The sequence below is a fragment of the Plectrocnemia conspersa genome, unplaced genomic scaffold (assembly GCF_051122295.1).
Source record: "Plectrocnemia conspersa isolate PC_06_02 unplaced genomic scaffold, ASM5112229v1 ptg000001l, whole genome shotgun sequence".
Lineage (NCBI taxonomy): Eukaryota > Metazoa > Arthropoda > Insecta > Trichoptera > Polycentropodidae > Plectrocnemia > Plectrocnemia conspersa.
This window is the reverse complement of record NW_028277165.1, coordinates 30,951,329-31,073,224: the sequence shown is the minus strand read 5'-3', so window position 1 is coordinate 31,073,224 and position 121,896 is coordinate 30,951,329. Positions and strand designations below refer to the sequence as shown.

The 121,896-nt window shown below is 28.6% G+C and overlaps 8 protein-coding genes and 1 long non-coding RNA gene across 12 annotated transcripts; 4 read left to right on the top strand and 5 right to left on the bottom strand.

The window, feature by feature from the left end:
- Nucleotides 1-4,741: 4,741 nt before the first annotated feature.
- LOC148239599 (uncharacterized) lies at nt 4,742-5,609 on the bottom strand. The gene is made up of 3 exons (XR_015811979.1): nt 5,082-5,609; nt 4,941-5,022; nt 4,742-4,784 (listed from the first exon to the last, which is right to left on the bottom strand). It is a non-coding gene; the product is annotated as an uncharacterized LOC148239599 (long non-coding RNA).
- A 1,090-nt stretch (nt 5,610-6,699) lies between these two features.
- Nucleotides 6,700-9,866, bottom strand: LOC148239598 (BTB/POZ domain-containing adapter for CUL3-mediated RhoA degradation protein 3-like). 2 transcript variants are annotated; one of them, XM_088202220.1, is made up of 4 exons: nt 9,639-9,866; nt 9,379-9,564; nt 7,374-7,633; nt 6,700-7,315 (listed from the first exon to the last, which is right to left on the bottom strand). In XM_088202220.1, exons 2-4 carry the CDS (start codon nt 9,539-9,541, stop codon nt 6,959-6,961), a joined length of 780 nt encoding a protein of 259 aa, XP_088058346.1. In that variant the 5' UTR covers nt 9,542-9,564; nt 9,639-9,866; the 3' UTR covers nt 6,700-6,958. The 2 variants fall into 2 exon arrangements, with proteins under 2 accessions (XP_088058346.1, XP_088058356.1); XM_088202230.1 differs by having other exon boundaries at nt 9,645-9,866.
- Nucleotides 9,867-10,855: 989 nt separating this feature from the next.
- Nucleotides 10,856-12,115, top strand: LOC148239597 (BTB/POZ domain-containing adapter for CUL3-mediated RhoA degradation protein 3-like). The gene is made up of 2 exons (XM_088182076.1): nt 10,856-11,365; nt 11,434-12,115. Exons 1-2 carry the CDS (start codon nt 10,910-10,912, stop codon nt 11,809-11,811), a joined length of 834 nt encoding a protein of 277 aa, XP_088038202.1. The 5' UTR covers nt 10,856-10,909; the 3' UTR covers nt 11,812-12,115.
- Nucleotides 12,116-15,513: 3,398 nt separating this feature from the next.
- On the bottom strand, nt 15,514-18,835 carry LOC148239596 (BTB/POZ domain-containing adapter for CUL3-mediated RhoA degradation protein 3). Its single transcript, XM_088182199.1, has 4 exons — nt 18,649-18,835; nt 18,336-18,501; nt 18,012-18,271; nt 15,514-16,861 (listed from the first exon to the last, which is right to left on the bottom strand). The coding sequence occupies exons 2-4, from the start codon at nt 18,499-18,501 to the stop codon at nt 16,418-16,420; spliced, it is 870 nt and encodes a 289-aa protein (XP_088038325.1). The 5' UTR covers nt 18,649-18,835; the 3' UTR covers nt 15,514-16,417.
- A 4,279-nt stretch (nt 18,836-23,114) lies between these two features.
- Nucleotides 23,115-29,078, top strand: LOC148239595 (protein phosphatase 1G). Its single transcript, XM_088198396.1, has 6 exons — nt 23,115-23,381; nt 24,863-25,405; nt 25,469-25,952; nt 26,018-26,143; nt 27,249-27,658; nt 27,779-29,078. Exons 1-6 carry the CDS (start codon nt 23,271-23,273, stop codon nt 27,980-27,982), a joined length of 1,878 nt encoding a protein of 625 aa, XP_088054522.1. The 5' UTR covers nt 23,115-23,270; the 3' UTR covers nt 27,983-29,078.
- IFT20 (intraflagellar transport 20) lies at nt 28,736-30,670 on the bottom strand. The gene is made up of 3 exons (XM_088198435.1): nt 29,395-30,670; nt 29,080-29,234; nt 28,736-28,942 (listed from the first exon to the last, which is right to left on the bottom strand). Exons 1-3 carry the CDS (start codon nt 29,516-29,518, stop codon nt 28,826-28,828), a joined length of 396 nt encoding a protein of 131 aa, XP_088054561.1. The 5' UTR covers nt 29,519-30,670; the 3' UTR covers nt 28,736-28,825.
- LOC148239593 (INO80 complex subunit B) lies at nt 30,612-34,055 on the top strand. Of its 2 annotated transcripts, none has more exons than XM_088198419.1 (3): nt 30,612-30,907; nt 33,062-33,423; nt 33,486-34,055. In XM_088198419.1, the coding sequence occupies exon 3, from the start codon at nt 33,528-33,530 to the stop codon at nt 34,023-34,025; it is 498 nt and encodes a 165-aa protein (XP_088054545.1). In that variant the 5' UTR covers nt 30,612-30,907; nt 33,062-33,423; nt 33,486-33,527; the 3' UTR covers nt 34,026-34,055. The 2 variants fall into 2 exon arrangements, with proteins under 2 accessions (XP_088054545.1, XP_088054536.1); XM_088198410.1 differs by lacking the exon at nt 30,612-30,907 and adding an exon at nt 32,812-32,934.
- A 917-nt stretch (nt 34,056-34,972) lies between these two features.
- LOC148239592 (multicopper oxidase 3-like) lies at nt 34,973-44,917 on the top strand. The gene is made up of 9 exons (XM_088198379.1): nt 34,973-35,328; nt 35,534-35,884; nt 37,537-37,738; nt 41,224-41,387; nt 43,089-43,243; nt 43,308-43,515; nt 43,580-43,783; nt 43,848-43,983; nt 44,362-44,917. The coding sequence occupies exons 1-9, from the start codon at nt 35,202-35,204 to the stop codon at nt 44,594-44,596; spliced, it is 1,782 nt and encodes a 593-aa protein (XP_088054505.1). The 5' UTR covers nt 34,973-35,201; the 3' UTR covers nt 44,597-44,917.
- A 4,926-nt stretch (nt 44,918-49,843) lies between these two features.
- stw (laccase) lies at nt 49,844-103,788 on the bottom strand. Of its 2 annotated transcripts, XM_088198363.1 has the most exons (9): nt 103,519-103,741; nt 60,856-61,240; nt 60,494-60,778; nt 58,762-59,237; nt 55,089-55,273; nt 51,214-51,409; nt 50,940-51,152; nt 50,635-50,865; nt 49,844-50,556 (listed from the first exon to the last, which is right to left on the bottom strand). In XM_088198363.1, exons 1-9 carry the CDS (start codon nt 103,604-103,606, stop codon nt 50,408-50,410), a joined length of 2,208 nt encoding a protein of 735 aa, XP_088054489.1. In that variant the 5' UTR covers nt 103,607-103,741; the 3' UTR covers nt 49,844-50,407. The 2 variants fall into 2 exon arrangements, with proteins under 2 accessions (XP_088054489.1, XP_088054483.1); XM_088198357.1 differs by lacking the exons at nt 49,844-50,556; nt 50,635-50,865; nt 50,940-51,152; nt 51,214-51,409 and adding exons at nt 51,661-52,959; nt 54,251-54,463; nt 54,539-54,734 and having other exon boundaries at nt 103,519-103,788.
- Nucleotides 103,789-121,896: the final 18,108 nt, after the last annotated feature.

The window sequence follows — 121,896 nt, the reverse complement described above, 5'->3', positions numbered from 1 at the left end:
ATAACGAACCTGTGTCTCAAAATGAATAAATACCAAAATCCGTCATGTACTTATACAATATTTAAAAAAATATAATGCACGTATTCCAAGATTCATAATAATAAAGAATAAATCATTCCTATCGTATGTTTTACCAAAAGTGCACTTTCGCTAATGGCTAATTCTACGAAGTCATATTGAATTGCATGTTAGTTAAATCAACAGAATTAAGATCAGCTGCGATTGAATTAACTCAGCAAAATTTATGTAACATTTTAAATGCATGATTTAATCGAATTTATTGTATATATAATAGCTAAAAATGTTTGGAATGAATTTGATATATATAAATATGTGCGAATTTGCATATATGTAAATTAAATAACTAGAAATAAATTCAGTGCGATCGTCTTGCAACAAATATAAATAACTTAAATAACAAAAATTTGCGACGCACATTAAAAGATAATAAAAGGTGGGCCATTTCAACATTTTGCTTCTTTCTACGAATTCGTTCATAGTAAGCACCGCCACAAACATTATATTCACAAATGTTTTTCTAAAGCATATAAAAGCTTTTTTTCAAGAAGGACCGTCTCATTGTCTCACATTTCGAAACAAAATAAAGGCGTATAAGAGTTCATAAATCTTAGAGCGGCACTAGTCACTCGGGTATATTAAGAAAAATTGACTACCTATGTTGCTCAAATATACAAATTGTTTCATTTAGAAAAACAAATCAAATATAATTTAAGATCGTATAAATATTATATAAATTATTAAACATAATACACCAATGTACAATTTACTGGTTTATAAACATTTTAATGTAACAATAAATTAAAAAAATAGGAATATAAAAAAAACGTTAGTTGTTATTATTAAGGGAAAAAATACTAAAAAACCTTTTACATATTAAGTGAAAGAGAAAAAAAATAATGGTCTAAACCCTAATTTAAGTACATTTGTCGGAACTTTTGTCGCTTTGCATATTGAATATTTATCGATTATTGTATTACTTCTTGTGTTTCTTGCATCACTATTTTAATATTATTACAATTTTAGAATCTCTTTCATTATTTTTTCTCATGATAAAAAACGAGTTACGTAAATTTTTAGTTATACAATTTGGTTTATACATATATATTATAATTTTATGGCATAAAAAGGCAATGTACCAAATAACCCCTATTTTTTTTATTGAAAATATTTTTTTTTCGGCTAAAATTGAACTATTTTAAGCAGTAGCTCTATCAAAAAGGACATGGTTTTAAACGGTTAAGCAAATAACAAACAGTTTACGCAAAAATGCTCTGGGTACATGCGAAATACCTTGCTCCAATAAGACGTAAAAAAAAATTTACACACAGTTATGAAAAATGAGCTAAAGTCAACATAAAGGTATTTAGGATATTTGGAAAATGCTATGTTTCATAACTAATTACATAGTTAGATTAAACGTATAATTTATTTAGTACGATTAATAGCAACAGCAGCAAATTTTTTAATACAAATTACATTAAAGATAAAAAATATATTTACGAGCTGTGTGATCTACTTGTTGATGTAAAAATATAATAAATTCTTTAAAAATCTATAAATAAAGTTTTTTTTAAATATGTGTATAATATTACTACTATATTGTTGTATAAGCTAGATTAGTTAGTCATTCATATATTTTTTATTGTATATAAGCACATGGCTTAGCGGCTAAGAACAGCATATCAATGGTTCCTGACCTTCAACTAAATGTACTTAAATTAGCACCTAATCCATTATTTTTTTTCTCTTCCATTTAAATTGTAAAAGGTATTTAATTTTTTTTTTCTTAATTATAACAAACAACATTTTATTTTATATTATTATTTTTAATTTATTGTAACATTAAAATATTTATACACTAGTAGCGTTTTAAAAAATAATTATAATATTGAAATAAATACACAAGTTAACTTTTATATATAATACAAAGGTTTACTTTACGTTAAACTTTACGATGTTAATACGAGAAGTCCTCAAGGCAAAATACAAATGTTTAAGTATCTCGAAACTATGTGTATGTTAGTTAATTAGTATATTGTTAATGATAGGATAATAATTAAAATATTATCTTTAACATCTTTAACATATGATTAAAAAGATATTTTACAGTAATTTTTAAATATTCTAAAACTGCGTAATTATGTTTAATGGTAGTTTAATACATTGAAACAATTTTATAAAATTATTTAAAATACCCTATTTCATATCATGATAACGTTAGTAGTATATTTTTAATAAAATAATAGTACCTTTAAATAAATTGCTTTCTTCGATCAGACCATTTTGAAAACCCTTTTTTCGTTATAAGTGGAATCGACGCACAAAACACTAAACTGACCGTTAGAGATAACAATAGACAAATGAATCGATAAACTCAATCGAAATATTTGAAATGAGAAAGGGCTATTGTATATAGAATCAACTACACTATGGAGATGTCTTTATAAATACAAGTGGCTTTGTGGTTTTTTTGTATGTATTACTTTATTTTTAACTGTCGGTTAGATAGTAAATTACTAAATATATTAAAACTGCGCCATTTTGTAACATATTCAGTTTAATGCTAATTAAATACATAGAAACAATTTCTTGACTCACCCTTATATATCACGATATATTTTTATTGAAATGTTATTGGGTTCATCAATCAGATCATTTTGAAAACCCACGGTGTTTATCGGATATTTAGTTTTAAGTGAAATTGCAGTGTGAGAAACGAAACCTTATATATTAAATCATACTGGCCGATAGAGCTTCAAACTCAGTGCAGACCGTATGTGACAATAAACTGATTCATCACTAAAGTAATTCGAAATATTTTAAATTAGAGAGCGCTATTTGACACAATCTTTAGAAATAAAAATTTCACTATGTTTTTTATTTGTATATAAATTTATCGAAATACACTAGAATACAAGAATGACAAAGCTGTTTGAAAAAATATTGCAATAGTCAGACACCTGGGTTCATATGGAATTCGAACCTAGGTCTTTAAGGTATCAGTCACTCGACTAAAAATAAGCTGCGCCCAGGGCCTAAGTATTGCGCACTCAATAACCAGATATTGACAGATAGTTAAGTTGATATATTCTAAAACACTTCTAGAAACGCATTTATTAAATTCGCCATTAATATTCTTAATGTATTACAAAAAATAATGTAGTCATTGTATGTATGGTATTTTCCAAAAATAGCAATCCTTTAATGGCTCGCTGAAAAAACTCATGCTTGAGTTATTCAAGCGACTTTATTACTTGCCGAACGAATCAATATATTAAAAATTACGTAATAATTTTCGTCGCGTCTCCATCGATATTACCGTTTGCTAATCTTGAAAAATTGGCTTTGGGTCCCATAATGAAAATTTGCGAGCACCGCTGATTAGATTTGTGTTAAACACTTGACATCGGAGGGTATTGCTCCCGCGTGGGCGGCCGCCCACGGGCGCAAGAAAACGTGGGCGGCGAAAAGGAAACCACCCACGCCCACCCACCAGCTATCTCCGCGTCCTACCTCTCTCTCTTTCTCTGAAATAATAGGCCAATTTATAAAATCGTGCAAAGTTTCGGTCTCGTCCGCATAAATCGCGCACACAAGCACGAAAGGGAAAAAGTTTGCGACCCGACTTGACAAAGTTGGCATGTTACAATGTCGTCGAATTTACTAGTTAACTTTGTCGAAACGCAACTTTTACTTACCTGCTTTACTGGTCAATTTTCTTGCCAAAATAACTGCGTTTCGCGTTAACGTTGTTCTTGAAAAACGCACTATAATTTCAAATATACATTGCCTACAAAGTTACTGGGACTTACAACTAAATCATTCATTGTCATGTTTATAATAATTCCACCTACTTGAAATCAATATTGTTGAAAAAAATTTAACACATCGCTAAAGTAAGGCATCAAAGATGCTCATCTTTGTTACGCGAAGCGCGTGTCACTTATTGGCAATATGTGTTGTGGTGCTCATTTATTTTAGGTTTTCAACATAACTGTTTTTTTTTCATAAGATTTCATTATATAATTATTATTTGTGTAATAGTCATCATGTCGCACTGGAGAAACCTGTAAGTCATGATAGTCAAATTTGTAATAAAAAATAAATTAAAATAATATATGTAATGGGCTAATAATATAAATATATGGGGGGGACCAACTTGCTTTTTTCCTATGGGGCCAAAAAATCTAGGGCAGGCGCTAATCAAAGAGTTGTGCGATACGACCGTATGTGGTGCTCCTATTGCTTCGTATTCCTCTGTGACGTAATGCATTTATAAATCAACAGCTTCTTCAGTGCCCCGTGTAACGCTTTTTGCGATATTTTGTTTTCATTTTATTTCCCGTGGATATTCACAATCTCACTGGCAAATCCACAAAATTAGAGACTAGTGGATTTGAGAATTTTGTATGTTTAAAGTTTCGTATGATATTTTAGAAGCTTTTTCATAATTTCGCCAGTTACTAAGACAAATCCGGGTGCATTATTTGAATTAATATTAGTTATTATTTCTATAGCTACTTCTGCTGCTGTTACATATTTTATTTCTTAATATTCTTGGTTTTTTATTTGCCTTCCTGTGTCGTCCTGTATTTCAATTTCATTGGGTTTGAAAACTTCCTTAGGATGATTAGTAAAAGCGTTTGCTTTTAGCTTGTTATCTCTTACCCAATCTCAATTTATCGTTTTGATTGGCGGCTCATGAGTTTAGTTTTTTGCCCTTTTCATTGCTTTCCATAAAGAATATTGTGAATCTTTATCTACTGTAAAATTATTAAGTTAATTATTATTTAAATTTATTTCAATCGATCAGTTTCGGTGAAAGCAATTTCTAGAAGTGCTGAGCACATTGTGAGTAACATCAATAGCCAATTTAATAGCAAAACTAAATAATTTCGAATATTTATTTTTGACCTCACCCAGTGGTTCCTAATCTTTTTGACTTGGCGCCCTTGCTAAATTCATGTTTTTTGAGTGAAGTGAGTTCTGGTTTGCTCCACACTAAATTAAAAATGAAAATAATAAACTTATTAAAATTTTGTAATAGCGGCGCACCTTACCGATGCTGCTTAGTTGCTGCTAATTGAAGAGCAGGAATGTCATTTTAGCTTTTTCCAGAGGGAGGAGCAAAAATTGGCAAAGCAATGGTTGTTTTTTTAGTATTTCATTTAATGACGTGCCTTTTTCTAGCCTGTTTAGAATTCACGTCAAAATCAATAACATCAGCAGTAGAAACTAGCGTTCATATTAAGACTTTTTATAGCAATATTACGACTTACAAAAACTGAGAATCAAATGAAGCATATCTAAACCGAATTTTGACCAATAAAAGTGCACAAAAAACAATTTTCCCTTCTCAGAAGTTAAAAATCCAATAAAAGCATGCCGTTGACGTTTCAGTGGGAACGCTCGTTACAGAGCGTTCCCACTGCCAAAATTGATTTGAATATATTTTGACCAATAATTTCTTATCAGTAGTCCGCAGTAATATTGGTAAGGGTAGCTATCATATTTCAAAAACGTAGTGTAAGTGCACAAACTATGGAGCATTATGCGAGATACGACGTCTGTCTGTACGTCCTTCGCTTATTTCCCCCTGAGAGATGAGTTAGCTTGGTTTGTATTTTGGATTTGATTTAATGAAGTTCCAAAACTATAATTAATTTTGAAACTTGTATTGGATTAGGTTTGGGTTTGAACAGCAAATGGACGTTTCGCAACTGTCAAATTGAGTTTCATAGACATTATATACTGGTGAAAAATGTTGTACTTCACTAGTGAAAATATAACTTGAAATGTATTCCGATATGATTTAACTGAAATAACATTTTAAAAATATTTTCGATATGGATTTGCGATTTTTTTTAGATTTTCTGGTTTAGGATCAGGTCGTTTAAATTCAGCTATTTCCAGGGCGAGAACTGCTAAAAGTTGACCAGTAGGTTATAATTTTTTTAATACTTCGATTTCATTAAGATTCATAGTATTTCATTGAATAACATAGATTTTTCTACCCTAATTCAAGGGATTGCCCCATTCCCCCCCTCCCAAAAGCTTTTACTTAATCTTCACCTGTAAGTAATAACATGCTAAAAGACAAATTTTAAGAAAAGAAACTAACATAATTTTATAAATGTGTCTTCCAGGCGGCGAATATAATGAATTAAGATCATACCCTCAGTGATTTATATTTAGTCAGCGGCACATACGTGAAAAGACTTTTTCAAAGATGAAATACACAAAATCACAATTTCAGGATGGCGTTAACAGATGACCCTTTGCAATAAATGTCGATAGGAAGTAACGAGTTTAGAAACCGTTTGTTGAAATGTTATCTAAAAAACAAATCACATTCTATTTAAAAGTAAAATGTATTACTACAAACAAGTATTTTAAGCAATTTGCAATATATGTTAAAAAATCATAATAATTATGAGTTAAATACATTAAATAATCATATTTAATCTGACATATAATAGTACAACAGAGCAGACATTTCGTTGGTTACAAATTACAGATGATTAATATCAGACTTACAGAACTTCAGCGCCTATGAAGCAAGTGGGATGAAAGCCTGTCATTAAACCTTGCCAATCCATCAAGCTAATACTTGCAAAATTGTAGGGGTAAAATCAAGAGGTGCTACATTGTGCTAAGTTAAACGAATAAAATAACACGTTCAATCAAAATAATATATTTAATCTTCCGGTGCAAATAAAAACAACAACTCTCTTCTAACAAATATAATACAATACTTTTGAATCACATTACAATATTGATGTTCTACACTTTGGGGACGGTATGAATACACAATACAACGTAAAAAAAATCTTAATAAAACAACTTATATACACATCCTTATTTAAAAATATTACATTTATTAAAATACTATGTATATTTTATATGACTCGAGAATTTTGTGTATATAAAAAAACTCCTAATGCATGTTGGTGGTGAATTTCATAATTTCGATACTAGGCCTACAGCCCTTTAATATAACGTCCGCCTCCTCGTTGATGCGCGCCTCGGGGAATTCAACTTTGGTGTACATTTTGTCAGTCTCATACACGTTTGACGTGCAGCACACAGTCTTATAATATTTACCACATTTATAAAATGACCAACAGCATATCTCCTGCGAAACCTCGTCCACGTCTTTGATGAACAGCACGTGGTCGAAGTATCTAATCGTCAGCTTATCGAACAGCTCGAGATTCTTCAGCAAGTTGTCATCGGACGAGTGTGTATATGAATATTTGTTGTTATGTCGGTTGAAGAGCAGCTTTATGACTGGCTGTAAAAATTAAATCGTAAAAAAAAACGCCAAAATTAAATCGAGAGTGCGATCATACCTTTTTTGTTGAACTTATCAGCGAGTGGGCCTCCTTACTCGAAGTGACCAATGGTACCCTACATATAAGCTCGTTGTTTAACACTTCTCTCGCTAAAATCGTTTCTAATGTTTTCGCTAATTCGACTACTTTAAAATATTGTGCCTCGCTTAATAATTCGGCAGTTTCCTTAAGATTATCCGGCAACAGTGTCGAACCGTCCCTTATATAGTTTAATATTGTCCCGAAATGCTTGCCGCTACGGTCTATAATAATACAACCTGGAAAAAACAACAAAAATAAGTAAGTACAAAATTAGCATTTTTTTGACAATATGACGTAAGCACGTGCAATTTTTTTGTTAGTAGTCATTATATTTTTGTATTCACATATGTATGTATATGCATTAATTTGCTGATATTAACACTTTACAGGTCTATGACTTATATGCGTCATATAAAAAAACAATCGTCAAACGGTGAAGCAAATATGCGTCATTTATAATACTATTGTTAAGAAACACTGATGCGCTTATACGGCATTCAATTGGCTTGTAATGTTATGCTAAGCTATCGTTTTCAACAAAGATTCAATAAAAAAAAAATATTGCAAATAATTTATGCTAGTTTGTAATATTGTACGTTAATTACGGTAACCGTTCGATATCTCATTATTCATATAGAAAATGCTTTTCAAAACAGCATATTATCTAAAAATCATATTTTTTATCAATAGTTTCGCGCAGCTATTTACTTGTGCCACTAAATAATATATATCAAACTAATTGATAATTCCTACTTATTTGAATGTACATATATAAAAACATTTAAAATAGACAAAAAACACAATTGTAAGAATAACGAAGAACGATAAACAATTCGAACTATAAAAACAGTGACTAGAGAAAATATTAAATAATCAATAGAAAATAGGTTAAATAATTAATACTGAAATACAGGTAATTCTTAAAGGCAATTTAATACCAGTATTTAGTTAACTGTTATTGGAAGCACAAATAATAGTGAATTCTAGAAAAAAATATCAGCAATATATTATTTAAATATCGAATAGTTCCAAAAGTCTTTGCATTTTATAAGGTGCGGGTTTAACGATTTAAAAATTAAAACGTGTAATACTTTTACTAAATTAAATATTCTACATCTTTTTCTACAATTCTTTCTTACATGTATTTATTAATAATGTATTTTTGGAAGCAATAAATTCTTAAATGTTGTTTTTAAAAAATATATTTTTCCACCTCAAAACTGTTGCAGTGATCTAAATAGATGATAGTCGTTTCGAGCAATGTTTGTTGAATACGATGAATGAGAAAGGCGTTCCCAAGAAAATCCATTGATTTTTTCCATCGTCATCTTGGATACATGAAAGTGAGTGCTGTCTTGGTATAAAATTACCTTTTTTTAATTTAAAAGTTCTCGGGGTTGAAATTGGGGATTGATTGGCATCCAATAACTGTTAAAGTAAAGGACCCATTTCTCATCTTCAGTAACAATTTGACATTCGATTTTCTTCAAAAACCCATATTCTGAAAATTAACACCTTTCCTAACTTTTTAAACGTCTATGAACTGATGTGGGCAACACGTTGAGCTTTTGTGCTAGCTTCTGTATCGTTAATCTCAGATCTACTTTTATGGCAGCCCTAATAACCTCACTAGCAACTCCTAATATCCTCACTAGCCCGCCCTTACGTAGATATTCAATGTCAAAAAATTATAGTTTTGCAAAAATGTTTGCGGCAAAAAACTCGTACGGTACTGGTCGATTTTATGCCGGCCACTGCCACATTTGTACATGTATACGAGCACACATATAATGAATCAAGTTAGCATGCGCAAAAATTGTCTTAAAACTCAACTGACTTTCAAATTCCATTTAATTTAAAGGTTATCATATTTGCACCTATTTGTTTCAATGTATATCACAACTATTTGTAAAAACATGATTTTGATAAATTATTTTATGAGTAAAATATTCTTTAGCATATAATTGTTTATTTAGTTTACCTTCTGAATCAATGAGCACATGGTTTGGACAGTTCAACATCATCGTTTTCAATGACGTCTCACGTTTGGTCAGGGTTTCTAAAGTAGTATAAAAAAGAGTTCCTCCCACGTTCAGCTTGACATACTTAGACGGCTGAATTTTTAGCTTCTGATCTTCTGCCATATTTACTTCACGTACAAGTCCAACTGAAATCAATATAATAATTCAATTCGTATAAGGGAATTAAAAAGAGAATATAGAGAACTAACGAAACACAAACCGTCACCTAAGAAGAACAAGTACACTCGTAAACTAGAGTCGTATTTCTAATCTCCATCAATGGCACTTGCTGAATGGCACATGACGGACGTTTGACGTCACATTTTCACCATGTTCGTGCGTTTCGCGTTGAAACCTTGAAACGTTTTACGTATTTAAATAACGAAGCGCCGACGAACGTTAGAAACGCTCGAGTCCGTACACCTTCGTCGCCAATATCGATTCTGTCACTTTCCTTCGGTGTTGCCGTACGACAAAAAACACCTACTACCTTTGTAAACAAACTTTTTCCAACCAAATCAAATATTTTCTCTCTCTTTCATATTCAAATAATACCCTCTCTGCTTTTTTAATAATAAACGCCGTCTGATCCGTGCGTCAAGACACGAGGCACATACATACAAGCGAATCCGTACGAGAATATACTCACCTATCTCTCCGACTGCTTTAAATATTAATGTTTAAAGATTATATTTAATTGAAACTTGTTTACTTTTATTTTTATTTTGTCAAATATTGTATAAACTGAAATGGGTACCAGATTCGTCCGGCAAGTCTGAAATGATATACTAGGCCAGTGATCGGCAAACTTATTAGCCAAAGAGCCAAATATGTACATTACAACGAATAAAAAAAATTGAGAGCCAAATCTATTTATTAATTTAGCAAACCTTTATTATAATTTTCCAAATCAACACAAAGACGTTCGAATTTAGAGCTCCATAATTCCTTGTTTTGCGAATGCCCCTGGATATTTGTGCCAGAGCCGCACTTTGCCGACCTCTGTACTAGGCCATACAACACCACAACATAGGACAAGCACTAGAAGAAAAGAAAGCATTCGACAAGGTCCGGCACGACAATTTAATTATGCACCTATATTGAAATCATACCTTGAAGCTCGCTACTTTCGAATTAAACAAAAAGACAGCTATTCAGAAATAAAAAAGCTCAAATGTACTGGACCCACTCCTCTACTTTTTTATACCAATGAGAGAACTGGGAGAAACAATAAAGAATCAATCAAAAACTAAACACCTCTAAAGTAAAAAAGAAAGAGCATGTCAAGAAGTTCTTAAGCTGGTGTGTATTTATGGTAAGCCACCTGAACTTGTTTGGTGATAAGTTTTTGCGACCTAAAGAAAAGTTTGTCTTAGTTATAAAAGTACAAAAATGATATATTCGGCCATAGACGAGGGCAACGATGGCAACGATGGCAATACCGGCCGCACGTCAAACGATGCGGGGCGGCGCATAGTTCGTCGGGGGCGAATGGGGCAGGAGGAGGCGGGAGAAGACAGGATGTCGGGGGAGCGGAAGACGCTGATCAAGGGCGGGCCGTCGCAGTACGTGAAGCTGAACGTGGGCGGCAGCCTTTACTATACGACGATCGGCACGCTGACGGCCCGGCGCTCGGTGCTCGAGGAGATGTTCACGGGGCATCGCGAGGTGCTGACGGACTCGGAGGGTTGGATCCTGGTGGACAGGTGCGGCAAGCACTTCGGCGCCGTACTCAACTTTCTGCGCAACGGCGCCGTGCCGTTCCCGGACGGCTGTTCGGAGGTCGCCGAGCTGATGGCCGAGGCCGACTACTACGCCATCGACGACCTCGCCCGCGACTGCCGCAGGGTCATCGCCGAGAAGGAGCGCGACGCCGAGCCCATCTGCAGGGTGCCGCTCATCACGTCGGGCAAGGAGGCGCGGCTGCTCATATCCTCCACCAACAAGGTGCTATTCTATTCTAATCTAATCTCATCTCATCTCCTAGCCATACTCACTGTACGCTCTTCCAACAGCCCGTCGTCAAGCTTCTCATCAACCGACACAACAACAAGTACTCCTACACCAGCACGTCGGACGACAACTTCCTCAAAAACATCGAACTGTTCGACAAGCTGTCGCTGCGATTCAGCGGCAGGATCCTCTTCATCAAAGACATGACGGGCTCCGACGGCTCCGAGGAGATTTGCTGCTGGTCGTTCTACAGTCACGGAAAAACCAACTCGGAAGTGTGCTGCACCTCCATCGTGTACGGCACCGACAAGAAACACACCAAAGTCGAGTTCCCCGAAGCTAGGATATATGAAGAGACGCTCAGTATACTGTTGTACGAAAACAGAAACGGACCCGATCAGGAAGCCGTGTCTTCCAGAGCTAGTGAATACACGTGCTAACGTATACTATGTTGCCTTACTTACTACCACCTACCACTTACCACTTACCCTTTTCTACAAACAGGCTTTCAAAAACATCAGCTTTCAATACTCAAAACATATTTTCATTTTTTAAAATAAACAACAAAAAATTAATTACATTTCGTAAAGTTATTTCCCCATTTATTGATCTGTCAGTAATGATTTTAATTCAAAAATATACACATGTACAATAGTATACCGATATATTAAATACTGGTTCATAACTATTTCCATTGTTTAAAATTGTTAAACTTATATAATAAACTATTACACTATAGTCGAATTTAACCTTTTACAGAGGTGTATATGTATATATATTTAACAACGTTTCACATATTTTGCAAATAATTTAAGTAGACGATGATTTTTAACAAAAAAATAATTATATTCAGTTACGGATGGAACAAAGAAGACTATTCTGTGTGTACCAATTTCTAGTTCTGTCTTCTAATCTCTAAACTATCACCCATTTCATAATTGTTCGTAATTGCTAATTTGTGGATTAATTCGACTGTATTTAATATTTTTTTTTTTAAAAATGCTCAAACAAAAAATATTTCTACTTTACTCGGTAAAGAAACTCATACTTATCGAGAAAAAGCCCAAAGATTCAAAGTGTCTTATCAGTTAGTGATGAGAATAGAAAGAATGTTAGCACTTACATCACAACATAAATATGGACGGACAGAAAAATTGTTTATTGCATTGCGAAACAGGTGTGTTACAAATAAAGGTTTAGCAGCTATTTTAAATGAGGAAGGAATTGAAATATCTAAGAGAACTTAGCAACGTGGATTGTTAAAATCAGCCCCACAGTAAAAATGCCTCGACTAACAATCACAATGAAAAAAACGTTTCAAATAAGCCAAGCATCACCGAGATTAGACTGCTAATGATTAGAAAAAAATGTCTTTAAATTATGTTTTAAAATATTTTTTTTCGTAAGCTTGTTCCAGTATTACCCTTTAATTTGGACAGAAAAATACATTCCTTTTATTAAATAATCAAATAGAAATAATTATAATAATTAAGAAATAATATGAATCTTAGTGAAATAGAAATAATTGAAAAAGTTGAAATCATGTCCCTGATTCTAAACCGAAAATTCTCATCTAAAAAGTCAGTCAAATCTATCCCTGAATTATTTTTAAATATGTCATTTCAGTGAAATCATATCAGAATACGTTTTCACCAGTATATATATATATAATTTATGTAGTTTTCGGGTTTGTACCCTTTGGGGTGTGACCACAGCCAGTAAGACACAGGTGGAAACTAGTGAGAACTATTATTAGATTATATTACATATTGCGACAGACTATGATAGGCGAAATGTTTTCTCCAAACAGTGGCAGAGAAGCTGGCGCAGGGATGTTATCGGTGGAAGATCCTCAGAGGTCTTGTAGGTGGCGTGGCAGCGACAGTATAGAGGAGATTGTCCCTCTGCTATGGTGCTCGTATAGTGGAGTACCTCTCAGGATGTGAGAGTCCATGACAGCATGTTGTCCGCGGGCGGGCGGGCATCTGCTAGTCTCTTCAAGTGTCTGCCCTGTGATTGCCTTCTCCTCACTGGAGTCCAGGCTTTAGTATTCAGGGCTGCACAGCTTACCGAGCGTTCACACTGCGACGGAGACAGCACGATTTTATTACTTTTGATGTGGATTTTTGACTTCTGAGAAATGATAATTGGTCAAAACTCGGTTTAGATATGCTACATTCGATACTTAGTCGTAATATGAATGTTTCCACTGCGACAGCACGATTTTATTGCATTTGACGTGAATTCTAAACAGGCAAAAATGCATGGCATTTAATGAAATATTATAAAAACAATCACTGATTGGCCAACTTCTATCCCCCCCTGGGAAAAGCTGAATTGTCGTCCCTGGTCTGCAAGCGTAACAGTTTGGAAAACGCTGATATATGTGTTTATGTTGGAATGAATTTGGCGACGGGTGTCAATTAGACACAGATTGAGCCACTACAATAGTAGGTATGTTCATTGACTATTAAAGAATTACATGGTGTATATAAAAATAACAGATCGGGGGCTGCCAGTGTTACCAGAGTGCCGCCAAGTTTTTGCCATTATAAACCTGAATAAATACATATAAATCGACCCCCTACATGAATATGCATTATTCAGGGAAATTATATTTTCAGTAGTAGAAATGGTATATCACTAACTAAGCTAGTAAAACGTATTTCGACTCCGTCGGCGGTCAACGGTTTGGGGATGAGAGGTGACGGATGGCTAATAGACACAAATTGAGCTGCTGCAGTAGTATTTTTATTGAATAAGTTACATGTTTGTTTACAATTGAACTGGGCGCAGGCTCAGAGTTGCCGCGAGATGTCTTCCCCGTTACGCCAGTGTTACTAGAGTGCCACCATCATAAAATCTAAATGAATACATGTATATAGGAATACAATATCCATCAATTGATTTATAGTTTTATCGTTCAATAAGAAAAAACATTTTTATCAAATATAAGCAAAGTTTTAATAATTAGTTAACTTCAATAACTTAGATTTATACTTTTTGGTGACGAATAGGGATGGGTGGAAATTAGACGTAGATTGAGCCGCTGTAGTAGTATTGTATTAAAATATGGTTACAAGTTTAGAACATAAAAATATGTGAATGGTGCACGAGGCAGAACCGGCCGTTGCTTATCTGTCAAGAGAAGTCCACGTCAAGTTTTGGCCATAATTAACCCTAAATAAATTTATATATAAATGAGCCCCCACAATTTAAACTAACACGTTTTGTTTTTAAAAGCACACAAATGGACCTTTCACCCCTGTTAAATGACAGCATATAATTTCATTAGCATCTGTCAGTGAAGCTATATTTTCACTAGTAAAAATGTATATTTGTGGAACATGTGGCACCACAATTTACTTTTCTTCATATTTTGTAACACTGAAATATACATTTACGATGTCATCTGCCACATATCTACTAGTGAAAATGTATTCCGATAAGATTTTACTGAAATACAAGTAAAAAATTATTTTCACTGGTAATACACATTCACTGTTGCATACATACATAATTTTCGAGGTTTTTATGCAGAGTGGAACGACTTATTGCTGTGTGTTACTGTTTTATATAGTTTATTGCATAAAAATATAGATATCGGTATACAATAAAAATGTAGGTGTCAGTATCGAGTGGTGGTGTAGAATGGGGACGAGTCCAGGTTGATCCAAAAAAATTAGTGTTGCATTTGCAAAAATGATGAGTAGACTTTGTGGGTCTTTTGTACTTTGCTTTGAACGAATTAGAGAAGATCAATTAAGGAACAATAGCATTACTGTTTAACTCCACCTCTTGTACAATTGCTGGAGGTGTATATATATATTATAAATACCAATTTTTGGGCGATCATTCAATGACAGAGGATACATACAACAGTGCACAAGACCATGAGTATTGTTACTAGGCATGTCTCACAACTCATAAATAAAAATTGAGTTTTTGTATAGTGGTATTCGAGGATAATGATTTCAATGTCTGCATAGCTATCATGATCTTCCATCGAGTGACTTTTTTAGCAATTTGGGTGTTTTTTAATGATGATTTTACTTGTTTTATTTGTTCATGCTTAGTTGAAATCACTACATATTATCTGCATATGTGATTTTTAAAATAGTCTATAAATAATACACTACAGAAACAATAGTCCATATTTATTTGAGCACTACTTTACACATTTTCTTATATATTATAATATATACAACAATATTCAGTACATACCTAAAGATACTTCTACGTATTTTTTCCACTTCAGTTTAGTGAAAGATAGAATTCTTGTTCTTTCATCTTCGTCGAATAAAATGCGACAAAACAACAAACAATATGAGAAAATTACACTAACAATATGCGTATATATGTTTTAAATATTGCTCGACTCGATAACCGTATCGTTTCATATATTGCAATATTTAACACTCGCAAAATAATTACCTCCGACTAACATTTATTACATAGATTATGTACAATTATTAAGAAAATATATAACAACCTCTGTAAAGAAACGAGCGGTAATCGATAGTTTATTGCTTATAAATAAATGTATATATCGATGCATCGGAGAGGCCGAACAGACGGCGAGAACCCTTAACTCCTAGCGACTCTACTGTCGATTCTCGTCAGGTGCCTCTCGTGTTTATTAAAATACGTTAAGTTTAAAGTGCAAAAATAATACATATTAGGGTCACACAACACTGTTCTCGTGCGCGCGTTCTACGTTCGTTCTATGAAAATCTAAACTGTAAATACGAACCTCGAACACGCGCACGTAATAAATCTACATAGTTAATTTGGCAAACGATTGAGCTTTAAGAAGTATGCGAGCGTCGAGAAACGCCAGCGATGCGTACTTAAGTATTGCACTTTGACGTGAACTGTTTTAAACTTTCAGAGTGAACGTTTACATGAGTATAATGTATATAGTCTTAAAACCGCCAGTTAATGTCATAGTTATTACGCAGACGAGTATTATAGCGGGACATCGGCTCAGCAGACAGAGTTACTTTGTTTGATATTTCTGAGTCGCGCCAAGCCGGATTCTAAACGCTACGACTGGTTACTCTGCTTGTTTGCGCGGAGGTGTCCTAACGGATGGTCGTCTTCCTCGTCGCTCGTGTTGGACGTTCCGACGGCGCCGCGAGAAGTCGCCTGCATCACGTCCTGATCGGGACCGCTTCCGTTTTCATACAAGAGAACGCTCAGAGTTTCCTCGTAGATCCGAGCCTCGGGAAATTCCACTTTAGTGTGCTTCTTATCCGTGCCGTACACTATAGAAGTACAGCACACTTCGGCGCAGCTCTTTCCGTGTCCGTAAAAAGACCAACAGCATATCTCCTCGGAGCTTGTGACGTCTTTTATGAAAAGCACCCTTCCGCTCGCCCTCAACGACAGCTTATCGAACAATTCTATGTTCTTCAGAAGATTATCGTCCGACGTACTAGTATAAGAATATTTATTGTTATGTCTATTGATGAGCAACTTCACGACGGGCTGAAAATCATATAATTCAAATAATCCATTACATTACGAATATAAAAGGGATGGCCAATCTTTCAGCGACTGTTGTCTATTCGATATTTACAAAACCCTGAGTCTTAGTAGCGAAAGTTTTTAACCCTCAAATTCACCAATGATGTAATTATCACGAAGCGGAATAAATAAAAGCAATAGATTTGCAAACAACGCTTTTTGGTTAAAAAGTCATTATATATAATAAAATAAGGAGAAAAATTGGGTACTAGTCGGTTTTATGCCAGCCACCGCCTAAACACTTGACCAACGAGTGTTTTTTTTGCACGCAATGTGTGAAAACGAATTGTTTCGCGAGAATTCTGTGCAACGCATAAATTTTGAATTGAAAAACAAAAATTGAGCAAATGTTTTGACTTGAATTGGTACATATGTTAAAATTAGTAGTTCTTAATCAGTGGGTTGTCAAGGAACAAAATTAAAAGCATAGACTTAAACTAAATATTTTGAAATTCATAAATAAAATATTTAGAAACATGTTAGTTTTAGAAGATGGAACACATTGATTTCAATTGGTACTTGCTTATTAAAACAATACCAAGTTCAAATTTGGGTTACGAAGTATTCATTTGCTGTTCAAACCTAAACGAATATAATGGTTAATTTATTTAGGTTAGGTTTGGGTTTGAACAGCAAAATGGATATGTACTTAAATTTAAAATATTTAAACTTATTTTTTTTTAATATATTTTGCATAATTTACTAAAATAAAATGCTATATAATAATGCAATTATAAGGAATAATTAGGTTATATGTATATATTGTTTATTTCGAAGTTTTCGTTTGAGACGACTCAAATCAAAAACAATTCATACATTGATTTTAAATAGTTTTTCTAGTGCAATATTGCTGAATGATAAAGCAATACACAATACCGAGTGGACGTTAATTATAAATAAAGTCCTTTACTGTGACTATATTAGTGGAAGAAGTCAGAAATATCAGTAGAAAATAGCAAAAATAATTGTTACTGTACGTATAACTGGAAATAGACTAATTAAAAATATGGATAATTTCTTTCACTAAGAATATAATATAATAAATATGAATATACAGCCAAGTAAATTTGAAGAAATGAAGCCACCCCTGGTATATATAATAATTTGTTACCTTAGTAGTAGAGTTGATCAACATTCTAGCTTCCTTATTGGACGTGATCAAGGGGACTCTACAAATGGATTCTGCGTAATGCTCCTTGGAAGCTAAATCTTTCAAGCACACCTCCACTAAGCCGTCTATCAAGTAATATTTAGCTTCGACTAATAACTCTGCTACTTCCTTACTGCTATCGGGTAATACTACTGAACCGTTTCTCAGAAAGTTTAGTATCTTTCCAAAGTGTTTGCCGCATCGATCGATCAGTATCCAACCTGCAATTTGATCCGAGTCAATGTTCGCAATAGCGTTTTTCTAGCGCAAAAATTAACGCATTACCTTCGGAATCCATCAACACTTCCATTCTCCCGCTAAACATGGCCCGCAGCATCGTGTCATTCTTGGTCAGCGTCCCCACAGTGGTGTAATAAAGACTACCGCCCACGTTCAGTTTTACGTATTGGGATAGATTGCCTTTAATGACAGTTTTTTGATCTCCAGACATCTAAACGAAAAGAGCGTTTGGGACGAAAACATCAATTAAAACATTATGCAACATTTACTGATGAATATTTCAAAGGAAAATTAGCAACAATCGACAGTTGACATTCGGCGAGCGAAATTATCTGACAAAAATGGTGATGAAGATTACTTTGAACAGAGGCGTGGCTCCAGCGACTTCTCTAAAGATGACCGAATCTCAGCTCGCAGTTCGATCGATTTAGATCAATCGGCGAAAGTCATGAGCTTTTCGGTTCCGGTAGACGTAGAGTCAAAACGCCTCATTAAGCTGAGACCGGAGAAACGACAATCGATCGTCTGCCAAAGGTGTTGCCACTGCGATAAACGAAACGTCAAATACTTGTTCAAAAATATACTTATCGTATATAATGCTATGCCTATTTGCCATTGTTAATGCACGCTCACAAACGCATTTCCTACTTTTCAAACGTTCGCAATAAAACAAATTTATGTTTTTACATTTTTTCGAAATCAAAAATGATAAGTTGAAAAAAATTCATATGCATTTTACACAGTTCCATAATTGTATTACCAAAACAAAAGTTACATGTATGTCTTCGCTCAATATTACGAATATTACTGAGCAAAGACGACGTAGTAAAGATCTTTAGGATTTGCCCCTGAAGATCTTTACTACGAATTATTAGAATTATTCATCAAGTTTTTTTTCGCGGTTTATGCAAATAAATGTTTTCTTGTCCCTTGATCTGTAGGAAGATCTCAACTCTTTATGGAAGTGCGCTTGCAATATCCGATTGCCTTTCAGTGTAAATAAATGTCACACAATTTAATTTTCAAGGTCGTAGATGCCGGCAGAATATTTCTACCATCTCGGCGGTAATATTCTAGACAGGTCTTCCTTTATTGAAGATTTAGGTGTGACTTTCGAAAAACACTGGAAATTCAGCCTGCACGTTGCCGACACTCATAGCAGATCACTAAAAATGCTCGGTTTTATCTTAAGAAATGCGCGTTACTTTAGGAATATTTTAGTAATACCCACTTTTTATGATGCTCTAGTCCGCAGCATAATAAAAACTGTCTCTATTTTATGGAATCCAGGATTTCCATACGTAATAAGTCAACGAAGTGAATTAATGCTAGAAAAAATACAACGTAAATTCCTTTGATATTTATATAGAAATACGGGTTTGATCCGTTTCTGTTTCCTAGTGCTTTCATTCTGGGAGCACTGTGATACGTTTCGTTGTCAACTCGCAGAAGTGTTTATATAATTAAACACTTTTGAAAATTGCTCAAAGGCATCGTATCGCGTGCAAAGGCAAAGCTGCTCGAGCAGCTCCAAAAGGTGGTTATAGTTCTCGGTCTCGTCTACTGTTCTTGCATGTGAAGTCTAGGACTGGAGCACTAGCCAGCTCTTCTCTGGCAAAGACCGTGCATCGACATATTGGCATTTTCTTATGCACACCAATTGAAGTGATATGTGTTTGTCTTTTAATCTTGTTTTTATTTATATGTGTATATGTATGTATACGTATATATGTGTACATTTGTATGTATTTTTAAATTTTATTATATTTAATACTTTTAGCCACCGTGATGCATTAAGTTAACCCGTCAGGTCACAATGGTCTTAATTTTAATAAATAAATAAAATTATAGAAAGTTTCCTGCAAAAAATCATATTTATATTTTTTATATTTTTATCATAACAAAATGTTGATATCATATTTACATTAAACGGATGTTCTTTATTTTTATTACACTTCGATGTATCTGACATATTTAATATGAACTGTAAATAATGAAAAATTATTATTACTGCTTTTATAATAAATAATAATTTGGCGACGGGAGGTAACGGATGGCAATAAGACACAGATTGCGCCGCTGCAGTAGCGTTTTATTGTGATGTGAAGTTACATGTACAATATACAGGAATGCAAATGTGCGACGGCGTGCGTACGAACGCACCGAAAATTGCTAGTAGAGAGAGTAATCCGTTACACCAGTGCTACCAGTGTCGCCAATTTTTGGCCATCATGAAATATAAATGAAAATATATAAATATAAATAGGCTTTCTACGAAAATTTTAAATGTAAATGTGAAAAGTAGTCAGTTCGTAATTGCAGTAATCTTCGTCTGATTCCGATTCGAACGTTTCAATCACGTCTTTTTTGTCCAAGAGAAATTCTACACCTGCAAATTGTAAATTAACCCTTAGACCGCCGACCGGTAAATTGTTAATTACTCGCTGTACGCCATGCGTTTTTAGCGATATAATTTTTTGGCTACTTACTCTGTTTAACACATCATTACAGCCAAAATACTCAATTTTTATATTTTAAAATTATATATGTATGATTAACATGGTTTAAACATTCTAATTATATCAATAAACAAACATTTTTAGTCGTATTGTTGGAAATATGGAGTCAACAAAATTAAATCTATTCGTCGGTCCGCGAGTTGGCTCGCGTACACACACCTACACACACATGAACGCGCGCGGCACTATACAAGCGAACGACAAGCAGGGTCATGCTCACACTGAGATAATTTTAATATATAAATCTGCAACGCATTTTTTCTTCGTCTGACCTACATCCTGTTATAAAAATTTACAAATCGACAAGATTTCTTTGATGCATACAAAATCACATATATCGTACACAAAAATAACCCTAATAACCAAACCGTTTGTTTTTGATCAATGGTGTTTGCAATTGGTTGTTGTTGAAGGTTGTCATATTTCTTTATATATAAAAATAATAAATAATAAAACTTGATAGCAAGATACGATGTTACATTTAACTATATATAATTATATGTATAATTTATAATATATACATATTCTTCTTCTTCTTCTTCTACGGCACTACAACCGGTGATCGGTTTTGGCATTTCCACCTAATTTCTTGTAGGGCTTCTAGATATATCTTGAGTTTTAGTATTTCTTCCGATATTGTTTGCATTTTTCCTGGTTGTAATATTGCACATTCCAGCTTCCAAAATTGAAGTCCAATCGTTTATCTAGATTTCGATCGTCTAGGTCATTATGAATCGGGGCGGATTTATTATTTATTTGTGATTTTTTCATAACTATTTGGATTTATCCACGTTGGTTGGTTTGCTCCATGATAGAAACCCTCCTCCTTTATCCGGGCTTGGGACCGGCAAGAGTGCAACATATCTACACTCCAGGCGGAATATGTAATATATATTACACACACACACACATATATATACAATAAATAATAAACTTTTCGACCATCGTGACGCATTGGGGTAACCTGTTAGGTCACGATGGTATTAATTTAATGTAAATAAATAGAACAAGTAAAATAAAATGATTCTACGACAAGGAATCGTTTTTGTTATTATTATTATTATTATTTAATATTTACTAAGAGTTAATATTGATATTTTAATAATTATATCTTATTTATATTTATTAATAAGTATTTAATAGTAATTATTATAATTATTATTTAATTATTACAAACAATAAAAACCAATCACAAAAACAGTTGACAATATTAAAACAGTCGAAATAACGTATAAATATATTCACAAGTATTTACAAATCACAATTATCATTGAAATATTGATGACATAATTTAATTTCGATTCATAAATTAAAGTATAAAAAACGAATTTCCGCGATGCGTTTGTGCTAACCCTAAAAGTGGTCTAAATAAGCACGATCGAAACCACGCGCGAAATACAAACTCTTAAAATTAAGGCGTGACTTTATAATTATATATACCACTGTTTCATCGCAAATTCTGTAAATAAAATCACTGAAATCGTTTACTAGGAACTCAAACTGATTTTTAAAACATATATTGCCAACTTTTACCTTTCCGTTTCTTTAAAAAACGAAGGTTTTAACGAGCGCATCATATCATGCGCTTGGCGTTAGACAGTAGATTTAGTTGCGCATCATATCATGCGCTTGGCGTTGAAAGGATTAAATTCATCATTATATCTTTCGGCCATTGCCATAAATATCATTAAAACTGAATTTAGTTTATATTAAAATTATTTAACAACGTAAAAATATTAAAAATACTTGTGTAGAGGGCCTATTTATATATGTATTTATCTAAGTTTTATTATGGTCAAAATTTGGTAGCACTTTGGTGTCGGACTCTCTTTTCTTGTCGACTCTGGCGTGCTCGCACTGCAATGCGTGCCTCCCGCACCGTCCACTCATTGTAATAACACGTAAGCCATTATATTCATCTTCATAAAATAGTATTACAGCGGCTCAAGTTGTTAAGTCTAAAAATAATTGAGAAACGCAGGAATATTCTGCGCTTCGACAAAACTCTCACTGTGACAGACAAACAAATACTGACGTCAGAGCGCGAGGCACCTTGCCCTAGCTCTCTCACAAACATAGAAGCGAATTCGTGGCCATCTCTCTCTTGCGATATTCTCTGACAAAAGTGAAATGACAATAATGATGAAGAAAATAGTTTATTTAGTGACAGGGATTAGACAGTATTTCATGTCGATATTATATTGTTATTGTAGTATATTTATATGTATTTTTGAGGGTAATTTGAAATATTTTTATGAAAAAATATATTTCGGGCACGTGTTCGCTCGCTGACCGTTTTATTGTCGCTTAAGGCCAAATCGTTCGGCCTCTCGGCGCGCTTGCGGCGGCCGGCGCGCGTCTGCCGGTTCATTTGTCTCGTAGCGCTTCGCTTCGCTCTCGCCTTTTCTCTCTCGTCTCTCGTCTCGCGTCTCGCGTCTCGCCGAAGAGCGGCCGCCTCGCCATGGGCGCGTACCTCTCGGAGCCCCTCACCGCCAAGTTCTCCGACGACGGAAAGGACGAGCGACTGGACTTCGGCGCCAGTTCCATGCAAGGATGGAGAATCATGCAGGAGGTGCGTTGTTCGTTGTTCGTTGTTCCCCCTCCCCCGTCTATGACGTCATACTCATAATAGTCTTTTTGAAACTGAAATCGAAACGGAATAACTGTCAGGTTCGTTTAGTACCTACAACAAAGGTTTTATTTTATTTATTTCAAACGAATAAATTCCATTAGCTTAAGTTGAAGTGATTCAGTGCGAACTTTCAACGAGTAATATTTATTTATTTTTTAAGTAAGCCCAATGCGTTACAATGGTGGTAAATCAATCAGTTATAATGAATACCTACAAGGAATGTGTAATACAATTTCACCTCAATTTCATTAAATCAGTGCTCTTCAACCTTTTTACATCTGCGGCCTGGCGATAATGGCAAAATATTTCGCGGACAAAATAAAAACCAATGTTAGATAGAATATTATTTATTTAATCTAATGCTGTAAAATTAAAAAATGTTGTTAGTGCAACATTTGCTGCTGCTTTTTTGCAAGCAAATTCGATATACATACGTGAACTAACGTCTAATCGATTCTTCTGTTTGCTTTTTATTACTGACATAGATGAAAAAGTATTTTCACACAGATATCAACTTGAAAAAACTACCAGGGCTGTGTCGCATCCACCAGGTTGAAGACCACTGCATTAAATGACATTGATTTTCATACACATTTTAGAGCATGATGATATTTTCTCTAGTATAAATATATATATACATCTACTGCTGAAAATATAACTTCACTGAAAAATACAACCATTTATACGTCGCATGCAAATAATGAAAGGAAAAATCGACATTACAATATTTTATATATTATTTTATTTATATATTGCGTGCTAAAATTGTGTTTGCGATATTTTTAACACAGTTTCAATGATATTTGACAAAATTTAAGTGTAAATATTTAGATGGCATGTTTTTAAATATTGTTCTCAAGTTTCCCATTTCGACCAAGGTTTTTTATTTTGTCAAGTCAAGGTCGAAATGCCATTTTCAAAAAATATCCATTTTTATTTTGTTTTTCATGTTAACTGTAATTAGAAACATTTTTTTTTCTATTTTCGGCAATAAATGCTAGTTCTCCTACCCCATGATGTGAAAAACATCCCCAGATCGTCTGACCTGCAGGATAATTAACTTTCCCGAACAAGTTAAATTTGCTTTCGTCACAATTTTTTGACCCAATTTAATCTTCTGATAAATTGGTTTTTCTTCCTCATTTTTTTAATGCAATTTAGAACAGTTCTTTTACTGCATCCTACTTTCGATGATACACTAACTTTAAAATATATACATTTACTGTACATCATGAAAAAATTTAGTGTTTCATATATTATATAAACCATAACAACTCTTCAGGCATCATTTGTTGAATTGAAATTTTCTTTTCAAAGCGAATGTTCCATAGACCAGAATAAAAGATAATCCAACGGTTATAGTAAAACTTATATATTTAGTTCCTTTGACCAGGTTTTCATCGATATTTTTATTCTTGCAGGATGCACACAACAGTATTCTGGACTACGACTCGGACGCATCGCTCTTTGCCGTTTACGACGGTCACGGAGGAGCCGAAGTAGCAAAATATTGCTCTCAAAAACTTCCTCAATTTATCAAAGACACAGAGGCGTACAAAAATGGTAATTTTACGCAAGCCCTAGAAGACGCTTTCTTAGATTTCGACGCCACCATCGCCACGGCCAAGATCGTTCAGATGTTGAAGGCTATGGCCAACGCAGATAATGCAGAAGGCGCTACGGACGAGGGTTCCGACGAAGACGAGAACATACACCATCTGTGCGAAGAGGCGAGAATGCCTCTGGAGCAAGTCATAGCCAAGTATCAAAACACGATAGTGTCTCAGTTGAAATTAGGCAGCGCCAATAAGCCGTCGTCGCCCAATCTGAGATGTAGAAAGGTCGGAAACTCCAACGACGGTGACTGCAGTAGTTCGAGTAACTCTAAAAACGAAGAAGACGAAGCAGTTTCGTCCAGTAGTGCCGGTAGCTCAAAAAACAAACCGGATTCTTCAGATGCGCAGGTATGGACTTGATAAAAGTGTGCGTGTCGCGTCGGATACTTATTTGTGCATTATTTTTTATAGGTTTCTACGAGCAACGGAGTTCACGCGTTACCGGAAAGTCCGTCGACTAAAATTTCTAGTTCCAACGATAACGAAGAGCCGAAAACGTCTACGGACACCGAACCCCAACCTTCTAAAAGCTCGGACGTCGTTACGACAAATTGCTCGGAATCGAGCCAGCCGGAAACCAGTAAACCGGAGGTCGACTCCGGGGCTTCGAGTTCGAAAAATCATTGCGACGCTCTAGATAGCAAGGCGGACAGTGCTTCCAAAGAAGCTAGCAGTTCCAGTTCTGTGGACAAACCTGAAACGTCAGACGGAGAAGAGAAGCTGCCGAAAAAGCGTAGGAGTGGTATTCAGTTTAATAATTTAATCGGAAGCTTAAATGACGAAGACGAAGAAGACGAGACAGATTCCGACGAAACGTTCGAAGGCAAAGAAGGCGCCAGCTCGTCGGACGAAGATAACGCCGTTAACGGAGTAAACAGCGAATCTTCCGAAGAAGGTAACTTAATTAGCAAATTGTGTGTTTTAACTTTAATAAAAATGTTAACTTGATTTATTTTTTAGGAGATGAAGATTCCAGCGAGGTCGAGTTGGATGAAGAAGATGAAGACATGGATAGTTTCTCATTGGGCATTAAAAACGAACCAGGCTCAAATAGTGGTTGCACGGCTGTTGTGGCATTATTACACAGTAAGTGAATTTATCTGTCTTACAATCTAATTTTATTGTGATCCAACTTTAGTTTTCCCACATTTAAAAAAAAAACATTAATTATTAAAAATAATATCAATTAAATGGCCACCTCTGGACCTTCTGCAGCAGCTGATCCTTTCGATAACTTGTACATTTCGGGTGGTATCTCGGCTATAACTTGGCCGATGTCGATAACATTTGTAGTAAAAATACAAGTGTACTTAGTCATTTGATTAGTCGTTTTAACCAAGTATATCGCCCTTAGTGGTCTTATTACGTCTCTTTCTAACTTAAGGTATATTACAAAATACGACTGGAGTTTAATTTGGTGTTTTTAAAGCAAAAGAGAGATTACATGTATATGTTACAGTAAATGAAGTTATATTTTCCTAAAATTATATCCGAATACACTTATTGTCACTGGTAAATATATATTTCTACTAGCGAAAATATAATTTAACTGATGCGCTAGTAAAATTATTTGTTTAGAGCTCCAGTCGGGGGTGCGTTCCTTCACGTTCTTATGCAGTATTTTTCGTTGTTGTAGTCTTATTGCAACCTCGTACTCAAGGTAACTTTTCGACGTTTACACCAAACTTTTTGTTGCCGACGAGATGAAAGCAAAATGGGAAAGTAACTTGTGATAAGTTTAATTACTATTAATATTTCTCCTTGAGTATTAAATTAGCGCAGTGGCTGCAGAAAACCATAGAGAGTGGTCTGTGTGTGACGGAAGTACATATAATTACAGTAAACTCCCCAATAACACGGTAAATTGGGCACGTGCAATTTGTGTGCATGTAGTTGGGGGGACTAGAAAATACCCATACGATTTTTTGCAATATGTACGTACGAATCAGGCGCTTGTGGTGAGATATCCTGCCTTTGGCTCGCTCATACATAAAGTAACGGGCATCCAAATAGCACGTCTCCAATTTATCGTGTTATTTGGGGGTCTACTGTATATACATTTACAATTATTTTAGTCACATTTTAAATTTTGTGAAATCACTGGACTCTAATATATGTTAATGTTACTGTGACTCATATGTGAAAGATAAATATTTGTATGAAACATCACTTAGGAAAATTATTGTTACAGATGATCAGCTATTTGTAGCCAACGCCGGCGACTCTCGCTGTGTGGTATGCAGAGACGGCAAAGCAGTCGACATGTCGATCGATCACAAACCCGAAGATGCGCCCGAATTGGAACGCATTCGCAAAGCAGGCGGAAGAGTATCGATGGACGGTCGCGTAAACGGCGGCTTGAATCTGTCCAGGGCCATCGGCGATCTCGGCTACAAGCAAAACAAGGAGCTGGGTCCGAAGGAGCAAATGATAACCGCTTTCCCCGATGTCAAAACTTTGACAATCGACCCCGAAACTGACAGCTTTATGGTACTGGCCTGCGACGGAATTTGGAACTTCATGTCGAGCCAAAACGTTGTTGACTTCATTTCTAAGAGGCTCGAGGAAGGCAGAGAAAAGTTGTCACAAATATGCGAAGAGGTATGTTAAAACAGTTATAATGTTGAAAATATGCTATCAAAGAGAGTTTTAATGCTGAGTGGTAAAAACCAGAAAATCTGATGATTTCATGAATGTGTTTAATATGATCGTAATTTACAGATGTTCGACCACTGCTTAGCGCCGAACACGACCGGAGACGGCACCGGATGTGATAATATGACAGCTGTTATTATAAGATTCAAATCACCGCTGAAAAATGACAAACCCGAATCAAACAAGAGGCCGAGCGACGAAGAGCTGGAGGTGGAATCTAAACGCCAGAAGACTGAAAACGAATCTGTTGACGTAACATCGAGTGTTTAAATTACATAGCAAGACAACGTGCTGTGCACTACGGCCAATAAACATGTTTTTATTATCTGTGTGAAATGTATTAACCGCTATTGTAATAATTTATTATTTTGATTTTTATGTCTATTTTATATATTTACATATATATTTTTTTTGAACGTCTATTCTGACTAATTTTTTACCAAATTAATTTGCCAGTAACAGCTTAATTTTGTGTAATTGAAGTTGCTCCGAAACTTATATTGGAGTAGCGTTGTAACCATTTTATATTTTGAATTATGTTCATATCAGCAATAAGTTATTTGTTCTTACGTGAATTGATTGTCAAGGTCGGGCGATTGATTATTACTAATTTTCGTAGCACTTTTGCTAGTCTCGTACTATATACAATTTCTTAAAGTTGTACGACGTTGAGAAATTCAAGAGGAGATATATACAATAGAATAAGGAATATGGGGTTTTATCCTATGTGTATAGATTTTACAGAGGCCTTCTGTAAATTAGTCTGTAAGTTTTCTTATATATTAATTTAATTAGGAAAGTGAATGGATTTTGGTGGTATTATTTATGCTATTTAGGAGTTTATCGACGATCGCGAGCGATTAGTCGGCGAAACGGTTTCGCCGAATAGCCGTCGGCGTTCGAATCGAACTACATCATTCCTTGTCGGTTGATTTGTCACACGTACCGCGTAATGTATTAATCAATCTGTAACGTAGTTGTTTTTTAATCAAGGCTGAATTCCATAAAGTAGTAATCTCGATGTTGTACGTAGATAATTTTTATTTATGATAAATTCTGTGTCAGGATACAAACGATTTTGTTTTAACGTTCCGCTTATTGATTTTTTTTGATCTATCGCATTTCACTTAAGTATTCTATTAGCTCCTGCTGTTCGACCTCGACTAGCTGCAAAGAATGGTATTCCAGCTGGAGTCTCTCCAGCTCCATGGTCTTCTCCATGATCAGCGCCTGTAACCGAAAATCATTATTGTTTAAAACGAAAACGTTTCAGTGGCCATATTATTTTTTTGAAGAATTTTACATCATATGACTATTGTACTGAGTGAATAAATATTTTTTTCAATATATTTATTTTTCAATATCACCTGTAGTTTTTGTTGTTGCCTTTCCCTGTCTTTGGCGATCGACTTGTACGAGTTTCTGAGGCCGATCGCAATCATCTTTTCCTTCTCCACTGTGTTGCCCAAGTCTGATAAGATTTTTATGAACGAATCTACCGACTGCTGTAATCCTTTAACATCTGTAAAGGTAGGTGACAACATTTTCAAAATATCAAAGGACGCTAAAAATAAAAAGGTCATCAACGAAATTTTTGTCCAAAGAAGACAAAAAAGCTTTGAGGATCTCAAAAGTATGGATAGACAAAATCGTTGTATACCAAATTATTTTTGGGTACGTACTATCGTCGAAAATTTTACATCCATCTTTTAAATCATTTGCGTGTTGAAAAACTGACGGATCTACGATTCTGATCTTATTTAGATCGTCCAAGTACAATCCTGCCTTGGCGAGCTCTTCCGCCATTTTTTGTAAACAAACCGTGTTGTTTTTTTAATTTGGCCATAAGTCAATGAAAATCGTTTATGTATGTGTACTTTGTTAAAAAGCTTTGAGGAAGCAACATATTAACGACGAACTTGGTAAAATAATTGGTATTTGGTAATTAACACGGTGCATTGCTCAGTTTTATTCCCCACTGCGTTACCCATTAAAAGAAAGTATATTTTGTGCATACTAAAGAAATGTTTAGCTTTTTTCGATTTATGACAACAGAGTACGCTTTATGACATTGTCTAGTTGTACGAAAATTTCCATTTATTGCCGGCATCGAGTCTGTATATCTACTTTTTCCGAAAATAGTATAAAGCGTGCGAAAATAACAAAGCATTAAGTTAAGACGCTTAAATTTTCAGTGTGTATATATTTTTAATCACATTATGTAATTTTCTAGAGACGGGGATAATTGCTCCATGCTTACCCTGATAAGAAGATGGGTAATGGAATTGAATATATGCTGTAAAATATTATAATGAATTTACGTACGAATTATTTTTAAATCGTGGGATTGATTGTAACTGGTTGACCCTTTTAGCGACGGCTTCGTTTAGGTGGACAGCAAAATTGCAGCCAAACATCATGGAGATGCATTGTCCTAAGTTGGACGAATCGGAAGTTGCAGGGATTCCAAAGATGCTGAAGCTCAAAAGTATTACTATGAAGTTTTTCTCTAAAGCGCGGTATATCAGCTGTCCCTGTGAGCAAAGTTGTGCTACATTTGGTTTAGACCGAATCAGTTGACTCTCGAATCGGTATACGAGAAGATTAATCGCTCGTCGACCGACTAGTTGTAGATCTTCATATTAGTCTTAAGTAAGTCAGAAGTCGAATGTAGCTCACACATCGTGAATAGATAAATAAGTTAACCTCACAGTTTGTAAGCCCTGGAATGAGTGATTTTCTCGACTTTCAATAATAATATTGCGCAATCTGAATTATTAAGACTGATTCAGTTCGTCAGTAATGTAAATAATATAATTTAATTAATTTATTAAAGTTTTTGCTCCGGTAAGCTATTAAATGCGTGACTAAGCAATAGCTGTCACGTTGATGACGTTTCAATTCCGTCACTGTTCTTTTCTTTCGCTGCACATTCTTTCTCTTGCTCACACCGCAATTTGATGACGTTTCAATAGAGCCACCGCTTCGTTTTTTCGCTGCTCACTCTCTCGCTCCCATTGCAGCCGTCACGCAGATGACGTCACGAGTCCGCTGGCGCTCGAGCGTCCACTAGCTCACCGTGCGTCTGAGACGCTAACACTACTATAGTGGAGCCAAAAACGTCGTTTTGAATCCGCCTAGAGTCTCAGCAGGAAAAACCGACTTCAGCGTCAAAATTAGCAACAAGAATTCCAGGTAAGCATATCGGCAAGTTTTCTGCTTCTTTCATATAAATTTCGCAATATAGTAAATTGTTAACACGGTAACAGACAACTGCGCATTTGTTCTCATCGTGGTTGTCGTATGCACATTAGTCATTTGACTAATTGGGACAGCTGGATCAGTGGCTGGAAATACCGCGGCGGCAATAAATATCTGAAGCGTCTATAAAACTGATTATTATTCGTCATCTACATACATTGATCAATGTATTTTGGTGGACGGGTGGTGACGGGTGCAATTACACACAGATTAATTTGCTGCAGTATTATTTATTAAATGCTTACTAGTTTGTTACATGTATTTTTATATACACTACTGGTTAAAAGTTTAAGATCAAACTATTATGTGTTGGTATTCTTAATATAAATTAAAAGAATTATACGATTTGATCAAATACATATTCATAATTAAATTTAAAAATACAATTTTAAATAGCATTTTTGCAACAAAGAATATACGAGTGGTATGTCTCTAGCTACCTATTGACCATAAAGACTTGGGTTCGCAAGTCATACGAACCTTAGTATTTTTAAATTTCTATTGTGTCTCGGAGGTCGAAATTAGTAATTGTTAAATAATTATAATTATTTTTTTTAATTTTAAATGTTTGGATTTATCCAAACATTTAAAATTTTGATTCGCCAGACCATAAAACTTTCCTTCAAGTTTTATTATTCTTAATCAACGTTGAACTGTTGACACTGATATTTTTACAATATTACTCTTTTTTATTTGAGAGAAAATTTCTATTACCGTAAGCTTTTTATTTATCTTATTTAATGTTACTTTATGCTGATCCTGTTGTTTTGTTGTAATTTTAGGACTTTCAAATCAAGGTTTATCACAATTTAGCCTTGTATCTTGAAATATTTGAATAGTTTCATTGCATTGTTGTCTTAGAAATATTGTTTTTTTATGCAATATATCGCAGAGTTCTGTTGCTCTAGTGAAAAGTAACAATTGCAACTCTTTTTTCTGCCATCAAATTATTTTCTCGCCCCATTGTAGCAATAGTTTTTTATGCTGAGCGCCTGCAAAACCTATGCGTGCAAATACTCCGATAATAATAACTTCAATAATACGAAACAAAATGAAAAAATAAATAAAAATTCTTCAGATTGTGATTTGTATAGTTTTAAATGCATGTAAATGAATTGTCAAACGAAAAGAGTTGTTAATTGCTCGCCATTGAATATTTTAACATTGGATTAATCGAGCTTGTCTTTTTTACGACCCTCTGCGTAGAAAAAGAATGGTCGAGTTTAAAAAAAACATATGCCATAATATTATTATGGTTAATACAGAAAATAGACTATTATTTAATTAAATACCAATATTTTAATTAATTAAAATAAATAGGGGTGAATTCGTGACCATGAACATCGTTGTAGGTTTTGGTCCTAAACTTTTGAACGGTAGTGTATATTTATAACGATAAATGTGATCGACGGACGAGGCGCCTCCAATCGCCTGATTCTCGTCCTATTTCGCCAAAAACTGTGTTGCCCTCCACTGCATTCACGTCAGTTTTATCAGAGTACCGGTTAGTTTTTGTTATAGTAAAATAAATAAATATGTACAAAATCTCGTTGCGCAATTTAGATTAGCAGAAATATTATTTTTTATTCAAGTTTACTATTGTAACATGCCGCTAGCTTAATGCATTACAACATAATAGCAATTTATGTGTATAAATAGGTATTGAAAGAACATCAGAATAACTGTCTCAGAATTGGTGATATTTATAATATATTTCATAAATTTAAAAATTATTATATTGCTGACAAAAACAGATATATTAATCAAAATAATGCAGTTTTTTATTATAAATAATAATTTAGAGAGTGCTATTATAAATTAAATATAAGATTGTACAAAATAATAACATATTGATTTTTCACACTGGCAACATCAAGTTTTGAACGTCAGATTTCGTCAGTACTATCATTGTATTATTTTGATAAAAATGGGTAGAAAACGAGAAGTAGTTACTCACGAAGGTGAGTATAACTAAAATGAATTAAGCTAATAAATAAAATATTGATATGAAATTAGCATTGGATATATTTTTACCAAAGATTCTCATTTTTGTATTATTAAATTAAAATAAAGTATTTACTTATTTAGAAAAACCAGAACCTGTTCAGACAAGGAGAAGGCGGCACATTCACAAAAAGCACAAGAAGAAAAAAGCTTCGGTCGAAGAGATAGACAGCGATACGTCGATAGATGTATCTTTAGAAGAAGACACAAATTCAAAACCAGCCACAAAGCTCAAAACCAAAAGTAATAAAGGTTCGCCTGTACCCGAATGCAGCAAGTCTCAAACTGTTAAGGCTGCAGAAAAAAAAACAACACCGACCGTGTTAGCTACTTCTCCGAAGACTGCCGCTGGAAGAAAAAAGAAAGGAACCAAAGGCAAAGAGAGCGGAACGTCCAGCGAGGAGGAAAGATGGTTGGATGCCATCGAGTCTGGCAAATTGGAAGAGGTAGTTTGGCATTTACTCATAGTATCTGATATTGAATAATTTTTAATTAATTACATGTTTAGGTTGACGACGAACTGAAAAAAATAAAACCGAAAGATCCAAAGATGATGACGGCACGTCAGAGAGCCATGTACGAAAGAGGCACGGATAAAGAGCCGAGTCCGGGAGGCGAAGTCTTATTAGCTTTACCCTCTGGATATAAAGAGAAAGTTATGACAGCCGAAGCGATTCAAAAAGCAGCGATCAAGTCACAGAAGCGAAAACAGTTGGCGGATGAAAAGAGAGAGAAGGATAAGAAGAAAACGATGGAGAGACTTTTAAAAAAGCAAGATTCTAAAGTGGGTAAGGGCAATTTGAAATCCAAGACTGCTAAAAAACTGGTGCCTTTAATTTCATACAGAAACACCGTCGATAACATAACTTTGTCAATGCCACCCGAAGTTGAATTTCCATTGGCCGCTAAGACATCCATCGATCCGCCTAAACCAGTGATTTGTGTGATAGAAGATTGTATGAATTTAAAGAGATATTCTTGCTCTCAAACTGGAATGCCACTATGTAGTCTGGAATGCTATAAGAAAAATTTAATGAATGTAATTTAATGAATTTTGATTAATAAAATATTTAAAATTTACTTGTGAAATTTTAATTAAATCTGGGAGACCATACGTTTGAAGCTGAATTGGTGCTATTTCCAACTGTTTCCGCAAGAAGGGAAATTTCTCTATAATGGACAGTGTCTGAATTTTTATTAGCCTCATGGAATGCGTAAATACGCGCTTTTGACGAATGCGATAAAAAGTCGCCTCTTACATTAAGCGCCTTAAAGTTGTCAGATTTTTAATATTTCGATTTTATTAAAATTCATAGTATTTCATTCGATGCTATGCATTTTTCTTGTCAAATTCAATGAAACGAAAATATTACATCACAACGACTTCCAAGAGCCGCATATGTAATGTACCACTATTTTGATTGTACCTATTAAATTAATTGTTATATATTTGGTTGCAAAATCACTTTTCTTCTGCATCAAATCCCGGAAAGACATTAACAAATAATTTGTTTCTACCCTGAACTATTGCATTGGCAAGAAAATTGAGAACTGGATAAGCGAATAACTCCTCTAATTCCCAAAGGCAATATATAAGCTTAAACATCCATCAGGAATACACTTTAAGCAGAACTTTCCTCTTCCAAACTTGGAACAAACGAAAGTACAGTCGAGCTCGAACTAAGCGAAGCTACGCCGAGTATCGATCGAGACAACAGACAAGGTCCAGCTAGACAGTCACTAAAATTCCAAGTGTTTAACCAGGTATTTGAATATTAATTGATTAATTGCATAAAGTGTTTAGCGAATTTCGAAACTGTTAATAAATTAAAACTCTATGATGTATAATTTAATAATAATATCAAACTCATAAAATAACTGTATTAATCAGTGTCAACAAAATAATTTTAAAAGCTTTAGAAATAAGGTATTATATACACATGGATATTTGTTGCCAAAGTAATGTGATTCAACACTCCATATACAATCTCACTTGTGCGCATGGGAGTTGAAATGTGTTCGGTCGCCTTAAGAAAACTTGTTTGGGAAAATGTTTATTGTTCGTTCGAAGCTCGACGCGCGATCACCTGTTCTGTTATTTTGCGGAGCAAAAACGGATTTTGCCTTTCAGTAATAAGAACATATAAGTCCTCGAATGACTCATTAGATACTATCGATTTTTGATACTATATAAAACTAATGAATATTTAACGCAATTTAAACAATGGAATACTTTACAAAAGTGTTATTTTGTGTTGCTATGGTTTTGGGAAACGTAAGGATTTGGGGCGATGCATCTATCGACTCAGTTGCTGTTCATACACACGGATATTCCAATAAGAAGATAGCAGGTAAATTATTTTTTATTCAACAAATTTAAATGAAACTCACACGACCTTGCATAAAATAAAAAATTGACGCTTTAAACCTTGAATTCTGTGTACATATATTTTAGAGTGAGGTTAAACGCCGCAGCAATGATGCGTCAAAACCCGTTCTTTTGTGTCATAAGCGTAATTTAGAAATATTGCATTTAGATTATTGTTTATTTTATAGATTCAAGAAACTGTGAAAAACACTGCAAATTGGGGCAGAGTCCAAGAAGGTGTCTTTTCGATTTTACCGTTCGAGAGAGCTTCATAAAAAATCGAACGGTTTTGAGCATCAACGACGAAGTACCTGGTCCTCAAATTCAAGTTTGCTTGAACGATATTGTTTTGGTGAAAGTGCATAACAAGCTTCAGGGAGGAGAGTTTGCTATCCACTGGCATGGGATAACCCAAAAAGGAAGTCCACACATGGATGGCGTTCCAATGATCACTCAGTGTCCTATTACAAGTCAAACAGTCTTCACTTACGCTTTCAAGACTGACGAGGTCGGAACCTACTTTTATCACGCGCATTTAGGTGAGAATTTGATTTTATTTGTTTAGAAGTATACTTTGTGATTAATATATTTTTCATTATAATACTAAATAGCATTACTAGTAATGAGTAATAAAAAGTTTAAGATTCGAGATTGACATGTTACATTATACATTTTCACGGAAATTTTAAATACTTGAAAATATAGAACTGGTTATTAAACTTTTTTATCGCCGGATCCTCCTGCGCATTTTATAAAAGTCGCAAACTTTATATTTGTTTTGGCATTAATTAGAAAAAAATATTGTTTTTTTCTGTAACTTTTAATACTTAACTATAGATTTATATAATTCGTACATTTGGTAAAAAAAATTAGATAAAAAAATAAGTAAGCCAAAAATAATTTATATTCAAAAATAAAATTTAATGTTTTTTATATGGGATATAGCAGTTTTTAAGACATGACAACTGCGGTAGTTTTTATATCGCTATTTCATAGTAATAAATTTAAGCTATTTTATAGTAAAAAAAATTTTTTTTCTCATACCGAAATAATTAAAAATTTTCTATTATAAGTAATAATAACAAAACTCTTAATAATAAACTATGTAAACCTAATATATTTTTGTTTAAATATATATGATTTACAAAAGAAAATACTAAATTAATATATGTAGTATATTAAAAAACTAATGTTTTTTTATTTGTCATAAAAATATATTTAATTAATATATAACTAAAAATTATAATAATCTGACAAATATTTTTTGTGTATTCAAGAAAGCGATTGATTGCTCAGCGTGGGTGGCCGATCGTGTACGAATAATCTCACGTACATACATATACATACAAAGTTTAGTGTATAAATTTATTGAATCGTTACCAACGGTGAACAATTTTTATGAAACTACAAATCAAAGCGCTTAAAATCCATTATCAATTAATATATTGAGTGGCAAAAAAGCGAAGCGAATTCATAAATGCTGATTCTCCATGAACTAAATATATGGTTTAAAAACATCATAAAAAGTTGTGAATCAACATTTAAATCGTATCTATTTTTTTCTCATCTTGTAGTTTCATGGCTAATTAAGTGTTAAATATGATCTAAATATCAATTAACGTTGTCGTCGTAGTTAAACAACAAAAACAGTATTATTAGTTAATCATATAAATATTGATGTATAATTACTATAAACCATTATGATTTATTTCTTTATAATGCAATTTCAAAGTCTTACAAGAAGTATTACCTTCAAACAAAGAAAATGCAAATGTCTTATTTTCACTTGTATAAACTCTTACTATTTATGTAAATATATTAATTTATTATAAAGATAATAAACTTTCATTATATAGTGTTATTAACATTTAATTGGAATTAAAATAGAAATTTAATACATGATGTATTACTATGAGTTGTATTAAACTTTCGCCGTTTTACGATCAAATAAAAGGTACAAGACAATTTATCGCGAAACTATCTAATAGAACTAGGTACTATGGTTAATTTTTGCAACTCAAGGTAACTTTCTTGGTGTAACTGGTTCTTGAAAAGCATCAAACCGATTGCATTTTCTGCGATCCGTGACGCTGACGAAATAGTTCCACACTAACTGCAATAACGATTCATTTTATACGGAAACTAATCGATTTTTAAATGTATTTTTTCTTATGTAAATTATTGTCTTTAGTCTCGCAACAGTTGGATGGATTATACGGATCTTTGGTGGTGAAGCAACCGTTTCCTTTGGAACCAGCTTCGATTCTCTACGATCATGACAGGAGCGGAGAAGATGTCTTCATGGTCACTGTTGAAACTGCTCGATTCAGAAGCACAGATCCCGTCAGATTGCTCATCGACGGAAGTAGTGACAAAGAGGATGAATTTAGAAGGTTTGACATTTTTTTTTATTTGTTGCTAATGGTTAATTTAATTTGTGGCTTTGTGTGGATTCTCGTAACAGTGTTGTGAAATTGCATAAAATTTGGTTTATTTATATAATGATTTTGAGCGACTCATAAAAAAAATCATGTTTATTTAACAAATTATGGTTTGTTCCGCATCTTTATCATCATTATAATCACACAACAATATTATTGTTACTATATAATACAGCTTCGTTTCTACGGCATACTCTAAAAAGGTCCATAAAAATATCAATAATATAGATCGTGTAAATGTTTTTAAAACTGTATTTGTAACAATACTACTATTTTTGTTTCTGTAGCAATACATGCAGAATATCACTATAATCCGTTTTTTTGTATGGTTTGGCACGTATTTAATTTTTACATTAAACATTTTTTGTTAATATTATATTTATTTATTTTTGCCAATTTATAAGTTAAATCATTTATAAATAAATATTATTTTTGCTAATCGTGAATGATTTCATCAAAAAAATGTAAATTCAATGTTTTATTTATAAAACAATTACACCCAAGTAGAGTAAAATCTTTTATTATTATTTAAAATTGCAATTAAATCGACAGATTTGAATGAGTCACAGCTTAGCTTAGGTAATTTGTTTTACCGAATTAATTTTACTCAGGAACTCCCCCTCTAGCAACTTAACGAAGGGTCGATCTGATTCGCTCGTATAAAGATCATTACTCATGTTTAATTTTAGTTCTAAAACGGGATTAATGGTTCTCACTTGACTTCATCAGAAGCTTAGTAATGAATGATAGCTTTATATATTACATCAATAATAAGATAGCTTGTTATTTATATAGCCAAAGTTTTGTATATAATAAAATATAGTACAAGTAAGTGTCTAAGGATTGCATTAAACAGGCATAGCAAAGAAATAAATAAAAATTATTAGTTTTGTCATAAGCATATATCAAAAACATATATATTTATTTTAAAACATTTTTTAACTTTTCAATTTTTTCTCTTTTGATATTTTAATTTTAATTTATATTATTAAGTTTTTTTTTAAATTTTAATTTATAGTTTGTTTGTTAATTTTTTTTAAATTTAAAATCAATTTTGCTGAATTTATGATTTTTTTATTGAATAGCCGCCATTTTTTAATAAGATAGCAGATTTGATTTTTCAACAAACTTAGATAGATAATTGAGTATTCATTTTTGTAATTTAAAAAAAGATGGTGGATCAGACTGGTTCACGAACTTTGCCAAAATATTTAAAATATCTATTTTTAAAAATCAGTTTCATTACGATATCATAAAAATTACAGAAATTATTGTGTACTTAAAAACCCTCACACACGCACAGATATGTCCGCAGGACACCAGGACAGATATTTCTGAGCTTCGCCTCGCTTTGAGCACGGACAGCGGACAGACAAATCTGTGTCTTTTCTCACCACACACGATCAGATTTGTCCGCTGGGCATCCGCAACGTTTTTTTTGAACGTTTTTAACTTCTTTACTTTTTTATAAGATTTTGTTAGCCGAGCTAGGATTTATTCTTTACAATAGCCAATAATTTTAAAATAAGACAGTGGTATAGGTTTATTAACAATCCGCCTAATCCGCTATTTTTTTAAATAAGTCCTCAAATTTTGATAATGCAAAACATAAAATAAACAAATGTATAAAAATGTGTAAAAAAAGTTTGATATTTTAATTTTGATATTTTTGATCTTTAACTTTTTTCTATTTTAAAACAAAATGGCGGATTGGGCTAGCCAGCGAACTAAGCTGAGATTTTTTTTCGAGATATATTGTTTTCATAAGGTTAAAACAATGTCAAAATGAGGTTTTTGACAATTTTTGGAAAACTAGATAGTATACAATAAAACATAATTATAATAATATTAAATCATCTGTAAATAAAATTTATTGGTTTTTAAGTATATATAAATCGAGTCGATCTTTATGATATAAATGTGCAAATTTAATAAATTAATTTAACTTTAATGAAATTTATACATACATATGAGTTAATTCGATCTAAAAATGATATAATATAAGTTATATTTTTTATACAGTAAGATAGGCGCAGAATTTGTTCAGAAGCTGTAATTATTTATAGCCATTATCGCAATAGTTGCGCTATTAAAAAATGAATTATAAATAAATATTTTTCTCTAGTATTATCTCGCAATTGATCGCTCAATAAACTCTCTTCGAATTCATTATATTATATAATCTCGTATCAAGTAAGTTATTAACTGAATAAAACCAAACATTAGCTAAAAAAAAGTTAAAAACATTCACAAAAATCTATTGAAATGATACTAAATCATGCTTTTAATAGTGAATTTTATAGATAGAATAAAAGGAGTGAAAGAGAATAAAATTTTGAGAGCACTGAGAGAATCATTCATTTTGCTCAAAAATTTCTCTTTCGTCTTTTTCAAAGTCACGGCCAAGTCAAGTGGTAAACGGTACATGTCGCAGCGTCCCACATTTTTGCTCTTGTAATACTTTCACCGGAGATCAGTTAAACACTCTCAATTACGAAGCAAGATCGACACGATAAATTAGTCTTGTATATTCACTATAATGATGTGTACAATTTGCACGATAATAATTCAAAACAGAGAAAATAGGGAAATGCACTTTCTGAGTGAAAGGGAACTGAAAGATTATTTTATTGGAATGTCTTGACGAATTTAATTGAAATCTTAATGGAAATTTCTTTAATTGACTTTATACTAATTAAGCATGATCGTTATTTGATTAGTTAGTAATAAAGAGCGATAACTGATTACATTTGCCACATCTCTGCCAATATAAAAATTAAATATTTATATTTAATTTCTAGGAATAAACAGGTGACCCCAATGCGTCACTATGGTAAAAATAACAATGCATAGTATTATTATTAGACACATAAAAAAATAATGTAAAAAAATATAGACAGGAAAAGTTAATAAAATATTAATTTGTATTGATATTTTAACAAAAACTACAGTCATTGTTGATGTATTATATTTATTAGATCTCTAATATATATTTTTTTATATATATATATATATATATATATATATATATATATATATATATATATATATATATATTTTATATATATATGAAGTAATTTTTTTATTATTTAAATTAATTAAATACATTTTCTAATATACCAGTTACATTTTTTTACTTATATATATTATATACAAATGCTTTTTAAAGCACATACAATATTAATAGTTAATTTCTAATCAACTGTTCTACATTGCTTATTGTCATTCAATTGGTGATTTCTAATCTGAAATTTCACGATCAAAATAAAATGCAACTATATTACAGTACAAAATGCAGTTTCTAAAATTTAACTTTCTATTAAATGATTTTCCTCTTTTGAATTTAAGTATTTGCTTTTCTATAGAACAAGAACAGACTTTGTCATACTTTTGCTTTTGATGATTTGTATTATAATATTTTATATATGTATTTTCAGAACATATGTATCAGGAGGAGCTCGTTACAGAATGCGAGTCATAAACGCCATACCTTTGGACTGTCCTGTCACCTTCAAGATACAAAATCACCTGCTGTTAGTAATCTCATCTGATGGAAGGCCAGTGAAACCAGTTCCAGCAGAATCTATCATGCTACATCCTGGTAAATTATTATTATCTATTTGAGATATTAATTTATAAGATCATGACCTTTTAAGAGCAACTGAGCTACGAAAGAAAAACTTTCTTCGTACGAGGTTACCTGTTTTTGACTGAAGGATGATTGTTCATGAGTACCTTTCCACTTTCCCTCGCTCGATTATTATTATCCGTGACATTTAACATATATAATAGAAGTTTTTTTAAGCAATCGAAATAGTAATAGCTGACTTTTATCCACAAGGGTGTTTAATTGGAACTTTCTCCATTGTTGTGAGGTGTAATATAACAACGACACGAGCGTGACGTTTTAAATCACGAATTTCAAAAGGCTTTGCCTATAAAATGTTATTTTAACTTTCTAGTTATATATTACCGATAATTTTTTCATCGAATTTATAGAATAGTTCTAAATTGTATTAAAATTTCTTATTAAATCATCAAAATATTGAAAAGAAGGTATGCGATAATATGTTGGAATTTTCTGTTATGGCATCAAATTAATGAATAAATTATATAATCGAACATGTTGCACGTTTCTGTTTTAACATATGCGAAATGATATAATATTTAATGAATTTTATAAACTAGTCTCTTCTATAACACATTTTAGATGCAATACTTGTTATGTGACTTTATTTTTTTGATATACTTTTTGGTCCAGAAGATGAACGAAGTGTGTTGAATATGAATGTATGAATAAATTTATTACGCATATATATTATTATATCAGAGCTATGATATAAATATGTTTATGTATATATATATATTTAAATATTACCATTGAGATAAGAGCAATTAAAAATATTTTTAGGCCACTCTATATTTATTTATGATTTTTTAATATTTAATTTGAGATTTTCCTATAATTGATCATCTTAAAATAAAATCGTTAGTTGAAGCAAAATATATATACTTTTAAGATTAATTTTATATTTTTATTAAAATTATCAGATCACTGTACTAAAATATTATAATGAAGTTTAATCCTAGCAAAATAAAAACATTTATGTAAAAATAAAAATAAAATTGTAAAAAATACTTTACATTATTTAAAATAATCATAAATATTAACTTACTTTTCAATGTGTTTTTATTTTTAATAAAAATATTTTAAAGTTTTTTTAAAGAAAAATTAAATAGTTAAATAATAAAATTAATATCGAATCAATATTAAAAACGAGATATTAGAGAAAAAATAATGATATGTCATTGTAAATAGGAATTTAATTTAACTTTTAATTAAATGATCTTATCTTTGTTATTGCATAATAAAATTAATACACTATCATTTTTGTACTATTAAAATTATTGTTTTTCTTTAAAAATTTAATGATAATATTAGACTAATCGTTCCACAAATATTTATTGGTATGATTTTTTAATACAGTTAATATTTACCAAATTAAACTCGAGACCGACAAACAGAATTTGAGTCATAAAAATAATAATGGTACCCGTTGTTTTAGTGATCAATATATTTTTGTACTATGCTTATAGCTATTAAAAAAAAACAACTAAATATATGCTACCTAAAGTATTTTTGAGATGCAAATAATATTATAAAAATGAATTTATTATGTAGTCTAAGATTTAGTGAATATATACTATTTTTGGGAAACGAAAATATTTTTTCTATGCATGCAGGTAGTTAAGTATAAACCATAACATAATGCTAAAAGATAAATTTATAATGATTTTCTAGGAGAACGTATGGATTTTATCTTAAACGCCGATCAACGGCCGTCTATATATAACATGCAAGTGAAAGGATATGGTCTTTGCGAAAAATTCCACCAAGATGCTATTCTTATATATGAAAACACAAACATTACAATCTCAGAGCAAGATTACATTGAAGTAAGACACTCTTACAAAAATAATGTCAAATAATAAAATAATAATATAAAATTATATTTTCTAGGACATCACAGATTTTGGAATTCCAGTGATTGGACAGCTTTTGAGAAGTTCGATTCCTGCATCGGATGAAATCACTCTATCAACAGTTGCAGAGAAAGTTGTACATCTAAAGATCGACGATAATAAATTTGAAGCTGAAGATGATGATAACGAATATAGATATTTAAGTGATGCGATGCCCGTGCCTAGATTTTATCCTGTTGAACTCAGTGAGTATTAAATAGAACATTATTATGTATAAAATAGATTTAATAATAATTTTATATATTTTAGCTTCAAATAATATGATAAGAATTACTCAGATTAATGGCAAGAGTTTCATATATCCAAATGCGCCAATATTGACTCAGCCAGAAGATATCTTAAAACGATTGACGTGTAGCGTCGGATATGAATATAAAAATAAGCAAGTTGAATGTCTTCAAGTGCTTCATGTTGAACATAGATCTACTTTAGAATTGATACTTGTGGATGAAGGTATGTGTTTATGATAAAAAAAATTATTAAGTAATGCACTATAATTAAACTATATTTTATTTAGGTTTCGGTAGCAATTCATGTAAAACGTTCCATTTGCATGGAAACGTAATGCACGTTTTGGCAACTTCTGAATCATTTCAAGAACCGATAACGATTGAGCAAGTTAGAGACTTGGATTATATTGGGAAGATTAAACGGTAAGGCAGATACTATAATATTATATTTTCTTCCAAAACTTGAATATATATTTTATCAGTATTTTATTAAATATTTTTTTATCTTTAAAACGATAGATGTTATTATGTACCTACAGCAAGCTTAATTTTATTGTATTAATTCATCAAAATATCCATTCTAAGTTTAGGATCATATAGATCGGAATTATACTAAAATCACCAGTTCTGATCCCCGAGGCACGATAGAATTAAGCAACATTAAGGTTAATATGAGATTCGAACCTAGGTTTTTTAGGTATTAGTCATATTTTGTCTATCGTGTTGCTTATAACCCTATTAATAAAATTACCATAGTTTTTAAATGTACTTCCTAATCCTTAAATCAATATTTTATTTCAGAAACTTATTAAATCCGCCCAAGAAGGACACAATTGTAGTTCCGAACAAAGGCTTTGTGATAGTTCGTATAATTGCTGATAATTCAGGAGCTTGGCTTTTGGAGTGTCGTTCGTGTGGCGTTTCATCTTTACCAGTTGGAATTGTGATTACAGTGAATCCACAGTTACCAGAAAAGGTTAAAAATAATTTACCGAAATGTGGTAATTTTAAAAGACCTGATACTTTATTGGAATAAAAAGTATTTCAACTCATGTGATAAAGACTGTTGTGTAGCCATTTGTGTTAAAATTATTAACATGCCAAAGAGACACTGAAACATTGTGAGCTGTACTGTGAATGTTAAATTACTAAACGATTTTGTGTTACTATATTTTCGAAAAAGATGGCTACATATTTTTTTATGTAATAATAGAGTTTAGGTTATTTATTATGTGCTTAAAACATTTATTTAGAAAATTGTATATTGGATGTATGTAAATAGAGTTTAAAATTTTATATTTTTATTTGTATTTTTTGTACAATAAATATTTATAAAAAAGGTTTACTAATATAATACTATATAATGTATCATTTTATAAAATGAAAAAATAATTTATTTCAACTACTTCAATTTAAACAGTATTAATCTAATTGCAAATAATTAACCTATAATAATTTATAAATAAAGTATGCTTTTTACACAGATTTACTATAGATCTATAATAACAAGCCATGCCGATAAACCAAGGGTTATTTTAATTAGATTTTTGTACGAATCTGAATCAAATTGCATCTGAGGCTAGTACATTATTTTATTGGCTATATTTTCTTTGAAAAGCGGTTATTCTTAGGAGTGATCTGCCATAATGACTTAGTAGTCATAAATATTCATACTGTCCGTTGCAATAAATTTACCCTTTTTACATATCTTTAAATTGTATTATTATTTACAAAATCAGAGAAAATGTTATTATATTATTAGATCAGGTTTTTTATTTCATTAACATCCTCAGACCTAAATTTTTTATTAAGTACATAAAAGGGACATTCAATTTTTTTTGTATTTTTAAATAATCTGGTGTATCGAAAATAGCTTCAAAAACAAGCAATTTAGTTAATGTATACTGTACTGGGTCTGAGAGGTAAAAGACAAAGATTAATTATTTGTAACGCAAAAGGTTTTATCCGTAGGTGCGTCCATGGGCTCGCTCTAGATTCCTGATATCGTGCGGGTGTCATGAACTCCGATGTGGATATTCAAGTATGTGTCAGAGGAACTATATGAGAGAAAGTCTTCAGACAAAATGCCTGAGTGGAAAGGGTTCTTGTTTGCCAGGGTCCCAGTAATTATATTCATGGCCCCCTTTTTCAGTGGGACAACAGATTATAAAAGTATGGCGAATTTCTTTGAAATAAATTGCAGATGGCCGATAATTCTCAAGGCGTTAAATATTTATCCATTAATGATTTATGGCACATACCTTAATTCATTAAGTGGTCTCTCACGGTGTCATTTTAAATAAAGAGACCCATTTTTTCTTTAACGGTTGGAACGTTTATCGTTTTTATGATTATAACGATGAGCCCGACATCTTCCATAAATATTTATATTTATAAAATATTATAATATTTTTATATTTAAGCAGACATCTATACAAAACAAATAAAAATAATTTATAAGCATTACATTTAGCCAAGTTTGAAATTATTACTATAATTTTTAATATTTCACACACGAGCTAATTTAAATTTTTTAATTTTTATATAAAAATATGTTTGTAACATGATGTAATTTATTTTATTAGTGCTTATTATTATTATCATCATAGTTTCGAACCGTTCCTTCTTTATTTTAGATCTCATCATACGTGTAAATAGTATTTAGTATTTATAGATGTATGATTTTATTTTTAGAATATACATTAAAAAGGTATTTTAAATTTATTCCTTCTAAATATAATTTTTGAAATAAAATATTTATCTTACGAAAATTAATTTTATCATTTTATTATAGTTAATTTAAACTTTTTTGTATTTTTATATTCATAATCATTAAAAGATAGGCTTTGGTAGTCTAATGTTTTGGGCAGTTTTATGATTTTTGTTCTTGCTATTTTAAAAAATAATTTGCAAGTATACAATAGTATTTTTTCTATTAGATTGTTTATAGGAAATTTAAAAAAAAATGGCAACTATATGATTTTTTATTTATTCTCATAAGAATTGTCATAAAATGTTTTTATGTTGAAAATGCATGTGTACAAATATTTTAAAATTGTTTAAAATCTCAAAAAACAAAAATAGTGATTTAAATCAACCTAATTCTTAGCGTATTTTATCAATTAAAACAAGTGGAGAAGCTGGCGGAGGGATATGTAAGTCCATGATCGTATACTGGTCTCTTCATGTGACTGCTGGTGACTTCAAGTATCTGCCTGAATCTTTGAATGGCTGCTGGTGACTGACTTTTCCTCCTCAGAGTCCAGGCTGCATCAAAGACTGCAAAGATTGTTGACCACTCGCAATTATGCAGCGATCATCAAGCCAACCGCTGCAGTCGCTTCTTAGAATGGTGAAATAGGTATACGCCTTTAGAAAGCGACGTTCGCTCGATGGGAATTGTCCAAGGTCATGTTACAACGGGAATCTTGCGAATCTAGTGATTTATTATATCAGTGACCGTTTCGCAACTAGGAAATATTCTCTCAATGACAGAGAATTTTTACAGTAAGAATAAAACTAGGTGTTATTCATGGGATTTTTTCTGGTCGCTACGAGGGCTGTGTGTGGTATAAATCATTTATGCTATTGACTTGTATTCTTGTTGCTAGATGATCATTTTGGTCACAGTAAATTAACGCAAGTTTTGAGACAATGACCCTTTTAAACTGTTTGTGTTCGCTAGAAATATTTAAAATTAATTATAGATAACCAAAAAATATAATAAAATCTTTCGATTTCAAATTATTAAAAAATGTCAATGAAGACTTTATTAATTTTATAAATAAAATAAAAATAATCATCACAAGTAAAAGAGGATATAATAACAACAAATTCAGATAATACAAATATAGGCAACGTTCTATGGTTTTATGAGTATCTAAATAACTTAATCAAAAATATAAATATTTGTCATAGAATGGTTTGCTAATTAGATACCGGTTATATTTGTAATTTCAAATTATACACAGGAAATGCAGTAAGCTTAGCAAACACTGTGATGAATGTACTAAACCCATATCTGGCAAGTGGCACCGTGTTTATGCTGACAATTTTTATAGCAGTAAAATATTTATTTTTATGGAAAACAGAACTTTGTGGAATAATCTGGAAAATTAGGGTTCTACCAAAATCTCAAAAATATAAAATTAAGGCCCCTGCAGATAAAACATAACTGAAAAGGTAAAACGCTTATCCAAATTTGGTAAACAAATAAGAAAAGAAATTTCAGAATGATATATTGTTACAGAGTTTTTAATTGTATATGTATATGGAGTAGTAATAGTCGTCTCGTCTTTTGTCAGGTTGGCTTGATCTCCTGTCACACGTCTGTCTGGAATGGTGGGCGCCGTTGGATCCGCTAACCCATGATCGCAATGCACGCCCGCCAAGTGTTGCCACTCTCTGCATTGCGGATTAAGGGGTTTAACACAATAGCCAGATGATCGACACCAAAAAAAAGAACGACCGGCCATAAACTATAATTAAACCATAATGTATAATAGACAATATTAAATATTTGAAAATTGTTTTTTTTGAAAAACAATGGAATAAATCATTTTTTTTTCATTTATTTCAGTGCGCATTGTTTAATTCGGTCCGTGTCTAGTAAAATTTGAATCGTAACAGAAAAATTAAATTCGGAGATTTTCTTATGTGTAAGGCTAAATGATAGATACAGAACTCATTGAATCTATCGATTCTGAAGACATTTCACCAGTTTATAACACATCTTGCCGTGTTATCGATCCACTAGAAAGGCTTTCGGATAAGGTGAAAAATCATCAGCCAATAAAAATAAAAAGTGGGGAGTGATATGTGAGAAAAAAGTGTCGTGTTTGTTCTGCACATGGAATGAGGAAAGATATAGCATACATGTGCAGAATTTGTGAAATTCCTCTTCATATTGACGAGTGTTTTTATACGTATAAAAAATAGTGAAATAAATGAAAAAGTGCAAATAATAAAAATAAATATAAATGGTGATATAGTGTGCTTAAAAGTGTAATGGTGAAAATAAATGTGTCCGTTGCAGTTGTAAGCAGGAAATGGATGGCGAAAAATTGGGTAAGTGCAAATTATACTATATTATAAACGGATAAACGGTTAAATATTAATGGAGATTTAATTACCGATAAAAAAATTTGGTAATTTTATCTGAATTGGAATACTGCTATTAGAGCAAATACAAATTAACATTGATGATATAAATATTATCATAAATATGGCTTAAGTTAATAGATCTTTATATTTTTACTAAATTAAATTAGGAAAAGCCATAATATATACAAATAAATAACTAACGCTTGGTACTGATGACATCACAGTTAAAGCAAATAAAATAACAGTTTTCTTGCTCATATTTTAGTAAAATTATTTAATGAATGTTTGAAAAAGGAAATATTCCCCGATTACCTAAAAATCCCAAAATTAATCCTTTATACAAAGTTGATGGTAAAATGATCACTAAATATTATCGCTCTATATCTGTTAACAGTTCAATAAAATATTAAAACTATGAAAACTAACTAGCATAGCACGCTTTTAAATTTTTATTAAAATTGTTTTATTTTGAGTGGACTTGTCCCACTTTCAAAATCAAAAAACAATTAATATCATTGATTAAAATAAATTACGAGTAAAAAATTTACACTGTTATTTATATATATGATTGTGAATTGATTAAAAACAATTTTTTTTAAATAATATTTAATGAGAAATAGCTATAACTTTTATAAAAAAAATGGACTTGCCCCACTTTTAAAATCAACAGTTCATCTGCATAATTTTAATGTAGTAAATTGTAACCGCAAAATGACTTATTTCCTACTTATGCGAAATTAGATAAATAATAAAAAAAATGTTTTTCAGTTGACACATATGCTTGTAGATTCTTAGTTGTATTTAGCAGCACTTATCTGAAAGATTTTTAGATTACATATAATTACGATTTCAGGTCAGCATTAACATATGACCACTTGTAATACATTTTGACCATAGAAAATGAGGAAAATTCGAACCCTAGTATACTATCTTTATAAGTAAAACTTATTATTAGAGACATGTATTTAATACCAAATATTATAGAATTAAAATATATAAATTATGCAAATATATGGCAAAAAATGAATTTTATAGAAAATTTCACTTTTTCTTTTTAACCTTACTTAAACTTTCTGAACCTTAGAACCTAAAATATTTCCGATCGAAACCAATTCAAAAATTATTACATCTGGGCTAGATTTTCTTCATATATGATTCGTTATATAATAAAAAAACTGTATAGGTATTAAAATTCTTTTTATTCAATGGCATTTATACATTTCATTTTGGACCATTCATTCATAATACAGTTAAAGCAGGTGTATCGATATATTGCTCTTCTCTTAAATTAAGGACTTGACATGATTCGTTATGGCTCAATCGTAACATCATATATACACATAATGATTTTGCCATTACACTGAATAATTTTTTCGCATTGAACATCACAAAACGATTTAGCTTTGACTGAGATTACATCATTAATATTAAGATTATTAACAGATCAACAATAACAAATTTATATAAGGAACACCGTCAAGGTACATCGTAACTTAAACACGATTAATCTAAATATTTGTAAAACGAATAATTTAATTAGCTTTTTTTTTTCATTTTATAATATTTATATATGTACATGAAAACTATATACTTTATATTAAATAATCAACACATCGTGACGCTTAGTCAAAGTTTTTAATATTGCACAGCAACATCCCCGTTGATATTATTTGGTATTTTTATAGAAGTAACGTAATTTGGCTACTGTTGCAAGTAATTATATTAAAATACACGTTTAAAAGACTTAGTGATATTCGATAGGTGGTATGAAGTTACCACATTTGGGGAAGTTTTCAGGAACAGGCGGTAGATCTGCTTGTGTACCAACGTGTAGAATTGTACTCATTCCGATTACGATGTGGAACAAAAAGTGACAATGCATGAACCAAAAACCTGTGGAAAAGACGAATAAAACTATCAAGATCAATTTATTTGATTATGTTATGATTAAAATATGGAATTTCACATCACCTGGGTTATCGGCTCTAAATCTGAATACGACATAGCCGTTATTTGGTACGGCTATAGTATCTTTCTTAGGTGGGAAGTTATATTGACGATGCAACAATCCTCTTCTATCTAAATCTAAAGCATGTTTAAGATTGATCTTCTTGATATTCCGATCTGGTGATCTTCCCATTCCGATCACATGGAAGGCTTGTCCGTGCAAATGGAAAGGATGTGATAAATTTGGTTGTTGTACTGTAATTTTTAATTGATATCATTAGATCATATCTAGTTATATTATATTTAAATTAGTCTAGAGCAATACTAACCTTCATCTACTAAAACGACTTCTACTATAGCATTGAGTGGAATGTCGATAGTGTGAGTACACATACAATTAGCACCACAGTTTTCCGGTCTGTTGTCTCCATTGCAAAACTGATCTGGTGGTATGTCTTCTAATTGAGATAGTGGAGGTGATGGCGGAGATGAAAATGAAATTTCATCGATTAAACTTAAAACGTGATCGCCACCAATTGCAACTGAAAAATATAATTTATAAATACACTGGAACTTTTAGAGTCACTGTAAATTTTATTTTACCTAAGTATCTATTGTAAGTGTTTGGTACGAATAATTCTTCTGGTTTATAGAACAAAAATCTGAACGGAAGAAAGATTTTGACGTCCGGTCTGCTTTGAAGAATTTCTTCATCTACCTTTAAAGCGTACTTTAAATTACTCACACAAACTCCATCGTCTCGTTTAGTGTCGCAAATAGCATCTAATGGATTTAACACCTGAAATCATTTATTTAAATAAATCATTCTATATAAATTATAATTATACTGCAATTATAAAATTATATTAGTTTTATTTACATAAAGTGTGACTTACAGCTTTTTTGTCTACGTTGTATGTTTTATGTATAATATGTTATATTGTGCATCAATACTTCATTATGTACATACATATTTAACATGTTGTGTCAAATTGGTGCAAATTAATACTAAATACTTTACCACAGATAAATAAATATAAAATACTGTTATTAATTACATTTTTTTATTTTCTAAAACAGTAATTTTTATAATTACATTTAGATTTACAACAGCGTACATTACACAATATGGTCATGATTCTTTCGATGTATCAGATGACTAGGTACATCTTGAGAATGGATAAAATGGTACGATGGTGTTTTTATGATACAAAATTGAAATGAGGGGGAAATTTCATTATCAACGCATATTTACATCGACACGTTGAAGACGTGTCTTGCTTTAATTAATTAATCGTAGATGTGAAACGCTTTTTTAACGAGTGTAGATTTTGAAGACACTCAATAGAATTAGGTTAAAAAATATATACATCTACTCGCCTACATTTGGATCGTCACCAAAACCTTACGGAGACAAAATATTTACAATTGACTTAAAGTACGAACGTACAATAGTATGATGTTAATGGGACATTGTGGTTATGACTAATGGATGACAATTAAATAATTTCAGTTTTTGGCAACACATTGCCTATGAAATAAATAAAAAGTGAGTATTCTTTTCTGACGTCCTTCAGTGTAAAGACGCCATAAAAAATGATCAAAAATAATGTTGTCAGGCAAGACTTTTAGATATTCTCATATTGCTATTTAATGGCAGATGGAAGAGTTATTAATTAATCTAACGACAATAATTTAAATAGATAATAATGAGACTATTTACATTTATCTATTGTAAATTTGCAATTGGAGAATTTAATGCATAGAGGAAGGTGTTTTACCTTAAAAGAGGGGCAGATTTGTAAGGCATTACATTTTAATTCAATATTAAATTAATGTTTCTGATAATTGGATCAAGGCGAAACACTATCCCCCATATTACAATAGTTGGTAATAATTTGATAATGACATGGTGAGAATATCGAAATTAAATTTATAATCTTTGAATCTATCTGTAAAATTAGTTAATGGGTATAGGCGGTAAGTGGTCTCCGCACGTTGGGAAACCGGGTGGAACTGGAGGTAAGTCTCCGTGAGTTCCCACTTGGAGAACGAGACCCATTCCGATGACAATATGGAACAGGAAGTGACAGTGGAGCAGCCAGAATCCGGGATTGTCTGCTCTGAAACGAAGGATAACGTATCCGTTGTTGGGAACTGCGATAGTGTCCTTTGCTGGTGGGTGATCTCCTTGTTTCAAGTGACGGTGGAGCAGTCCTCTCCTGTCCAAATCTAGAGCGTGTTTCAAGTTAATTTTCTTAACGTTCGTATCGGGGGATCGACCGATACCGACTACGTTGAAGGCATATCCGTGCAGATGGAATGGATGTGACAAGTTTGCAATTTGAACTGAAAAGCAACATAAATGATAACATGCAACATAGTATTTCATATATACATATACAATATTAAGGTGTTTTAACACAAATTGACATTTTGTCAGAGCTGTGTCATATGATGCGGATCATTTTTGTCGAATATGACGTTAACTTTTAGCGAATTCTTATTGTATATTGCCCATACAGAGCGTACATTTATCTATAAATATATATTTTAATTATGTGTATAATTTTTATGAGCTAATTTGGGTCGATGAATATTATTTTTAGTCAAAATTCTGTTATTATTTATTTTGCTTAATATAGCTAATTTTTACATAACATTGTTTTGTTTATGGATGATAGTTTTATTGTAGAATATGATGTTCACTTTTAGCGATTTTCTTTTGCTGATGCTGATCTAAAATGTATATGAAAGTAAACTTGCTGTTCAAAAAAAATATAACTTAAAGATTTTTTTTATGTTACATTGCTAATTTAACGTGCATTAGGTTAAATTGGGTTTGGTTAATTCGTTTAAGTTTGAGTTTAATTAACCTATCAGTTAAAATATATTTTCGCTAGTAAACATATTTATCTAGCAGTGAATTCAGATACGATTTCACTGAAATGCCATTGAAAATATCATACATTCGTATTATTATCAAATGTTTCTTATTTTTCAAGAAATAAGGAATTTATTTAAATTTCTTTCTGTTGTCATATTTTTAATTATTCTGAGAGTTTCTTACTCAATTTAGATTGACATATGCTCGAATATTTAAATAGTTAATTTAAAGCTGGATTTGATTTGATCTTAAATTGCTAATACTTTCATTATTTCTGTATAATTACTTTGCAAATTGCTTAAAGATTTAGAAGGAATAAATATAATTTGATGCTCTTTTACTGTTAGCAGGTGAGAAATTTTATATGAATGCTGTATTTAGTACGTGTTCATTACACATTAGATTGCTTATAAATAGCAATGTTTTTTTTTTGTATATACGGTGTGTTTCTCTCATTTTATTTATTTGGTTTTTGTGTCGAAAGATGAAACAAGTGCTACAGTAATATTTTACTATTATTTTTCAGCAATGTCATTCTTGACTTTCATATCTGTTCAAAACCTTTAAAGCAGGCATATGAATAACTATAATAATATATCGTTAAGTTTTACATTTTTTTTCATATAATGTTTAGCTAGTATTAATTTTACGCTTTCTTGTATTCATATATACATAGCAGCTGAACAAAGATAAATGCCATTTTACGTGAAAACACCATAATATTATATAACAATGTTTAAGTAATATAAGTACCTTCATCTACTAGTACAATTTCAACGATAGCGTTCAAAGGTATGTCGACTTTGTGCGTGCACATGCAATTCGGTCCGCAGTCTGCCGGTCGGTTATCTCCGTTGCAGAATTGCTCAGGATTGATATCGTCATATTGTGATAAAAGTGGAGCAGGTGCAGATAGATATGAAATTTCGTCAATTAAACTGATAACGTGATCTCCTTGTGGAGCGACTAAAAAATTGTGCATATAAATTTACATGAACTTACGATAGATATGATCAGTTTGTATGAGTCATGATATAGTACCTAAGAATCTGTTATACGTGTTAGGCTGGAAGAGCATTTCGGGTCTATATACAAAGAACCTGAAAGGCAAGAAGATCTTGACGTCTGGTCTTTCTTGGAGGATAGCTGGGTCGATCGGCTGTGAGTTCTTGAGCTGACTGACGCAGATAGCGTCATCTCTTTGCACGTTACATCTCGCGTCCAAAGGATTCATCACCTATTTTTTTTTAATATAATACATTCAAACTACCATTCTACTTCTACTGATTCTCCATTATACACTTACCACTTGGTATACATATATAAAGTAATTAATATTTACAACTATTTTATAAATTTTATACAATCAATATACAATTTATTCCCTATACTATAATGTATTTATATTGCAATGGCGGCTCAAGGCGCTGCATTTCCACAGCTCCTACCGTGAGCCACCACTTTCATTTCGTGTATGAAACCATTGTTAATGTCATGCATACATCACATAAGTGAATTATTGTTTTTGTTTCAAAGTTGTACAGTGTATTTCAGGATGTAATTTTGCTAATAAGTTACAGATTTATCTTACCACTCCTTGAGGCAGACCATTATCATAAGTGGGTGTTTGCGAGGTAGGCTGATAAGGTCCTCTGGCGTATCTGAGCACTCCCAACTGTTGCGTCCTCTTATTTCCGCACTCTCCCAAACCTCTGAGTTGGATCCAATAAGCTCCAGGATTTTGATTGGCTTCAATGACAAAGTCGTATCTTTCACCTGTTGATTTTCAATATAAAAAATACAATTACAGGAAGTGCATTCAAAGAAAAAATGGGTCGCGGTTCATTAAGCGGAAAGTGGCGAATTTTTGACATCAAGCCAAGCATGTAGAAAGTCAATGGTTTCCATCGATTATATCACTTTTGCAAGCGAATGTTTAATGAATTATGTGCAAAGCGCGGTTACGTAGAATTGTTACAGTTTCATGGGTTCACCTTCAAAGGTTTTTATATGGTTTTAAGTCACGACATGACCAGGAAACTTGCTCAAAGCCCACGCGTTCGCTACACTTGGTCGGATTAAGTAGTTAAATCATAAATATGTGAAAAATTAAGTAAACGTGTTTCCAATGTATAGGGAAATTAAAAAAATATGAATAAGTATGATAGATAGATTTTTTTAGAGGAAAATGGTATCTAATATATTGTATTTACCATATGTATATTATTTTAAAGATAATGCATTCGTGTATTTCAAATTTATCTCAAAAATGCCAAAAGGTATTTAAGATTTTGTAGAATACGAGCAAATTAAATTAAAATTGGCGTAGCATTTATTTATGTAGGGATTTTTATTTCATGCCTTAAATTAACTAATCGTTATAAAATTGCTATAAAATAATTTGTATGTGTATTTTTCACTGCAAAAAATGCTAGATATATTTTGGAGTTAATTTATATAGAAAACTTTTTAGTTAAATCTCTAGTAATATAAATTATAAAAATCACATATACTGATTTTTTGTAATATTTTTACTTAGGCTTTAAGAAATAAGTTGAACTTTCTGAAAATCATCTCAAAAATTGACGTAAAAAATATTTTTTTTCATTATAGTTAAATATATTTTTGTTTTTGTAGTTTAATATATTTATTTCTGTAGTTATATTTTTGCTTGAAAATGTAATATTTCTGACAAATTAATTTGCTAAAACTTAACTTGATTACAATTTTATTTTATATTAAAAAATAGTATTTGTAAATGTATCATGCATTTAGATATATTTGTTTTTTTTGTGACATAGCAATTAATTTTCTGGCATTAAAACTTGATAAAAAAAATTCATAACAAATCTATAATCACTCAATTTATATAATATATAACATGGTATGATTTTGAGCTTAAATAAAGCTTAATTATAGGAACTGAAATATTATGATTTATCAAAAAATAGTTTCTTGACCACAATAAAAAATACTGCATTAAGAGTGTACTACTAAATACTTAACATTAAAATTATTATGAATTCTTTGGAATGATTAATATATAATATACTTTTTTAAGGGAAAAAGCAGATATTTTTTTAATAAAGTTGATATTTACTCAACTTAAACAATAAATTTATAAATTATATTTTTTTTGTGGCATATGGTTTTTCATTGTAGGCGTTAATATTCTTATATAGGTTTTATTTTTTGACATAGCATTAAATTTTCTGGCATTAAAATTTGATAAAATTCAAAACAAATATATAATCATGCAGTTTATACAATATATAAAATAATATGACTATAATTTTAAGCCCTTAATAATTATGATTTATAAAAAATAGTATAATAGTCACTAAAAATGCTGTATAAGTATAATAATAAATAATTATACATTATGTTAAATGTTTAGTATCATATATGCTATTTCTTACTATTTTCAAAGTTAAAAGAAGAAGTTTTTTTAATATAATTAAAATTCACCTAAATTTTCATTGTAGTCATTAATATTCTTTTGAAGCTTTTATTTTGTAGTATATCAATTTTATTTCGGGATTATATTTGAGTACAGTTTTTTACCAAAAATTAATAATTACTCAATTTTAATAATACAATATATAAATTGATATGATTTTAAGCTGAATTAAAGCTGAGTTTTTAGAATTTTATAATTATGTTTGAAATTAAAATAGTTTGATAATCACTATAAAAATGCTGCTTTACTATATGTGTAATATTAAATAGTTTACTCCATATCTAATCTTTTGTGCTCAAATATTTTTAAAATAAAATATTATATAAAGCTTTATTTAGTTTATTTTATGGCATATGATTTATTACTGCAGTCGCTAATATTTTTTGTAGCTAAATTTAGCATTTGAATAAATTCGCTAGAACCTTGAAACAATTTTTTGCCTCAAATATGTAATAAATAAAAATTATATGATTTTTAAATACAATAATGGCTAATAAAGTTTTATACTCAACATTGCAATTATTAACTTTAAAAAAAATAGTTTACAAATAGCATTAATATTAGTACAGAAATAATTTTTACTTATGTAGTTGAACTGTTAATTTTATAAAATAAGTGGATATTGGATTCGACCCAGGTCTTTTAGCCACCGACTTATTTAATTATATATTATAGATTAAGCTTGATAACAATTTTTTGCTACTTAAAAAAACACATTTATAATATAGAGATAAATAGGCACAATGTACTATTAACATTAAATTATATAAATTAATTTTTTAGTAATTTTTGAAAGCAAAAGGAATTAAAAAAATATAAAATAAGTAAAAATATGTTATACAAATTAAGTCAGTGTGTAATTTTAAATATTAGCCAATTGTGGCAAAAAATGTTATACAGTTTAATTAAAAAGCTTTTAATGCAGTATATAAATATTATTATTTATGTTAATGTATTTGTGAAATTTTCATCGGTGTATATATTGAATAATGAGAGAAATTATGTTAGTCGTCGTGTCAGTGTTCAGTATATATTGCTTATCAAATATAAGCACATGATTCATGTCTTGATCGAACTGTTTCGTAACAACAAAAGACACGTTTGGTAATCTGGGCAAGGAAATGGCCAGTTTCCCAACACCAATGATTCACGCGTTCTGATACATTTGAATGAAAAATCGATTACAAGTGCCACAAGCCTACCGGCATGCCATAAAATCTGTCTTGGTAAAAGTTAATAATGCCCTTGCGAAGCGATCGTGCTGTGTACAAAAGACTCTAGTTCGTGCTAGCGCACCTAGCCGAATCTGCATTCGGGTCCTGCACTTGCATTTGCAATTCAAAGACGGATATGTACTGGCGAAATGCTCGATGCATGCATACAATGCTGCTTAGTACGTGCCCAAAGGAGTTCCCGTTGCCTAAAAATGAGCGTGTGAAGCAGATGAAGTCATACATTTACATTTTGTGCACTGCGAATGGACATACCATTGTGTTTTTTTCCAAAATTTGATTCTATACTTGGAAGTAATAATAAATGAGCGAGAAAGTTTGCAGCTTAAAACATTTTCATGATTGCTATATTCTGTAGATATATTAATGAGCTATTCTAAAATGAAAACTATTCATTGGCAATTCGTTGAAACTTAACTGACTTGATAGTATGTATGTAAATGCCATTTCACTATAGGTGGGTGTCACCCGGTCCATTATTTTCGATCATTGCAAGTTTCACTACTTAAAAGTGATTTAAGAAGCATCGATACTTAATGGACGAGAAAGTTAAAAGCTTTGAGCGTACTGACCCGAGAAAGATATGATTGTGTTGACTTGTGCTGGTCTGACAGGCTCTCCGTCTGTGGCTATGACAGTCAACCCGTGACCCTCGAATGTCACTTGCGCTGGACACACGGAAGAGAAGGCGTTGATCATTCTGAACCTATACCTCCTTCCGGGCGTAATGGTGAATATCTCCAAGGGAGTGTTGGTCATGAATCCGGTGTTCGGGTCCCTGAATTGACCCTTGCCGTTGATGAGTACGTTCTCTGGCTCTTGTCCGGTGTTGACAGCCAAACGTCCTGGGTATCTTTCAGCAGCGTCTTCGTGGAGCCAATCGCTGATAATCATCACGTGGGTGGTGAGATCGAAGTCGTATAGTTTAGAGTTGGGGTCTTTGGACGGAGGCTGTCTTACGACGATACTTCCGCATAAACCGTCCAATTTCTGGAGACCAGTGTGAGCGTGCCAGAAGTGGGTACCAGCATTTCCGGTCCATTGATATCTATAAATATACAATATATCATAAAATTGCTTAAGGTTTTATATCACAGTTTCATAACAGGTAAATAAAAACGATAAATTTATAATAATTATTAAATAAACAATTTATTTGGCTTACATACAACTATAGACTCAATAACTGACGTAGCTTTATCGACTAAAAATAGATCTTGTAAATATCTCGGCTAAATTTGCTAGTTAATCTTGTTTCAATATAGCGGCTATTAAAAAATAAAAAAATCTCAAAAAACAAGAAATACGTCGAAAAGTAGAAATAAAAATTTATAGAGTATATAACACATTTATTAAAAAAAACTGCACTTGAAAAAATTTAAGAGGGTAAAAAAAATTTATAATATATACATGTATTAAAATTATATTAAAAAATAGAGCAATGTAAGTAGTTTTAAATAAAATAGATTTACTAGTTAAAAAAGTATGATTGAATGTTCAGTGTTGAAGTGGTTGAATGTTCAAGAAATATCGAAGATGAATGTATTAATATTTATATATAAGTTAGAAAATAATATGTTACCAAAGTATTTTAATAAGAAATGTGCATAGATTTAATACTAAAAATTAAAGCAATTTAAGGATAGTTATATATAAGAAAACGGGTACGGCCAGGGGAATATTTTACGATGGTGTGAATTTGTATAATAATATTTTTAGAACATTCCGCAAAAATGAAAATGTATCGGGTTTTCTTAACGGAATAAAGAAATACCTTTGTACATTAAGAAATAATTTATAATATCAAAGTATTTTTATATTTTGTATAATATATAAACAGTTAGCTTTAATAGCTAAGTATATCAAAAAAAAAAAAAATTTAAAGCACATTTATAAGTTCGAAAATCTATACAATTCTCTCGGATTTTTTCGAACGGAGGTTTTATTTCTTTATATAAAATATTTTGTGTAAAGATTTGTTTTATGACTGTTCTTTTTATTTAAAAAAAATATTGGAATCATTGTTTCTATTGTATCTTGTCTTGCAATCCAAAATCAGCCAGTACTCATTTTATTATTGCACTTATTGTTGCAATGAACAATTTTTAACAAAAGTTAATAGTAATTTAAAATTAGAGTCCAATCCGTTATTTACCTCTTTATACAATTGTCTTCGTTATATTCTAACTTTTAACTGATTTTATTCAAAGTATGTTTTTTTAAAGTATCTCGAAAAATTTTATGTTATGTTTAAAAATAAATGTCGAGCAGATATAGTAATAATACTAAATAAAAAATACATACCTGAAAGTATTTCCTTGTTGGATTGGACACTGCGTGACGTATGGAACACCATCGTAATATTGCGAACCACGTTGGAATATTCCGTGCCAATGGATGGTGACTTCCATACCTTCCATATGATTTTCAACATCGATGACCACTTTATCGTTCTCGCAAACTTGTATACTAGGTCCTGGGTACATACGATTGGAAGTCAACATTCCTCTTTCTACGCCGTCAGCTAAAACGCATTGGCAATGACTCCATACTACATTAGTGGCGTTTGGTGTGCATACTTGACAAGCTCTACATAAAAAATATATTTAAATATATATATATAAAAAAACACTTGATTGATATGCATAATATAAAAAAATACGTACGCTCCCAATACTGTGTAATATTCTAAGGTGAAGTGATAATAGCAGATTCTCGGAGGTTCATCTTCCCTGCAAGCTCTAGCGCACTCATCTGGCGCCGATAGGAGTGGATTTCTTCTCAATTCAGCCGTAGCACTGCTTGAGAAGTCTAAATGCCTAAAGGGTGACTTTTCGTTCTTGGGTGGTATCTGCGGCAGAGGATTGTCTCTGACTCCGGCGCTCAGTCTTCCACCAGAACTACTGCTGTAACCGTTGGTCGGGCCTTGTCCTGGATGCGTTTGCAGCAGCCCATGCGTGGATTGGAAGAAGTTGGAGTTGTCTGGACCTGCAGTGCTCACTCCGGGCCTCCACCATGACGCTGAAGCGGACTGGTCTGTTGGGAGTACCTCTGTAAAATTGAAAAAAAAAAACTTAAGTACGTGCTACACATTTAGAACGTGACTGTAATGTTGTCGACCTTTGCTACTTTGTTTATGCTATCAAGCTTTATCATAGGAAATTTATGAGGCAGCGGTGAAGGGGAGGTCAGAATGAGATTTGAGAATTTTGCCAATATATTTTGTATCGAAATACACATTCCTAAAGACATTATCGTGACTGGATATGAATAATTTTCGATATCTAAAACCTATATAGCAACAAATGATTAATAGCTAAGTTTTAAAAGTTGTAGCTGAAATATTTTCAGAGATAAGGCATTCTTTAAAATCATATAAATCCAAGTAATATATTATTTGAGTCTTATTTAAAATTTTAAGACCGATCAATTGATCATATAATTTTATTTAGGCGATAAATTTCACATTTATTCGTTTTTGAATATAGATTTAATTTTATACTTATACTTAAAAAAAAGAATTAGAAATAGTTTTATGATAAAATTGACCATACAGTACATTTTAAAATTATTACATGTTTAGTTATACGCTTTAAATTTAGAATATAAATTCTAAAATTAGCATTAAAAACTTTTTTATCACTTATATTATAAGTTGAACACATTTTTTATTGTATTTTAAAAATTCATGTTTAAAATCAGGAGCACAAAACTGTACTATTAATAAATTAAATGTTTACATAATATCATAATAAATTTAAAAAAACAATAAACAAATACTTTTATGATTTAAAAAAATTAAAAACACAAAATCAAATGTATCATTAATTTTATTTCAATCAAGTCTCACTTTTAGATTAAGATTTAATTAAAATTTTACCCATAAAAAAATATTTAAATATAAAATTTTATATGACATTTTTATGATTATTTATGATGTATTATATATTAGTATTTATTGAAATTCATAAAAGTCGTATATTATTATAGTCTTATTTAAAATTTTAAGACTGATCGATTGCTTATATAATTTTATTTAAACAATAAATTTCACGTTTAATTCAGTGTATCATTACTTTTGTTTTTGAAAGTAGATTCAATTTAATACTTATGCTTCAAAAAATAATTAAAAATAGTTTTAAATTAAAATTTACCATAAAGTACATATTTAAATTGTTACATATATAGTTATAGACTTCAAATTTAATATACGAGTTTTTAACATAGTATTAAAATCTTTCTTATTATTTATATTATAGGTTAAAAACATTTTTTATTCTATTTTAAAAAATTATATATAAAATAAGGAACACAAAACTTAACTGTTATTAAATAAAATATTAACTTAATATCATAATAAATTATAAAAATAAAATAAATAAATATTTTTTTGAATTTACAAAAAAAAGAAAAAAATCATAAGCAATTAATAATTTGAATATGTATTTTATATCAAAATATATTATAATTAATTATAAATAGGAATACAAATATTTTGCTGATATTTTTTGCTTAATAGTTATTTTTATTATTTTAAATATTAGTATTTTTTTGTGATTATTTATATTATATAGTGCTTTCTCGTTTAAAAGCTATATGCTATTTTTTGCTTAATAGTTATTTTTATTATTTTAAATAGTAATTTATACCGCAAATTATTTTCTCCTCTGAAATTATACTATTTATCACAAATATAAAATGTTTCTGTTTGATTATTTTATAAACGATTTTTATTGTCAGTGGCAAAAATAATATTAAATTGCTCTATAAACGACATCTCTCAGAGTACAAAAACGAAAGCATTTTTCAGTAGGTAGTAATTGATGAGCATTGCGCAAACTTTGTTAAGCAATCATATTGTTTTATTTTTTTCGGGTAAATGTGGAGAACGCGACGAGTCACTCTGTTCGTCACGCCTTTTTTCCACATTTGTTACAGGTGGGCTTTTCGTTGCCACACAACAAAACAGTCGTGACAATCTTTGTGACACATTGCCAATTCACGCGGTAGTTATGTGCGAATTCAAGGACGCAATACACATAATGAGAACTGGGATAATTAAGGTTAATAAGGATCATTATGTCACAACTTGCTGTGGTACGGAATGTGAACCAGTTAAATTTAAGTTACTCATTTTTCAAACATATGCGATAACCAACTGTTAAATCTTAAATGGTCCTAATTATTTTCAAACTTGTTTTGATACAGTAACGTTCCATTCCAAATACTTTTGTTGGTAATTAAACATACAAAAACAAATTTAATGTTTTTATTAAAATTACAACTATTTATTTAGAGCAATTAAAGAATATTATCTTATTATAAACGGTAAAAAATATTTTAATAAATTTATTTCACAGATAGTTAATTATGTTTAGGAGCTTAATTTTATAAAATGAGATCAGCTGTTTTAAAACGTGTTTTGTATATTATATAAATTTATTTTTAATATATATTTTATTAATTTATTTTAAAATAAATGATATATTATAAATAAATTATATTTTTTATGGGTAATACATAAAATAAACTTTAAGTTAAACTGGTATTCTATATCTTATTTGCATGTAATCTTATTTTAAAATAATATTTTATTATGTTACATAAATATAACAGTAAAGCACTTTTAATATAATACAATTTAAAAATATAAAACATTAATGCAAAAAAATCTTGCAAAATAGGTCTAGGTTTATGGACTCATATATCATTTTTAACATCATATTTTTCCTCAATCGAAAATAAAATCTCAAATAGGATCGCACACCCAATTAACATGTAATATTCTGAGCGCTTTCCATTTCGTTTACGTATACTACATGTGGTCAGACTGTAATCTTTTAAATTAACTACCGCATCTATCTCGCTGGCATTACACTGACGGAGATTCATCTCAACGACAAAAAAATGTTAATAACAACGCCATTAGTGCTCTCTAATCGTTACGTTAACCGTTGTGTGCTATATAGGCGCTAAAACAGTGTCATGATAATATATAGTACCCAGTAAAAAAATATACAGCAAGCGGTAACGATTATCGCAATCGCGTTGAACGCGTGTGTAACCATCGAAAGTGATTAATCCTTTTTTATGGTGATTTTTTAAAAACAGAGTAAATTAAGATGAGCTAATACATATTTATGCAACAATTAATTGGTTTATTATATACAATATCAAAATAAATAACTTATTTACTATTATATAATATAAATATTATATATTCTAAATAAATATTTTCATTATTAAATTAATCTAAGGTCATTTATACTACTTTTATGTATTTTTTATATGCGATACTAGTAATGAAAGACATCTATTAATCCATATATAATGTCTATTTATTGTTTAAGGTTATAGATTTTAGCCATTTCTTGTCACTTTAACAAATTGGTAATTTAATTAAGAAATAAAAACAAGTAGCTTTGCAACAATTTATTTACATATTACTAAAAACAGAAATGTAATGCTTAATGATAAAATATTTATTTCAAAAAAAATCAGGGGTTTATAATTATTATTTATATTTTACATGGGTCATTAAAGAGAATTATTAATTATTTTGAACAGTTTTTATTTTAATGACACATTATTGATTTTTAAAGTGTTTGATAATAGTAATAAAATACAGCATTTCTTAAAATCTTATATAAAAAACTATATTTATGATAACATATAAAATTGAGTGATACATTTTGCCTCACAGAATTATTTTTTTTGCCAGTAAAAAAATAAATATTATATAAGTTAAAAAGCTTTTATTGTCGACGAGAAATATTTATTTAAAAAATATTAATTTCAGGACTAAAATGTTTTATAAATAGACAGTTAAATATACAGCGCTTTGTTTCATGATTAACAGTAAAATATTAACTTTTTATTTTTGGACAATATTTTTTTGAAAATACCATAGATTTGTTTAAATGTTTATAAATATATTTTTAAATTATCATCAAAACTATTTTTTAATTAAATTATCAAAGAATCTGCTCAATTAGTTATGTAAAAAAAATAGCGTTCCATATATTGATTACTATATTTTTACATACTCTATAAATTGCATAAGCTATTACGCGTCAAACGGTAATGTATACAATTATCCTTTGATACCGTTTAACTTTAACCTAATTAGCTAGCGATCAAATACTTATCTTAACGGGTTATTACGGATAGTTAACTGCGTGATGTTGTGACGCGCTAGATATGTTAATGATATATATAGTTCGATGCTATAAAGCATTGTTATAAACGTTGTCCAATTGCACAATTTTCATTCCATCATATGGTCGTACAATTATAAATAGATACGTAATAACGTTGCATGAACATATTTTATGAACACCCTATGCATAAACGAGGAACACACTATTAAGTTATTGCCTCAAGTGGAGCGGATATGTCTTTTGCAGCATTGCGTTGACACATTGCCTGCCCACTTATGCAATTTATTAAGAGCAAAATTGTCATTAACCACTTTTGCGATGAAAATGCAATAAACATTCTTGCGAGATTCTGCGATTTTTGCTTTTTCTAGCGTAAAATAAAAAATCTGTAACGCCATAAAAAGGTCTGATCACTTTCGATGGTTACATGCTTAGCTCGATTACGATAATTGTTCCACTTTTTTGCACTTTAACTATCTTGACACTGTTTTTTAATGTGTTAAAAGTTAAACCAATAGATTTGTTTATTCTCCTGATTATTAGTAATCTAAGTTACATTAAAAAAAATTGAATATGGAATTATGTTACATACAAAAGCGATTGTTATTTTATCTATCATTAAAATCACGCCAAATTATTATGACACTCATTATATAATGTCTAATGATACATAACGATTATTTTCCATTAAAATGAGATAACCTTGGTAAAACAAAGACAGTAAAATAGAGCCATTGTATACATTTTAATTATCACCCATGAGTCGCAAATTTTTACAGTTATTATATTTTAATTGTTGTAAAAACTATGCCTAATTTGAGCATTAGCACAATAGAAATAGCTTAACATATTTAAGATCAAATAAAATTTATAAATTACAGGGTTGAATTTAATTGTCATACATTCAGGTCCATGTTAACTAAACTGTATTCATCCTATCCAATTATAGTGAAATCGACAGATTGAGATGTGTAACCGGCAATTTAAAACTGTCAGTTAATTTAAATATGTGTTGAAGTAAGCCACAAAAAATGTGAATATCGAAAGTCATTGTAATTATTAAACAGCATAAATAAATAGCACAGATTTTATAGAAAACAATAATGTTTAAACTGCTATTATCACAAGTTTATTTCATGTTAATACATATATTTGAAAGTGACCTGATTTATTTTGGAAAGCACGGATAATCGTCACTTAAAATGATTTGATGTTTTGGGAATAACACTTTAGTTCTGAATTAATTATTAACACTGATTGTAAATCAATAGTAAATTGCACCTGTTAGCGAAGCACTCTATTTGCTTACATATATCATAAATTAGTAGTTAACTTCCTGTTACGTTAAATAATTTGTTAAGCATCAGGATCATAAATTTGACATTATTTATGTTAAATAATGATCGTTTACAATGTAAAAGTGTTATTTAGTTATATAAGAAAATACTAGATTGAATATTATTTATTCTTGTTTTACTATCACTTTCATGCTAAATGATAATTTATTAGTAACAGTTATTATATCAGGCTATAAATGAAATTATTTTAATGATTTTTAGTTATCTTCCTGAGATAAACATATTTTGATTAAAAATGTATGTCGATAAATTTTGATATCGTTTTCATAGTATTTTCATAAGTTATCTAAAACATTGGTGAAATTAAGAAATAAATAATAATATTTACATTGAGATGTGCCGATATATAAAAAATGAGATTTAATTGTAAAAATACTAATGATACAGAATCAGCGTTTGGCTTTACATATAAATCTTTGTGTTAAGATCTCATTCAACAATGCAATCAACTAGCGTGCTCATTTTATTTAGCAATAGTTTAACACCTCTCTTCAAAATGAAATTTTAATTATATCTCGACGATCCATTCAGAGTTTAATTACGACTTATCGCCATTTATCGAAATAGCTATATAATTGCATTCTACCGGCGTCTCTTTGCTGTTGGAAAACGTTAGAAATTTCAGCTTTCGTTCAGCGCTAAAATTTCTCCGTCTGCACTATATAAATCTTCGATACATTATTTATACACAGCGATGCAAATTTTATATGTATAGCTATATAAAATCGAGCTCAAATAGCCGCTTTCTAATTCGTTTTTCTTTTCGTACACAGAGAGATACAGATCGGATTATGGTATTAATTTAATAATTGGTACGATCGATACGGAACCGCGTTGCAAATTTCAAGTTTACGGTCGACGGAACAATCGACTGAAACACTGACAGTGGGAAATCGAAAGATAATTACTATAAGAAATGATCGGATCTGGCGAGAAACTCTCTAACCGGTATATCTCCGTTACCAAATCGGGATGGATTGTGGTATTTTTTTCTACCATATTTGTCAATGTCAGACGTTCGACGGCCTCTAAGTGTCTAAGAAAAAGCAATGGCGTTGATTTGCTTCCTTTGGTCTTTGGCATAGCTTTAATATTGCAAAATCAATAAAGAAATAAATTTTATCAGTTTTGGGTTAATAAGAAATATACACAATTTTAATTTATAATTTAAATAAAGGGATTTTAAAAATCATACTCAATAAACATTATTTTTTAGGTTTGTCAGTATTAGATTTTTTATGGTACTTTTTAGTTTTTTACGATTTTTTTTTATAAATAATATGTTTTTAAATATCATATGTTTTAAATAAACTTTTATTGTTTATGAAATAATACAAAATATACATTTAATTCATCTGGAGTTCAATTTTTGATTTTTATCTATTAGATTATATATTTTTCGTTGCGTCAAGGATTTTCTGAGCCTCTAAAACTAATTAATATATTTGTGTCTTTTTTTATTACAATATACTTATTAAATATTATATTATTAAATATATTTATTAAATATTAGTATTTTATCAGAGTATGATAATTTAAATCTGTAATATTTTAATATAGATACTTTTTTTAACCTTACATATAATACATAAAATTATTTTAGTACAATAGTATGTACATATGTAATGATTTTTTTTAATGGTCACTATGACTAGTTACTAACCGCAAATAAAGTTTTATTGATTATTTGTCAAATATTTTTTACCTTTTATTACTATTTTAGAGTTACTGACCTTATTTACTGACCAAATTATTATTATTACTAACCATTAATTTTATTTTGTTATTTAAATTTCGGTTTTTAATTATTTTATTTGTAACTTTGTCATATTTTTTTTGTTTATATGTTCAATAAACGTTTCAAAGTATATTTTTAAATAATCTAAGCTTATTTTTAAATATAACTTACTAGTCTATACGCCAAAGTTATGAGCCATAAAAGTAATATTACTGATTATATACTTGGCTATCTTAAAAATAGGAAAAATAAACAAAAAACGTTGCATTATTTATTTTGTAATAATTTGGTTAACAAAAAGTAACTGATAATTTTATTACCATTACTCAGGAATTTTTTTTTACCTTAAAAACATAACTAATATGAGTAATAAACTTTTTTTATATTTATTTTTATATAGCAATAATATTATTTAGCATTACATTTTTTGATATGAAAAAAAAATTTAATATGTCAAAAAAATTAGTAAACGTTTTAAAATTTATTTTGATATAATTTGGCTAAGCATCGGTAAAAAGTTGCAGATCTGTAAGTCAAAGCTACGGTTTATATTTATAATATTACTGACTATTTATTTTATTGTCGTAAAAACTGCCTGTGTGATCAGTAAACGCTTCATTATTTATTTAGGAATAATTTAGTTAAGAATCACTGAAATGTTTTTTGGCTATATAATCAAAAATGCTGACCATTCTTTTTTTGTTAAAAAATATTCAATATAATCAGTGAATCTTAAAAAAATATTTAAAAAAAATTAGTTTAACATAGCAAAAGAGTTACTGACCTTTATGGCGAGAAACTTATCATATGATTATTATTACTGATTAATATTTATTTCAATGTCCTATTTTTTTCATAAATAATCAGTTTTAAAATAATTTAACTATACATTCCAAAAATGATACTGATCTTTATGACAAAGTTACTTATCATATCAATATTAAAACTAACCATATATTTTGATGCTTTAAAAATATCGAATATAAATAAACGTTTCAAAATTTATTTTGAAATACAATAGTAAAGCTAAACAATGCCAATAAATTACTGACCTTGCAAATAACCATAACTAAATTTTAGTATCGTATCGTTGAAAAATCAACGGAGAATGCATGGAAGTAGTATAAATTTATAGACTATTTACAACTAGAAAATATGTTTAAGATAATTATTTTAATATATTTTTATTTTTATAAAATTATGTATTATAATATATGTATTTGCTATCAAAATATAAAAAATATTAAATATAAATTCATATTAAAATGGTTAACAATTATCTATTATTTTATTTTCAACTAGAAATTTTATCTCGGGATTCTGGACAATTTATTGTATGATACTTATTAATCTCTGAAATTTTTGATGTTTTATTAAAAACAATCTAGTTTTTAAAAGGGAAAATTTTAGATATTCGATGAACCTGCACTTGTCAGGTGTGAAAAAAAATATTTCCTAAAAACAAGGGTTAGTAATGATAATTAATCACTTAAGCATATTATTAAAAATATAATTGATTAACTTTTATATTATGATGAAATATGTGGGATAGAGCTCTGATATAGTTATTTATACATTTATTAAATTAATATATGTGCAATACTTTTTTTTACTCTTTATATTTAAGTGGGAAAGATCAAGCATAGCTTTTTATATCTTATCTTATTATGAAATTGTGTGAAATGTAACAAGATAAATTTATGACACCATGCGATAAAATTCTTAAAGAATAACTGCTGGAATGTGTATTGAGACACTAAAATAGTTTATGGCGACAAATATTGAATAAATAAGGCGTTTTAATAAATAATAACACATTTAATCGTTTTTCAGTCTGCATTTTATATGGTCATACTACTTGTTTTGAGAAATATCATTGTCTTGTTTTTTAATCATATGTTATAAACATTTAGCAACTTAATACAAATGAAAGGGCGTTCCGATATTGCACTATTTCGCACGGAACGCGCAACATGTTTTGAAAACACCTGTTTTTTACACACAAACACATGATATATAGATCAATTGCGTTATAATCGATTGCAATTTGTGTCTATCATAAACAAAAAATGTCAAACCGTGGGAAAAATTTTTAGTCGAAGTATTTTTTTCGTTTTTTACGCTTAAGCGAACTGGAGCGAATTGATATATTGAAGGTTATCGTTTCGGATTATATTAAAGTTTAGCAAACCAGGGGTCGTCAACCGACAAGAGGAACAGGAAATGTTTTTTATTAGAAATGGGGCGTTTCGTACCAGTTGCCATTTCATACATGTTTTTTGCATACAATAAAGCTGCTTAAATTCAATCGATAAATACTTTCACTGTCGTTGCATAAATATTACATATGTATATTGTAATCGCGCATCGGCGTTACAGTTTATAGTCACGATTTAATAATCGAAGATTTATATCTGTTTTAATAATAACATCCTTTAGAAAGTATTAGCAATAATTTCATTGTTATTTAGTTGATTATATTAGTAAAAAAATAGTTTTTTTTTATTATATACAACATTGCATGCTTACAGTGAAACAAGATAGTTGAACACACTACAACATTTTATTTGTGAGTATTTAATATCACATAATTTCTTAACGAGATAATTATATATATGAAAAAGTATCTTTAATACTGGTTTTTTAAAGTTTTTTTTATATTATGAAATTAATAAATTGCACACTTCCTATTTATGACGCTCGTCCTTCATTGAGTCGTTTATCGTTAATCTAATAACAAATAACGAAATTGATCGTGGCCAATTCATATGAGGTCAAAAAATATGCGTTTCGCTTCGATGACCTTCAGTTAAAAAATCGGTTCAAATAACCGAGCATTGTTTTCGGTCACATTCGTTGAAATAACGGATGCTCAGTACACATAGTCAAGTGCGCGTAAAACGGACGTAGGTTCGAATTCTATTGTTTTACAACTCTTTTTATTCCAATTCACAAAATAAAATAAATTTGTTGAGCTTATCGGCTTTCACTGTCAAAAAATAAATAAAATATACCGGTGAATAACTGAGTAAATGTCGCGGCCATTTTGTGGGTCAATGACGTGAAATTTATTTTTTGGTAAAATAAATAAGACGAATCGATATCGAACCTTCACGCCATTGTTTTTAGAAAAAAACTTGTGATTTGTGACATTGTATTAGATGTATTATAATTTGACATAGACTTGTCTTGACATAATAAGGAAAATAATTTATAAATGTAATTAAGAACATCAAATCGAGCAATTGTTGAAAAATTCTAGGTGACCCAATGTATATAACGCATTTTTATTTTTCCGCTAAAAAATATTTAATTGAGCTAGTCATGAAACGAAGCATTCTTCAGTGTTGTTTTTTCCATTTAAGATAATTTAACATGATAATATACAATGAAAAAATTTTATATTTCTTAGCTATAAATTTATTTTTAGTACTATATTTTAATAGATATTTTTGTGCAAAGCTTTTTCAAATCATTAGTTAGAATAATGTCTTAATGACAGATTTATTATGAGGTGGAAATTAAATAATTTTATAAGAAGCTAGATAATAAAATTCCTTGATAATAATGTAAAAAAATGTAATAACCAATAATGATAAGTAAAAGAGAGATTTATTTGCTTTTAATTATTTATAATAAAGAAAGTACAATATTTCATAACTTTTATATATATATTTTCATTGATTTTATTGGTTTTTAAATATTTTTATCGTTCAACAATATTATTCTTAAATACCATGTCATTAAATTTTATTTTATTATATGATATAAAAATAATGCAATAAAATATTCAGTAGTTGATATAAAATTAAGTAACACATATTTCAATTTAATTTCATTAAATATGTATTTCAAATGGGACTATTAAGTGCTAATGATTATTATTACCATTACCATAATCAATATATTGCATATAATACCCAATCACAATCAATCGATGCTTAGCCTGGATTTTTTACGATAAAATTATGCACTTTATACTAGATAATTATTCAGAAATTTATTTATTTGCAATTGATATGATTTGGTTTCGATCCAATAAACGATTAGATCAACTCGCATTAGAATGGAAAGTGAATGGATAGTAATATGCATTTAAATGTATTTTTTATGAAATCAATTTTTTTTATCATGGGCGTGGTATGTGGAAATGACACATCCTGTCGTTCAAAATCAAATTAGTTAATCGATTATTTTAACAAGTGTCACGGTTGTTGATTGCTGATGTTATAGGCATATGCAATCTAGGTAATAGCAATTTTCCAACGACCTAGAATGCGTTTCGGTCAGAAAAATGTAATAATTCGCGTAAGAAATTGTTTTGCGAGGCTGAACAAATTGACTGAACATCCTGCTAATTTTTTAACTATATTAATAATAATTTTAATTAAATCCGATCAATTAAAGTGCCGAAACTGTGCCTTTGTCTTGGGCTGAGTTACATCAAATCGCATACGCCTAGGGCCGTGACTCAGATTAACTATCAGATGAGAACAGGTTTTTTTATAATAACCGTTTACGAAATTCACTTTCGTTCGATCGTACGTTTTTTGTGCTGAGGAAAAAATACCTTTATTTTTCGTTGTGTCTGAGTTATATATTTATGTTGGGATTGACAGTTGCAATTTATTAAAACAGGTTTTTTGGGTACATATGATCTTGATGTATATTTATAATGTGGTCTGAATACATATTATTATATAATCATGTTCTAACAAAGCAGTGATTTTTGTTGTATGTAAAACACACATTTGACTTATTTTTTAAATTTCATATAATGTGATATTAATGTATGTATATGCAAGATTATTATTCGATAAGCATTAACATAAATTCTAACTGCTATTATTAAATTTCGAAAGCTTTTAAAATATATAATATAATATTATTATAAATTTATTACAATTTTTTATAGAGACTTTAAACTCTCTAATTATTTAGTTGTGATAATGTAAAACAAAAATAAGCACCATCACTAAATGAGTTTTTTATTATTTTTGATTTTAAGGCAAAGTGGAAAACAATTATTATAATTCTTGATTAGAAAAAACTAATTAATTTAAATATAAAATTATTTTAAAATCATTAAAATAGTTAAATTATTATTGGCGTCATCAAACCGTATCATAATAATTGTCGAAATTTTTAGTTCAAAAGATTCGAGCTCTTTAATTGTGTTTCGAAACTCTAAAATATATTAAGATAGATATTTACTTTTTAAGATTATTTCTTTATAAGTAGAATCTTTAGAAGCAGCTTAGATTCTGTCTCAAAAATTATCTTATGCTGCAAAATAATTATCTGTTTAGATTAAATATGTTTTAAAAAAAAATTATACTAGAATTGAAAATCTTATTAAATTAATAAAAAAACCTATTTCATATAATTTTATGACCGCGAGAAACCTATTACTTTATTATTTCTTAAGGAAACTTGTGTAATAGGTTTAAGTGACTTTTCTTAGTGAATAACGAAAATGAATATTTGTATTAAAATTGGGAAAAAAAGTACAACTAAATATTATATACTCCTTTAAGTTATGTTGTTACGTTTGACACAAATTAAAAAAATATATGTTGATATGTGTATATATATTATTTTATTTAATTATAATATTTTTTTTTGAGAATATATTTAATTATTTATTAAATTCTTAAGAAATATAATGCGAAATTACACAGCTCACAAAATCTTTAACACCAGTTGTTATATAAATAATATAAGTTCTGTTTAATGACTATTTCGATACTTAACCCTTTAAATATTGAATTAATTTTTATAAAAAGTCACGTAATTAGTCAATTATACAGTAAAAATAAATTTAAAGATAAATTTTATATTTTTTTATATGTTTGTATTCATTCTATGCTGCGTCTATATGCACCTTCAGAATTAAATCTTTAATTTTATTTTTTACTTTATAATTTACTAATTACGTGACTTTTTATTAAAATTAATTTAGCACTTAAATTTTTTGTTGAGCTTGGGATAAATCCAAATTTCGCATTTAAAGCCGTACACAGTGAATTATCGGAATTATCCGCACCTAGCACTTAAAAGGTTAAGAAATTAATGATAATAAAAAAACACTATATTGTTTATATTTTAGTACAATATATAAATATATAGAATTTTACAATTATTTACATATATTAAAGTAGTAATGGTATTTTAAGTAGTATGTAAATATCTATTCAATGACGAATTTACATTATTTTGGAATATAAAAAAAAATTAAAAAATGCTTTAAAATATTTTTTTTCTTAAAAAATCAGTTTTTATATAAATAATATGAGCTCTTTGTTAAAAATCAATGGTAAAAAAAATTCACTAACTTATAGTCTAATATAGAATTAAAAAGCAACTAAATTTAAAGTATTTGTTTATATTCTTGTTTACATATAGTACGTTGTATTTTACTTATATTTAAATGTTTTTTTACTTATGTTAGTGTTATATTAATTCGTAAGTAAAAAACTATACATTTAAATCTTTATTTGGGTTTTTTATTACTTACATTATAAACATATTTTATATTATTATTAAATTGTTCTATAATTATTGTAAAATACGGTTTGCTTTCCTAAATATATTAGAAACTTCAGTTATTAAATTAAAAAATTACTACTAAAAAAAAAAATATTATATTATTTTTAAAACTAATTTATGCTAGTCTAGTATCTAATATTTTTATATATCTCTCCTCTCCTTTATATTAATAGAAAATCTCCTTTAATTTTAATAAATAGAAAGTATTTTCTCCTAAAATAATTAAAATATCAGTTATTATATAAATAATATTAGCTATTACTAAAAAATATTTTTTATAAAATAACAGTACATTATGGTACATGTAATATAGACTAATATATAATAATAAATGATAACTAAATTTTTTAAGCATAGTGTTTTAAATATATAAATATTTCTAAGATAAATTGTTTGTTTATGTTTGTGTATGTAAATTTTTATTAAATATTTGTGTATTGTTATTAAATTCAAATATGTAAGTAAAATGAATATTTGTGAATATCAATTGTTTTAATTATGCATACATTTTTTTTTAATATATAATTTTATTTAAACTTCTCATAAATGACTTTTAAATGAAATTTTTCTTCATTAAAAAAATCAGTGATATCAGTTATTATGTAATTTAATAAAATATTTTTTATTTGAAAAGAAAAACAATACATTGTATTGTAGTATAGTATAAGTTATAAAATATATAGACCAAACAATAAGTTTAAATTTCAATATATGAATTTATATAATTTTGGAATATGATATTAAATTTATTTTTAAATTCTTGAAAAATTAAATGTGAAATTAATATTATTGAAAATCAGTTTTGTGATAAATAACGTCAGCTCTTTCTTAAGAACATTTTGATGCATAAAAATATTTTTGATTAGAGAATCACTACATTGGTATATATACTACTATCAACTATAAAGATCAACTTTTTGATGAACGACATTTTAAATAAATAATTAAATGGTATATGTAAATATGTTAATTTTACTATATGTTTATGTTTGATTGGTACTATATCTTAAATTTTTTTTCTCCACTATAATCAATCCCAATTATCGATCTAGGAGGTCTGCCATTTTTTCATGCAAAATATGTTACAACAGTTTTGCCCACATAACTGTAAAATGCTTCCGTAAACAGTGAACGCATTCTTGGAGACAGGTGTCTTAGCACGAGTACCTATTATTATACTTCTGGCGACAAATTATCCAACATACGTAATAAAACAAAAATGTGCGTGAGTTGCTAACGACGTGAAAGGAAATGAGTCTACGTACAATAAAAAAAATCTAAGGCCATTTTTTATCTTGTTTTTCTAATGCTTTCTTATCGCATTCCTAAATTTTAGTGTTAACATTATTGTGGCAAAAAATGTCTTCACACGCACTTTGCGCACTAATAGAGATACCATAATTGAATTTTGCTGATCAAACGATCGCATTGTTGAGCTCATGAGAATTTTACTCGATTACGTGGAAAGTGGGTTATGCAGATAAACGGATTGGAGGTGAAGAGCACTATTTAATTACTATTTGGTATTAAATGCAACAATATGGGAAATGGCTTTTATCCAGTTGGTATTTTATGCAATTTTTATTATACTATTATATCACAAGTATATTCTCATTCAATAAAATTAAATAGAGCATTGTTTTATTAAGTTTGTAAAGTAATTAAGTAGAGTTGCAACAAATGTTATAAGAGATATGTCTAGTATTTAAAAATCATATTAATCTTAAAAACTTATTTATTGAATAGTATCTCTATATATTTTTAATTGTTAAATAATTTATGTAAAGAGATTTACAATAAATTGCTGTAATTAAATTACTGACTTTCTAAAACATTTCTTAACATAATTAATATTACTATCGTAATATTTATTTAATGTTATATATATAAAGGTATATCTAATTTTATTGTAAATTATATAATTATATAATATGTTGTTGCAATATTGCAGCACAATATGATGCACATTTTAAACAAAGATACGATAAACAAGGTTATTCAGGCAAATACTACTACTTAAAAATAGTACAAAAAATTTAGCAATGTTGATGTGAGAATTATGTGATTGTTTAAAGAACAATGTCGGCGATCTAAATCTAGATCTTCTATAAATAAAATACATAGTAATTAGTTGTATTAGATAGCTACTGTTTTTAATTATATATTATATGGTATTATATAATTTGAATGAACTACAAGCAACAAATATACATGTTTTATGATAGTTAGTCATGACTTTCTCTACATAAATAAGGGATAAAATAAAGGACTATTAAATACGAATTACTATATACAGTTAATAAAACGTAATAATCGATCGTTTTTTTTTATTACGCATGATAATATCGCAATTCGTTTTTAATCACCGACTAAAAAAAATATTAAGCACTGTTGCGAATCAGCAGCGTAATTATACTACGAATTACAATAATTCCATCAGTTATAATTTCTATACTATATATTTTTTCTATTATTGCACAAACCAATGCCTATTATGTTTCAAGATATGTATTTTTCTTTTGCGCAATCGAGACAGCCCTCATTACGTCGGCGGATTGATTCATAAATAAATAAATAAACAATCGCAAGAAAGTTATTAGAATTAATATAAATGATATGACGGAAGTCGAGTGGAATCGAGGCTCTTTAACTATCTTTTGAAAGGCGGAGATAAAAAAAACGACTGCTAATCATGCGTGTGGCAATAAATATGAATGTGGATCACTAGACGTATTTATTGGCATTTTAAATCAATAAAATCAATAAATTATTATTATATATTTTATTTAGGTAAAATATAATGTTTTATAGTTATTTTATTAACTCAGGAATGTATAACTTAATTAGTTGATTTGTTAAGAAATATCTAGTCGTGAAAATATTATATTATCAATCAATTTATATTATTTTTAAATTATAATATTTAAAAATACAATACCGTACTCAGTCACATTTCCTTTCATTTTCTAGTATATGTGTAGAAAATACTGACCTGTAACAAAAAAAATATTGTTAAGTAATATTGTTATAAAAAAACAATGCATATTGAAAAGTCTATAGACAAATCAAAATAACGATTTAGAAAGTGCAATCGAATCATATCGAATTTTTACGACCGCGATTATTAACGTAATTGAATAATAGTTTTATAGCATTTTTCAACGCGAATAATTCAGCTTTGAAAGCGAAAATTAAATAAATATTAGAAAAAAAAACTTGATACACATGTTAGAACATTACTTTCTTTTAAAATAGCACCACGTGTATATATGCGATATGCCAATGGTTAATGATCTAAAAGCGTTACCGGTTTTAGAGGCTGTTATGGATTCATTTGCCTTGATCTTGATCAGAGATTTGCATTAGAGACAGGTGTTTGAATGGCTTTTGTAATATTGTTCAAACTTAACAACTTCAGCTCATGAAATTTCGGCAATGGATCGATAATGAGCGAAAGTTTCTATAAGCGTGAAAGCGAATTAAGGCGATTTAAAAATTACACATTATTACTGAAACATACTGGAGATCGTAAACGGAGTCGTTAATTGTTCTGACACTCGTAAATCGATTGTACCAAGAGCGATCATCAACAAAAGTGCCATGTTGCAATTTATTTTTGACGATGATTCAAGTGGTGAGTCAAGTGTGCTCATTTTGTAACTTTCATCTTAAATATATGTATCAGAGGAAGATGATTTTAGCCTGCGAGGTAATAAAACAGGACTTAATAATATGTTGAAAAATACTTAATTATTTTAATCAATTTTTGCGATCTATTTTTTTCTACATCACTCCGAGAGCTTTTCAAATTGCAAGGACGAGCTTTCTACTCGACTTCCGGCATCGTTTAATTCACGCCAGAGTTCGACGAACTTTGCCGGAATAAAAACGGCAAAAAAGTTGCGCTAAACATTTTTACTAACTTCCTGCAGTATTTTGTTTCCTGGCGTTGCTATTAAAACATATGTTACATTTATTGCTCTCACATAAAATCGCTGTGAAATTGAGCGTGAAGGATCGAATTTCGCAGATCATTTTATACAACGATACACTAGAAAACCAATGAGGTGATTCAGCGTTAAAATGCTGCGTTTAATATCTCAACTGATGGATGAATGAAAATCAGAGAAAATCAATTGAAAAATCGTCAATCATCGTCAAATGTGACACATTATTCATATGCGTGCCATAAAATAATGGATTACTTTAGATTTATATGCAGCGACTTAAAATAAGCTATATGCAGTTATTTATTTATTTATTATAGCTTATATTTAAAAAAGTTTTTTTATTAAAAAAATAATAAGAACAAATTTTTGCAATGCCAGATGATTAAATATATAGTGATACTTGTCTTTGTCAGCTTTTTTCCTAAATATGTTACATTATAAATTAATTATAATTAGTTTACACAACTTATTTAATTAATTAATTTTAATATAAGAAAATAAAAACCTTTTCAAAAATGGTATAGTAAAGTCTATTTGTTTTAGGTATGATTTAGTTTTTCTGATGTTATATTACTTTATTTTCAATGCAAATTTTTGGGAAAATATACATTTTAATATACTTTTTAATTATTAAAACCTAACGATTTCTTAATATAAAATTAAATCTTATTTTTTGTATGATATAATTCTAATTACATATATCCTCGACATATTCTGAAAAAAATATTTATGCTTCTAAAAAAATATTTTCTTATATAATTGATTTTTGGGGTGGTATTGTATTATATTTTTCATGCTATTTATAATGAAAGTGTATTTTACTATAATTTTTAATTATTAAGATCCACATTCTTTTTAAAATTATTTTTATTTCTAAATTTCAAGAGTTAAAATTATGAAAAAGTTTTGTGTTATTAAATTTAAAAAAAAAAGTATAAAGTAAAATTTGACTGTTACCTATAATTTAAATTAAAAAATATACGTATTCCTAAAAAAGTAAATGATATATTGTAATTACAGTTTTTATTTACATAACGAAATTTTTATGCAATATTACATTCAGATCAAAATAAATGTGTTTTTCGCCCACTATTTAATGCAAAAATATGTAAATCAGAGCATTAGTTTTTTTAAAAGCACTAAATCAACTTTTGTAAATTGTAGATTAACAACTATTTATTTAAATATGTTCTTTATTTTTATTTTTTATTTTACCAGCGCAATTCAAGTAAATTAAAATCATGTTATACTTATATGTATATGACTATACACTTATATTTATTTAATATACATACATATGTATATATGTATATATACTATAAAAAAATATAATATTGTATTAATAAATTATTGTTCTATTAAAAAGTTATGTAACTCCTTATATTTACATAATTTATAGCAAATATTTATTGTTGAGACTAGAAGAAAATTTCTGTATTTAATATTTTTTACTACGAAAATTTGTGTTAAAAGCTATGCTTAAATATTCGAAGCATAAAAATAAATTATGTATTGGTATACTGTTCCATTAGCATAACATACATAAAACTTGAGAATTTTAATTTAGTACTTGATTTTGATCATGGTTTTAATATTAAATTTTATTAAGTACCTATGTAAATATTAAATTATTTTAATACCTTAAACATTACAATATTCAATGTTTATTAAGGATAATATTTATTTTTAATTTATTGTTATGATTCAATTAAAAAAACTGTAGTTGTGTTTTATATAATTTTAAAATAAAGTTTATTAAAATATTACTAAACTATTTCATAGTAAAATCAATATATATATTTATAAGCATAAATTCATATTAGAGTTTTCTCAGTTTTTTAAACAACATTTTAATATTCTGTATATGTAATAAATAGTTGCAAGGCTTATGCTATCTAAATTGTTACTAATAAATAATACTACGTTTATAGTAAATATATGCAAAAAAATATAAATATGATTAATATATATATAAAAGTCGTTACGTTCATATGAATATATAATATATTTTGCATTTATTTTTTTTGCACTAGACTGAAATTTAACTTAGTGTGTTAGAACAATGTAAACACAATCAGCAACCACTATGTAAGTAAGACATCAAAGTCTTAAAGTAATTTATTTTTGCTATTAGACATATTTTAAAAAATATTTTTGGGATAGATTCGAATTTTTTTTTCTAAATAATAACCCGAGAATTTGTGGTTTAGATTCGGAGACGGCATTTCAGATTTTTTCAGGAGGGGAGGAGACTAGTCAGTTTTGGTTTTTTTAATATATTGATTTCAATAAAATTCAAAGTATTTCTTTAAATGTCATGCAATTTTCTATTCAAATTGAAGTGGAGGGAAGGGAAGGGGAAACGTCTACACCTACCCCTCCCTTAAATGACATCGCTCGATAACCAACCAGACATTAATCATACTTTTATATGTGATTATGTATATTATTATCGATGATCTTATTATAGCTTAAACTCGAAATTGTCTGGTTTAGATTACTATAACAATTTTAAGCTTATGATTCAATAAAATATAACTTCTGTAGTTATTATATTTAATTTTAAAAAAAATACTAAAATATTACTAAATTAAATTATAGTAATATCAAAATTAGAGTTTTCTTTTTTTTTCGCACTAAACTCAAGCAATAAAACTTTTTTCTAACACCATTTTAATATTGTATATATATATATATATATATATATATATATATATATATATATATATATATATATATATATATATATATATATATATATATATATATATATATATATATATATATATATATATATATATATATATATATATATATATATATATATATATATATATATATATATATATATATATATATATATATATATATATATATATATATATATGTATGTATGTATATATTATATAATTGCTATTTAAATCATTACTATTATATAATATTACATTTATTTATTGATTTATGGTAAATATATGTAAATTAAAATATACGTAGGTATATAATATATTTTGCATTTATTTATTGTTAATTTTTTATTGAAACATGACAGACTTTAATGCGTTAATGCGTTACAACAATGTAAACACAATTAACAATTAGTAAGTAAAACATAAAAATTAATTAGATTTAATTTATAAATTATAAACTATTATTACACATTAAAATCACTATGTACGACCTATCTCAATTTTATTGTAGTTATTCACTACTGAGATTAGATAAATCTAAGAAATATTTGAATAATAATCAATTGGATCTTTTATTATATAATAACCACTCATATCTCTTAGATTACATCAGATCTAAATATTTAAATAATTTAAATAAACACGAAATATTATTGAAGTTTACATTATGCAACACAGAAAACTTTTTGATGTCTTATCATAAATATTGCGTTTGTATGAGCTATAATCATGATTAGAATTCTTACTTTAAAAAATAATTTCTCTAATATCATAAGGCCAAACTTTCTAGAAAATATCACAATATATATTTTTCTAACTAATCTAAATTATGTGTGCAGTCATTAATACATATAAATTATGATATTATACTGTGAACATAATAAAACAGTCTTATCTCCAAAACTCAACATTCTTACACGAATGATATTATCGTATCAAAAGCTCCAAACGTTTTTCACAACCAAGCGTTAACGATCGTTTAAGATATGTTAATCTAGCACCGTGGTGTTAATCACGTGCATTCGTGAATTACGTTTTCCGTTTCTTCTCACGGCTGTCCATAACTTTCTAGCGAGCGCATTTCCATAGAAAACAAAATCGGCACAGTTTCACTTTCGTCCGGCTCTAGTTTCCCTGCGCTTTTCCGCCGCAAACAATAACACTGTCCGAGGTACAACTGTTTTGACGCATGATAGCTCCTCAATTGTGTACTAAGTATAATACATTTGACGCTTTGAAACCATTGTTGGGTACATTTCTAAAAAATCGCTAAAAACTATTATTATATAGTTGTTGTTGTTAGATCGACGGTACAATCGCTGTGATTTGGCCTATTAAATTATATATATTTTAATAAATATTTATGAAATGATAATAACCTTTTTTTTAAAGCATCAATGTTTATAACTAAATTAGGTAAATAGCTGAATAAATGGCATCGTTTATTTATATTATTGTTGATGATCTTATTATTAATCGATCTTAAAAAATTATTTATATTGTGTAGGATTTATTTTAAATTTTAATATTTTTAAATTGATAATATTTTTTTTTATATTGAGTGCTAAAAATTTGGGGCCCCGTCAAGCTACGCCACTGGTCAGAAGTGCAATTACAAATTAAAATATTATTTTATTATTGTATGTAAAGTAATGTGACTTATTTACTGCATAAATTTTGATTGTGATATAGCTAGATTAGTGTCTCAACTGTTTGTAGGTTAAATGCTGCATAAATGGGTACCGCACGAATTTTTATATGGTCGTTTTTTTATCAATGATTCGTAATGATAACTTTAATATTAAATTAAATCATTATTTATGAAGAAAAGTGAATTACGTGGTGTGAAAAATAAATTGACGAGTAAAGTAAATTTATTAAAAAATATCAGGACAATAATTTAATGCAGATTAAGCTTTAGAATATGCACCTAAGTCATACTTATTGTTTTTTATTGTTTTTCAAACCAGGTGAATCATTATAATTAGCTGAATAATATTCTCGCAACATTAATAACATAGATGAGTAATACAAAAACATGACAATGCTCGACTAAACACAATTAACAAATTAAATTAATACGATCATAGGTCGTATTTAGTAGACCGAAATCAAGTAGCTGCTTATTCTAGTTCATATATTCTATTTTTTTAAAGCTTTTGCTATTCTCTACTCGTTTTTTTTGATCTTGATGAAGCATAATTGTTTCATTGAGGTATCAAAAATTCACATGGAAAATGCTGTTTATGTCGTGCCGTTTCACAGTCGGCCTTCTTGGAGAACAGTCAATGCGGATACAAAGCGACCTTCAGGGTTCAGTAATTGAACGAAAAAACGCACAGCTCGATTTGTTCTATATCGTATCGTGATTAACTGCGTTGGAATAGATTCGAAATGTTGTTACATTGCGCTGCTTTGTGTAACCGAACGCCTACACGTTTAAATAATTAGTTTATTATTGTACATAATTATTTTATTGTCGGTAATAAAACAAATTTAATAGCTATCGACTGTTATTCAATGAAATACTAACTTATTATAATCAATTTCCACTTTAAACATTTTTTTTTAATTTTTAGACACAGTCAATATTAATTAATATACGCAGCAATAACAACTATTATTAGTAAAAAACTTATACTATAACGGAGAATTATATTCTAATATTATTTTTAATAATATCTTTAGCCCCTGCTTGATACGTTTTATCATATTTTTTTACCTAAACATATGGCAATGACTTTTATGTTATTTATTACAATGTATATTAATTTGATGCCTTTATAACTTTTATTCAAACATAATCATTCTTTAAAAAATAACAATTAACGATCGCATCAAGGCCGGTCTTATTAAATTTACGCAAGATGTCGAAAGAATAAATTAGGTCAGTCAATCAAAACCTTTGTTTTGGTTTTAATCCTTGCAGTAAATCTTTTAACCTTGACAAGCCCAAGGAGACACTAATGCAATCGCCACAGCAAATGTCAGATATGCCATTACGGCTAAGACAACGGCAATTGCTATGGGATATGCTATCCGTCTATATTATTTATATACACATAAAATTGGGCGTTGTCTATCAGGCAATTATCTCACGGTTTTGTCACGATTCAAACGAGAATAAAAAAAGTACTCGAGATCATGAAAGACACAATGCTACGTTCGAACGCCAAGGATACGTTTACTTTTATGCTTAACCGTGACTGTGACGTCAGGTGTCGACAACGTTTTCAATAATAATATTTAGACACACACGACACATTCGGGGCGATTTTAATTGATTTCAAAACTGATTTATGTGCCGCAGTTACAATGGCGAGAAAAGCACCTGCTGTAATGTATTGAGAAACTGATTTATTGTAAACAATGGTTGCACATGTTAAGCTAGGATTATGATATAAAAATGACCTTGATAAAAATTTAAGATATTAAAAAAAATTAAAAAATATTTTATATTCCTAATGAATAAGTTTTATAGAATAGTTAAGTCTGTGCCATTATTCAACGACGCATAGATTTGACAATAATTAATAGTTATTTTGCGGCTTATGAAATGCAGTTAATTAATACATGTACGTTATTATTTAAATGTATTTTTTACCTTAATTGTAACTGTTGTGAAACTAGAGTCACCATTGCTAATAAATAAAAAATGTCGTTGACATTGATACCTCTGACATAATTTCTTGTGTAACTTTGCGCTTTGAATGTCCTTGAAGTTAGGCTACTGGTATTAAATATAATCATACATCATTTATTAATATTATATCACTGTTGAATCATTGCACTGTGCGACGATTGCAAAACCAATCAGGAATTTTAACATCTTTGGCATTTAGCAAAACAATCGATCCGATTCGTAAAAGCCCGAAATGATTCGATCCATTTTGCAATAATAGTTCGGACGTTTCAATCTTCAACAAAGAAGTCCTTTACGTAATGTTCAAAGAGCGATCGAAAGTGAAAATTAATTTGACGACATCGAAAAAAATCGGCGATAGTTGTTACCGGGTGTCCGAAAAATACTATTGTAATTGACTCGAAAAAGTAAAAGTAGTCCAGTTTTAATATATATGGACAGTGTGTGGACGTAATAGTTATTATCGGGAAAATATCAATTGAAGGTTTGCGATTTCTAGTCTTCGCATAATGTCACTGGAGGGTCGTGGGCGAATGTTTAGGCGTGGTTAAATATTTAAATGCTATTTACATTTTATGGTATTATGTTTAGTTGTATATTATATGAAACGCGTTGTGAGGTCACGATTTTTGATCCTAAGCTCAAATTGACTTATCAAATTGACGCGTGTCAAATAGATTATGTGATAACGTTTCTAGAAAGTGAGGTATTAGATATTTTAAATCGAAAAATATAATTATGGTTTTAGTGGCATAAGAATTGTGGTAAAATTTCAAAATAATTCCTATATTATCTGTGGTATCTAATCTATTTTTTTAAATTATAATAAGTAATAAAAAATAAACATTTGTAGGACAAAATACAAAAGCAAACTATTTTAGGTCTCTTATACGTTTTTTTTTTTTTTTGTCATTGTATGTATTTATTTAAGTGAGTTGCCAATTGATAAATAATATATATATTCATCAAACTGATTCAAGTCTTTCGAATAATAAATAAAATTCAATAGTAAAAATTTTTGCCAAAATGATTTAGAATAATATTTTTGCAAAAATAATTTTTATGTATAATTCCACATCATTTGTATGCTTTTGAATAGATTTTTTTTGTAATTGGGCTGTAAATTTTCATCATGATTACAATATATATGTTTTTGCCACAAAGATAAGATGATTTGAATTATATATAAAATAATTAAAAATAATTGTATTTAAAATACAAATGTACAATATTTTTATAAATTTATTGGAATAAAATGCTATTTAAAATAGCATTGTACAAATTTTTCATGTTAATTTCATTAATATAAAAAGATAGTGAGATTTTTGCTAAAAAGATAAGATGTAAATAAGCTTTTTCTATATATTTCTTTGCTTAGATTTTTAGTTTTCATTATATAGTAACTCCATACAATTTTTTTTTGTAAATTTATTATAACAAAATCGTTTTTAAAATTGCACTAAAGAAGATTTTTTTTATAAATTTATTACTAAAAAATATAATTTAAAGTAATATATATTACCACAAAGATAATATAGTTTATTTATATAAAAATTCATAAGTTTTATGCTTTAATATTACATTTATTTATGTGATTAAATTGTATACAAAATTTTCCACAAAGATAGTATAGTATAGTATTTAAGTAGTACAATACAATATATTTACGAATTTATTAATACAAAATGTTGTATAAAATTGCACTATGGAAGATTATTTAATGTTTTTAAAAAATGTAGTTCAATGAAATGTTATTTGAAAAGCTTTTGCTACAAAGATCATATAATTTGATATGAAAGATCTGTATAATTTAACGCTGATTAAAAATCTTTTATTAAATTTTTTTTTCAGAATGATAAGATCGTTTAAATGATGATTTTTATAAGAGGTTTTGTTGTTTAGGTATAGTATTTAAAATAGCATTTTAAAATTTTTCTTAAATTTTATAAAATATGAAAAAACACTAGAATATTTTATATAAAAGTGAATTATTATTAAAAATAGTAATATACAATATTTTTGCCACAAAGGTAAGATAATTTATTTATGTTTACTCAACGTTTATTTAAACAAGTATATATTTGTATTATATTAAGTATTTTTTGTTTTAGCTATATTTTTTAAAAGATAAGATAAATTACATAATTACTACATAAGATAAATTACAAAACTGTGAAAGGTTTTTTTTCTGTAGATTTAAGTTTAGATATAATATTTTAAAAAGTACAATTTTTTTTATAAATTTATTAAATATATAAAATGTTATTTAAAATAATATACTTTCACAACACTTTTGCTTGGATTATATTGTATAAAGTTTTTGCCACTAATATAAGATGATTTATGTTATATGTAAAATAAACAATAATTTGTTGTTAATATATGTATGGTAATTAAAATAGCACTGTACAAAATTTTTAGATTTTCTCTTTAAATGTATTAATATAAAATGGTATTTTATTTTTTAGATTAAATTAAGACCATCGTGGCCTAACAGGTTACCCCAATGCGCCACGATGGTCGAAAACATACTTAATTGGACCGTAAAAGATTTTTTTTTCATTATATTGCACACTGATTATTGCCAAAAAATAAGATAAATTAAATTTATATGTATAATTTCAAGCTGATTTGTCATAGTTATAACTTTTATATTATTAACATAATTTTTATTTTTTTGTATTATTAATTTTTTTTTTAATTGTATTAAAAAGATATTATTGCAAAACATATTTTTTGCTAGAATATCCATTCTTTGAATATAAATAATTTGATTTTAAATAAACTTGATAACAATTTTTTGCCAAAAATCAGCATCTAAATTAAAATGTAAATGTAAAATTATGCACCGATTGCAAATCTGTAATTAATACTAATAAAAATCACTACCATAACAGAAAAATACCATATGCACGATAGCGATTATGTTTGTTGTTTGTGTGGAAATTTGACTCACAATATCCTTTTTAATACTTGACCTTCATATTGTTGAGATCTTAAAATGTATTTTTAAGCATATACAATGTTAAATAAGACCATTATTATCCATCAAAATGAAGTAAAGCCACTTTGAATAAAGCTTAATTGCTATAAAAATATCTACGTTTTTATTTTAATTTATTAGTAAATTATATTTTAAATGCTTACATTCATTTCTAAACTAAAACATTTTAGTTTTAAATGTTATTGATAGTTTAGATTTAATGTAATGTTATTTTAGACTTCAACGAGCGGAGTAGCGGCAAACCTTCTTTGTATGAAAATCATAATAAGTGCCATAATGTATTAACTGACATTATGTATGCACATATATACATAACTAGTTGACTTTCAATACTTTCGCAATGTCACATTTTAACCACAACGTTACTGCGGTTTACATCGACAATATAAGTACGTTAAATAACTAACGCGACAATCTTAACAAATAAAGAGTGAAACTGTCAGTTTTTCGACTATTAAATAACAAAGATCGTTATAAAATTTACACTCGTTAAAAATGTGTTATTACTTATATTTTTTAACAATTTTTGTATGGAAAGCGCCGAATAAAACTAAATAAACGTGCCCAAAAAGGTGAAAGTAGCTTTAAAGCGCTTTCCATTATTTGTAACTATTGAACCGATTGATTGGCGTCGCGTTTGATAAAATAGAACAAACCAAAATCTATTATAGACCTATACACGAGTAAACTTATTTGTGTATAATATATATTCATAGCCAATTTGTTAGAATTTTGCAACGTGGCTTTAAAAATGCATGCTTCTCAATTGTGAAAATCGAGAAAGCCCATCGGGCGAAATTTTGATTTATACACTTCTTGTTTGCTCTGGAATTGTTGCGCAACGCAATCAAATCGAAATTGCACCAATCGAATTATGAAATGTATAACAGTTCCTAGATCGAATCTAACAATTCGCCGACTCGTCGTTATGAGACACTGGTTAAATTTTCTGCAAAGTGCAGCACAATGAAGTGCTTATGCATATGCAGTCGTGACGAAACGCGTTTCAGTTCCCATGGATTATTGCACATTGGCATGTGACCATAATGTGTCTTATAACGTATGATAACGTGCCATTTCACGATCGATGTCATACTCATACAATGAGACTAATATTGAATCCATAATGCGTTATGATAGGAAATTATCTCGAGAGTGATTGCAAGAAAAATCAATACAAACATAATTTTCCAACATCTGGGTCAAGATGTTGATGTAATGCAATGTATTACAGTCTATCGTGTTTATATGTGATTTATTATGCTTTAGTTGTTATTTTAAATCATTTTAGATTTTACTAGCTTTATCTATACATATGTCAAAAGTAAGTAATTCAATACTGATCGTTTATAAATAAATCACATTATACATATTATTGTATGAGAACATTGAGAGTTACTGTGATTTTAAATACACATTTTAGAATCTTCATATTTAAAAAATATATCTATGGTTTTGTGAAGGTCTTAAAATATTTTTTGATAATAAACTGAATACATGATACTACTGTATAATATTTTTGCTATAAAACTAAGATAGTTTGTGATTAATTTGGACTTGAAAGCAAAATGTTTTTTTTTTAATATTTTCGGAAATTTTTCTAAAAACATACATTTAAGTTTCTGCTATAAAATAATATTAAGTAATATAAGTATAAATTTTTGCCACAAAAACAAGATAATTTATATTCTATGTAAAATTAAAAATATTTTTAGCATAATGTTGTTTAGATATGACTATATATTTTCTGATACCTTTTAGTATTTTTTCAACAAAGTTTTTTCTAAAAACATACCATTCGATTTTATTTTATTAAAATAATATTCAGTAAAATACTACATAAGATTTTGCCACAAAAATAAGATAATTTGAATTATAAGTAGAATTTTTATCAGAATGATTTCTTATAATTTTTAGATATGCCTATATATTTTCTTAATTTTGAAAACCTTATAGTATTTTATAACAAGCTTTAGAAACATACCATTATTTTTTTATATTAGGATTTTTTTTTTAATTTTTATGAAATAATAATAAGTACATCATTGTTTTATTTTTTGCCACAAAAATAAGAAATATAATTAAAATCAGAATTGGGTCTCTTTATAATGTTGTTTAGATGTAACTAATATTTTATTATTTTCGGAAATTTCATGGTATTTTATAAAAGTATGTTTTAAAAACATACTATAACTTTTTAATGTAAAGTATTTAGTACATATTATTATATAATTCATTTAAAATTGCATAATTTAAAATTTTGGTTTATTAAGATTTTTGTATAGTAATTTATCTACTGCTTAAAACATAATATTATTAAAAATACAGCAATAAATAAATATATAAACGACCAAAATTAATCATAAAATAAGTTGAAATATTAGGATTTTAATAAAAAACAATAGTGAAATATCATCGTCTAGTTCTGTATGACCCTCGATTTTATAAGGAAAAAGTAGTGATACAGTTTATGTAATTGTGTAATTTTACGTATACAATAAGTGATACTATAAATAAATATGTAAAATGTATATTAAAATATTATTTCATTGAAAAGGTTATATATTGAATATATTTACTTTGTTATAGGCTGTTTAATTTTTCTAAAATGTATGTTAAATGATCACTTATGGTATTGCTTATCACATTACCACAGATTTCTACCTTTTTAATATCTCACAGTTATTAAAAAAACAATTTTAAACGATCATTTAGCAATAAAAAAATATTTTGTATTTTTGCTTTTATTATAAAGCTAAAATATTATTAGAATTATTATTTTATATCTAATATTTTAAATTAAATAAAAATATTGTAAAGCATATTTTTAAATGGTTATACTCTATTTTAATAATAAATAATAGCTTATAAATATAAAAAATATGTATTTTTAAGATCGTTGTTCAATTTAACTTAACATAAAATTGTTTACTGGAGAACTTTCCATGTTTAAAGAAAATTACAACGTTTTACTTTCGAGTTCGATTGTCAACGTAATCCTTTGTTAAAATTCGTCACTCTTTCTTTCATACACCTTGTATTTTTTTATGTATTTCGTTATATAAAAAAATACAACATATCCCCTTACGTTAATTTGCACTTTCATATATATGTATGTATAAAGGCGTTTCTTAATACGTGCATTTTGTATTGAAAAATCGCTACTTATGGCCTCAATTACATTTCGTTACACGCGATATCGACTGCCTTAATTGGTACAAACATTCTTTTTGCTTACTCTGTCTGATATATTTTTTTCGTAATTTTACGACTTCTTTCCTTTCGGTTAATAGTGCAAGTTACTCAAAGCGGCATTATTGTATCAATCGCGAGTAGCAATCGGATTAGAATTATTGCTTGTAAGCATTTGTCACTTTGATAGTTTTATTAGATAAAGTTAGATCTTTATTTTCTCAACGTTTTTTCCCCCAGAGTGCCGTAAAAATTACGTCAGCTAAAAATCAGCAAAGCGAATAAATTGAGATAAGATCTTATTTGCTGGAAATAAATATGCGACGATGTTAAACAAATTAGCGAAGTCGTTTCTATACTCCTAGCACTTGACAGATGTTGAAGTATCACACTGTATAGATGCGTATCTAGATTGTGAAATTAGATTCATTGTTCAACATGCGAACTGGAAAGATTTCATACTGAAAATACGCTAGGTCAATAATGAAACTAGCGCTCATTATTTACGTTTCCACGCTGATGTATGTTATGATTTATCTGCAATTATAAGAAAATAGTTTTATTGTAGGGTAAATTGTTTTACAGGTTTTTTTCTCAGGAGAGTTATTTTTTAATTTGTAGAATATTACATAAATAAAATGATAAAGAAAGAGCAAGTTAATTTTTAGTTGCAGAGTTGAATTAAATTAGCTAGAAAGATGCGGAATTTAGCATTTAAAAAAGAGTGGTATATTCTACTCTAATAAAAAAATATGATTTCCTTGCTTATTTCATTTTGATATATGGTTTTAGTTACAGTAATAAATTGACGGCAATTCACTTTGGCAATGTCGATTAAAATTATGGTTTTTACATGCGTGTATTTTACAACAATTCGCGCAAGGTCGTCAATGAATGAAAGTGCATTTCTGCATTGCTGTTACGGACGACCCGGTCCGGTTTGGTATCGCCGTTAAAAGCGAAATTGACCGACACATTGACGGTGAAAGTTTTTTAAGACTGGTCTTGAAGACGAAGTACAAGTACTACTCTGTGCTACGGCGGTCAGAGCACCGGCGGACCGACGACAGGTGGCATGCAAGAAGATCCGGCGAAATCTTCTTCTCACTTTGAAATGACGCCAAAATTGCAGGCATAATTACTATCGTACATTATGCTCCGACAGAAAATGCCAATGTACCGTGGAAACCGGCGGTCATCTGTCGGAAAGGCCACGGTCATTAGTCGGTCATCGTGACCGGTGGAAAACGTGATTTTTGCAATTTGTGAAATTTTTTGTGAATTAATTTTTGGAACGCGCGATTGTGGATCAGTGGTTCATTCATATTTGCATAATATACATATAATTGATGTGTGCTTTATCAATTTAAATAACTATTATTTATAAACAGTCGTAGAAGGCTCAACTAAAATCATGTTAGTTAAAAATAATAGCTTAGCCCAAAATTAATCAGAAACATTAGCTAATAATTTAAATGTGGCTTCTATTTGATCTTTTTTTTCAGGCTTTTTTTTTAAATATATTGACTATATATAATATATAAAGTCATTTAATTTCTTGGAAGTTTCCGATACAGATTGAACTTTGAATTTTGGATTTAAATCGTTGGGCTGGACCAGTGGGTGCGAAGGGAGAAGCGGCGGCTTCTTCGCTGGTCTGATGTTCAATTTAAGTTGAAGGGCTCTTAAAATTCAAATGCCTTGAGTTCTATAGTGAATGTTAAAGTGTAAATGCTAGTAGAGGAAGTCTTTGGTCTGCTAGGAAGTATTCAGACGTGATTTTTGGTTGCATGCGTTCCCGTTTTTATATCGATAGCCATATTCATGGAATATTTTATCGTCCACCCCTTTTTTGGTGAGAGAACTAATTACAAAAGGGTGGTGAAATTTTTTTAAAACAAATTGTCGTTGGCCGCTTGAGCTGATTTGTAACAACCGTTTCGAGGGCTTATTGAATGCATACGTTACCTGTTTTCAGGGCAAAGGGTACTTTAGTTTTTTCTAATTTATAGCAAATTTTTTGTGACTTAAGCTATAAAAAGTTGTTTCACGGTGGTATCCTTTTTTAACATAGAAACCTTTTTTTTTGTAATTGGTTGAGTTGTAATAATTCCTTTAATTTTGAATAGAAGAGTGGTACAACTGAGCACGACAAATATATATTTAAACATATAAAGATTTAAAAAATAAACTTGCTCTATGGTTCAGTACTCATACATAAATAGCTTAAAATTACTGGGGTGCGATAATTTTTTTTATATATAATAAAACTGGTTTTGTTTATGAGCAACAATTAATTTTATTCTATGTTTAATAATCCATGTTTTTAAATACCCACTGGCGTCTAAAAGTTTTATATTCTACACTGTTTCATTAATGATAACTAGACCAGTTCTTAGTCCTCTTCAGCCGTCCTTTAAAGTTGTCTACACTGAGGAGTTTGTTGCCTCGATGTTGATGTGCTGTTGGAGCCTCACTTCATGTGATAAAAATATAATAAAAAGTTTTGAGCTGATATTTTTAAATATCTGTGATTGACATGGAAATTACTGGCCACTTCGTAGTTTATATTCGACAGCCATAAATTGACAACCTTTTATTTATATTTTTTTATAAATCTGACCATTTTGACTTTTTTTTTTTTTGACTTTGACAATGTGTCAATGAGCCTCCGAATTTGGTTTCTTAAATGCAATTCCCAATGTTTTTGTATTCTGTACATATAATTCATTGTTCTATTGTAGTTATACATATTTTTGATATCAACATTCAAATTAAATTATTGTAAGCAAATTCTTCTAATTTCCATTATAGTCAATTTTAAGGTTTTGTTTAAGCAATTATACACTCATCTTTAATCTTTTCAATATATTATTTGAAGAAAAAATATTTAATAGGATTTCATCATATTTATAAAATATATAATATTTATGTTTATATTATACGTATAGAATATAAATTATATCTCTGTGTCAGTATAAGAGTCGACAAAAATTATCTGGAACCGAACCGGGTATCCGGTTAATTAATGAAGTCATGAATTTGACCGTGTATTTGGATGTCCTGTATGAGACGCAACGTCTGCTCAGAAAGCTTCTTTAGTTATTTTTTTGCTGGTTTGTGGTCGAGTTCTTGATGCTTACATATTTTTATGTTTCGCAGCACTTGTTGTTTTTTTACTATACGTCGGAAGACTTCAATATTCATAATTCTAACCATTAAAAAAATTTGAGCATTCGTGTATAGATCCACATCTCAAGAGTCTCTATTTTTCGTATTAATTCTTGATTTAATGTCTAAAACATCAATCACTCAATAACCGCCGAAATACTATTGGAAAGTTTTCTGAAGAAGTTATTATTATTTTTACATTTTAAGCAAATGTTATAGGAATTTTTAGCAAATATGCCATATCTAAATAAAACTTTAATGAATTCTATAAATGTCGAGGATAGTAAAAGAATCGATATATAACAGATTCTTGAAGAAGTTATTTTAAATTTGTTTCAAAACTGACGACACAGATTTAATCTGCAAAGTTTTTTCTTTCGGCGAGTCACAAGATGAGACGCGATCAGGCTGACAAATTATTATCTTGGTAGATAAAATATAAAAGCTTTATAGAAAGTCAGTCGCGCTTTAAAATACCTCGCAGGAAATACTATCCCTTCATCGCTATCAAAACATAAAAAAGAAGGACCTGTAATATAATTCGGTTTCCTTTGCAGCAGACAAATAGTCAATAAAACGTCCAGAAACGATCCTACATACTCAATCAAAATTTTACAAAATAATCACAAAAACTTTAGTGCTTCATAGGCGTATGGTTATATCTAATCCTTATAATATAAGAGGCAATACTAAAAACGCTCGTCAAGTGCGATTGAATGTTATGGTTCTCTTTATTGTTTTTTTTATAATTCTTTAATTATAACAGCAAAGTTTATTACGATTTTTTACCATTAAGCCAGATGACTTTTACGTAAAAAAACGATAACGATTGTAGGTAAATGACCACGATAATGCATTGGGTCAAACTTTTTGGCCAAAAGCAACATTTTTATGATGTCGTTGTCACAGTATTTTTAATTATGGTTTCTGCCACTATCACATTTTTTATAAAGAGGACTTTAAAAGAACAATGTTTTACAATCATATAAATAATAAATCGCTGGATGAGTTGAAGACTATATCAAAAACAATTACACAAAAAATGCTATTATATCTGATGTAAATTACGTTGAAAAGGATACTATTGAAATATAATATAAAGAATGTAATACTGAAGAATAAAAAAAATACTTTTAAATATTCAAAAGAAATATTTTTTTCTGTCAGTCTTCATATTTTTAGAATCAGAATTATATTAGCTAGTTTCTAAAAATAAGCAAATATAGTAAGTTTCTTTTATTTATTTTGATTTTATATTGAAGGTAAGGTTTTTAGCAAATACTTTTTCTACAAGTAATTGAAAGCTATTTTATGATTATTTTTGTTTTATTCTTGCCCGGAATCTGTCTTGTTTTAGAAGTAAAGGCACTTGAGAAATTGTTCTTTTTAGTGGCTTTTTACATAATGTATTGTGAACTTTCGCTTGTGATATTTATTTGGTTTAGTATTTAAAAACATCTTAGGCAAAAATATTTTTATTGGATTTTATTTATTTTAAATACATTCTATAAAAATTACCTAATGATAACATAAATAAATATAAATATTTTAAATATTTGCTTGAAAGCCGAATCTTACTTCAATTTTATTAAAATGAAAAGTATACTAAATAGACAAGTCTAAATATTTAACCAAACCAAATGTTTAACAACTGTCTATTGTCGTTACTAGACCATAACTCTGTATTCAACCAAATCCATTGTTTCGTTCATTACACTGCATAATGAGATGACTTAACTCAACACAGCTAATACACTAAAATCTGTCATGTCCAAGATACTCATTATATTTTATACGTATCAATTATACATGATAAATCGAATCGATATTGAAACTTTTTAAGGAGCGGATGTGGGTGGCAATCCTGAACGTGAAAGTCGACCAATCAATTTCTTATTATATTTTATTGTAGGATGACGTGGGTTGTTTTTTTAAAATTTGGATTGATTCAATATCAGAGTGCAAATAATTTATTAGCATCAAAAGTGAACGTTCTTTATAGCCTGAAAGAGAGTAGGGATGTCGCAAAAGTATTCGACTTTCGCTGATTTTCACGACAAGATTCGATTGCCCTACATTTGTAGCAACGCGTGGGTTTCTTATGCAATAATTTTACTTGTAACTCGCTGAGATAACAGATCGATAGCAAAGTGGGCTTTTTGCATACGGTCTTGATTAAAATCTGTATTATGTTGCTATGATACATCCTGCTTTTGGTATCATTGTATAATAACGATTCGAGAGTAATTGATGTTCAATTAAACCACTCGCAGAAATTTATGCGCAAACAAGAATATTTGATTCAATTAATATCCGCTAAATAAATCAATTACGATGAGACGAGTCGTTAATCTGAACGAAATGGAAAGTGTACGATACACATTTCGTATCTGCGCGATCAATCAAATGTATGAGGATATGTGCTTTTTTTTCTTTATGGTTTAACTTTGTTAACGGTGAAAGTTTATGATTGTGGCAAATGAAACGCACGTTCGGTTTAATGTTTGCACAATTCATAAATTTTACGGTCGCTTGATTAATATGTTTGAATAGATTAAGTGTAATATACACTAGTAATGTTTTATTATTTATTATATGTATTATACTGCTATAAAATAAGAGAGTCTGTAAAAGTAAAATTTATTGTTAAATAAATATTTATATTTTATTCAGATTTCTAACCTGAGATTTTTCCAACGGTCAAATAAGTTACACTAGGCGTCGGTCACGTCACGTAGTTAATCTTACGCAATGGAAGTCGATTAAATCAATTAAATCGACTCTGTGATCTGACACAGTTATGCGTGTAGCACTAATTAAAACCTCGTACACCTCAATCCCTTTATCAACGTGCCATGACATTTTTTCGTACGGCTCGTTAATGCCAAGAAACGTGTTACGCTTTCCGTATTTTTACGACTCGATTCCGTTCGGTTCGGAAAATCTTTGCATATCTTACGTGTTTTAGCGCACAAGATTTAATTAGTCAGGCGGAAAACGTGAATTAAAACCACGCCCTTCGATCGATATTTATAGGTATAAATAACTGCAATTAATCAATTGCGATTATGACTTAATAACTATTGACATTGCAAAAAAATATTTTAAATGATGCAACGTCATGATTGTATTAAGCATTTTACAGATGAAATTTGGGGCAATAAAATAACTGCATTTCTGAACGCTTTTACTGATGGCGCCTAAAAGAAATTGATAAGAATTAATGTATGCCATTTACATTTAAATTATGTACCGTCATTGTGTTCCAGTAACAAAACATAGTACATAAAACATTTAAATTTATTACTTGGTTTAGATAAATCATGATTTTGATATTTTAATTTTATTTAGTACCTCATTCATAGAGATAAAATATTTATGAACTGTAATAAAATTTGTATTACTATTACAATTTGTAAATCAATAAATAAAAAGCAATATTTGTTAGCTTATAATAACATAGTATAATAAATCATTTCATAATATCATGTACTCGCATACCATCAATAAGCTATTCCATAATAAAAGCAATATATTTTTATGACCATAAAATTTACATTAATGTTTATTTCAACCAAATTCTGCATTTTTTTATACAAACAACAATGAATAACCTATTAAGTTGCCCCAAGCAATAAAACTTTTTTTAGCAACATTTTGCTATCTAAATATGTATCACAAATTTGCAAGGTTTATGCTATCTAAATATTTAAAATTATATAAAATTTATTCAAGGATAAATAATAAAAATAAATATTTATTTATTAGTAATTAACATGACTGTATTAGAACACAATTAGTAAATGGTAAGATACCAGACTAAAATTAAAATTTAAAAAAAACGAAGACAACTTACAACAAGAAAACATTAATTTGCAACTGCAGTATTTATGTCACTAATAAATAACGTAAATAACAGAGGGCCTATGTTGGACCCTTCAGGAATTCCCGAAGGGGTATATGTAACTATTCACTTATTTATTATTATTTATTACAATATTTAGCTGTGATATTAGACAAATCTAAGAAAATATGAAATGTCATAATTAATCAGAATTATAAGACTAGAATCAAAGTAATTAAAGTTGGGCCTTTTTTTGCTGTTAGAGAGAGATTATTTCATACAGTTAGAAGCAATTTAAAGTTGTTAGCTATATGCATGAAGCCATAATAAATCATTATGTATATATTTAGAATGACCTTAAAGCTTAACTAATTTAACAGCTTCAGATTAATTCAATCATATTTAAAAAAAATCGGTAACTACTTTTTTCATTAGACATAGACGCATAGTCAAGAATAAACTTTTCCCATTAATTCGCATGTCTAACGCTTATAACGTGTGATATTTAATATGGGCGACTAGACTTTTCACGGTTGTCAATCTCTGATCGGATATATCATTGGCGTTTCCAGTGCGGAAAATCGGCGGCGCGTTTCTTGGCATTATTCAATATTCTCACGCAAGAAATGCATTTGCATAGAAATGAAAGCGAACTATAAGAAAATCGAGTTGCGTACGCGTTCATGCTTCAATTAATTCGCGAAAAAAGTTCATTCAACGTCCGCGATTGGGCATTTTCCTGTCTGAAATTTTCACTTTTTTTAATTAAAAATGGTACAATTAAAAAAACACTCTTTTACGATAGAAACAGTTGTAAAATCAATTAATACGTAGGTATGCATTTATGACACTGATATAATATAGATATGTGTATTAATTAAAGTTTTTACAGTTCTTGTTAATAGTTTGAATATAAATCAAATTTGATTGGTAAAAAGAGACTTACATTCACGCGAGATTAACCGTTTCTCGTGCAACAGCTGACTTTTGCGCCGGGTTTCGTGTATGTAGTGCGTCGATGTCTCTTTTGCTTTACAGCTTTTCCCGAGTAAACTGGTTTAATTTTACTTTTCAAAAGATAGTATCAGGGATGTGCGGCATGGTTTAATTAACAACAAAATAATTTACAGTATTGAAAATTACGTTTCGATAAAATAATAAGATTTTTTTGATGAATAATTTTTTGTATCTTTAAGGATTTTTTTTATAATTTACTTAAGGAGCAATTATTAAATTGAATGAGAAAAATATTGACACAAAAAATAAGTTGTATGCCATGTATATATTTTTCTGCTTATAGAGAATATTTATTATCTAATTTTATTTAATAAAAATCTTATGCTATTTTTTAAATATAAATATAATTCTGAAAATATGTTTTATTCGCTAAAATATTTTTAAGAGTTTGAGGCTGTTTTATACTATGTTTTATATTAAAAAGTCTCATACGAGTCAGAATTTTACGTTTTATCATATGGCTTAATGAAGTAATTACTACTTTTTTTTATGTTTAAAATTTTTATTTAACATTTGTATGTTAAACTAAAAAAATAATATTTTTGAGAAAATGTGTTTCTGATCATACTGAATTTTATTTAAAGTTTTTTTTATTGGGTTTAATATACTTAATAAATTTTGATAAATTATACTTTTTTAAAGTATTAAGTGCGTAAAAGCTTAAGTTATATATTTAGCATTTAGTATATATTTTGATACAAACATTAAATTAATGCTCCTAATGAACTGTTTTTAGCCCATTTTTTCTTATTATTTTTAATTAATATTAAACTAAACTATCATTTAGGCATTAGCTGACGTAAAAACATTAATTTTATGTAATTTAAAAATATTTCAAATGTTTTAATTATATTTTAAATGTTTTTAAAAAAAATTATATTCTTAATAAATAATTATGTAGAATTTCATATGGATTTTTAGGTTTTTATTTAAAAAAATAATAAATTGTTTTTAATATTTATATTATTTTTACAACCAATTTATCATAACTGTATAAAAATACATAAACAATCAGTACTTATTTCAATAAACATCACTGCTATAAATTTATTTACAAATGATTCATATATTAAATTTTTTATGGCATATTTATATTTTTTATAACGTATTGTATTAGGCCATGGTTTCCCAAACTATGTTCCGCAGAACACTGGTGTTCCGTGAATCCAAAATAGGTGTTCCGCGGAGCCTAAATAGATATTTCACAAAAATTTGGAGTAAATTAAAAAAATTGTTAGTCGTGCTAATACATAAAAATTGTTCATAAATCTGATAAAAAAGCTTAAAAATATGTACTAAATATTCAGCATTGATTTGTATAAATTCTGGAGGGAAAAGTTTCATAAGTCGGTGTGGTTTCTTTTGATAAAAAATTGTTGTTGTTGAATCTTTTGATAAAAAAAATACAATTTTGGATTTTATCGTTGAATCTAATAATTTTGATTGTTTTCCTGTCTTGGATGAATGTTTAAATGAATTGAATATTCAAGTTGATAAAGAAGTTTCACAAGTATTTTTAGAACACCTATATAACTTGAAAACAATTCTTTCGGAATATTTTCCGGGAACTAGTAAGGACGATTCCTGGGTTAGCAATCCATTTTCTGTGACAGTTAAACCAGTGGGCTTAAGCGCAAGGGATTTTGAGAATTTAATTGATTTAGTTAATTTAAAACAAACACATAAAAAAATATACTGATATGAATTACGCTACCTAAAAAATAAGCTAAGTGTTCCGCCAAAATTTTCGGATTTGCCAAGTGTTCCGTCGCTGAAAAAGTTTGGGAAACCCTGTATTAGGCTATAGCAATTTGAATTTTATTGTAAATGTATTGAAATATAGCAAAAATGATTTTCTACTATAATTATTTTAACGATAAATTTATTATAAAAATATATCAAATACTAATAAATTATTTCGACTTAAATCACTTAAAAATAACTAAACACAAACGATTTTAATATATGAATTAGTTTATATAATATATTTTATCTTTTTGATTTTAAATTATTAATTGATAAACACATTATTATTTTTACTATCAATTTTGTAATATAACCTAAAGATAAACTTCTTAAAAATATATTGAATATCATTTGAAGCATTTAGTGTTTAATTAGCACTAGTTGAATTCGTAACAATTTTTCTGTTCATATTTGAACACAGACGAATAAAAAATAAGGGTTGTAATAAAATCAAATATTACATATTTTGCAAAATTTACTTATTATCATAATATACAAATATTATTAAATGTATTACATGAAATTCAAAATATTACCTATTAAAAATATCTTGAAAAAATTATCAAATTAATTTTTTTTACAATTTTGATTACTTTCATAATCAATTTATATAATTATGATAAAAAAAGTATTAGGCTCATTATATTTTTTTACACATTTTTTTTAGGCATATTATATTAATTTTAAGGGATGAACGTATTGTTTTTAAGTTATGTTTGTTAAAATATTTCAGTACATATGTATATATTTTTTTTAGTATTTTTTGCTGTTATGGTTTTATTTATGATTTTAGCTTATTAAGATTTGAATATACAAACCTGTATCCAATTAAAAAACATGTTTTTAATTAATTATGTTCTAAAGTATATATTTTAAAATAAGGTTGAGAACCATTAGTTCAATTTTTACCAATTTACAGTTTATATTTTGATATCCAAAAATATTTAAAGTCAAATTATTACAATATTAGGCTTGTATTTAGGTCATATTATATTTCATTTATGGCATGAACATATTTTTTATATTTTTTGAAAATATATCGTACATATTTTGATACAATAATATAATAATGATAAAATTAATATTGCTTATTTTTAGTATTTTTCGCTGTTATTTATGATTTTAACTTATTCTTATTTGCCGATAAAAACCTGTTTTAAATTAAATATTTTTAATAGTTTTTTAAATAAGTATCACAAAAGTATAAAAAATACTATTTTAAGCAGTGAATACTTTAAAACCTAACAATTTTCAGCCTCTATTTTGCTACTAAAATATAATTAAAGACAAATTATTTTAATATTAAGCTATTGTTATTTATTTAATGGGATGAATTCATTTTTAAGTTTTTTTATTTTATGTTATAAAAGATATTTTATTATTTTGACTAAAAAATATTGAAATACTATAAAGGTTATAATTTTATTATATATTTTAAACCTAAAAAATCATTTAAACACAAATTTATTAATAATAAAGTTTGTATGTAAGCTATTTATGTATATCATTTTAATAATGGCTTATAATATTTTTTATTTAATGTTAGTATGTCAGTTTTTTTATTATATTAATTATTTTCACTTACATACATTTGTTAAGAAACCTTATTTTTTTATTATTTTAATTAAAAAACTGAAATATATATATACATAAACGAAAGATAAGGGTTGTGTTTATGTAACATTTTATATATTTTAAGGTATGCCCTAATTTTTATTGATTTTTAAATGTATCTCAGTTTATAATCAGTAATCTTAAATGCTCTTTATTTATTATTTCAATTATTTTTGCTATAAATTTATTAAAATATTATAGAAAATATAATTACTGAAATTCTTAACAATTTTTTAGTATATATTTTAATAGTGAAATATTATTATAGTTTGTATTGATGTTGTGTGTTATTTATTTAATGACATATAGTTATTTCAAATATTTTTTTATAATTTTTAGTTTAAAACTATCATCATTGACCTATTGAACGGTGGTTTTTCAGCAAACCGGAAATTATGCTGAATCACTCGAAATGCAAACCAATCCCGCGTAATTTATGTGATTTATTCGCCCAAAATTTTAGCAGCTTACCACTGGTTTAACCGTTATGGCACACTTGAGCACGAACACGCGCGTTTTGCGGATTTATACCACGCGAATATCATAACAATGAGATTCGCATGCAAATCTCGATCGAGATCCAATACCATAAAAGTGTGTTATATCGCTTAACACGGTTACTGTTCAATCACAGAATCACATCACACATCACTAACCTTTTTTTCTTTTGGGTAGAACCCTGACACCCTCCGAAATCGTGGCTAATATGGCCAGGGCCGCGAGGCAGCGGCGCGGTCCCAACATTTTATACAATCCGAGCACTCGTTTCCTAAAACCGACAAGTCCAAACACACAACGGCACTGATACCCCAACGAACCGGCGTCAACTGAACCGTCCGACTAGCCTATATTTTCACTTATACCGAGTTTTCTTCCCATGCACTCTGCTATATGAAACCTTTCGCTTTGGCCGCCGCTCTGCCATTGGTTGGTTGACAACCAATGGTAGAGGAGCGCGGGAACCGCAACGGCGCCCCTGGCGACGACAGTCGAAAGCTAAATTGCACAGAGCCGGTAATAAAATGCGTTATAATTATTGCAAAAATTATAAAATGCTAACAGAGTGAAAGGACCGCAATTTCGCCAAACCACGTATATTATTATTATGAAAACGTAACAACGGCAATTAAATCGTTTGTTAGATTTGGTACGATTTCGGCGCTTGTAAATTTGCGCACGTGACGAGTGTCTTGCGTTAGCGTTGATAATTTTTGATGATTTAGTTTCAGAAATTATGTCAATTTGCATACATTGTATTTATTTATCGATACTTTTTGTGTCATTAAGACCAATATAATTAGCGCAAGACGGCTTTTTATAAACAATTATATTTAATTTTGTTTCGCTATAGAATCAGGAAATTCATTATTCGCAATGATTTTAAAATTATACCCCTTCTATTATTCACTCAGCTAAAAAGGTTTGCGATCAGGGCCCGGAGACCCGAGGCAAAAATCAGGTGCAGGACCCACTCCAAAAAAGTTTGATTTATTTATGTGTTTTTTTTTTATTATTATTTATTTTTATAATATAATAGCATTTTTTTCAAAATTGTTAATTTTCTGCAACCCGGAACTCGAGATAAAATGCAAAAGAATTGAAATCTTTGGAACGAGTCGAGGTAGAATTATTTCGAAATTTTATACAATAGCAAGTTTTATTTTTTAATAGTAGTATGATATAAAACAACTTAAGCTTAAAATTATGTGTTACAGATTAAGATTATTTGATATATGACATAACATAAATTAATCAATTAATAAATATATAATTATGTATTATTTATTTAAAATAATCATAAAATACAAAAAGTCTCATTTCAGTTTAAATAAATAACATGCCTGAATTTATCATTAATTTTTCTTATAATATATATTATAATCATATGTATCTAAAGCATAAAGGAGCGGTCTTAAATTTCACATTGAAATTAATTTCAATGAATATTTATAAATTTAATAAATTTTTCATTGCTCAATTTGCATGAAAACACATTAAAAAATTCAATATATCTCAAAACACTACGCTAAAAATAACATAATTATTATAATCACATTTTTCACAAACATATTTTCGTACATATTGTAGTTGCAACATTTTGCAAGACTTAAGATAACAGCTTAATTATGCCTAGTGGTGTATTTCTAAAAAAAATAGTTCCGGAACGCCTTTGGGTGATCAATGAGATCTTAGTTTATGTGAATTCGGAGACGATTACTCTTGTTATTTTGCTTGTTGCGTTGTGGTTTTAATTGGGTTTGGCAGTGTGCTTATTAAAATTGTGCTGTCAGTGACTATTTAAATAAAAAATAACAGATGCTATCACAAATCGTAATAGAACGCGTTCCTCTCGTGTAAAACGTACAACTACACCGCTGTTTATTTAGATGTTTTTTAGTGTTCAACTATCGTTAATGATACATTTTTTGTCGCACGTTACAATTAGGGATTGCAATACTGGTAGTACCGATACCGATAATACCGGTATTAAGATAAAAATTGATTTTCGGTAATACCGGTAGTAGCAAAATTTAAAACTATATCTCCATGACTTTTTCTATGAAAACGACGATACCTATATAGCTTGAAAGCAAAAGTTATGTGACAGGGAAATAACCACGCCTTTTTATGATAAGGATGGCTGGTGAAGTAAAAATAAAAATAGGTATTGCATACGCAATTTTTTCTATTTGTACATTTTTATCTCCATTCTCTCCAAATAGTCAACGGAATATACGCTACTAAAATTTTATGTTAAATATTAGCAATTATTTTATTTTATTATAATCTTTATTTACAATATCTAAGGATCTTTGAAGGTCGTTAACGGTCTTTGAAAATATTTCCTTATATAATAACAAATATAGGCAATTATTTTTCAGCTGCTTTTTATTTATTTTTGCTTTTTTAAATATAGTCTCGGGGTATAAATTGAAAAAAGTAGGAGAAAAAACACATCTCTCTCTCTGACACTTCTCTATATTGCAATATTTTCTAACGCTTATTATGACTGCAGATTGATTTAAAACTTTCTCAAAATTCATAAAGCAGGTATAAATAAGTTTACAAACTTCTTAACGTCTAAAAAATAGCGTTTGCATACAGAATAACGATTCTCGTGTACCTAGGTTTTTTTCTAAATCCAAATACCTGTTAAAAGATTTTTTGCAACGCGTGTGAATCCTTCCTTGTATAATTTTTAACAGAATTTTCAGTAAGTGATTCATACAGCTAATAAATGTATTGTCGCTTCACATTTTTGATTGTTGATAAATATCGATCGCAACCAGTAATGAGGTATTTTTCCAGAGAAGTATATTTTAGTAAGTATTTCTGGTTCAGATTTTTCAAAAACTCTTCTGGTATCGAAGGTCTATAAAAAAATACTACTAATGAATATTTATTTAATGTAACACTAGAAATTAATTAAAATTTTACTCGTTTAATAATTTTTTTATACCATGGTTAGGAAAAGTATAAGTAAATACATTTTAATAAAAAATATGCATGTAAATAACGTTTTTATGTATGTGCTTTTGATTTATTTTTATTTTTACTTGAGAGTAGATTAATGAAATATATATTTTTTAGATTTATTTATATGCCTTGATCTTAATCTAATAACATGTTTAGTCAATTTCTGCAAAATTCATCTTTGGAGGTCGAAAATCGTGATCCTTTCAGATATTTTTTAAGGTACGGAAATAAATTGTATGATATATTAATTAAAAGCCATAACGACAAATTTTAGCTATTAAAATACCGGATATCTTATTGGAACGTTTATTTAATAAAACAGTATTTTTTTGTTAAAATCTCAGGTCGATTTTTTTTATTGAGCAATAATATTGTATTGATATGATTTTTATCATATTTATTTATTTAAATTAAATTAAGATCATCGTGTCCTAATAAATTTATCTAATGCATCACGATAGCCAGTATGTTATATTACTATAATGCACAAAAAAATAAAGAAAGAGAAAAGTCACAAAATATTAAAATTAGACGGATCTTTAAAGTGACGCGCGTTTTTCATTATAAAGCTAAGCGTATTTTACGTGCAGAGAGAATCTCCACCTGCTCTCAAAAGTAATTCTTAAATCTTTAGTGGAAGTTTCTCTGGCTCTTGTTTTAACTGAGATCGTAGGAATTATTTGATGGAGAAAAGGATCGAGAAAATACCTTGTACATGTACCTGTAATATTAAGTAATTATTAAAAAACATACGAACCCTTGAAGGATCTCCGAAGAGGTGAAATATTTTTTCGGAAATTGGCTGCTATAAGCTACAAACTGTATATGATCGTTTAAATAATTCGAAAATAACCGATTTATATAAATCATCCGAGCAACCGAGGTCTGAATTTTTTATAATAATAACTTATGACAAACCTTGTCAATGGCCTTATCAAAATTTGTCGTCAACTTTAATTCCTGCATCGAGAAAAAATTATAATGTCCGAAAAATACCAGATTCTGACTAAATTAAGCATGTCTTAAAAGTAAAAAAGGATTGTAAAATTACATAAAAATCTAGCGTTGAATAAATAGACTTATACTTTGATTCTAAGCTAAAATTTTAATTTAAATGGATTTGCTGCCATCACGAAACAAATATTTAATATATAAATCTGCTTAATTTATTTTTATTAAACAAACGTTTCAACAGATTCATTTTAATATATGCAAAAATTTCAGTCATACTATTTTTAATAATTTTACAGCTATCTAATATAAAGTTAAGGAATAAAAAACAAATTTAAATTGTTGCAGATTTTTTGGTAAATTTTCTTAAGTAGGCAGTGAATCCATTGTTTTATTTTATTCAAAATGTTAAACACTATAATTTTTTTTCAAAAAATTGTAGTTTTTTTAATATTAAAATGCAGAAAATAACTCAATTTTGATCATAGAAATGGTTAGAATACAGTAACGTTTAGGTGTATTATATATAAGATAGTATGTTTTCTTGCAAATAATTATCATATAAAATAAGTTTTTAATATTAAATATTATATTATAAAAAATAGCTCTAAATAAAAAAAATTAGATTAGCGTATGTTCTAAAGTTAGTTAAATATGTTACTACTAATTAGATTAAAAATATATAATTACGTTTTAGCGATTGGATCAAATTAATATTGCAATTATACTACATGCGTATTATATAAATATTTCTCTGGACCGTTAATTGACGATAAAATAACCGTATGTACCGTTTTTATAAATAATTAAATTTAAAACATTTCAATTAGCAAATACTATGGTTAGTTCGTTAGCAACGTTTGCAAAATTCTCATTTTGATAATGTTTGAAGTTTTTAAGTTGCATTCGAACAGGTTTAAGAGAATTCTTCTTACTTTAATAGGGTCAGGCATCTCTATCTACTACATCACTTATTAAAAAAAGTGGATCGTTCTTCCTGCAAATGGCAAGTTTTTTGCATGTATTTCTTCAATAAAACGATTTAGATAACATCCGATAGTATGTAGCCGGTTACAAAACTTTTGAATCGATTTGCGCGGAACGTTACAATTTGCTTGACATATTCTGGATTCGCGTTGCAAAACGCCTAACAAGACACCGATTGATCAAATAACTTTCATACATTTCTATTAAAATTTCCTTTCTAATCGTCTAAATTTATTCACGAGACCAGTATGTTCTGGTTCAATTTTTCTGTAATTAACCGTTGCCGTATTTGACGCTGGTATTATTAACAGTGGCATTTGAATTAAAATGTTGTATAATAATTTTATGTGGAATAACTAAATCATACATTTTTAAGAATCATGAAATTGCTTATAAATTTATGTTACATAATTAACCCTGATATTTTATTTATTTGTGTTAGCAATTTACCTAAAAAATGCATTGTTAAAATAAGCAATAATTAATAAATATACTTGTTTGACTAAAATAACAGGGGCGTATTCGTCTTTGCATTGATTGCTGTTAATTAAGAAATACTTGATATGGGCACTTTCGTCCGTAAGTATACGGTTAAGTCTCTTTTTTTTATATAGTATTCAATCGCAAAGACCCGATGCGAATTTTTGCATCGGGTGCTACAAAAGAGAAATCATTCAATCGAAAAAGTGGGTCACGAACATACGACCTCGTGTACAATATATAAAATTATTAATAAAAATTAGAAATATTTTAAATATTTACGTGCAACGTTCACGTTGCTGTTGCACACTGTTCCGTACGATGCAAATTTTCAGCTTCAACTCGACCGAATAATTTTGAATTTATAAAACTATATAATTAAACATAATATTGACTTAAAAATTTAATTGCTTCAAAGGAAGAGGTTTCACGGTCGAATTGAAATCAGATGTCAATGAACAATAAACATACCTAAGAATAAAATATCTCACGGTCATTATCACGGTTATAAATTGGGTTTACTTAAATATATTACTGGAATGTGTAATAATATTTGCATCAAAGCGTGAAATTCGTGAACAAGGTCTCGTTTTCAGTGCAAAATCTATCAATCATGTCAACGTGTAATTATTCAAACAATGCTTAAGTGCGTATTGTAATAAAAAAAATATACTTTAAAGTATAACTATCAATCTTAACGTCAGATTAATTGCGGCGGTGTTTAAATAAATAAAATATATACGCATGTGAGTCAAATTTAATTTTATGTACTCAAGAGAAAATCGATTTATGATCACTATGAGATATAATAAAACGTGTTTATAAATTATTTGCAAATTGACAATAATTATTTTCACGTAATTTAATATTTTTTATTATTAGCTACTTTCTATCGGTGTAATTGCAAAATTTTCACACAAGTGCACTGAGAGATAATAAAATCAGAAAATATCGGAAGTGAAGCGATTGTAAATGTCATATGTACATACATTGATATTATAAATTATATTCTTAGTTTTTTATGTCATTGTGTTAGAGTTCCGCAAACAATTTTTTTATATATTTATAATAATTGCAAATCAAATTTATAGTGATATTTATTTGCACTGTACTACAAATTTTAAACATCTAATTAAAAAAATATGATATTTGTTCTCTTTTTGTGGCCCTTTTTATGTATGCATTATTTATAAAATCATAGGTTAGTGCAGTAGTTTCTAATTTTATATTTTACACGTATGCTAATTATTTAGGTTTTTTAAAAAGCAATAAAACAGTCAAATTTCTAAAAATGAACATATTTTTAATTTTTAAGTGTAAATAAAATATTTCATATGACGTAAGATTGCTATTTTTTAGTTATATTTATTTATTAAATCTTGAAGCTTTATTCTAAATTAATTATGTGGTTTCTAAAAAAATATGTTATATACATATAGAATATTATTACAATATTTTTTAAATAAGATTTTATGTAATTAAAAATATCTATAAAGAAATTTAAATTGCTTTGTATTATCAATTATTATATTGTATTATTATAAACTGTACATATATAATATTTATAAAAATTTAATTTTTCAAAGTTAAAAGGCTATTATGACGCATTGGGGAAACCTAACAAATCGTGCTGGAAAATTTGAATTTAACGTCAGTATAAAAACTAAAATAAAATCGATAAATATATAATTTATATAATATTTAATATAAAAATAATTTAGTTTAAAGCATAAAAAAAGATTTAAAAAACGAGAAAAATCTATACCTTTTAGCTTAAATATTGAATTTGGTTTTTACATATAAAAAAAGTCATAAAAGTTAAAAATACTGCATACATACTAAAATATTTTAAAATCTGCAAAACTTTAATATTTTCTAATTAAATGTATGTCTAAGTAAATGTTTCTTTACTCTAAATTTACATTATTTCAATCAGTAATATCAGTAAGAAATATAATAAAATTGGTTATAAATCATAATTTAAACCTTTACTGTTTATAAATTAAATTTAAAATTCCATAATAGTTAATTGTATATTAAAAAAATTAGAGTAGTTAAAAATATAAATTTTGCTATATGAAAGAAATTAAGAAAAAATATGTTTGTTACTTAATAACTGTTAAATTCACGAAACTGTTTTTTTTATCCAATTATGTGCATAAAAACACTATATATTTTTATTTGTTTCAATTAAATTTTTTTAGTATACTTGGATAATATATTATAGTTGAATGGTATAAGCATACTTTTTTAAACACTAGATATGTTGAAATTTCTTAAATTTATGATACTTGAATGAAACTATTTAAAGTTCAGCTTTATGTTAAGTAAACTTTACTTTTCTCTTAATTTACTTGATCATAATCAACAATAAAATTATATACATTAAAACTTTCATCAATATATCAAGAAAACAAAAGGTAAAAATAAAATCTATAATCAACTCAACTTTTAATGAATTAAATATATTAGGTTTTTGAGCTCAATAGGCGTGACTTAGCCGAAAAAAGCTAATAACAGTTTATTGTTAAATTGTATAATTTACTAAAGCTTAATAGTATCCCCTTGTATATATTTTATAGTGGTGGAGAAATAATGTTATCTGGATGATCCGCTGAGGTTTCTTGTGTTTGTTGTTGTTTGTTCTCAGTCTTGGTTTGGTTGTCTGTCGTTTCAAATCGTCTGATTTCGATGTGTGTAATTGTTTCTAACCCTGTCTAGTGTTGTGATAAAGAGTAATATATTTTAAATTCTTGATTTGAGACGTCTCTATCAAATCACAGATGTTGATGTTGGTTGGTCAATTGCATCGCTTGCATATTCGACAAACATATAAGTAAAACTGTATTGTGGACGATCTAGAAGGTCATTAATGCAGAGGATAGATTACAATAGCAGTTTTTACGCCGGTGGATGCATTGTCTATTGCATATTTTACGTACAAAAGGATTGTTTTATTAATGGTTCATAGGCGTGCTGACTGTGTGTCTGCTCAGTTACTCATTTGCGATATCAAGTATTTTCTTATTGATGCTAGGTCTTTTGTCAAAACGCGTTGGTTCTTCCTTTTTATTTTTCAATTAGAATAAACGCGTAAAATAAAATTAAAACATACGATGAGTAAATGTTAAAATTGAATTTATTTTGAATATTTAGAGTAATGATAAGCCGTTCTTTCATAATATTTTATTAGTTAGCAACAAAATCATAAAACATAAAAAATATCGAATGAAAATAACATTTATAATCTTAAATAATTGCTTATAAGCAAGAAATAAATTAAAAGCAATAGTAATAAATTAATATGCTAACCATCTAAAAATAGCTTAAAAAAACATTTAAAGTTTAATATAGAAAAAGCAAACTTTCCTTTCTTTTTAATATAAATTATTTTAATTAACAACGTAATTATAAAACACGAACGCATATGCACATATTAAGAAAACATCGGTTTTCATAAAGAAAATAATGCAATTATAAAATGCTACTATGTTGTTGTCTAGTACGTGTGCTTTACGGAAAAAAATCATAACCGCCTTAGTTTTTCAATTACAACACGCAATAATAGCGTAAATATTCATAAACGACATTTGTTACGCAAATCCAGAGTAATATGTCTATAAGTATACAGTTCATAGTTTTTTTATTCATATTAAAATTGCAATTCTAAAAATGCAATTCTTTATTAAAATATAAAAAATGTATATGTGGGTACATGTAAATTTTAAGCTCTAGATTGAAGTAGTTTGATGTGTTTATTTTTTATAAAATATAACATAGTCGTTGACAAATCAAGGTTACGTGCTACACGCATGATAAATTTTGCATGAAAATTATTGTCTTTTTTATGATACAGATATAACCAGTGGTTTAAATTTTGAAATGGATTGATCTACGATAAATAGTTATTAAAGCTTGAATGGCTGAAAAGGCCTTCGCAGAAATAAAGCTTTCATGCAAATTGGGTTGCAATAAAAATAGGTGGCAATTTGTTAAGAAAAAAAGTAAAATAGAATGTATAACTTTGTGTTTCATTGCTTGTCAAATTAAAAGAAAGGTATTTAGCGGCTGTGTTTACATAGCGACATAATATATCCGGATTTGACCGAAAAGTACTATTATTCAAGAAGTGAAGGCCATTGGTCAGTAAACGGGAAGGTCGTCCATGCGGAGAAACCGAGAAGTAAAAAGTGAAGTTTGTTCGCGGGCAGTGATGGCGAACCATCGGAATAGAGCGTTTTCACGTAAATAAACTGTAATACAAATTTATTGCTCGTATGCCAGATAAGCAACTCGGTAACTCGATGGTTAAATCAACAATTGCTGTAATGTTATAATTAAAATTGTTATTTATAATATATGGTAATGTAATATATAGGAAATTGAGACATGGCTATGCCGTCCCGTGTTTAAGTTTCTAAATATATTTATTACTATAAATTATTTACAAAATCGAATATAATATGTAATAAATTAAAATTTAATCCATGAAAATATTTTACAGCTAAATTTTACAATTTTTAAGACAGTCACATATATTCAGTTTGCAGGCGCGTCAAACATACAAGTAAACATCTGCTCGAAGCTTAGAATTTAGAAGCTTTTCTTTTTCGCGCGAGCTGACTATCACTGCTCGAATCTGGCTTTAATTTGTAGTATTGATATTTTTGCCATCTGCAAAAAAAAAGATATAATGCTAAACCAAATCTAAGAAACTTTGGTTAAATACTACAGTACTTCATCTTCTCTCATTTTTTATCGTCAAGCTGAGCTTTTATTAAAAACTACTTTTATCTTTATAATTTGTTGTTTTGCGCTTATTAGAAAGTCTTGGTCCAACATTTTTTCCTATGACTGTTTCATTCATGACAAAACAATTAGAGAGTGATTAGATAATAAGTTATACTAATCAATTTAGTCAATAGAATGTATGCAACACCTTTCAAGATAAGATTTAGCATTTTTTTTGGGTCGCTTGGACAATATATATACACGTTTTGATAACGTCACTTTACACTTTATGTTTTTAGCAGCCTTGCATATTTTTTTCTTATAAATAATTTAGCACGGGCAATACTAAAACTGGCCTATGATTCTTGATGCACAATTTATCAACATTTTTATAAAAATGTCACGTATTTAGTATAATCGGAAAATAATGACGTCTTGAGAATTAGATCAAAAATATGCTTTAGAAAAGCAGTAAGACTGATTTCGCAATCGGGGACCAAATCAGGCACATAGTCTTTAACTTATAAAAGCCATTTATAATACATGAAAGCTTAATTTATTTAATATTGAATTCTGGAGACTAATAGGAAAGCTCGATACTTTAAAAACTATATGTATATGAAACATATTTTTTTTTGTATTAAATCAGTAATTATTTATCTCATACTATTTATCAAAAATTTTTTAGCATTGTATTTAAATTATATAATGCTTTTAAAGCTACTTATCAAACATCACTATAATATTTTATTATTCGTTTTTCTTTTAAATGTAATTTTTAAGCTAAGTTTCGGAGTATACGAAGTACCAGATCTTCATATTTGTTTATCAGAAGTTTTGGTTTCATTAAAATTATGTCGTCGTACCAAAAAGCTCAGTCCTGTTGAATAATATTTTTATTATTTAATAAATTAATGTTTTCAAGGTTGATGTATGTGTTTTTTGCGCATTTGTAGAGTAGCATTTAATAAGTCATATAGTAGAATTAGAACATATTGTAGCAATTTTAATTATGTACATTTCATCATTTTTTCATGTAAATATATATTAAGCTTAAATGTATATTTCTTTATTCGTTCACAAAAAATATTTATATTTAACATTTTATTTTATATTAAAATGTATCATATTGTACACACGATTTGTAACACACATGCTCATTGAAAGCTTTGCTGACATGACAGTAAAGACAATGGTCATGCACGTGTCAGTTAAGAATAAAATCAACAAACTTTGTTCACGCTCAACTTGGTTCAAGGTATTCATGAATTCATTTTATAACTCGACAATCACAGATTAATTATTTGTACATATGAAAAAAATATAAAAAATAAAGTAATAGATTAACTCATTAGCGATTTTCATAGTTAAGAAATTTCAGCTTTTTTTAATTCTCATATAGCTCGAAATATATCCGGTCTCGATAAAAACCTTTCCCATAATAACCTTCGCTGTCATATACTAATACTTATTGGATATTAATAGTTTTTAGTGTCGATAAGTAGAGGTCGATTTTGCAACCGGTAATTATTGTCTATCAAGAAATGGTAAAACACAGCTTATTATTGCTTAATTAAAGAAACAATGTGTATGAAATAAAAGTTGTAAGGTGTTGTATGAATTTTATTTATTTCGAAATAAATTTAAGAGTTAACCTTGTCCAAGAAAATATTAAAATTAGATAAAATTACGCAATGGGCAGTTTAATGCTCAATGCGTGATACTCACAAGTGTTTAAAAAAATAATTCATGTATATATTTCTTTTAAGTAGGCAATAAATCTTATTTTACATATCAAGGTTAGACACATTATACAAATCTTTGGTAGCAATGTGATAAAAATTATTAAAGTGAATTATATAATCGCAGTAAGTAATAAATAATATTTATTTTTAATATTCTTATATGGTTGTTGCATTATTTATAGTCTAAATTACAAAATAAGAATCGATCATAATAAAATCTTTAAACTGCAATAGCTGGCAAAAAATGTCGCAAAAATTTGCTTTCCAAACACCATGACTAATGATATCGATATACTTTTTTTTTAACAACTGTCAAGTTCTTTTAATTACAGATTTTAGAACGGAAACTTGTGTTAAAAATAATTAGATTTAACTAGTATTTAGCGGGATATGCCATTAATCTATTGGTAATACTATAGCAATTTCACGATGTTCACACGAATTAAAAGAGCGTTTCACAATACATACAATTTTGTACATAGTCCTATACAACATAATCTACTGATTAATTTAACACGTTTTTGACCCCATGATACCAATTTCATCAATCAATCGATTGTTAGGAATTAGCATTGAAATAAAAAGAATGATTCAGATCTTAAACCGGTTCGATCTCTTTCTCAATAGACACTGATTTATTAGTAATTTCTTAACTGTTTTATTTAAAAAAATCAATTTATGTTTAACTTAATATACATACATATAATTAGACTCATAAACACGTGCTTTAAGGTGCCGATCAAAAAAATGACCGAATATTTTTGGGTGTACCATAAATTTCCCATGAGTCATTGGAAAATTTTTCTCTCTTAGTAACTCTTCGTAACCAGTCTCGGTCAAATTATACTAGCCATAAATTTCGAAATAAATATTTACGATTGAATAACTTTGATGACTTCATTGAACACAATTATGTATTAAAATTCGCCGCCGGGCTACCTTAAGTGCGCCACCCACTCGTATAATATCGAATAGTTGTACTATTGTGGTTATGCTTAATAATTACTATATAAATTGATATTATAAATAAATAATTAATAATAATATATATTTATCATTGAACAGCAAAAAACATCATATTAAAGATAAAATATAGAAAATTGTTTCATTGTTTCACTTTTTAGATAATATTGAATTTAATAAGTGCGCACTAACTTTATGGTGAGCAGTAAGTAATATTATTAATATATTATTAATATATTCAAGATCATCAGTAAAATATATTTTTTTTATAAAAATAATTAATATTCGATTTCTACGGAGGTATTCAATAATATTATATATTTATCATCTAGCAAAATTTTATGTCGTGATTTGTTAAAATGCTGATATTTTAATATTTATCATTATTTCTTAGAAGCGGTCGTTAGACCTCTAAGGTAATTGTGCAGATGATTAGAACTTCTATAGTGCCTAATGTGTGGCTCAATCAGTGGTTAGACCGTATATAAGCCAAGGGCGAAGCCCCGGCGTCGCTGGCTTAAAATACATATATTTGCTTTCGTTTATTAAAAAAATATTAAATTAAATTTAAATAAACATAATTATAGGTTTTATTGAATTAACTTGTCAATAAAAATAATAATATATGCTGTACATAGGTATTTATATATATTTATTATTGTCCATATGTACATCTCTGCAGCAATTTAATATTAAAAAATATTGTTTTCACTTTGAAAACTCATATTATTTAGGTAGAGAATCAAAATTTAGCTTCAAATAAATTAAGCATGTATTATATATATTATATTTTGCTAAAATGAGTTATGAAAATGTAATAAAAACATTTTCATAACTCATTTTATGTAAACATTTTCTTTGTAGCAACTATGATAATACTGACGATATCTCAAACACAAATCCTATAAATAAAAGCAGTTTAAATTATCCTATTTAAGTTATTAACTAATAACATAATAAAATAGTGTTTTTAAAAACTTTGCTTTTTATAAATAATGATTTGATTTATAAATAAAATTTCTTGTTATTTATAACTTTCTTTAATACTTTAAATTTCATATAATTTAATACACAATATAATAATTACATTTATTATGTACAGACTAAGCAAAAAATTAGGATGATTTTTTAAAATGCTACAATAAAAACGTAATATAAATATATTTGATTGATGGATTTTTTTATTGTTGTTTAGGAGTAGTGATTTTTTTTTATATGAATATAAATTTAATACTAATAATGAATTTAATTTTTTTCTGTAAAAAAATTCACAAAATATCTGAAAATTGTAGTTATTTTATAAATTAAATTTTACAAACCAGTGATGTAAAAATAAATACTTTTCACTGAAAAGTATTTAGTACATCAAAAACACAAGGGTTCAAATTGGATTCGAACCCTGATCTTTCAAGTATTAGTCAATGACTTAAACCACTGGTATATCGTGCTGATATATATCTTAATAAATAACATAAATTATTTTAAAGCTGTTTTTCATATTTAGAAATATATTTCAATCAGGAACATTATTTTTCTTACTTATTAAAATGTATGATTGCCGATTGAGCACCACTAGTGAAATTGTTTTTTTTTATTATTACATATCACAGATTTAAAACTACCAAATAACGTATGATTATATTTTAAGTAGACTTTGAAGTATTAATTGCACATTTATTTATACTCTATATAAATATGAATGTATCATATTCATAATTTGATATTATGCAATAGAAATATTTTTTTCAATTATGAGTATTTTTTTATATAGTCTAATTTATTTAAATAATTGTTTTTTAATGTTTGCGAGATAATAAAATAATTACGGGGATTTATTTTTTGTATAATACAATTTTATTTTGATCATATATTTTGTTGTAATCATATTACTTAATTAAAAAATTAATAATGCGTATTTATTATAAGTTACGTTAAATAGACTTAAAATCGTTAAAATATTAAAGTGCAGCGCAAATTATGCTAATAAGGTTATTAGTTAGTGACATAGTAAATAATGTTTATATAAGGTTTACTTTTTATACACATCAGCTTATAAATAAGTTATTCTTATTACATTTTATACATATCTTACTAAAACAAAATAATTGAAAATGGTAATAAAAAAAACACCATAAGTAATTTAAAATTCTTAAATTCTCAACTATTTTTTCCAAAAATTTCAATTGACTATTAACAAATTCTAATAATGTTACAATTACTAATTTATTTATATTAGTGAAAAGTACTTAATATTTAACAGCAAGTTCCATACAATGTATGTTTATATAAAGCGGTACAATTAATTCAAGACATGTTTTGACTCAACGCTTTATGCGAGTTGGCTGTGCTTTTTACTTGCATACCTAAGAATATATCTAAAGTGTCTTATTTTCCGAAGAAACAAAGTGACACAACACCGACAAGTGACCGAGCAAATCAGAGATCGCATTTTCATTCAACTCCACTACTCTTATGTCTTAGTTTAGCAATGGTTAAACAGACATATAGTAAATCAAAGTTTTCGCAACGTAGAGCGTAGTCGGAATTTTTAAATTATTATACTTATTTATAAATAAATTACACTTCCTTTAAAAATGTAATTGGCCGTGCAAGTTCGTGCTATGATTAAAATTAAATATAAATGAAGCATTTTATGTACCAATAAATGTATTATTAATCATGAACGTAAGGGAAGAAGTGTTTTAACGTTTTAAGGAAAAGTGGACGTTGTAAAAGTCACGTATACACTGAAATATTTTCAACCGATTATAATAAGAAATTTCAAGGTGCGCGAAATTGGTAAAAGTTTTTATAGCTTTAATCTATTTACCTATTCAATAAAATAAATAATTCAGAAAGCATTTTTTAACAGGCGATTTAAAAAAATATAATATATAAGCATATGAGAGCTTACTCAATTTATACAGTAATATTATTTCCTTTCTTTTATTAATATAATTATACTTGTATAATTATGAAGCTCATTAAGATATACAAAATATTTGTACAACAAAATTGCAAGGCAATTAAAAATAACTATTTATTGCCTATCGTTAAAAAACAATAAACGTATCACTCAAACTAAATAGTATTTTTTAGAACAAAATTCAACCTTAAGCATTTGGACAAATTATAGCTAAACCACTTCGGTTTCGAGCTAATTGTTATTTTTTTGCACGCGTAAATCATAATATTATATTATGCGAGGTAAACACATTAAATGTGTAACACACATGTGTAATAATCATACACACATAATCCAAAATGGAATGCAAAATCAAGGTTTACGCCACTAAAAAAACGAGAAGTTAATAATTCGTTGGGCAAGAGTGAAATAATTTGATTACACGTATATAAAAAGGTTATGACACTCTCGTGCTTTTTGGCCTGTGAGCTGTACATTGTAAAAAATGAATAAAACGAAGGACGTTTGTAAAATAGCTGTAGGGCATTATTTTTTATAGTTTTCCGCACAAAAATTGGTATATAATTGTATTGTTAAGATTAGATTGGCATTTTTACACGTTTTTTACGGTTAGTTTTGAATATTAACTATTAGAGGGTATCGGAAGTTAATATTTAAAATTAAAATATTTTAATAGCACATATATGCATATATTTTGATTTTTTTTAAAAGACAGTTTCATATATACATACGAGTATATGTATAAATGTTTTTGAATAACTATCCTTAGTGAGAGTTTAAACTGGTTTTATATAACTCAATTAATGTTGTATTCATGGTCATAAATTTTTTTTTCAATAGTAAAATGAGCTTTAAATAATATATAAAAAAATATTTCTATATATTATTAATCCAAGTAAACATTTTGATTAACAGAAATGTGTTCCGCAAATTTTATATTAAAGCGATGGGTTTTATAAAGTATAAAAACTAATAATAACTCCATAGCTTATTATATTTTAAATAGGTACAGTAAAGAAATTAAAATTATTCTAATTTCATCGGGAAAACAAAGAACGTATGATAATTGTAAATGTTATATTGCAACATGACAGGTGATATTCTAATGCGCTACAACTAAGTAAACACAATCAACAACATAGTGACATTTATTTTATTAATTAAAAATTATAATTACAGCTTAAAATTAAGAAATGTCACTTTATACGAAATATATTGTTTTTATTAAAATAACTTATCACTAGAAACAACCAGGAAAACTTAAATTGGAACAGTGTAGTCTGTAAGATCTAAATTAGGGCCTCTGATACGGACTTAATTTTTATTCATAAAAATGGGCCATTATTAAACACCAGCCATAGCTGAAAAATTACCTAATTTAATTGTAAGTTTATGATTTATTATATGGATGTCACAAATTGAAAAAAACCTTTAGTATTGATATATTTGTAAATATTCTTTATGTTAAATTGACTTATCCAGTTGGTATTGATTTATTCCATTAAGAACCATTGGGCTTCGTGTGTCAGGTTACAATAAAAGATAAAAATGAATATGTTATGATCAATCAGATATTCACTACACTATCAAATTAATAGAAAAACGATTTTGAAATTTAAAAAAAATATATTTATCAAAGTGTATGGATCACCAATTGAGCATCACTCAAAATTCGTTGAATTGGAAAATAAACTAACGAAACTAAGGATTCCGAATTCGGTATATAATGATTTTCTAATGAACCCCTACAACTGGTCAGTAGGAAAGTAAATTAAAACTTGCCGGTCGACCCAGAGTGATAGCTGCAATTTTGCGGGCCAGGCCAGTCAGATAAGATTCGACCTAAAAATATAGTAAAAATATTTTTTTCTGGCATTAATTTATTTATTAACGTTATTTTACATATATTTTTTGATGTGACATAAAAATATATTTTATATCTTAATATAATTAACTTGAATTTTTAGATATCTTTAGTCTAAAACTTTGTTTTTAAAACTACGAATTTATCATTTTGTATGAAGAATTTGTAGTATAAATTACACATTATTTACTTTAATCATAAGCGTATTGAAAATCGAATATTATGTTTAACCATAAAATTTATTAAACTTTTTAGTCCTTTTTGCATAAATGTTAGATACTTAGTTTGCTGTTAGTGTAGTTTATATTTTTTAAAACATAAATAATGAAGTTAATATTTATTTACAGTTATTTATTTTTTTGTAGGAGATATTTTTTTAATTTATTTTAATATTTTATTAAGGGTTTCAATATAAATCGTTCATTATTTTTTTCTTTATATATTATATAATAATAATGTATTGAATAATTTATTAATATAGGTGATCCTATTTTATAAATGGTGTGTACTACTAGTATTATATACCTTTTCTTTATTGCATCAATTTTTAAATGTATTTTAAAACTTTTTTACTATAATAAAAAAAATAAAATTATAAAATTTCTTTGGGTCAATATAATAATTATATTATTATAAAATCAAAAAGAGAAAATCATTACTAAACATACTATTTTCGATTTATTTGAATATCACCTATAGATCAAAATCCACTTTAAATAATTAAATATTACGCCAATGAAAGTGCATAAAAATATATTTTTGCTAGTTTTGTATATAGCAAAATAAAATCTATATATATAAATATAGTTTTTGTGTGAAATAATGAAAAAATGTTCAACATTGTAATTATAAAAAGCATAAAACTATTTAAAAATATTACAATCAAAATTTTTAATTTTAAAATTGCTCA

What these genes read in the sequence shown, in the direction of transcription:
- LOC148239598 (XM_088202220.1), bottom strand. Translation starts at nt 9,541, where the DNA reads ATGGCAGAAGATCAGAAGCTAAAAATTCAGCCGTCTAAGTATGTCAAG. An exon ending in TGTGCTCATTGATTCAGAAG is followed by an intron (nt 7,634 to 9,378) that starts GTAAACTAAATA and finishes TGTTTTTTCCAG; the next exon opens with GTTGTATTATTATAGACCGT. An exon ending in TGATAAGTTCAACAAAAAAG is followed by an intron (nt 7,316 to 7,373) that starts GTATGATCGCAC and finishes TAATTTTTACAG; the next exon opens with CCAGTCATAAAGCTGCTCTT.
- LOC148239597 (XM_088182076.1), top strand. Translation starts at nt 10,910, where the DNA reads ATGGGGCAGGAGGAGGCGGGAGAAGACAGGATGTCGGGGGAGCGGAAG. An exon ending in TCATATCCTCCACCAACAAG is followed by an intron (nt 11,366 to 11,433) that starts GTGCTATTCTAT and finishes CTCTTCCAACAG; the next exon opens with CCCGTCGTCAAGCTTCTCAT.
- LOC148239596 (XM_088182199.1), bottom strand. Translation starts at nt 18,501, where the DNA reads ATGTCTGGAGATCAAAAAACTGTCATTAAAGGCAATCTATCCCAATAC. An exon ending in AGTGTTGATGGATTCCGAAG is followed by an intron (nt 18,272 to 18,335) that starts GTAATGCGTTAA and finishes ATCAAATTGCAG; the next exon opens with GTTGGATACTGATCGATCGA. An exon ending in TGATCAACTCTACTACTAAG is followed by an intron (nt 16,862 to 18,011) that starts GTAACAAATTAT and finishes TATGATTTTCAG; the next exon opens with CCCGTCGTGAAGTTGCTCAT.
- LOC148239595 (XM_088198396.1), top strand. Translation starts at nt 23,271, where the DNA reads ATGGGCGCGTACCTCTCGGAGCCCCTCACCGCCAAGTTCTCCGACGAC. An exon ending in GATGGAGAATCATGCAGGAG is followed by an intron (nt 23,382 to 24,862) that starts GTGCGTTGTTCG and finishes TTATTCTTGCAG; the next exon opens with GATGCACACAACAGTATTCT. An exon ending in CGGATTCTTCAGATGCGCAG is followed by an intron (nt 25,406 to 25,468) that starts GTATGGACTTGA and finishes TATTTTTTATAG; the next exon opens with GTTTCTACGAGCAACGGAGT.
- IFT20 (XM_088198435.1), bottom strand. Translation starts at nt 29,518, where the DNA reads ATGGCGGAAGAGCTCGCCAAGGCAGGATTGTACTTGGACGATCTAAAT. An exon ending in ATGTAAAATTTTCGACGATA is followed by an intron (nt 29,235 to 29,394) that starts GTACGTACCCAA and finishes CTACCTTTACAG; the next exon opens with ATGTTAAAGGATTACAGCAG. An exon ending in GGCAACAACAAAAACTACAG is followed by an intron (nt 28,943 to 29,079) that starts GTGATATTGAAA and finishes TTTCGGTTACAG; the next exon opens with GCGCTGATCATGGAGAAGAC.
- LOC148239593 (XM_088198410.1), top strand. Translation starts at nt 32,901, where the DNA reads ATGGGTAGAAAACGAGAAGTAGTTACTCACGAAG. An exon ending in AGAAGTAGTTACTCACGAAG is followed by an intron (nt 32,935 to 33,061) that starts GTGAGTATAACT and finishes TTACTTATTTAG; the next exon opens with AAAAACCAGAACCTGTTCAG. An exon ending in AGTCTGGCAAATTGGAAGAG is followed by an intron (nt 33,424 to 33,485) that starts GTAGTTTGGCAT and finishes TTACATGTTTAG; the next exon opens with GTTGACGACGAACTGAAAAA.
- LOC148239592 (XM_088198379.1), top strand. Translation starts at nt 35,202, where the DNA reads ATGGAATACTTTACAAAAGTGTTATTTTGTGTTGCTATGGTTTTGGGA. An exon ending in AAAGAGGATGAATTTAGAAG is followed by an intron (nt 37,739 to 41,223) that starts GTTTGACATTTT and finishes ATGTATTTTCAG; the next exon opens with AACATATGTATCAGGAGGAG. An exon ending in CAGAGCAAGATTACATTGAA is followed by an intron (nt 43,244 to 43,307) that starts GTAAGACACTCT and finishes TATATTTTCTAG; the next exon opens with GACATCACAGATTTTGGAAT.
- stw (XM_088198357.1), bottom strand. Translation starts at nt 103,606, where the DNA reads ATGTTGGGACCGCGCCGCTGCCTCGCGGCCCTGGCCATATTAGCCACG. An exon ending in CAACAAGGAAATACTTTCAG is followed by an intron (nt 59,238 to 60,493) that starts GTATGTATTTTT and finishes GTATATTTATAG; the next exon opens with ATATCAATGGACCGGAAATG. An exon ending in ATGGTCTGCCTCAAGGAGTG is followed by an intron (nt 54,735 to 55,088) that starts GTAAGATAAATC and finishes AAAAAAAAATAG; the next exon opens with GTGATGAATCCTTTGGACGC.